This window comes from Cervus canadensis, chromosome 25, assembly GCF_019320065.1.
Source record: "Cervus canadensis isolate Bull #8, Minnesota chromosome 25, ASM1932006v1, whole genome shotgun sequence".
Lineage (NCBI taxonomy): Eukaryota > Metazoa > Chordata > Mammalia > Artiodactyla > Cervidae > Cervus > Cervus canadensis.
In genome coordinates this window covers 32565212-32709390 of record NC_057410.1, presented here as the reverse complement: position 1 = coordinate 32709390, position 144179 = coordinate 32565212, and the positions used below count along the sequence as shown (strand labels likewise).

Below are 144179 nucleotides of genomic sequence, written 5' to 3'. Positions count from 1 at the left end.
AGGGACTAATTATCCCAGCTGAGGGAGTGCGGTCAGCCCCTTTAGGCACTGCACTGTTGCACCTTTGGAGAGTTGCTTCACCCATGGTCATGCACTTCAGGGGAAGCCTGCATCCAATGATCAAATGACGTAAGATTGCATGTCCAGACACTGCAGTCCAACTGTGGGCGTCGCTTAAAAGCCATCTTTGCTCCAGGGCTTCTGTGGGGATGAACAATGGCATCACCAGGTCTGACTTGAGCTCAACTCTCTTACTCAATCCTGCTTCATTTCCTTCTTTTCTACAGATTTTAAATCTAAGCATATCCCCTGATAAATATTCTGCACACTAAATTTCCAAGTCTGCTTCTTGGAGAACCCATCCTGAGGCATACTGTGAACATATCCACGTGGTTGATATGTTTTTTACAGCATCTTGGCCTCTCTCAACTAATACAGCGTAGAGGTGGAACATTTTTCTGTGGACATGGCGATGCTAGGTTAGTCAGCAGACATGTTCCTTATGAGGTAGAAAAGCCTACGTCACCTGCAATAGGAGAAAACTCAAGGAGCAGAGATAGAGAGAGAAGAGAGAAAGAAAATCCCAGTGTTTGAAACTGATTTAAAGCTTTTCATTGCGTTGTTCTAGTATGCTTGCTAGAGTAAAAGCACCAGTTAACTTCCTTTTCCTTTCTTTCTCTTTTTTCCTGAAGATGATTTGAATTGAATTCCTTTCACTTACAACCAAAAGGGTCCCAATACAAGAGATTTGATTACATATTGTGCAACATGAGCGAATGTGTCCCCCATGCATCCATTGCCACCCCCTCAAAATAATTAAGGACAGATCTCTGTAAATTTTTTGATGAAGCCATATTTTGTTGTTGTTGTTGTTGTTCAGTAGTCAAGTTGTGTCTGACTCTTTGTGACCCCATGGTCTGTAGCCTTCCAGGCTTCTCTGTCCATGGGATTTCCTAGGCAAGAATACTGGAGTGGGTTGCCATTTTCTTCTCTAGGGGATCTTCCTGACCCAAGGATAGAAGCTGCATCTCCTGCATTGGCAGGCAGATTCTTTACCCCTGAGCCACTTGGGAAGACTGAAGCCATATTTATGGAGGACTTCTTATGTGCCAGTTCTATTCTAAGTACTTTCAATATATTAACTCAATCCTCACAGCAGTCCCATTAGAGTGGTACTATTCCTGGGATCTCTGTTTTCAGAGAGGAAGGCTGAGGCATTGAGAGATGATGTGACCAAGGTTACCCAATTTATGAGTGACAGGCTAGCCCCAGAGCCTGTACTCCTAGGCAGTGATGCTCTCCCACCTCCACTCACACAGCCCTGAGATGGGGAAATGAGATGTTTCAGTCCCACATGGGTTATATTTATGAGTGATGAGGGTCCTTCCCCAACTCTTCATTCGATCTACTGAGGCTTCCAAGAGACCTGACCCAAGTCAATGGCAAAAAAGGACCAGAAGGCAGAGGAGTCATCCCTAAACTAACAAGTAAAAGAAATGCCTAGAGATGAAACCATGAAAGGAAATCATGGATGAAACCATGTGGTGCTGGAAAAGACTCTTGAGAGTTCCTTGGACCACAAGGACATCAAACCAGTCAATCAGATAGGAAATCAATGGTGAATATTCATTGGAAGGACTGATGCTGAAGCTGAAATGCCAATACTTTGACCACCTGTTGTGAAGAACCGACTCATTGGAAAAGACCCTGATTCTGGGAAAGATTGAAGGCAGGAGGAGAAGGGGACGACAGAAGATGAGATGATTGGATGGTATCACCAACTCAATGGACATGAGTTTGAGCAAACTCCAGGAGTTAGTGAAGGACAGGGAATTCTGGAATGCTGAAGATCATGGGGTCGCAAGGAGTCAGGACATGACTTAGCACCTGAACAAAAACAAGAGATGAACTCATGAAAGGAAAATTCTGCGAGGTGGTGTTTAGACCTAAAGTGATTCAGTGAAGAAAGGCATGGGTAGATAGCTGTAGAAGACTCTTTGGAGGGTTAAGCTGGACACATTAAGACCAACTAGTTAGGACGAACCAGTTTGGGGACCCAAGAGGAAAAGCGTTAGTTCTGGATGGTACACAGGAAGCTGATCAGTGAACAGTTTTATCTAAACTATGCTATGAGCCTAGAAACTACCAGGAAGAGTGTGGTTTTCTCAAGGACCTGGAGAATGAGAGCAAGAGAGCTCAAGTTGATAGAAAAATAGAAAGGCTTGGAAACAGAGAAACCATTGGAAAGCAAAGCAGCAATTCTCTAAATTCAGTCCCTGTTATTACATGCTGTGAACTGATCACTCCCTGAGACTTCTCACGCTGGAGTTTAGGATCAGGTTCTTCCACTTAAAGGGCTGGGTGAGTGATGTTTCTTTGCCAAGAAGGGGAATTAAAGAAGAGGAAGGGGCCAGGGCTACATTCTCAGAAAAAGTCCAGAGAGGCCCACTGCAGACCTTGAGGCACCCATGTGGATAACGATGAAAGTCTCTGCTGTTGACTAGGGGACGGGGACACCCCAGCGTCTGGTCACTACTCTCACAGTGAGTTTATTTCCCAGGACAGTTGTCTGCTTTAGAGTAAAATTGGGAGAGCATGCTCTCAGGGGAAAAATTTCCCTCCACTTCACCAGGGTTAGGCTATGGCAGAATGGATGTTGGTAAGGCTGCCAGGTACATAGTTCATCCATTAATGCTTTTTACTGGGATGCTATTTACTATGTACTCTGTGTACATGATGTCCCTGCTAAGAAACGTTTCAAAGCTAAAAGATTCTCCTTGTTTGCCACTCATTTCACACCAATTTAACTGAATACCAACTATGGTCATTGATGACATACATCTCAAAACTATTCTGTACTGCTGCTTTTTACTGCAGTAAAATATATGTAACATAAAATTTATTATTTATTTTTTATTTATTATTAACCTTTTTTGAGTGTACAATTGAGTGACATTAATATCTTCACATTGATGTGCAAAAATTTCCTCCATTCATTTCCAGAACTTTTCCAGTATCCCAAGACAAAACCCATTAAACCTATTAAACATCAGTTCCCTATTTTCCCCAAAGTCCCTGGCAACCAGCATTCTACTTTCTGTCTCTACGAATTTGCATATTCCAGGGCCCCTATATAGTGAACTCACGTAGTATTTGTCCTTCTGTGTTTGACTTATTTTATTCAGTGTAATGTTTGCAAGGATCATCACATTGTAGCATGTATCAGAATTTCCTTCCTTTTAGAGGTTTCATAATTTTCCACTGTATATATGTACCACATTTAGTGGACTTTTGAGGTGCTTTCATTTTGTCATCAGTCTCAATAATGCTGCCACAAACACTGGTGTACAAGTGTCTGTTTGAATCCCTCTTTCAATTATTTTGTGTACATATGAAGAAGTGGAATTGCTGGATCATATGGTAATTCAGAGGGTTTCCCAGGTGGCTCAGTGGTGAAGAATCTGTCTGCTTATGCAGGAGATGCCAGAGACACTTCGATCCCTGGGTTGGGAAGATCCCCTGGAGGAGGAAATGGTAACCCACTCCAGTATTTTTGCCAGGAAAATCTCATGGACAGAGGAGCCTAGTGGGCTATAGTCCATAGGGTCGCAAAGAGTCAGACACAAGTGAGCGACTGAGCACACATACACACGGTAATTTCACCTCCTAGCAAATTTTTCTTTCATAATGCAGCTGCAGACTTCCCTAGTAGTCCAGTGGTTGAGAATCTGACCGCCAAAGCAGGGACACGGGTTTGATCCCAGGTCCAGGAAGATCCCACCTGCCTTGGGGGAGCGAAGCCCGTGCGCCACAACTACTGAGCCCGTGCTCGAGGGACCTTAAGCCACAATCACTGAGCTCACATTCTTCAGGGCGTGCCCAGGGCTCCAGCCCCACAACAAGAGAAGCCACTGCAATGAGAAGCCCACGCATTTGGGGAGTAGCCCCTGCTCACCGCAACTAGAGAAACCCCTAGTGCAGCAACAAAGACCAAGCCCAGCAGCCCTCCCCACCACTCCACCAAAAAAACAAAAACAAAAACAAAAATGAGGCAGCTGCTGTTTCTATTTCCCAAGCCCAGGACTCCAGCCTGCAATCAATTCTGTGAGTCCCGAAGCCTTCCAACACAGTCCCTCTGCCAGTTCTTATTGTAACCAAAGGGTGCATAAAGTAGGGTCGGGGCAGGCCGCTCACAACCAGGAGGCACATTCTAAACAGGTCAAGTTTCAGATGCCTGTGAAATATGTCAAGGGGGTTGTTTGGTGTTTTCACCTGGAGTCCATGGTTAAGGCCTAGGATGAAGAGAAATGAATTTGGGAGTTATCAACATGTAGATGAAATAGTCATGTCTAGCATAGTGTCCCATGTCTTTTGCTAAAAGCATCCTGATATTCTTTGGGGGAAATATTTCTCTTTTTGGTTAATAATCTGGATGGTGCTGTTATTCAAAGGGCCAAGCCCTCTGGCCAAGTAGCATGAGTGGACGGTTAGCATATGTCATCTACCTGGTCACAGTGATTCTTGAGGGATGCTCAGATGAATTAGGTCAGTTCAATAAGAATTAGCCAAAGGACTTTTGATAGAACAATTGGAAACAAAACTCCTGCTCTCTTTCTGGCAGGAATGCTAAACTGGTACAGTGAAAGCTTAGAGATAACAGGACTTTTTTTTTTTAACCACCTTGGGGTCATAGCCTGATGAGAATGAGGTCAACACAGCAGAAAACAGATTCCAGTGACCGAAGGAGATGAGCAATGTGCTGACGTAGCGTTGAGTCCCTTGATGCTGTTATTCCAGAAATTAACTTCATGATCATGTGAATCAATGAATTCCCATTTTTGCTTCAGATAAATGAGTTGAGTTTCTCTTACTCACAGCCAAGTGATTTCTGACAAGTCCAAGCATCATTTAAAGCCACATGCTTGGAGGACTGAGCCACAAAACATTGTAATAAAGATCCAGTATAAGAAGAGGAGACAGCATTTTGGTTAGGTTGCCATTTGTCTGACAACAAATGGGACCAGAAAATAATGTAATTCTTTGCAATTCAGAAAGAAAATCTGTTGGTGGAATACTGATAATTTTTTAAACTAGGTGAAAGGTATATAGGGGGCCTTATGTTTGGAAATACTCAAATTAAAAAATACACTTACGACATAATGTTGCTGCATTTTTCTGGCATTGGAAGGATAGTGCCTCTTTCCTGGAGAGCTCCCTTGCAGGCTAGGTCATGCCATCCAAGATAGCTATGACTGCCTGCCTTTTCTTGGCATCCAGCTTTCTGAGATGTGAGAATTCAGGGGGTTTGGCAAGAAAAAGTCAGACATGTGAGGGCTGTCTGTAAATTCACATGTGCTCTCTGTGGTTTGACTGCACAAAGACAGGGAGGAGTTTGGCCTTGGGCTCTATTGGCCACTGAATTCACTTTGGATGAGACAGATTGGTGTCTGCCAACTGGGCTCCCCCATTCCTAACAGTAGCCACACTGACATCTTTGGCTTCAAAAGGGATTGATCTGGTTCCCATGTCAACAGCAGGTTCTGCACCAAACTAGTATGAGCAAATTGTATGTAGTTATGAGTGGTGGGAAGATGAATTTTACCCAATAGGGAGTTGAGACAACCAAATGTCGGCTCTGGAGTGAGAAGCCAGACTCAGGGATGAGGGTGGCGTAATTCTAGAAATTGACAAATGGTAGGGAATGCAGAAACAGTCAACTAAGAGTCTTTGATTAAAAAGAAAAAATTTGCCCTTTAACCAGACAAACAGTAGGAAACAGTAGGAAACTCTTCCTTTAGTAACACAGGAGAGAAAATGTGGATTGCAAGTCATCTTACTTTGTTTGGGTAGACTCTGAGAAGTTGTCAGAGCCATCCAGCTAGCCCATGATTTAAACAGCTATCACTGACTTTGTAAAAACAAGATCCATTGATGCACAGCCAAGAAGCACTAAGTACTCAGGCTCTGGAGCTAGAATGCCTGGGTTCACCATTTGCTTCCTTAATGATTCTGCACCTCAGGTTCCTTATGTGTAAAATGAAGATCACAATTTGAAACTGGAAATCATTATGCTAAGTGGAAACACCTTGACATTTAGAGGGCCAATGCTGTATTATTTCACTCGTACAAAGTACTTAGAACAAGCAAATTTATAGGACCTAGAACAGGCAAATTCATAGAGACAGAAAGTAGAATAGAGCTATCTCCAGGGGCTGGAGGGAGGAGAGAATGGGGGCAAGGTATTGTTTAATGGGTAGAGAGTTTCAGTTCAAGATGATGAAAAGTTATGGAGATCAATAAAGGATATTGTTGCACAACGTTGTAGACATACTTAATGCCACTGAATTGTATACTTAAAAACAGTTAAAATGGAAAAAAGAAAATGATAACTTTGGATTGGCAAAAAAGTTCATTCAGGTTTTTCCGTAAGATATTATAGAAAATCCAGACAAACTTTTTTGCCAACCCAATATATGAGATAATGGAACATGTTCATTAGCCTGATTGTGGTGATTATTTCAAAATATAAATGTTTATCAAAACACCAAGTTGTACAACTAAAATACATACAATTTTTTGTGAATTATATACCTCAATAAAGCTGGGGAAATAGTTAAAATGGTAAAGTTTGTGTATATTTCACTCCAATAAAAAATTGTAGCTGTTGCTGCAAAGAGCAAAGATATAACACAAAAGAATTAGTGCTGTATGATGTCAATACATAAAGTTCAAAAACAGGCAAAAATCATTCCTGTTGTTGGAAACCAGGAGAGAATTCACCACTGAGGGTGGTGGAGACTGGAAGAAGTCTTGGACTGGTGTCTGATACCAGGGGGTCCCTAAGCCTTTAGCAGCAGTATATAAAACTAAAGATGCCAGCACCTCTAGAAACTTTCCTGACCGCCCCCTGCACTTGAGATGCCAATCATTCCGTCTTGTCTATACTTCCATGCTTGAAGATCATGCCAATCAATCCCTCTTTGTCCACACCTCCTATACTTGAAGATACTTCACACTTGCTCTTCTAGATCCCTGCTCCTGCCTGCTCTCTGCTTCTGGATCCTGACACGCAGCTGTGTGCTCCTTCCTGCTCTCTGACTTCTGGTCCTGTTGGGCTTATAACAGGTGGAGAACCAGCAGGAAACTGGCAGAGGGAAAAACAGTGAGGTTGAGTGCCCTCCCTGCAGGATCCCTCAATAATTGATGGGGAGCTGATCTCTCCACCCAACTCTCTCCCCAGATTTGTAATGGCTCCCTCCACTTGCCCTTTGGGCCAAGTCATGGTAACGGTGTGCCATAACTACTAACCTAAGGACACGCTACCAGTCTCCCTTGTGGTTTCTTAAACCCTGCCCAGACCTTTATAAATCACATTTTTATTAAAATCTTCCCCACTTTCCCCAATTTTGGTGCCTCATCTACTTCTGCTGGGACCCTGACTGCTACCTACTCTCTTAGAGACTTGCGGAAATGTCCCCACAGGTCCTTCATGAGCCCCTTGATTAGGTCACTGCTGACTGGACCAGATGTGAGCTGCTAACCATGCTGAACCACTGAGAGGCTCTCTGCTGAGAATCTGGAGCAGAGTCACAGAAACTGAGTGACTGAATCAGTGGAGAGCTGGAGAACTAAAAGATCACACAGACCTAGCAAGAATCAGTGCCATGGCAACCCAAAGCTGTGAGCAAGCTGAAGTTATTATAAGGCAAAATTGGTCTATGGAGGAAAGGGACCAGACGCAGAATATCATTTATTAATGTTGTAAAGGCTTTAGTGTATTCCAGGGGAAAAAATATGTTCTAACAGTGTGAAAGCTAATGTAAAATCATTTAATGTGTTTTTCGCCCAACTATTTAACTGTGTCTTTAAAGCCCTTGGAGATATTGCTCCCAGTAAAGTGCACATGAATGAGGCTATATCTGATTATTTGGCTCAGATGGTAAAGAATCTGTCTGCAATGCAGGAGACCCAGGTTCGATCAGTATTCTTGCCTGACGAATTCCATGGACAGATGAGCCTGGTGGGTTACGGTCCAGGGGGTTGCAAAGAGTCAGACAGGACTGAGCAACTAACATTTTGTGCACAAAATGCAAGAATGCCACTCACTATGAAATCTTGTTAATATGTGTATGTTGGGTCAATATAGAGAGGAGTGGGTAATGTTATTTAATGAACTGTGGTTACCCATTAGTGAGTTTTGAATTTAGATCACTATGAAATACAATGGAATAGAAAATGTTAGAAGGTGTTGTGGTTCTAACAGTAAACATTGTATTGAGAAACTGTGATTTCAGTGACACATATACTTGATCACAATGTAAAATGTATTACCACAGGGTCAAAACAGTCTGAGAAATTCTCATTGACTAAGTGTTGTGGTTCAGAAATTACCCTGCTATACTGTCAATGTGGAGGTAGAAAAGGAAGAAAACATAGAGTTTTTATAAATAATTTTGCTAACATATACAGGAATCATATTTTGAGCCTTACTGTGTTCTTCCACTGAGGTTTTAAAGTTGGGACCAAGTTACCACTTCATCATCTTCTTTCTCACTTTTCCCTTTTTGCAAACTTGGAGAAGGCAAAACAATACTGTTATTACTGATCTACCTCCCCTAATGTCTAGAACATTAAAGGCTCTAGATAAACATTTAATACATTTCTGAAAAATGATCTGTTCACGAAGTTATTGTATACACATCACAATCAATAAGATGAACAAGGTATTTAAAAATTCCATATATGCATTTTGATAATCAAACATCATGATCACTGGAATACCCCGTAGAAAATGCTTTAGTATCAATTTTTTTCAATGACTGCATATATTTAAAGGAGATATTGCTATATTATTCTGTTTTATTATACTTCCCTTGTGTACCACAGAATTGTTGCAAGAATCTATTTTTGTAGACATCTAGCTATGTAATTTATTAACAAGTCTTTTGCAAATTGTGAAGTTAAATATGAGTGGGAATCATTGTTGCTATAATTATGTGCATAAGACACATGATGGAATCCAGAAAAGGAACTGTCATTAAGTACTTGTTACATTATTCTTTGTATTATTTTTGGTTGGCATTTTTATTTTAGACATACTGCTGATGATAGCACAGGGTCAGTAATAAAGATTATTGGCTGTAGTGGGTTCAGTTGTGGCCCCCAAATAATGTGGTTTCTTGGATCCTTAGAACGCGACCTTATTTGGAATACAGGTCTTTGCAGATGTAATTAAGACAAGGGTCTCAAGATGAGATCATCCTCAATCAAAGTAAGCTTTAAATCCATTGACAAGTGTCCTTATAAGAGATGGAAAAGGAGAAGATGCAGAGAGGAGGTCATGTGAGGCTAGAAACAGAGATTAGAAATATAGGCCTCAGGACAGGGAAAGGCCAGGTTTCCAGGAGCCACCGGAAGGTGAGAGGCGTGGGTCACATTGTCTCTCGGGACCTCCAGAGGGAGCATGGCCCTGCTGACCTCTTGATTTTGGACTTGTGGCCTTCAGAACTGTGAGAGAATAAATTTCTGTTGTTTTACGTCACCAATTTTGCAGTAATTTGTTACGGGAGCCCTAGGAAACAAATATACCAGCTGAATAACTTACTAATATTTTTAAAAGTAACCAATTATAAGTTTGGTTCTCCTGGCTCCTGGTTGAATTACATTCTTCATTTAGAGAATGTGGGTGAATTGTCATTGTTGGAATTTATTTTGAAATTGAGTGTTAAATTTTTGCAGCTACTTAAATGCGTAAGGCATGGGGCAACTGCCTTTCTTGGGACTGTAAACTGGACCACTGTTTGGAAATTTTTTTTTGGCTTAATATTTCCTTTTATTTAGCAGTTACCAAGATAATGACTTAGTTTTCCATTACCTTTGGAAAATGACCATTTTAAAACATTGAGATACAATTGGCATATATTATTAGGTTGGTACAAAAGTAATTACAGTTTCAGATCATTAATTTTAAATCATTATAACTAGGCTCAAACACATCTTTATTAATCAAAATAGGACCCATTACAATCAACACATTTCTGCAAAGGCAAAATAAGTTTGTTTATTCTTATAGCATAAAAATCTGTGCTTCAGGATTCTATGAACTCTTGGAAAGCATTTTCTGCCTTCTGCTGGTTGTGGAAGCATTTTCCCTGCAAAACACTGTCAAGGTGCTTGAAGAAGTGGTAGTCGGTTGGGGAGAGGTCAAGTGAATATGGTGGATGAGGCAAAGCTTTATAGCCTAATTCATTCAACTTTTGATGCGTTGGTTGTGCAACATGCAGTCAGGTGTTGTCAGGGAGAATTGGGCCCATTCTGTCGACTAAAGCCAGCTGCGGGCATTGCAGTTTTCAGTGTATCTCATCAATCCACTGAGCATACTTCTCAAACATAACGGTTTCACCAGGATTCAGAAAGCTGTAGTGGGTCAGAAGGGCAGCAGACCAGAACAGTGACCATGACCTTTTCTGGGTGCAAGTTTGGCTTTGGGAAGTGGTTTTCAGCTTCTTCTTGGTCCAACCACTGAGCTGATCGTCACCAGTTGTATAAAATGCACCTACTGTGGTAATCATTCCATGATGTGTGAAAGTCAAATCATTACGCTTATCTCTCAAATTTATACAGTGATGTATGCCAATTATGGGCTTCCCTGGTGGCTCAGTGGTGAAGAATCCGACTGCCAATGCAGGAGATGCAGTTTCAATTCCTGGGTCAGTAAGATCCCCTGGAAAAGGAAATGGCAACCCACTCCAGTATTCTTGGGAATACTGGAAACCCCATGGGCAGGGGAGCCTGGTGGGCTACAGTTCATGTAGTCACAAAAGAGTCGGATATAACTTAGTGACTAAACAACAACAGTGCAGTTATATCTCAATCTTAAAATAAACCTAAAAGTGCAATAACATAGCCTCTGAACCTGCTGTGATCTTAGAAACCAAGCAGGACATGTACTTAGTGACTAGATAAGATGATGGATAATTGTCATTACTTACATGCTTAATTATTCTAAACATTTACCCTACACTGCTTTTTCGTGATTAATGTGCTCAATTTGTTAAAAGGGTTTCCTAAGAAAATGTGACTTCATTTCAAAACCTGTTTTGAATTCCAACTATTGGTGCATTTGACTTAATAGCTCAGTGCCTAAGGATCAGGTTCCAGGGCCTTACTGCCTAAGTCTGCATTCCCACCTGCCATTTTCTGACTCTGTATTCCTGGTCAGATTATTTCTCTGTCTCAGTTTCCCTAATGATAAAATAATGATAACAACCACAGTTACCTCAGAGGGTATTTGGGAGGGTTAAAGGAGTTAAAGTAATTCAAGAGCCCAAAGTATAGTGTGTCATATATCCCAGCTTATATTTATTTTCCTTGAAATTTCCTATGGAATTTTACCACCTGACATTTACAGTGATATTGTCCTATGGGATCCATACTGTGTGGAAGGATTCTGCAATGCTTTAGTTTGAATCTGTGTCCTCTATAACTTGCATTAGGAAAAGAGCTCTGGGCAAGATGCTAGGAAATTTGGGTTTAAGGCCCAAACAACCCATCAACTATGTAATCTTGAGTGTATCACTTCAACCCTCTGGACTTGCTTACTCAAAAAAAAAAAAAAAAAAGGTGGACTGATTGCATCTTCCCTAAGACAATATAATGTGCTCAAAAGAACCCTGGAGCAAGAGTCCAAAGTTTAAAGTTTTAGTTCTAGCACTTGTTGAGTGCAAAATTCACAAAGAGCCACATGACTTCATGGAACTAGTTTCCACATCTGGAAAGTAGGCAGAGTAATATCAGAAACACTCTTTTTCCAGGTTTGTGGTGAGTATAAAATCTGACAATGAAGAAAGCACTTTGTAAACTAAAAAGCACCAACAAATGTAAGGTAATGTTATTTATAAAATTCTCTCTCGTCTAATTTTTATGCTAAATCTTCTTGTGTCCCTGCAATCTTATAAATGCTTGCGAGCCTACCGGCAGAGTTCTGTAGGTTAGAGCCAGACCATAAAAATACATTTGTTGGCCCTTGGACTATCTTCTATACACAATGTCTTCCCTTTGTTAAGGTAACAGCAATAAATTTCAATTTGCTCCTGAGTCATCATCTAAGCATGACTCTGTATGAGTCAAGAAATCTAAATATTATCTATTTACTCATTTTTTTCTTTTTGTGCAAATGTCTCTGCAGATATAATTTATAAAATAACTTGCCTCTGTCTTGGGGTTTCTTAATATTTTAGAGGTGCTGCTGCAAGGCAAGAAGGTGGAGGAAGGTTACCCTAACAAAGAAAGGAGACACACACAGATAGCATAGACCTACATACACACAAATATCAATACCAGCTCTATGCTAAACCAGAAAAGCATCTTCCTACCACTGGGCCCTTATCCATGTTGTCCTCCTCACCTGGAATTGCTTTTCCTCCTGTTTCTACCTGGCCAATCCCACTTAGAATTCAGAGTTTTGTTAAAATAAAATTTTCAGTGAGAGGCATTCATTGCCCTACCAATAATCTTTAAGATAAGTACTTATTTATTTATTTATTTATTTTTGTAGCCATGAAATTCAAAGATGCTTGCTCCTTGGAAGAAAAGCTATGATAAAAAAGAAAAGCTATGATAAACCTAGACGGTATATCAAAAAGCAGAGACATCAATTTGCTGACAAAGGTCCATATAGTCAAAGCTATGATTTTTCCAGTGGTCATGTTTGGATGTGAGAGTTGGACCACAAAGAGAGCTGAGCACCAAAGAATTGATGCTTTTGAAATGTGGTGTTTGAGAAGACTCTTGAGAGTCCCTTGGGCTGCAAGATCAAACCAGTCAATCCTAAAAAAAAATCAACCCTGAATACTCATTGGAAGGATTAATGCTGAAGCTGAAGCTCCAATACTTTGACCACCTGATGCGAGGAGCCAACTCATTGGAAAAGACCCTGAGACTAGGAAAGATTGAAGGTGGGAGAAGAAGGGGACGACAGAGGATGAGATGGTTAGATAGCATCATGGACTCACTCAATATGAATTTGAGCAAACTCTGGGAGATAGTGAAGGACAGGAAAGTCTGGAGTGCTACAGTCCATGGGGTCACAAAGAGTCAAACACAACTTAGCCACTGAACAACACAACTTCTCTTTTAAAGATGATAAAATTGACAAATAAGAGATTAAATGATTTGTTCAACGTCACCTTTGTGAAATTTGCAGAGAAGCTTAACTCAAGTATTTTTTCCCCTGTACTCCAGGTATACCTTCTCAAATCATTGTAGTCTGAACCAATTCACCCCTACTCCAGTAGTCCAGTTCTCTTGTAACACATACATGACATCACATGTTGCTCTACATTAGAGTTCCTTGTAAGTACAACCCTCCAATCCTAGAGAGTAGGTCCGTAACCATTCTAATCTTCAAACTCATCACAGCTTTTAGAACTGTGTATGCATTCTGAGATTGCAAAATTTATATTTGTTGAATTTGGAGTGGAACATCCCAAGGATATTTCCTGCTACCTTTCTGTGAATGAACTCAGGTTTGTGTAAGTGCATTTTGATTCTCACCTAAGGGAGATCTGGAAACATCAAATGTACCACCATGTAGATACAAGAAAAGGCAGACTCAAGACTGCCCCTGTAATTCTCAGACACAAAGCTCTCTTTGGAAAGAACAAGGAATGATGTGTAATCCCTTCCAGACAGCCTTTGGGAGTGACCTGTCCTTGACCAATGTCCTGTGGTCTGAAGGCCCATCACCGTTAGCAGCATGATGTTAACGACTGCCATTACTTCTGCCATTACTACCACCCAACAAAAACAGTCATGGGCTCGATGTGATTATCCCTCTGCTGTGCAGCGCCACCGGACTCTAAAGCGAGACAGAGCGTATGGTCTCTGACAACAGTGCTATTCATCAAAGGAGGATGAAAATCACAGTCATGCTTGCTTTGCTTTTCACAGTCAGAAATGGCTCTGGGCAAGTCACAGCTTCAACTCTGCTTGGGTCTTTCAAAGATGCAGCCCCCATTTTTCCATGAAGAACTTCATAAAAGTGAAAATGGAACACATGCTGAATGGGATTTTCAGAATAATGAAAATCCTATGATTAGGAAGCAATAGTTAAAATTATATTACCCTGTAAGAGCAAGGCACAGTAACAAGTTAATGCGATCACCAATTCAGCTTTTCTAGAGATAGAAGCAAAAAACAGTGCAATTAAATCCTTTGTCTTTATTTTTGCAGGGGACTAATGAAAGAAAAACAAATGAACTGGATCCTCTTCCTCCTACCTCTGCTGTGCCATTAGAGGAGAGGTTCCCTACCTTCCCCTTCCCAATCCCTTCTGAAAAACAAAAGAGGACACCAACTGTGAAATGGATTATGCCCTACAACTTCACACCTGGAATAGAAGCCCTCACTTTTGACAAAGATTGTCAAGAATTTTGCATCACTGCCTTGCAGCTTTCTATTCCTTCATTAGCCTGTTCTTTTCAGTTAACAAAAGATTCACTGTGTGCCGATTTCCAGGTGAATATCAGTGCATATCTTATACATGCATTCTGATCTGACCCCATACATAGCATCTAACTCACCATCTTTACCTGTAACCCTTCTCCCGTACAAACCCAGACCACTCCAGACCATGGTTCAACCTACTATCTCCCAAACACATTTTTCACTTTTTGATCATTACATCTTTCACTCTGCTTGCAGAGTCATTTTGGAGTGGATACCATATAAAGCTGATTTCTCTCAGCCACCCACACTGGAGGACACTGGTCTGATGTAGTGAGTGGCAGCTCACTGCCACAAAGGGGAAAGATGAGAGGTTGGTTCAACTCTTTGATGCTAAGCAAAAACTGCAGAAACTCACTCACCTCCATGTAATTGTAAGATTTAGCATCCAGCAGTACGAAGCCAAATAGTCCCTGTCTGGACAGGCATGGTTATAAGTGAACAACCAAATTCAGTAAATGGTTGACCAATTCTGTACACAGAATAGTGACCTTCTGGGTGATTATTTTGTTCAACTTAACTCACACATTTCTGGTTCCACAGAGATATTCAATGAGAAGACCTAGGGCTGTAGGTAATTGGAATATAACTTCATAAACAGTTAACTGAGATACCTAAACTGCAAATTAACCTGTATTTCACTGAATCTAAGATACCACTAATTATAAGACACACTATCATTTAATCTGTCATAGAGAAAAAAAATGCCCATCAGACCAGGACACCATACTTTCTTACTAGAAATTTTCACTTTCTGTTATACTAAATTTATTTGATAGGAATACATATTTTTTACACAATACATGCCCACAATATGAACATCTGTACCAAGTTCCCACATACACAGCAATGACCACGTTGTCAAATCTGTCATCCAGCCAACAGTGGTGCTGACACCATCAATTATAAGGTACATCCTGAATGCACCATTGTTAAATTGTAAGAAAAAGTGCACTTCAGCAGTGGTGAAATATGGTACCTGTCCTCTTGAGATGAAGATCACATACAGTTAGTATCTTCTCCTCACCTGACATCAGCTCCAGCCCCAAGTGATGAATGGTTCCTATCCGTGTCTTTGGAATCTTCTTCCTCTGTCTCTCCATTCCTGTGCTTCACCGTGGTCCTGCCGGGACTGGCTGCATAGCTCGCTGCACCGTGACCATTTGTTAAGACTAAAGTTTTCCTTTTTTATTTTTTTTTCCTTTTCCGAAACTCTTTAGGGCTCACCATTGCCATCTTATTTCTACTACCATTACTCTTTATGATTTTTCCCTTAAGCTTCTTTTTCTTTACACCAAGAAAATCTTCCATTGATTGAAAATTAGTAATTGCCCCTGTTCTCTCCCAGGAGGCTTTTAGAGGTTGGCAAAGAAGTGGGGGTAGAAAAGAACGATGATCCAGGGTGCTAGTTCAATGACTGTCCCTCTCCCACTTGCAGGAAGTCACCTAAACACATCCTATTAGCCTACTTTTTTTTTCCATTTGAATTTATCTTTTTCTATTGTAGTTACACAGCAAGATCAAAAGGAATACCTTGTCTCTGGGGCATCAGCTCCTGGAAGGAAGAGAAGCACAAAAGACCTTTACCTCTTTACTGGTCCTCACTGTGGTTATCTTATCATCTCAGGACTCCTCAGCCAGAATGGGCGAGATTGCCTTACATGCCTTACACTCACACATGCACACACACACACACACACACACACACACACACTCCTCAGGCTGACTGCAGCTTTTTTATTTACTTTGTTTTGTCTTCAGAAGGGTTTTTAAAGTTCATGTTAACCTGTTGTCACCTGTGTGGAAATGTTCAGGGACATGTGGGCATTCTGTGATTTGTCCTGGTTCCAAATGTCCTTGAGGGTGGTCTTGACCAAACCAGCTTCAAAAACTTTACTCCCTGGTCCCCAAACCTGAGGTGACCTCATCTTTCTTTGCCTGGTGACAGTTCTTAGAGTCTATTCTCCTATTTGGTGTTTATATACAGTGGTATGCTGGTAAATATTTAACAACTGGCTGGGGGTGGGAGGTGGAGGGAGGAAGTCTCGGTTTGCAGTGCTTGTCAGTTTCTGTGGTGTAAGAACTCCCACCCTGGCTGAGTTCAAGCCACTGTCAATGTGATGCCACTGAACACAGTTGGAAGAAATGCACTATAGCACACTGCACAGATACAGTAGACATAATTATGCTCAAGATCAGAGATGGTAGTAAAATGTAGTAAAATCGTTAAGAAGCGATGAGTTTCAGGTCTTTATTACCATTGTTTTAATGTAATCTATTTAATCATAAGTTTATATCAGCTCAGTTCAGTCACTCAGTCATGTCTGACTCTTAGTGACCCTAAGAACTGTAGCATGCCAGGCTTCCCTGTTCATCACCCAACTCCTGGAGCTTATTTAAACATGTCCATCGAGTCGGTGATGCCATCCAACCATCTCATCCTCTGTCGTCATCTTCTCTTCCTGCCTTCAATCTTTCCCAGCATCAGGGTCTTTTTCCAGTGAGTCAGTTCTTCACATCAGGTGGCCAAAGGATTGGAGCTTAAGTTTCAGCATCAGTCCTTCCAAAGAATATTCAGGACTGATTTGCTTAAGGATGGACTGGTTGGATCTCCTCACAATCCAAGGGACTCTCAAGAGTCTTCTCCAATACCACAGTTCAAAAGCATCAATTCTTTGGTGCTCAGCTCTGTTTATGGTCCAACTCTCACATCTATACATGACCACTGGAAAAACCATAGCCTTGACTAGGTGGACCTTTGTTGGCAAAGTAATGTCTCTGCTTTTTAATATGCTGTCTAGGTTGGTCATAACTTTGCTTCCAAGGAGCAATCATCTTTTAAGTTCATGGCTGCAATCACCATCTGCAGTGATTTTGGAACCCAAGAAAATAAACTCAGCCACTGTTTCCACTGTTTCTCCGTCTATTTGCCATGAAGTGATGGGACTGGATGCCATGATCTTAGTTTTCTGAATGTTGAGCTTTAAGCCAACTTTTTCACTCTCCTCTTTCACTTTTATCAAGAGGCTCTTTAGTTCTTCACTTTCTGCCATAAGGGTGGTGTCATCTGCAGATCTGAAGTTATTGATATTTCTCCTGGCAATCTTGATTCCAGCTTGTGCTTCCTCCAGACCAGCATTTCTCATGATGTACTCTGCATATAAGTTAAGTAAGCAAGGTGACAATATACAGCCTTGACATACTCCTTTCCCAATATGGAACCAGTCCATTGTTCCACATCCGGTTCTAACTGTTGCTTCTTAACCTACATACAGATTTCTCATGAGGCAGGTAGGTGGTCTGGTATTCCCATCTCTTTAAGAATTTTTCACAGTTGGTTGTGATCCACAGAGTCAAAGGCTTTAATGTAGTCAATGAAGCAGATTTTTTTTTTAAATTCTCTTGTCTTTTTGATGATCCAGTGGGTGTTGGCAATTCGATCTCTGGTTCCTTTGCCTTTTCTCAATCCAGCTTGAACATCTGGGAGTTCTCGGTTCATGTACTGTTGAATATAATTTAATTTTTAATAATGGCTACATTTAGCAACTAGCTTGCAATACTTCAGAAAATTTAGCAATTGGCTCTATGAAAGCCAGTATGAGCAGCTCTAGCAAAAATGTTTATTTATATATGCAACACAGTATATATTACCTTGTTTGATTATTATTCTTATCTTTTATGTCCCCAACTAGATCATATTCTCTAGAATATAAAGCTATTTTTCTTATACTTCTTTATATTTATTCTGCTGCTGAACATTTCTGTGTGATTAATTTCTAACATTAATAATGATGTTTACTCACCAAAAATGTTTTTGTGGGGCTGTTGAAATTCACTAATAACAAAGTTTTGACCATGCCTTAAATCTGACTCTTCCTATAATCACATTTTAAATTTTAAAAAAGCTTATGATCTTAATAACTGGTGGCAAATGACTCAATACATTGAATCAGAAAGATATATTACTATCAATGTAATTGAATCATTTTGTCACCAATTATAAGAGCATCTACTACTAAGAGTGATAGTGACCAGCATGTTTATCAGTGCTGTTAAGAACATAGATAAGCTTTCGATTATCAACAAGCAAGCAAACCAGCCCCTATTGCTTCTTGGAGTTAGAGTTCTACGGGAGAGAGAATTCTTGGTGTGGGAGTGCCATGGTTCTATTCGGAACCCAACTGAGAAACTTAATTAACCAAGCTCCCAAGAGTGATCAATCACCTTAAAATTTATACTTAGAAAGGATGAGTATATAACCCTAAAGAGCTAGTATATAATCCCCATTTGAGAAATAACTTTCCAGTAACAATAATATTACTTTCAATCAACCAGGATCCTTCCTTTCCAGAAACAAAGAATCAGATTAGCATTGAGAAGGGTATTAGTTGAGTATCAAGCCAGAACACAGGAAATGTAAAGGTCTTGTAAGATGCATTCTCCAGGATATAAACCATCCAAATGGATCATCCTTGTTCTACAATTGTATGTTTACATCTGATCCCAAGACTCTTAGTATCTATCAATACTAAAGCATATCTGTCATAGTTACAAAGTGCTGGTAAAGTCAGTAAAAATTATGAATGTCAGGGAAAATAAAAAAAGCAACTATTAGTTCAAGTTACAACTGAATGAATTTTAGCTTTGTATGCTACAGTTACACTGCAAACATAGCTCACTGAGAATATGCCCTAGTCTAGGGTTGGCAAGTGTAAAACTCACATACTGCCACCCACCACTTCCCACACCCTTGGCAGACATCATTAATTGATGAGTCATGTCCAACTCTTCACAACCCCATGGACTGCAGCACTCTAGGCTTCCCTGACCTTCATCGTCTGCTGGAGTTTGCCCAAGTTCATGTCCACTGAATCGGTGATGCCATCAAACCATCTCATCCTCTGTCACCTTCTTCTCCCTCTGCCTTCAATCTTTCCCAGCATCAGGGTCTTTTCTAATGAGTTGGCTCTTTGCGTCAGGTGGCCAAAGTATTGGAGTTTCAGATTCAGCATTAGTCCTTCCAAAGAGTTCAGGGTTGATTTCCTTTAACGTTGACTGGTTTGGTCTCCTTGCTTTCCAAGGGACTCTCAAGACTCTTCCGAAGCACCACAGTTCAAAAAGCACTCTGCCTTCTTTGTTGTCCAGCTCTCACAGCTACACAACTACTGGAAAGACCATAGCCTTGACTATATGGTCTTTTGTTGGTAAAGTGATGTCTTTACTTTTTAACACACTGTCTAGGTTTGTCATGACTTTCCTGCCAAGAAGCAATCGTCTTCTAATTTCATGACTGCAGTCACCATCCGCAGTGATTTTAGAGCCCAGGAAGAAGAAATCTGTCACTGCTTCCACTTTCTCCTCTTCTATTTGCCATGAAGTGATGGGACCAGATGCCATGACCTTAGTTTTTCTTAAATATTGAGTTTTAGGCCGGCTTTTCCACTCTCCTCTTTTACCCTCATCAAGAAGTTCTTTAGTTCCTCTTTACTTTCTGCCATTAGAGTGGTATCATCCACATATATGAGGTTGCTGATATTTTTCCCAGCAATCTTGATTCCAGCTTGTAACTCATCCAGCCAGGCATTTCATGTGGTGTGCTCTGCATATAAGTTAAATAAACAGGGTGACAATAAACACCCTTGCCGTACCCTTTCTCAATCCTGAATCAGTCAGTTGTTCTGTATAGGATTCTAACTGTTGCTTCTTGACCTGCATACAGTTTTCTTAAGAGACAGGTAAGATGGTCTGGTACTCCCATCTCTTTAAGAGTTTTCTACAGTTTGTTATAATCCACACAGTCAAAGTCTTTAGCATACTCAATGAAACAGAGGTAGATGTTTTTCTGGAATTCCCTTCCTTTATGATCCAGTGAATGTTGGCAATGTGATCTCTGGTTCCTCTGCTTTTTCTAAACCCAGCTTGAACATCTGGACGTTCCACTGAATGCTACTATTCTTTCTAACACAGTCCAATAGAGAGCAGTCCCAATCCTGGCCCTAGGTTTAGATGAAGAGCTAGGAAGCAAGGCATGTGAAGGCTCACAGGGAGGCTAAGGGTCACATGGGACTGAGTGTGGTTTTTTTGGATAGTATTGCCATCAAAGGGCAGCCACTTCCCACACAAACAGAAACAGCTCTTTGTCTCCCTGTTCTTGCCCCTCACTGAACATCCTACATTCATCACTTTCCTATTTACTCCTCTTCCTGGCTTCCCCAGGGGCTCAGTGGTAAAGAATCCACCTGCAATGCAGAAGATGTAGGAGACAGGAGTTCAATCCCTGGGTCAGGAAGATCCTCTGGAGGAGGGCATGGCAACCCACTCCAGTATTCTTGCGTGGAGAATCCCACGGACAGAAAAACCTGGTGGGCTTCAGTCCACAGGGTCACAAAGAGTTGGGTACAGCTGAAGTGACTGAGCAGGCGTGCACTCCTTTTCTTAGACTATGAGCTCCTTGCGAGCAAGCCAGTCTTTATGTCTTCACAGAGCACAGAGCAACAGTAGGGCTTCTCCTAGCATACAGCAGATCCTCTGTAAGCATTTATGAGTGAAACCATAGATTAAATGTGCTGAAAATCACAGACCCTTTATTTTGGGTGACAGAAATGGAAACTTTGCCAACCTTGCTAAGTTGTAGCGAATATTTCACAAGTTCTTAGGCATGTGTTGGGCCCTGCTGTCTAATTCCTCACACCATAAATAATTCCCATATGGGCACTAGTCTTCTGACTCTTCCACTGAGTAGAATGAAGCTGCCTAAGCCAGCATCCAAAAAGGTTTGATACAGAAAGAAACTCTGGATGTCCTGCAGTCATATGTTGTAGCACTTTTCATTCACGGTCTCACAGGAAGGCTGTGGGAACAAGTTTCTAACCAAAATACTTCTGGCTGCTACCCTTCTCCCAGGCTGAAATTCTTAGATCTTTTTCTCATTGCCTTTAATGATGTTCTCCCAATGGCCTTTTGAAACTGAGCAAGCCCCAGGAGCATCTAAAAAAGGGCTATGAGCTTCCTGGTCAGCACTTTCAATCTCTAATTATAACTTTATAGGATGGCTTTCCCTTAATACTTCTAAGGTGGGGCTGAGAGTAATTGATGGTTTTGAAACTAAATCTTCAGTAGCCACTGTTAATGTATTGAGGTTTAATGTCTCAAGTTATTGGAGAGGCTGCTGAAAGCAAAGAAGAAATGTAGGCTATCTTTCACTAGGAAGATGGAGGGGTTTTATTAGGATATAGTGAAATATTTACAAGAACAGTACAACTGTGGGACTCAAGGACTAAATTCACCTCAAACCTTCTTCTGCATACTTGCTTCTAGAGGAAACTGTTATGGGATGGAAATCCTGCTTGGAAATCCTGCTTTTAATAAACAAATGAGAAAAGGTGAGTCTTTTTCTACAGAAAGAACATTTTTTTCCTCACTCCCTTCCTTCAACAAAAGATAAAAATACGCTCAAAATATAGTATAGAAATAAAGGAATTTTTTTGAAACAGAGACAACATTTTGACTCAAGAAAAGAATGTTAGTCATGTGTGAGGATGTCTTTAAAATAAAAAGGAGGCTTTACTTTTTGTTTAGAAGGGAACGTTGTCTCCCAGGCTCAGTTATGGCTTTCTGTGTTTTTTAATATTTATTTATGGCTGCATTGGGTCTTTGTTGCAGTGCACGGATTTCTCTCTAGCTGAGGTGCCCAGGCTCAGGACTTGCAGCTCATGGGCTTAGTTGCCTCATGGCATGTGGGATCTTAGTTCTCTGAACAAGGATCAAAACCACCTTCCCTGCACTGGAAGGTGGAGTCTTAACCAGTGGACCATCAGGGAAGTCCCTGTGACTTTCCATTTTATCAGACTCACTCTTGTTGGCTTCACTATCTTCTCTTCATCTTTCCTGAATACTCCCATGTTGCTTTGTTGGTACTTATTGTCCTCCTGGAAAGCCATTTCATTCCCTTCCATGCTTCCTTTCCATCAAATGTAAACTATAGTACTTTTATTAGTATATTACAGAAGCTTCATCCATCCATCCACCCAACAAATACGTATAGTAGGTTTGCGATTGGCTAGATGTGGCCAATACAGACACTGAAAGTAGTCCTTCCTCCCAAGGAGCTTTCAGTTTAGTCAGAATTGGACTCTTTAGAAACCATCTGGCAACATTACAAAATTTATTTTATTTTCAAACTATATGAAAATTCTCAGGGACGGTCATTATTCCTCCATGCTCGAGGGTTCTGATTAGCTGACACATGTGTAACACTAACCTAGTGGGCAAGATGTAACTATAATTCCTTGACCTGAATCTAAAAGCCTTCAGTCTGCCAACAGTGCTGGGAGAGAAAGCGGGGGGAAGGCTGGGAGAAGCCGGGACTTCAGTAAAGAACAGGCATAAATTCATAGGAAGAGAGCTCTTCTTCTCGCTAATTCAACAGGCCTAAGGTAAGAGAGCCTGTTTCTGGGATTAGGTTTTTCTCACAGCAGAGCTGTATCAACCCATTTCAAGCTTACTTGAGATGACTCACATCCTCTCTCTTAACATTCTTCCTGGCCAGACTAACCAGGTCTGGCACAAACCTCAGAGCCCACAGTGAGATTCTGATATCCAACTCACAGCAGTGGAACACCAGCCCTATAAGTAGCCAGATTTTCTATGAAGTAAATGATTCTTAAAGCCAAAAAGCACTCTCACTCTGGGCTAGTCAAGAGATGTCAGTTAGACAGAAGCCTATCGCCAGAGTAGAGTTTTAAAGAACATTCCAGAGTTCACATCTCCCTTAAGGCCATACTCGAGGTCAGCATCTATGTAACACTAATAATTATTAAAGTAAAAGGCACTTGTTTAATGGAGCAGTTTCAGTATCCAGTGTTAAGTTGCTTTCTGCCATATGACTTTGGGCATGAAATGATTCAACTATCATGTCCAGAGTCCCTGCTGCTGAGCTATGTAATGGAGCTATACAGTGAGAACCCTGAGTTGAAGGGGAATCTGTTTTCAAATCACATTCCCGGAGGAAAGTGACCCTTGTTGGCCTGTAGGGGTTTAAATCCTCCTCCAATCACAGTGGCATACAGACTTACTACTGACCTGACAGGCAGTCAGGAGATGAGACATGTCCAACCCTTACTCAGGGCAGGGAAAGAACTTGCATTGTGCAGCTGTTCCCAGGGTTCAGACACAAAGAGAAGAATAATATGTAAAGATCAACAAAGGAAGAAGCAAGAATGGAAGCCCAAAAACAGAGCCGTTGAGATAAGGACAACTAGGGGCACATTAAATGGACTAAAACTTGGAGCAGCTTGAAGACTAATTTCTTGACTAATAGTAATAGCTACTAGGCATTAATCATATCTTCTGTGCCAAGCACACTGCTAAGCGCTTTGGCACATATCACCTCATTTAATCTTCCCAATAGCCCCTAATGAGAATGCCATATCATTGTCCCCATTTTCCTGATGGCAACACAGAGGTTTAAAGGAGTTAAATGAGTTGACCAAGGTCACAACTAATTAGTGGTGGAGCTGAAATTCAAACTCAAGTCTGCCTGACCCCAGAGCCTAAGTTCTTTAACCCCCGTGCTGGTTGATCATGACTGGCAGGCCTTAGTAAAAGGTAACTGGTGGTGAATACCACCACAATATGGGTATTTGTTAGTTCCTTGTTTCTAAATATGGTTAGTAAACTATGTACAATCTTCACTTCAATGAGTAGATGTAGTCATTTCCTTTTGTTGGCTTTATTAAACCCAGTTAAGAAATCACTTCAGGTGTAATAGCATCTAATGCAGCAAACTATATCTAATTATTTATTAACAATGAGACTCTGAAACTCAGAAAGGACAAAAGTAGATAACTATCTCCTGTTCAAAATTTCGCCTTGACAAGACTTGTGCTCTCTCAATGTGATATCCAGCATAGCACTTCAAGTATTTTTAGTAATACAACACAGTTCCTGTCCCCAAAGATCTGTCTCCCACTGGGGATACTGGAGACAGAAAGTTCAGTAATACTCAAGAACATAAACAATTTAAGCCCTCAATGACCCAGACAGTACTAAGAATATGTGGAGAACCAAAGTCCTCAAAAGAAAGCGCCTGCTACTTTGCTATGTGAATGACCTATTCATAGACCTCATCCTACCAGACTAAAATCAGAAAAGGAACTCTTGTTCACACACTTCATTCAGCATAAATAAACCATTCAAACCCATAATTGTTCTGGACTTCGGGTGCCATGGTCAAAGAGTCTTCTATGAAATTTAATACAACTAGAATCCAGTCCATCCCTTTGGAAATTTCTAGCACAATTTCAACAGTTTGAAACTTCTTGCAAAAGACAGAGGCACTGTCTCACCCTCAGCAAACAGTTCTCTTTCTTGATGGGCCCTGCTTCATTAACTTTTAACTGGTGCTTTTAATATTCAGCTTGTACTTTTTAACTTTTAAAGCCTTTATCAGATGTCCTTTGAAACCAAATGCACACCACTAAAATACACATGTTTCCAACACAATCAGATGTCTTTTCAACCTACTTGCAAAGACCTTGAGAGGACAAAGAATGTGTTTAATGATAGGAGCTAGCATGGCGCCAGTAATGAATGGTTCGTTCTGCCAACAATACCCAAAACTAAGGCAATAATTTTTTAAAGCCTTGTTTTGCTCTGGCAATGTAAAGCAAAGCATTTTCACATATATTATCTTATTTAGTTTCTCTGATAACCATAGAGCCAAGCAGAGTGCATTTTATTATGCCCATTTTAAAGTAAGAAAACTATGGTTCAGAGAATTCAAATAGTAGAGTCAAGCTTATGCAACCAGTAAGCATCAGAGTCAGCACCAGAATTCCGGCCCTCTGGCCCACAGCCCGTTGCCATTTCAATTCAGCCATTTAAACCAAACAATATAACTTCTATTCTTAAATGATCCTTGTAAGGGCAGGTTGCAAATCTTATTTGGTTTTGGATCCCTGACTGCAGACAAGTAGGAGTTTATGGTGAACTGGTAATAAAGACACTTTGTTCCAGTGTCTATGCTTTTCACTGTTACTATTACAAGTTAACTGGGTTGAGCTAAGACTAAAAATGCCCAAGTTTCAGGCTTTATCACTCAATATGCACAGGGAAATCAACTTTCTTGTAGTCCATGACCATACAACAGAATACAACTAGTCATCTCACTAACCAATCCCAACAGGGATCTGGCAAGATAATGGATAGCTTGGTCCAACTTATCTAACCATACTTCTATAATGGATGGATTTCAGTTCAGTTCAGTCACTCAGTTGTGTCCGACTCTTTGCGACCCCATGAACCGCAGCACGCCAGGCCTCCCTGTCCATCACCACATCCTGGAGTTTACCCAAACCCATGTCCATTGAGTTGGTGATGACATCTAACCATCTCATCCTCTGTCCCCTTCTCCTCCTGCCCTCAATCTTTCCCAGCATCAGGGTCTTTTCAAATGAGTCAGCTCTTTGCATCAGGTGGCCAAAGTATTGGAGTTTCAGCTTCATCATCAGTCCTTCCAGTGAACACCCAGGACTGATCTCCTTTAGGATGGACTGGTTGGATCTCCTTGCAGTCCAAGGGACTCTCAAGATTCTATATACATGAGAGCAGGGACTGTCACACGTACAACAAATTTCTCAGGGAATGTCCTCATCAATAAGCTCTCTGGGGAGGACTCCTGACAAAGGCTTAGGGTCGTGCCATGATCTGTTCCCAGTGACACTCCCTAACCTGGCATAACTGATTATAGAGCCATCTTGGTGCTTGACCCAAAGGGTAGTCAATAGCCAGGCAAAACCCTTTGAGGTATTCTGGCAAGAAGGCTCTGCCCCAATAGAAACGATGGGAATTTATGGGGCTGATAAAACTTTACTTTTTAGGAATTCAAAGTGAAGATATAAAAAAAGAGTAGATTGGGAACTAGAGCAGGGAACATGGGAAACCACCTACCTGGCTTCTGGCTAGGGTTACAGAACCTACTGTTGGTTGTTGGAGCTGGGCTGGGTTTTCTCTCCTTCTCGGCCAGTTATTTGTTAACTTTTTTTTGATCTCAAGCCCTTTGACTCTCTGATGAAAGCTATGGTTCTTGTCTCAGAAAGATTGATATACACACATTCAGACCCATGGTTACACTTAATTTCAAGGTATTTCTTGATCTTTAAAGCCCAACTTTAGACTCACTGGAAATCTATGGAGCACAGGGCAAGAACTCTTGTTTAACTCTTAGTTCACCTAGGATGGCTATGGTATAACCTTCATCTCTGACTCGAGATGCCTTGATTGAATGAGTGAGTGAATGAACAAATGAGTGAATAAGCAACTGAATGAAAGAAAGCAGCTGGGAGTTCATGCCCTATGGATAGAACACTGGAAATATCCTCTTCCTCTTTTTATGAATATGAGCTGGGTAATATGACTGGAAGGAATGCCCAGATGATTGTTTAGTAGAGATCTGTTGACATAGATCTACTATCACCATCACCTTCCATGCCTCGAACTAGAGGGGCATTCACCGTACCTGCCCATATACAAATGAGAACTTGGAATGTCATAGCCTTGAATGGCAGCCCTGATTCTCCAGTAGATACAGAATTGAAAATCTACTCTTTTCTACCTGAGAGTTCTGTATAATGATTATTTAGAATTTAAGTTAATTTTTCCTACTATACAACTTTAAAATAACTATTGACACTTTTATTTATTTTTCTGACTTTTGGGAGAAAAAACTGCTTTTTCTCAATAATTTAGGATTCAATTTGAGGGTGAACATTAGCTGACCTCTCCATTCACTTCTTAATGTCCTATTTTACAAAGAGGGAGAGAGAGAAACCAAGAGATGGATACAGAAACAGAATAGCCTACTTTCCTGCAATTGCTCTGGCCAGGTTAATTTGGACTGTTACCCAAAGGGTTGATCAGAGTATAAGCTCTTCGAGGGTAAGATTGTGCCACATAGTTTTGCATCTACCCACTTGCCCACTGCCAATCTAAGTGTGTTACAAATAGAGGGAGTTTAATTAAATGTGTATTGTGGGCCATAAAGTAGGTAAGACAGACCTGCCTTTTGACTCGGGGAGGAAAAAGAGAGAATTACAGCAGGATGTAACGCCTCCTGCCTTCCCCAATTATTTAAAGTATTGAAGTCATTTCAAATGGTTTTGACTTAAAGGTAAAAGTCTATCCTGTGGTTTAACATTTTTAGATTTCTTAATTCTTGATCATAAACCTCCTATGTAAAAGGCTGTGCTTCAGTTTAACTCATCAATAATTACAGTGGCAGGGTATGGCATATATTGGTATATTTTCCCACTTTGGGATCAAGTCCCTTGGTGATATTAGAAGAAAAAAGATTCAGTTCACTCACATTGCACAACTTATGGGGAATCTGCCTGTGTCAGTACTTCTTCATGGATACCAGTGGCACAAAATATTGTGCTTCCATCCAAGAAGTAAGAGCATTCTCTCATTAATATATTTAAAGCTCATTAACAGGAAAGCTATACTTGGCATGTGGCATAGCTAACCCTAAAGACCTAACTTTTTCTAGCTCTTGAGTCATTTAGCTTCTCTAGGTGTAATATTTATTCTTTTAACATGAGGTTCAACATTTATTCTTTTAACGTGAGGTTCAAAATATGGCTACTGTATTCAACATATGTGTAGGGTGAGGAGAGGTGAAGAAACCAACAGTTCTGAAATTTTTTATGTGACAGGGGCTTTGCAAAGATGATCTCATCCTAAAGGATTCTTTATACCCATTTTACAGAACAGGATATTGAGCTACAGAGAGGTTAAAGAAACTCACCCAATATTACACAGCCTGGAAACAACGCAGCTGGGATTTGAACACAGCATACTTTGCCCTTCAAATTTGGGTCCTAGCACCCTCTTGGTGCCTCCCCAGCAGGGATCTATGACAGGTGATGGTTGTCTGGATCTCCTTCTTTATTGCAAATCATGCACGAAAGACCAGTTATATTTGATAGGGTTAAAGGACGAAGACTCAAAGTTTCCAGCTCTCACAGTTTGGAGCTGTCACTTGGATCAAGCATGATCTAAATGCTGGCGCTAGGTTCCATACTCCCCGGCTGGAGGTCAGAACCAGGAAGTGTGGTAACGCTCTCCAGCCTAAGGAAAACAGCAATAAGTTAGAGCTGCCCTGAACCAGCAGCAAGAGGCCAAGCTAAAGAACAGAAAGATGTACGTGAACCCAGAAGTTGGCGCTCACATTTAAATGCCTCATCCTGTCACCTTTGGCCATGGCATGTTGGGATAACATTTAGAGCTGGGTCAGGAGTCAGGACTCAGATTCTATTTCCGCCTCCCAGAAGACCTTGCAGGGCGACCTTGGGCCAGACTCTACTTCAGCGTCCTCATCTTTGGAGCATGGGTAACAATGTCTGCCTGCTGCTGTGGCTTGGTTGCTCAGCTGTGTCCGACTCTTTGCGATCCTGTGGACTGTAGCCTGCCAGGCTCCTGTGTTCATGGGATTCTCCAGGCAAGAATATTGGAGTGGGTTGCCATTTCCTTCTCCAGGGAATCTTCCCAAGCCAGGGATCAAACCTGGGTCTCCTGCACTGTAAGAAGATTCTTTACCCTCTAAGCCACCAGAGAAGCCCAAAGCCTACCTAGAATCCACCATTTTAAGTTGGTTTTTAGAGTAAAGTTGACACAGCGCTTGGGGCAGGCAATAGCACAGAGGGTAGCTCTCCCTGTACACACAGCGTAACATAGTACAGAAGACAGATCATCCAGTTCTCTCAGCCCCAGGACCTTTCTCTGACTGTGGAAAGGCAATCTGTACCTCCACACCCCCAATCTTTACCCATCCCCGTTATACTCAAATGTACAAGGTAAGTCTTAGGAGGTCATGTCCCCAACAACCCCACATTCTCTCATCAGTGTCCTTGGGTTGTTCCAGACACTGCAGCACCACTGCTGTCCAACTTAAGCACTTGAAAAGCTCTAGGAAGAGGCGTCGTCTTGTCTCTACATCAAGTAAACAGCCCATGGCCTTGCCTCCTGACAGATGACAACAGCCACTCAACAGGCAGCCCTGGTGGAGCAGTGTTTATATGACGCTTAATATCCTGGGAGGCATAGGACTTATGGAGATGCCCATTGCTGGGTAAACCAACCCCGAGGACTTGGACCAACGGCGAACTCAAGATGATCTCCACCATTTACTTGGTTGTCGCCACCTCTCCAGCTGGCAGGAAAGAGCCGACGACTCCAGAAGATGACCCCAGCCTTTCAAATAGAAAAGCATGGTATTTTATATGTTATTCAGCCAGCAGAAGAGAAAGAGGGCCTTTAAGAAAATGTGTCTGTTGTTGGAAGGAAAACCAAGGCAGCTTTTAAAGCTACTTTTCTAGTCTTCAAACTAGAGAAACAAATTACCAGAGCAGAGAGTTCCTGAGAGCAGGATAGGCAGCCTAAGCTCTATATTCCAACACCTGTTGGGGAACATCTCATGAGCTCACACCCTATGAAGCACTCAATATATACTGCTTGAATTAAGCCTCATGATAATCTATCATCCTCTGGCATGAACCAGAGATGCCATCTTGACCAATCATTAGCATCGCTGGGCCTGGTCCTCTTCTAATGCCAGGGTAAGAATTATCAACAAGTATGTTGAAATCCCCAAGGATTATGCCAAGGAGTGAACAGAGAGGAAGTCAGTAAGCCACGTTGAGGGGCTGATAATTTTGATATAAAAGGGTGAGGGGAAGAAGCAGTGTAAATAAATGGGAGAATAGGGAGAAAAGGAAAGGCAAGCTCAATAAACGGTTCCAAAGAATGAGCCTCAAAATAAGTGTCTTTCTCCCTTGGAATATTACTGTTTTGTGCTGGTTTAACAAAATCAACTACCTTCCTCTGCTTCAGAAAATAGACAGGATAACAGGAAGCAGTTTCAGATTCCACAGTGATTATAGCTACTTAAGTTGACTTACCAAATACTGTCTCAAACAGATGGTATGTAACATTTGATTAAGGGCTTATCCTGCAAGCCCCACAGGGAACATTTCTTTCCCTCTTAATATAGAAAAGGTGCAGAGGAGAAAGGAAGTAAGCTGCCATCCTTGCCCATATTCCATGGATATCATTTTAGCCCCATGTTTGTGCCTTTCCTAAAATGAATCCATGCTTATTCTGGGACTCAAAACCAAAGCATGTAATAGTGACCCCACTGGATCTTGGTAAGAAGGATATTGAAGATCATCTCCTCTAAGCCCCTTGTTTTACATAAGGAAATGGAGATAGACAAGGTCAGCTGACTTGCTCACGTTGACATTGTGGCAGACCTGGATCAGGCCTTCCCACTCGGGCTCTGGCATTCGCACTAGCCTTTATATGTATACATAATGTTCAGTGTGGGGAAAACATACAAATCTGTCCGTGCCATTATTACTAAATTAGCACCAATCTGTGATGAGCAGTTATCAGAACTTGAAGCTGATGGGTAATGCCATTCAAGTCCAGTTAATGAGCCAAAAGCTTGGTTCTTCAAAACACTTGACATTAATCAGCATTTGGCTTCGGTTTGTGACAAGTGTTTTCAAAACATCACAGACAATTACAATATTCCTAGCCCTGCTTAGCGTAAATACAGAATGAAAGAAAGTCGGAATTTCATAAATGACAGTCTCCAGAATGGAAATAATGAGTCCCACAGAGAGGGTACAATGTGTTCATCCTCCTGCGGCCAAATGTAATTTGGGAACTAACCAGCTCACTGAGAGATTACAAACTGTGAATCTTTGCTTGGTGAGGAAGAAAAGGCCTCTTTTCTCAATAGCAGAGCAGAGCTAGCAAGCCAGACCAGCTCCTTAGTGCAGTTACAGAGGAATTACCCCAGGCTTCATGCCCTGACTCCCCCGACTCCCCACACACACACCACTGACCCCTATGGTGACCAGCAGTGCCCCAGACGTGAGGGCGCCCCAGCATCTAGGGGGGAAGAAGCAGCCTACTGAGAGTCATTTGGGACTCAACACACGGTGGCCTGGGGCAGTTAATTTATTACTTATCTATCCATCTACCTACCTATTTATCATCTATCTATTTAAAGGAAGTGAAAGTCACTCAGTCGTGACTGACTCGATGCCACCCCATGGACTATACAGTCCACAGAAATCTCCACGCCAGAATACTGGAGTGGGTAGCCTTTCCCTTTTCCAGGGGATCTTCCCAACCCAGGGATTGAACCCAGGTCTCCCGCATTGTAGGCAGATTCTTTACCAGCTGAGCCACAGGAGAAGCCCAAGAATACTGGAGTGGGTAGCCTATCCCTTCTCCAGTGGGTCTTCCCTACGCAGGAATCGAACTGGGATCTCCTGCATTGCAGGCGGTTTCTTTACCAACTGAGCTATCAGGGAAGCCCATCTATTTAAAATTATAAGCTAAAGACCCAACTGTGGTTAATTTTAGGTTTTCTGATGGACAGAGAGGATTGCTTCATTCATTGAACTCAGGACAGCACTACTCATCAGCTGGTCTTATGTTAATACAAAATGTGTTAATCAATTGGTCAGTCATTGGTTAATAGCTAATATTTATTGAGAAGTCACTGTGTGCCAGGAGCAATACTAAATGCTCTTCCTGCATCATCTCATTTCCTTGTCACTATGACCCTTTAAGAGAATAGTAATCACAATTACACTCAAGAATCTATGCAACACATATATTGGGCACCTGATTGTGTGATACACTGTCCTCGGTATTGGGGATAGAGCAGGGAATGAAACAGCGAAGTCCTGCCTCTCTCTTGGATAAGTTAAATCAGTTGGCTATTGCTGTATAAAAAATCTTCCCCTTACTTACTGACTTTCAAGAATTAGCATTCATTACTGCTCGTAAGTGTATGGGTTTCCAGAGTGGACTTTCTGATCTTGGCTGGACTCTCTCTTGTGTATGTAGCTAGCTAGCAGATTGGCTGATCTAAGAGGGCCTTCTCTGGGAAGACTCACCTCTACTTCTTGAGGTGGCAACTCCAGTCGCCCTCTAGGACTTGTTCTTATGGTAAAGTCAGGGGCACTAAGAGAAGCATGGAGATGTGCCAGGCCTCTTGAGACCTAGGCTGAGAACTAGCACAGCCTCACTTCTGCCACATTCTATTGGTCAAAGAATGTCCAGAGTCAAGGGCAGGGAAGTGGAGTCCACCTCAGGATGGGAAAAGCAGCAAAGTCACATTGGAAGATACACCAGACTCGGGGAAGATATGAAAGCAATCCTTAGACTACATATTTAACAATGACTAAAATTATGCTAAGAATTCATGAAGATACTCCATCTGAGCCTCACAACCCTGAGTCAAGTTCTACTATCAATCTTTGTTCCCCTGATAAGGAAATTGAGGCCTAAAGAGGTTAAAAATTTTGCCTAAGATCTATACAATGGAGTCAGGGTTCAAACTCAAGACCCCTGTGCCCCAGCACCAAAACAATGTGTGATTTTTCTCCAGCTTGAGCACTTCAAGAGTGAAAGGATAAAACATGGCCACTACCTGCAAGGCACTTACAGTCCTACTGAGCATACATTATATATATATATTATATATTAATATAATTTATCCATGAAGAATCAATAACAATACATGTCATTAAGCTACACTTGATAATTTCCCAGAAGGCAGTGAGGATAACTGTGGCTAAGACAAGGGGCAGAAGCTTTCATGAATAGCGGGACTCTGAACTGAGCTATGGAAAGGCTATGGACAGTGAGCAGCAAAAGGAGAGGGCTTTCTGATAATGGCATCCCCCTAATTTCTATGCAAAGTGTTTTCTGCCTCTTTCTTCCTTATAGAATAAACTTTTATTTCTCTAGAATGGCATGCAATATTTCTAACATATGGCTTATATATTGGCATTTTATTCAGCTGTGAGCTAAAGAAAATCTGACTAACAGTGACTTTACTCAAATAGGAATTTTTTTTTTTTTTCCCATGCACAAGGCATGTGGGGAGGTGGGGGAAACAGTAGCCAGATGATGTCACTGAGGAAGCAGGAGATTTCTGGCTTTCTCCTCTGCCATCCCACAAACATATCCTCAGTTCCTGGAGGGTCTAACGGTGCCAGGATGGCTGCTGTTTCCACAAGTAATGACATGTGCTCTGAAGTAGGAAGAAGTAGGGAGAGGAAGCTCAAGATGAGCATGCCAGTACAGGCTGTCTACTTTTTAAACGCTTTCCCACGACTTTCATCAACTTACACTCGTCTTTACTCTCTTTGGCCCTAGCTGCTCATGCATAATTGCAAGGGAAGCTGGTATTTCAGTTTTCTAGCTCCATAATATGGGAAGACAAGAAAGAAGGGGACTGTGATTGGCTCTTCTGTGTCCCACCCACACTGTTGACCTCAACCATGTTTCCCCAATGCTTCCCCCAGCCATTGCCATGAACCAGCAAACAGAGTCATCATTCCAAGAACACTTCAATCAGTTGCTCTCCTGGCTCCCTTTTCTCATGATGGCCTTGTCCCTTCACGGTCTGTGAAATTCTTCCCCAGCAGGAGATGTGACTGCTGCCCTCTGTCAGGCTGCCTTCGTCCTTTCTTGGCTGCCGCTCTTGTGGCACTCAGCACTTTCGGCCTTGGATTGCTCCTCTATTAGAATGCAAACTCTTCAGGTCAGGGACCATGTCTGACTGTTCATCTCCCTCCAGCACCTCACACAGCTCCTGGCACATGCAGGCATCATGAAGGATGTCTCCTTGACTTAGTGCACATGAGGATGAGAGAAAGGACCACCGGAATAACTTCGGAATTGTCAGGGGTTGATGATGGGTGCAATGGTGATGCCATTCACGCGACCAGGAGTTCTGTCTCAGACCTGTTGAGTGTAAACTGATCATTGAACCCACAAAGGGAAATTGAATACAGGTATCTGGTTTCAGGAGAAAGGTCAGGATTTGAGCTATAGGTTTAAACTTGTGGGCAACAAGGAAGATTCAAAGTAGAAAGAGCTGAGGATCCCACCCATAGTTTGAGAAGGCCGAGGGGAAAAAAGGAGCAGTAAACGCCGAAGAACAAGCTATGTCAAAAGCAGGGCTGGGCAACGACACAGATACGCGATCACTGAGATCTTGCCGGATCGGAACCATTAGCTCTGTGTTTACCCAAGTGGTCAGAGTGTCCTTGTGAAGAGCGTGAAGGCCAGACTTGAGCAAGTATTTTCTGTCCAAACTCTAAATTTCAGGTCGTCTACAAATGGCGGCAATAGGTATGTACCACTCTGAAGCACTAAACAAACAAATAAACTAGTCTGATTCCCTTCCTTGGCAAATGACAGAACCTCAGTTGAAATAGTCTGGAAACTGGCTTAAGGAAAAGACAGCTTATTGGTTGATGAAAGAGCAGAGGTGTCTTTTGCTTCAGGCATCAGGGCCTAAGTATGTCCTTAGGACCCTCTCTCTCTCTATCTCACTCTCATCTCTCTTTATTTCTTACTTTCTCTGGACTTTGAACTCATTGTAGCTGTAGATGGTTTTCCTCATGCATCCAGGAAAGGTGACAGAAAACACTCCCGTTGATCTCATCTTTACAGTTTGTGATCCCTAGACTGGGAGAGCACTGCTCTCTAATTAGGCACCTAAATGGCAAATCTCAAGGAAGAATCTGATTGGTCTTTTGAGGTTTCCTGCTTTCCCCCAAACCAAGGGAACAAAGCATTCTGATTTGGCTTAGGTCACATGTCAGCTACATGCAAAAGAGTCAATCTGGACTACTCTCTCCTACCATGTGTGCAAATAAATTCAAAATCAGTTAAAGACCCAAATGTAAGACCTGAAATCATAAAACATCTACAAGAAAGTATAGGCAGTACTCTCTTTGACATCAGACTTCATGATTTTTTATTTTTGGATATGTCTCCTCAGGCAAGGGAAACAAAAGCAAAAATAAATGGGATTACACCAAACTAAAAAGCTTCCGCATAACAAAAGAAATTATCAGAAAAATGGAAAGGCCACCTACTGAATGAGAGAAAATATTTGCAAATATATCAGATAAGTGGCTAATATCCAAAATATACAAAGAGGTCATACAACTCGATATCAGAAAAACCAACAACCTAATTGAAAAATGGGCAGAGGATCTGAATAGATATTTTTCCAAAGATGATATGCAGACGGCCATCAGACACTTGAAGCTCAATGTCACTAGTCATCAGGGAAATGCAAATCAAAACCACAGTGAGATATCCTAACCCTAAACCTAACCTTAAGCTTAAGCTTACCTCATTGTGATAATTACTTCCTTATGTACGAGTGATATCATTATGTTGTACACCTTAACCGTATACAGTTGTTGCTTAGTCATTAAGTCACAGCTGACTCTTTTGTGACCCCACACACTGTGGTGTACCAGGCCCCTCTGTGGGATTTCCCAGGCAAGCCTACTGGAGTGGGCTGCCCTTTCCTTCTGCAGAGGATCCTCCCAACCCAGGAATGAATCCATCTCTCCTGCACTGGCAAGTGGATCCTTACTGCTGAGCCACCAGGGAAGCCCAACCTTACACAATGCTATCTGCCAACTAGATCTCAATAAAACTGGAAGGATAAAGAAAAAGGAAAAAAAAAGAAAGTAGTTCTACTAGAAGAAGAAGAAGAGAAGGGATTCTTCACAGACACAGACTGCAAGTCTTCTCTTATAAGGCCTGTTGCAGACAGGGTTTCACCAGTTGGGCCCTGCTTCGTGAATCCTGGTAGATTCAGACACACAGCGTTTACTGATAATTCAACTGTGAAGAGCAGCTTGACTCACTGCCCCCGCTGCCGGCTTGCCTGTTCAGCAAGTAAACAGCCTCTTTACCTCCCTCTGGGTGTTCGGACCTACCCTAGGCAGATGAACTAAAGGGAGCTGTTAGTCAGTTTCAAGACTCATTACTTCCGGTGACTGGCTTCAGTCCCTTTAGGATTTTGACTCTCCTCATGTTTTCCTGAGCTGCATCTTGGATTCCTACTCTGAATGCTACTTCCTCTGGGCCTGGAATAACCCTGGTGTAACCTCCTTACCAAGTTTCCATGACTGGATCTCCTCTCTTTCTTAAATAGCCACCTGTACTCAAGCTATCTATCTGCAACTGAATACTGAACTCACCTCATTTGCCAAGTCTTCTTCCTATTGCCTACTGGTTGGACCACTCCTGTGCTATCTCTGGAGACTTGTTTAGACTCTGAGTTCCATCCCTCACTGACCAACCCCCAGTAATTACAGCTACAAACATCTCAAGAAACTTCCTCAGTCTAAATATACAGGGCCATGTGGAACAGCATTCTTGGAAGCACTCAAACTGGGTTTATTGCATTATAAACATTTGATCTTCCTACTGTGGAACCAGAAGTGGAAGTGGGAAGAATGCTCAGCTTCCCTAACTTTATCACGCTGTCACCAGCACCTCTACAGAGCTTGTGTAGCTGGGTATCAAGGTGTTGAAACAGATCCTGCCCTTTCTGCCTGAGCCCCTTTTTCCATGGAGTTCAGACCTTGTCATGGAACAGGACCATCAGATTCCCTCCATCTCTTAATATCTCTTTCTCGGCTCCTCCATATTGATACATATTAATAGATTCTCTCAGGTCTGTCCCATTAGTTTGCCAAACATGCTTGGACATGAACTCCAGCAAAAGAAGAGGCCTGGGTTCAGGTTGAAATCTCTGCTACAAGAAGAGGTATGTTCCTGGCAATGGTTTCCCAATCTGGTCTACACTACCAAAGCATTCTTGGTGTGTGTGTATTGGATACCTGTCATGCACCACTTCACCTCCTCTCACCTGACTCCTACCGTGGCGCACTGCTGAGGCATCGAGTTCCACGGGGTCTTCGTGCAGCTTCCCCTGGGTGTGAATCTGATAGTGTCTCACCGGTGCCCTCATCACATACCTCTCACATCCGGTTCCAGGTCTTCTCTTATGACAGACACAATATACCTAGGGAAACAATGGCACTGCCACTTCGCAACCCAGAAGTAAGAGGGTCAGTAACGCCTTGGGCCACCCCTTGACCAATAGATGACAGAAGCTAATGAATATGTAGTTCCCTTTTTTGTCTACCAGGCAGGCATTTTTGAGACGCAATTCATAAGGCTCCTCAGAATGTTCCAGTGAGATAGAGCAGAGGTTGTCTGCAGTAGTGGTCATGCCAGTAACTCATCCTTGTATTGGGTTTCCCACTTTCCCTGCCCCTTCCTTTTTTTGCCACTCTTCTTCTTTCATTTTAAATAAAATATCTCAGGATCTGCTTTCTGGGAAGCTCAAGTTGAGAGAATATGGTGGCTCCTTGATAGTTATTTAAGAGGAAGAATAAAGCTTTGGGACCAAAGAAGCCTAGTTTCAAATTCTGTCTAACTAACAGTATGGCCATAGACAAATTACTTAGCCACTCTGAACCCCAATGTCCTCATTTTCTAATGAGGATAATATGACTAACCCCATCATGTTTGTCTAAGCACTGAACTGAAGAGTCTGTGTGAGGAACTAGCAGCAACCCTGGCACAGGGTCCCACTCAATCCTGTGTTCATTCTTTTCTCCTCTTTATTCTCAGCCCTTGCTCTTTCTGGCCTTGGCTTCTTTTTTGTTTGTTTGTTTGTTTTTGTTGTTGTTGTCATTTTATTAGAAGGTTGTGGGGTAGAAATGAAAATAGACATAATAAAAGTGTAGTTCTGTGTACTTCAAATGTACATACCCAACGTCAAATATATGGATACAAACGCAAAATTCCACTAAACTAAATCTTTAAATTTATTACTTGATAAAAATTGTAATTTTTAAAACGCACCAGAAAATGTTTGCCTGTATTAAATACTCTCTAAAAGGGAGAAATATGTCATTGTTTGAGAACATACATTTAAAATAGAGATAAAATGAGATTAACAGCTAGGTTCTTACTTCTGTCAGAGAAGGAACTCTCTTCTTTAACAATTTTAAATGAAAACACCCTTATTGATACATCAACATACACTTTTATTAAATATATATTTGTTATACATAGAATATATTTTTATAATTAATATAAAACATATATAATAATATATAGTATTTTCATTTGTGTGTGCTCAGTCGTGTCCAACTCTTTGTCACCCTATGGGCTGTAGCCCACCAGGCTCCTCTGCCCACAGGATTCTCCAGCAAGCATAACGGAGTGGGTTGCCATTTCCTTCTCCAGGGGAGCTTCCCAACCCAGGGATCGATCCCAGCCCCATCTTCTGCAGCTCCTGCACTGGCAGCTGGATTCTTTACCACTGAGTCACCTGGGAAGCCCACTATACAAGTATATTATAGGTCATAATATACATATAAAATAGTATATATTATATGATATATACTATATTGCATCATACATAGGCATTTTCATTTAAAACGTTAAAGGAAAGAATTCCTTCTCTGACAGAAGTATATGTAATAATATATAATAATCTAAAATATCCTATAGATTTAATATAAAATAATATATTTAATATATTATATAAATAACATATATACTTATATATTTAAAATATATATACAAAGTGCTTATTATACTAACTCCTTTGTTTCTAATAAAGGACTTTGAATCTGAACTAATGAAAGACAAGTAAATCACTGGGATTAAATCAAGACTATAATGTAACCTCTCATGCCATTATTCAATTAACTGTCTCAGCCAGAAGTAGATACCCATGGGAGCTTGAAGCATCTAAAGGGCGAAAATTGCATTCTTGGAACACAGTTCAAATGCCAGTGAAATTACACTTGAGCATGGAGACAACTTGCTAGATGCTGGAGCAATAGTGCCGCAGTGTAACAGCCTGGGAGGGTGACGGCCACAGCAGGAGCTGAAGGGTACGGGAAGTCCATCCAGTGCCGGGTCTTCCAGGTCACTGATCTGTACAGTCAGGAACCCCGCGGGGTGTCCACAGATCCACCGTGCGCTGCCAGCTTTGGGCATCAACGTGCCAGCAGGGGCAACCTGAGATAGGGCACCCACAGTGGTGAGAGAACCACAGAGGTGGGTGGGCAGTTAAGAGGTGCGTTCCCTTCTCTCTCCCTCCTCTCTGCCAATGCACCCGAGCCTAGGAAAGGGTGGAGGGCGGAGAGAAGCTGTGAACTAGAGTAAGATGCACACTGTATGGACCTAGCTTTTAAAAACTGAAAATGTCTACAATCTGCCCTAGATGTTGTTGAGGGATAGAAAGAGGGGCTAGACATTGATTGGCAGGGAAAAAAAAGAACCCATTACATGTTTGTGCCCTAATATGCTGATGTACCTCAGTTAACCACTTACTAAGATACCAGTGATGATAGAGAGATGATAGAGAAGAGAGAGACACATACATACACACATATATACGTACAATAGACAGAGACTTAGATAATTTTTTAGTAGGATGAAAATAGTTACATTCACAAGGGTATTTCTGCTATGCCTTGCATTGAACCAGGTGTTTTACCCATTAATCCACTTCATTCTAACAACAATAAGCACATTATCCCCATTTCTCAGATAAGGAAACTGAGTCTTTAAGAGGTTTGAGTAACTACCCTGAGATCATACTGTTTGTTAGTGGCTAGTAACCTTCTCTTATTGCTTATTCTAAAACTGAATCATTAACTCAGCTTAGCCCTACTTTCTACCATCTCATTTTATAAATATTTAAATCTAGTCTCAGAGAAATTTAAAAACTTGACCAAAGTTGTTATTTTCTAACAAAGAAAGGTCTTTTAATTTTTTACTACAGGGCTTCAAATAAGGTTATTAAAAGAAAGAAAGGAAAAACTTACAAATGAGCCCATGTGCACTTTTGTTTTAAACAGCAATTGTCATTATCTTAAGAGATCGTAGTCCAAGGCAGGTGGCTGGCTCAGACTGTGTTCTTGTTGAGGGAAGAGAATAGAGGGGTCTTGTAAAATTCTAACCTACTTGTGAAGTTCAAAGGCATTACTACTGGATGCATTCCCAGCACCTAGTACTTAGCCTGGCACATGGCAAGCACTCAGTGAATGCTTGCTGGATGTGTATTTAATATAAATATAGTCAATATGCTGTGGTCAAAATAGAAATTAATGCACTCTGAACCAAAAAAGAGAAATTACAATTTCCCCCCTTAACATTGAATAGATAATACTACTCAGCAGATATGTTTTTTTCCCCCCACAACTCACATCAGCCAACTTTTATTTGCATCTGGAATATGGACGTGTACAATATGCTCATCTGTCAATTTTCCTGAGCCAACAATCATGGTATTATGACCCGTCACCAAATACCAAAGTCAGACCTTCTAGGTCAGTCTTATTCCATTTGTGTATTACTTGTTGCAATGTATATATTACAATACATATACATATAACTCAGATTTCAGGAGCTGATCATTTACCCCCAATGACAGGTGAAGGGCAAGATTTTGCTCATCTCTGAAAGGCTTGTGCAGACTCTTACAATATGAAATGGGAATTTCCCTTCCCTTCTGTTAAATTCTAATTCACCTCCCCTCACCTACATGGCAAGTCTAGCTGTCTGCCCCAGGCAGCCTCTGCCAGTTAGGCCAGGCCTGATCTTGTTTTCCGAATGTCTGAACCAGGGAGGCCTAAGGAAATATTGCTCTCATGCCAAAGTTGCTTTGTCTTCATGGGGAAATTTTTTTTTTTTTTCCAGAGAAAGGTAAACGCAGCCAATCTGAGAAATCTTAGTTGATTATTTACTATGACTTAACCTTAGAAAGATTCCACTGCAAAAGGAAGGGCACGTATTTATACAGTTCACAGCCCAGGGACCTCTTTTCCTCTGCATACCCAGCGGAGCTAAGCTATTTAGCTTGACCTCATACATAACAAGGCCAACCCTGTGACGCCCTGAATTTCCCCACATGACTTGCAGGGAACATTCAAAGAAGTCCACTTGCTAATAAGCCTGGAGGAGTTAGTGTTTATATCATTCCTGAATTATCGATGGAGCTTTGTGAATCAGCTTTACCTGTGCTCATGATTATGCTCAGCTAATCTTTACCACAGAGAAGAATGTTTGTCAGTATGAGGGCTAATGAAGACCTACACTATATAAATTTTTTTTCTCAAAGCAAAAGATCAAAACTCAAATGTGATTTTACTGATTTGAAATAATAATTCTGGGGTTTCAGAGTATAATTTGATGAGACTTGAGTTTTCAGACCAAATCTTTGTGCAAAGATAAGAACTGCTCTGCTTTGGTAATATTATTATTATTATTATTAACCATCTGAAGCAAGTGCTCAAAATATAAATGTTATTTGCAAAAAAGGCAATAACGCCATGTAGAAATTCATGCTGATGGGCTGTCATTTCAAAGGGTAGAAAGAGCACCATCCATCCCTCTTCAGGTCTTAAAAAAATTAAGTGAAAGTGAAGTGGCTTGTGTTACATAAAAGGCAGATGACACAGAGTAAACACACTTAACAGCAAAGGTAACAGTGCACTTGTCATTATGACTGTATCAGTTAGGGATAGCAAATGGATGCAAATAACAGAAGTACTACTAGTGGCTAAAGCAAGTCAGTAGTTTCTTCTCACTTAAAAAGTTGGAAGGTGTTCAATTACTAGGGACCCCAAGTCTTCCCTCTTTCTCTCAACCTTATGATCCAGCATGGTTCCTGAAGTCTTAGCTTTCCCATCCATAACCCAAGAAAGAGAAGAAAGGGGGAAAAGGGCCAAAAAAGTATTCTAGCTTTTTTCCCAGAAGACTCAACTGTAGAGTTGCCAATTTGGTAAATGAAAATAACAATATATGGTGATGGTGATTTAGTTGCTAAGTCAGGTCTGACTCTTGGGACCCCATGGACTGTGGCCCTCCAGGCTCCTCTGTCCTTGGGATTTCCCAAGCAAGAATACTGGAGTGGGTTGCCATTTCCTTCTCCAGGGGATCTTCCTGACTCAGGGATCAAACCTGAGTCTCCTGCATTGCAGATGGATTCTTTACTGCTGAGCCACATATTAGCTCATATTGAAAATTATTCATTGTTTATCTGAAATTCAAATTTAACTGGGAAATTCACATTTTATCTGACAATGCCGCCCTCCCAACAACTCTTAAACCTCATTAGCCATCCCCTACTGTAAGGGACACCAGGAAATACAGTCTTCAGCCAGGAGTTGTTGCCATATAGGAGTTGTTTTGCTAAGGAAGAAATGCAGAGTGAATAAGGAGCTGACAGTCTTTGCAAGAAACTGAGGGCGAGCCTGGAAAAAGGTCCTCATCCATGCCCCACCACGCCTGTGCGGCATTTCTTGACTACATCAACCCCTCGTGGTCACTCTGGACTCTGAACACCTATGGCTTTTTTTGCCTTGGTTCTAGATACAAAGTTAAGAAACTAATTTTTAATAAACACACACGAATTGATATGTTCAGGAGGCTAATGTCCCCTTCAAAGGAGTTAGACTCTAATGGTACTGCCACCCTTCAAAATAGTTTTGGAGTTTCGATCTGATGAAGCAGAAATCTTTCCTTACGAGGGAAACAGGATGCTGCTATTGCAGGCAAGACCAGGGAGGCCTTGGAAATTTGTTGTCTCTGAATAGAAACGTTCAACAAATTCCACTGTCCATCAGTCTTACACTGTGCCTTCCCAGAGCCTCCTTCCATCATTATAAGACCACAAGATTATCTTCTGGAATGTCAACAGCTCCAGCCAGTGGGGGCAGAGCTGAACAAAGCAGCCTGTTTAGGAAACTGGCCCTGGCAAGCTCAGCGGCCTCTCATAACTCAATCATCTGCAGGCTGATCGGTCTCATTAAAGCATGGTTTATACTGTGTTGCTTCCTAAAATAAAGATAGGGAACAGTGAGGGAAAGCAGGGAATTAAAAGTCTCCCCTTGTTTTCCTTGAAAAATTTTCATTTTGGCGTCCCTTTTGCCTGATATGACTGCCTACAGTGCTGTGCTGTGCTGTGCTTACTCACTCAGTCGTGTCTGACTCGGCAACCCCATGGACTGTAGTCCGCCGGGCTCCTCTGTCCGTGGGACTCTCCAGATAAGAATACTGGAGTGCACTCCTGGGCATACACACCGAGGAAATCAGAACTGAAAGAGACACGTGCACCCCAGTGTTCATTGCAGCACTGTTTATAATAGCCAGGACATGGAAGCAACCTAGATGTCCATCAGCAGACGAATGGATAAGGAAGCTGTGGTACATATACACAATGGAATATTACTCAGCCATTAAAAAGAATACATTTGAATCAGTTCTAATGAGATGGATGAAACTGGAGCCATTATACAGAGTGAAGTAAGCCAGAAGGATAAACACCAATACAGTATACTAACGCATATATGTGGAATTTAGAAAGATGGTAACGATAACCCTATATGCAAGACAGAAAAAGAGACACAGATGTACAGAATAGACTTTTGGACTCTGTGGGAGAAGGCGAGGGTGGGATGTTCTGAGAGAACAGCATTGAAACAAGTATACTATCAAGGGTGAAACAGATCACCAGCCCAGGTTGGATGCATGAGACAAGTGCTCAGGGCTGGTGCACTGGGAAGACCCAGAGGGATGGGATGGGGAGGGAGGCGGGAGGGGGGATCGGGATGGGCAACACATGTAGATCCATGGCTGATTCATGTCAATGTATGGCAAAAACCACTACAATATTATAAAGTAATTAGCCTCCAACTAATAAAAATAAATGAAAAAAAAAAAGAATACTGGAGTGGGTTGCCATGCCCTCCTCCAGGGGATCTTCCCTACAGTTCCTACCTGCTACAAATCAGGTTTCCATCCTTTCTCTGGCTCTTAGCTGGATGAACCTGGGATGTTTTATGAGGTCAATCTTTACCCATAAGAAAGCACATCCCACCTATCTTCAGGTCCCTTCCTTGGGCTAACAGTGTGGTCGGCAAGCTTTCAAACATGGGGATAAAATTATTTTTCTAAGGTGGAACCCTAATATCACCCTATGGTTCAACACCTTTCCTGAATGGTTGCTGGGCAAACATCTCCATGTGAATGCTGATGACAGTAAACACATTACGCCTATTCAGCCTAGGGTTTAACCACATTCAGTTCTGGGTTTGTCATATGCTCTCTCGCTATTTATACTGCTTTGGGTCAGCTACTTGATACTTAATGAAATTTGCCTCCAGGCTGCCCTGCAGGGAAAATGACCTATCTGGGGAGAACGATGTTCCAACTTCATAACCTCTGATGATTGCCCAATAGTCCTCTGAAAAGGTTGCAGGCCTGGAGTGAGCGAAAGTCCACGCTGCTTCCTGGCATTGGAGGGCACCAAGTGCTTTAGTGTAAATAGAATGATATCCCCTGCTTTGGGGCGGGGGTGGGGGTGCGGTGGGGGTGGAGGGTGGCAGCTTCCCAGCCAACCGCTCCCACAAGGGAGCAACTGTGGAGGGCATGAGCGATGTGGCAATTCGGCCTCCGCTCAAGGTCGGAACAGGCAGGGTTCCTCAGTGATGATTTTACCAACCTTTCAGTCATTTCGGAAGCAGAACACAGCAGAGGCAAGAATGGATCTATGGGGTGGAAATAATGAGCCATTTATAACCCAAAATGAGACTGCCAGGAAAAACAAACACACAAAAAAAGTACATTTATCAGAAGCCTGCGCTGCCCAAGGCTAGCGGGGTACAAGGTACTGCGTGTCCAGCTCCCTGGGCCAAGAGCTGCAGTAAGCCATGTCCCCCGGGACGGCTCCTCCTGTCAGCCGGATCAAGGGCCTCAACCACCTGGTGGAGAAAAGCTTTAGTGTTTTCCAAGTGTGTGCCGGGTGGATGCTTCACATTTTTGATGAAGATGTGGAGTCATGCTGCAACACTTAACAAGTGCTCCTGCGTAAGGATTGCGCAATTCCGAGAGGCCCAGGGCTCCGCACAGCAGCGGGCCCGCCGCGAACCCCCAGCTCATGTAATGTGTGAGCGCACCCTCGGGCTTCTCCTCGCACACTGCCGAGGAATTTTCAGGCTCTGAGCTTGGGCTCGGTTTCGGCAGTTCTTTGCCCCAAAGGTGCGTCACATGGCTTAGCTGTCCGCACCTGCTGGTGTGGAGGCGGCTGCCGGGGGCTGATCCCTCTCTGGCAGCCTCACAGAGCAGGCTGGCTCTGGTCCCCAGGCGGCCTTGGTCTCACCCTGAAGCACCCTGTCCGGAGGGGGAATGAGGACTTTTCATCTTAGGAAGCCTAGGCCTGAAGGTTGAACTGGGGCTGCTCTGATAAATGGATTTCCCCAAAGCAAAGCGTCCTGGACGCATCGGGACACTGCTGAGTGGTCAGCACACGTTATCTGACTCAGATTCACCCAGTGCTCTCGTCCTCAGGCCCACCTGGAGCAGATATAAAGTAGGACAAGTGTGGGTTTTATGCCCTCTCACCTCCAATCACTGTACCCATGCCTGCCTCCTGGCTTGCCTTTGATTTCCATCCAGGCTTCTACTCACCCCACAGAGCTTTTGAGCACCTGCTCTGTGCCAAGTGCTGTGCCAAGCCCTGGGCACCAGGCAGGGCTTTCACAGCACCTGGTGGCCCCCTGCGGTGCAGGGAGGAGTCCTGCAGGAGCCGCATTTCCCCGGTCACTCTCGGCCCCGTGGTGTCCCCAAACCATCCCTCTCTCCATTCACCTTCCCTGCCTCTCTCCATCTCCCCCTTCTAGGGTGCGGCCATCTCTTTACGGTACTTATCAGGCACGCATGCCTGCTAAGTCGCTTCAGTCGTGTCCGACTCTGTGCGACCCTATGGACAGCAGCCCACCGGGCTCCTCTGCCCACGGGATTCTCCAGGCAAGAATACTGGAGTGGGTTGCCATTTCCTTCTCCAGTACTTATCATAGTGATCTAACAAATTATTCTTGTACAAAGGTTGCTTTTTGTAATCACTGGTTCCTCTCAGGAGTTTCCACACATGAAAAAATGATGGTTTGAAGAAACAAATCCTTTTATGAGATGAACGCGGCTCCAACGAGAATTTGAAACAGGGAGTAATGTCAATATATTGTCTGAGCAGACTCTGTCTGGTTTCAGCAGGGAGAGAGGTTGCTTCCTTCTCCTCTGCACAGTGAACTCTGTGTGGGGTGGTTAAAAGAATAAATTCCAGATCTGAGCAGTCTGGGTTCAGATCCCAGCTTTGTTAAGTTACAATCTTAGGGAAAATCTTGGATCTTTGCTCCTTAATTTCCTGCTATGAAAAGAGGGATGGTAGAAATAGCTAAGGATATCTCACAGGCTGGTTTGGGGATGACCAAAAGTTAATAAGTATGATATTTTTATAATACTGCCATGCTTAGTTAAGTACTCTATAATTATGTTAACTGATTCTTCATGAAGCCAATTCTATTCTTTCTACATTACAGATTCTCAAGTAAGTTGTACCAAGAGAGGATGTGTGATTCAGGGCTGTAGTTTCCTCATCTGCAAAATAGGAAGTAGTGATTGAATGAGGATGTGGGGTCAGAGGACCAGTCAGGTGACCAGATTCTGGTCTGTGTTCTTTGCCGTCTTTCTGACCTGGGAGAACTCATGTAAGCTCCCTGCAGTCTAGAAATTGGACTTGATCTGTGTTTTCCAAACTCAGGTTATTCAAGTAACACTTGTAGAATCATTACCATATCCCTGAATCACAGCTTCGCAGGAGGCGCTAGCAGTAAAGAACCTGCCTGCCAATGCAGGAGACATAAGAGACAGGGGTTTGATCCCTGGGTCAGGAAGATCCCCTGGAGAGGGGAATGGCAATCCACTCTAGTATTCTTGTCTGAAGAATCCCATGGACAGAGGAGCCAGGCAGGCTATAGTTCATAGAGTCACACAGAGTCAGACATGAATGAAGCACCTTAGCACACACGGCACGCACTAAATCCCATCCTGGTTATTTACTTGATATTTTCCTTCAGATAATCTTCAAATCAACTCACTTTCATATATAGCCTCACAGAGGGAATATCCATATACTCAAGGGTTGGATATAGTAATTATAGGTTTTTCTAATGCATGTTAAAATAAATATTTAATGAAATTTTAAAATATTTTTTTATAACATCTTCATGCATGCCACCAATGAGGTGCATACACCATTTTAGCAAACTCCAGGTTAAACATTCACTGTGGATCTGGTCAGCTCTAAAATCCTCTTGAGTACTGTTATATAATTTTAATGCGGCTATTTAACTTTGTGTTTCTTTATAGCACTTGCCTCATTCAGGGCGCAGACTATGGCTTATACCTCTTTAGGCACCAAGTGCCTAGAAGGGTGCTTGGTAAATATTTAATTTTAAGTTAGAAGTACATGCATGCATACCTACAAATATATCTGTGACCCACTAACAACCAGGCCAATACTGAGAACACTCCTTTCTTTCTCCCCGCATCCATATCACTGTGTTTGTTGGGCAGTTGTTCCCTGAATGAAGTGAAGCATGTGGGACTCCAGGCCCTAAGTGGGCACTCAGGAAATGTTAGCTTCCCGGACTGCCTTCTCTCTTCCTGTGTTCTTTGTTAGCGGAGCTGTTTATCCATGTGAAAATGAGCCTACTTCCTCAGGAGTTTACAGCCCTGGCTATTGTTGGGTTATAATAATTGTCGTCCTCAATGCCAGCCCTAAAAGTGTTCATTTAGATCAGAAATGTCTGATCTAAAGAAGGAATTGTGTTTCAAAATGCTATTATTGAAGCGATCTTAAGAAACTGAGCTGTTTCTTAAGTAAAAAATGTGCACCTACAGTATCATGACACAGTTCTGGGTTCATAGAATGAGAAATTTCTCAATTTTTTTGACATTTATTAAACATTTCTGTGTCAATAACATTGGGAGACAGAAATCTGAATGAGACTATTAGACTTTGAAGAGACTAGTAGATTGTGAGTGACTTGAAAGCCAGTAATATTCACCGTTACATCTCCTAGGGCTTAGCAAAGCAGCCACATGTGGCAGCAATGCATTAAATATTTGTTCCATAAATGAACTAATGAATAAATGAAGATACCAGTCTAGCACTGAAAGAGCTCGCACTCTGTTTGAGAAATGAGACGGCACAAAGAAATTATTAATTAATAGCAAGCCTAACATTACAGGAAATAACAAATTGTACTTATCATTCCCCTCCCACCATCGCTGGTGAGTCCGACTTCAGAGGGAGGTTGCTAAGTTGCTGTCATGTGACTGGTTTCTAAGGGCCACTGAGTTTATCAGCTCCTGGGAGCAAGCAGGGTATTATTTAATGTAAACAAATCAATGGCTGTTTATCCTCTCAATCATTCTTCAGTCATCCACTGGCAAAGAAAGAAGTGGCAATGATGATAGCTATGAAATTAGAATGCACGAGAAGTTAGAAGTCATTAATTAATGATTTTGCAGGTCAGGGCGATGCTTCAACCTGCAAGGAACTTTGCCATGCCATGAACTTCTACACACCTCTCTAGGATTCCAAATTGTCAGCATAAAAATAGCAGCCCCAAATCAATGTTTTTTATTATTCATTAGTTACTGAAATACTCTTCCCAAATACACACTTAACTGAAAAATTCCTTTTCCTGTAGGGTTTTAAAGCATTCAGTCCATGAATCAAACCATATAGTTCTGCCTGTTTCACTGGGCCCTGATACCAACACCAGCAAAACCCAATTAATTGGGAAGAATGACATTTCCTTTGGAATTCTGTTTTAAAAATGATTTGTGTGCCAGGCCAATAAAAATTTCAAGCAGTGCAAAGCATAAGGAGAAGAAAGTTAGTTTCTATCAACCTGTGGAACCCAGTCTCACAGTCTTTTCCATAGAGGCATCCACTATTATATTTCTTGGGCATCCTTCCAAAAGTATTCTATGTATATACAAGCATATGTGCCCCTCCCTTTCTTATACATACTCCTCTGTTCCTCAGTGAAACTTAAGAAATTGTGGAGTTTATTGCAAATCCATACACTAAGAGTTACCTTTTTTATTTCAACAGCTGCACTATATTCCACTGTGTGGATGTCCCCAAGTTTATCCAACCCCTGATGGACAAATGGGTAGCTTTCAATCCCCTGCTCCCACAAACATATTTTTGCACACATCTGAACAGAAACATGAATCAGTGCCTTAAGATGGAATTTCAAAATCAAAGGATATGTGAATTTTAATTCTGATAAACATTCTCAAACAGTAACACTCAAGTTTTGGTGAGAATTGCCAAAAGTAAAGTATTTATTCACACTAGAGACAAAAGCGAAGACTATGTTTTATTTTAAACCATAATACCTGTCAAGCATCTCATTTTTTTAATGAAATTCATTTGCCAACGTCTTGCCCACCTAGACGTACACACACACGCAGATGTTATTATGAATCCATTCAAAACATACTTGACAGCGACTCGCTGAAGGAGGAACTTGCCAGAAGTCTCTTACCACCACATTGCGTGAGTGTTGCAATGGGGTTAGCTCATGAATACCACACGTTCTCCAATGTGCCCTTGCCGTGTTTACTACCCTTTGTGGCCTTGGTCATTTAGCAACACTGCTTTATTTTTCTTTTTGTAACCAAAGGTCAATTTATTACCCATCCCCCTCCCTTCCTCTTCCGAATCACCAGGGACATGATTTCTTCTTGCCAGTGTTCCCTCACAAAAGTAACCACACTTAAAAAGGTCAGGCCAGGCAGATTACTGATGACAGAGAAAAGGGCTCTGTCACAATGAACTTTGATTTATTTAATTTTCTGTTACCTGTGGGAGTGAGTTCATGAATGACAATCTTGTACTCTGCTCAGCTGCCACTTTCCTCACTGGCTTTCTGTATTAAAAAACAAAACAAACAAACAAACAGATGAAGAGATCCAGAAGAGTCTCTCTAGTTTCTCTAGAATTTACCCAACACACATTCTGTGCTACAATCTCCAGTTAGGGCTCCTTTCCTATTTGCTCTTGTAACATGAGCAACGTGTGGAGGTTTTGTGTTTGTTTTGTCACCAGCTGTAACCATTTTCTTTTCCCTGCCTCTGACCACAAACCCATAACCTCCTGGTAACCACTGAACATTTACATCTGACTGGGTTGAAGGGAATAAAGTAATTTTGGTTTCATTGGTGACAACCAATTAAATAAATGTTCTGCTTACATCTAGAATGGGTTGCAAATTTAAGAAAACGGCTTATGTCTGGCTTCAAATATTTTGGGGTTCCGAGGATCCATAAAGTAATTGCCATAATATGAGTAACTAAGGAGACTTATTTTTCCATTTCTCTCAGAATCACTCTCAAAGAGCCAGAAACTGTAGATTTAAAAAAAAAAAAAAATTGGATTTAGACTCTGCAAGGAGGCAATGGCAATATTCTCATGCTGTGGGCTGTTGAAGCTTCTTAGTCCAGATAGCCCTAGACTAAGGGCTTGCTCAGGCTTCCCTAGTGGCTCAGTGGGGAAGAATCTGCCTGCAGAGCAGGAGACACAGTTTCAAGCCCTGGGTTGGGAAGATCCCCTGGAGAAGGAAATGGCAACCCACTCTAGTATTCGTGCCTGGAAAATCCCATGGACAGAGGAGCCTAGAGGTCTCCAGTCCATTAGTGACTAAAGAACAGTAAGGGCTTGCTCAGGAAGCAATGGAAAGACCAGATCTTCTATTTAAAATGAAAGCAAGAAACCACTGCACTATGTTGAAACTTTGTTGGTAAATTTCAATCCCACGAGTCCTGCCCATGAAGGAGTCTAAGAGTTGGTGCTGCTGCTCTTGATCCTGCCATATAGGGGTCCCCAGAAGTAGGACCCCAGGGACTTAGGAAAGAGGATGAAGGTGGACAGTAGGTAGGAGCCACTGAATTATGCCAGACCAGGCTACAGAAACCTTGAAAGGAACATTTCAAATGCCTTAAAGCCTTCAGCACAATGGAGAGATTCTAAAATCAAAGTAATTCCCCACTTTTAGGCACTTATACTCAAGACACAGATATCTCTTAGCAGTGGACTTCTCTATATTCTAACTCCTTTTATTCAACAAGAGCATATTAGTCACATATGAAGGGCTAGGCTTCCACCTCTGTGCTGTACAAAGACTAAAAACTCATCAACTCTGCCCCATAGCATGCGCTCATTAAATAACGCTGAATGAGTGAATCAAAGGATGAATGTATGAAGGAATAAAGCTTACAATCAAGTAAGGGAAGAAAACACAGATAAGCAGGTGGCCCGTGTAGAATACAGTGGTGTGAGTGGTCAGTTCTACCCAGGGTGGTAGAGAAAGGTCTCAGGCTTGAGGTGACCAATAGGTAATGGACAGATAAATGGGGGAAGAAGAGATTTTTAATGTAGGAAGTGAAAGAACTTAGCGTGAGCTAAGATCTAAAGCAGAGATCAGCAAACCAGAGCCCATGGACCAAGTGCAACCTACCACCTGTTCTTGTACATAAAGTTTTATTTGGACACAACCATGCCCACCAAGGTATATTTTGTCCACGGCTGCTTTCATGTTACAGCAGCAGCACTGATTAGTTGCAACAGACACCACAAGACCTACAAAATCTAATATATTTATTAAATATTCAAGGGCCTGCCAGATAGGCCCAGTTGCTGAACCTTGGTGGTCCTAAAAGAGGCTTGATGAGAGATGAGACAGAAAAGGGAGCAAAGACCAAATCCTTAAGATTATTTTATGCTGTATTAAAATAACTGATACCTGTGAAAAGAGGGGAGGGGTAAGATAGGGATAGAGGATTAAGAGGTACAAAAGACTATGTATAAAGTAAATAAGCCACAAGGATGTATTACATGGGGTAAATAGCCAATATTTTATAGCAACTATAAATGGAGTATAAGCTATACAAATTTTGAATCACTATGTTGTACACCTGAAACTAACATCATATGGTAAATCAACTATACCTCAATTTTTCTAAGAAAAGAAATTTGGTCTTGACTTTTCCAGAAATAAGTAGCAAAAGCACTTTTGCATTTATAAATGTTTCTCAGGGATCAAGATAGGTAAAAGACTCAACAAAGGTATCTTTTAAAAAAGAAAAAAAAAAAAAAAGATAGGTAAGAGAGATGTAAAACTGCAGCAGAAAACCAGCTCTCCTCTGAAATATTCCTTGATTCCACAAACATCAGAGAGCTTAATGTGCGCCATTACACATCTTGTCATATGCTTGGGAAAGAGAACCTGGCATACAGAGACAATCAACGTCTATTGAATAAAGGAATTAGGGAAGGAGTGAAGACAATATTTTAATAGCATCATTATTAAAAGGCTTCCTGAATAGGCTGCCTCTGTTATGAAACCACTGGCTGAGACTCCCGCTGGTGCCCAGTTACCACACATGTAAACACTGAGATCCAGGCATGAGGAGGTTAATAGTGAAACACAAACCAGAGAGAAATTCCTTCCTTTCATCTCCAGTGCCAACATCATCAAATACCAGCCACTGGCTGAACCTGTGTTTATTCATGCTCAGTGGCCTAATGAGAGGGGATAGGACAAGAAGCAGCTCTGCTAATAACTGTCATAAAAATAATAATATCACTTGGCTCCAAGTGGCATCTTTCATTGGAAAATCTTGAATCATTTTTTTTTTCCTCTTGGGCAACAATTATTTCCATTCTACTTCCACTAAAGGAAAAACCAAACCGTAGAGAGAGGTTGTGACTTGTCCAAGGTCACTGAGCTAAGCAGAAAGGCAGTTTTTAAAGGCTGAGAAGGATCTGGGGATACATGAAATCCAATTTCCTTTCCAGCACAGAATGGTTCTGGTTCATGACTCAGGAAGGAACACAGTATGATCCATGCTCAGCATCTCTCTAAGAAAGTCATGTTAGAGGAACTCAGGCATGAGGGTCTGTGTCAAGTGAATGCTTTACTGTTTTTTGTTTTGTTTTGTTTTGTTTGTTTTTTTGTTTTTTTTGCTTTACTGTTTTAATGTTACATATTGTCCGTGCCCATCACATTTCAACACCAAAAACTGAACTATGTCACAGACAAAGAAGGCCTCTTGGAAGGTCCAGCCTATGGAAGTGGGATCTGGCTTGGGGGTGTCTGTCCTTTCTGACAATTCCCCTAGCTGCTTCCCCCTATCAAGTCCAGGCCTCTCCAGGCCTCAAATAGGCTTCTTTATTCATCAGAAGCCTATTCTTAGGGTACCCACAAGTCTGTGATGATCCTTGTATATGCCTTTTGTCCCAGGGTAGTAGTAGCAGTAGTGTTGGTCTCTCAGTTCTGTCTGACTCTTTGCAACCCCATGTACTGTAGCCCGCCTGGTCCTCGGTCCATAGAATTCTCCAGGCCTTCTCCAGAGGATCATCCTGATCCAGGGATCAAACCCAGGTCTCCTTCATTGTAGACAGATTCTTTACCATCTGAGCCACAAGAGAAGTCCCAGGGTAATTAGCAATAATTCCCTTTTTACTCTAAAAAGTTCCTCAGGTTGGACCATAAATTGTGTAATCATTCTAGCTCTAACAAATAAGGAGGCTTTTACACTAGATCCAGAAGGTTTCCTCTATTACAATTGTTCTCTATCAGCACTTTTGGTTCCTAGACCCAGGATCTTGAACTCACAATAGATCCAAACTCACGATCAGCTCAGTGATCTTCTCTGAAAGGTAATCTCATCTCTATACAAATGAGAGTTTGCTACCCAGCCCATAAAACAATTACTGTTAGAATCACTTCCTCACCTTGTGCCATAATCTGCCTTTTCATAACTTCCAAGTGTTGATCTTCACACAATTCTCAAGAAGCTGACAAATCATTCCTCATTTTTGTTCCCTAGGAGAGGCCCCTAAAGTTCTCTGTTCTCCATCCTAAATACCCACAAGCATCAGGAACAAATTCTAGCAGAGCTTTTAGGAATGCGGCTTTAGAACCAGACATACCTGAATTTAGGTCTGGGCACTGTCACTCCCTAGCTAGGAGTAACAGAATTACTTCTCTAATTTCCCTTTTCTTATCTATAAATTTTGAACAAATATTAACTATCTAAGCCAGGCCCTGTTGGTTACCAAGCCAGTACCCGTTCCTTCTTCCTTCCTAACCAAGGTGCTCACTTATACACTCTTGGGTTGCCAGACTCCCTTGCAGTTAGTCGTGGGCATGCAACACAGTTCTGGACAGTGAGGTGCAACTGAAAGTGCCAGCTAGGGTTTCTGAGGAAGCTTGTTAGAGGTGAAATATTCAGCTTACATCCACCCTTTTAGCTTTTCCCACTTAGTCTTTATCCTTTTTCCTTCTTTCTGTCTAAAAATCAGTCGTAATACACAAAGCAGAGCAGCCAGGATGCAGATATGAGGCTCCCCCAGAGAAGGACCCTGGGTTCTTGGTGGAGCCTGCATACTCCCACTGAAGTACTTACTGCTAGACTTCTTAGCCTGTGAGAAAAATAAATCTCTCATCTGGTTAAGCCATTGAAGCTGGATTTCTGCTGCTTGCAGTCAAGCCCATCCTAAATAATACACACAGGCATACCTTGTTTTATTGGGCTTCACATTACTGTGCTTTGCAGATATTGCATTTTTTACACATTGAAGGTTTGTGGCAACCCTTCATTGAACAAGTCTATTGTTGTCATTTCCCCCATAGCATTGGCTCATTTCATGACTCTGTGTCACATTTTAGTAATTCTCACAATATTTCAAACTTTCTTGTTATTATATTTATTATGGTGATCTGTCATCAGTGATCGTAGATGTTACTAATATGACTTGCTAAAGGCTCAGATGAAGGTTAGCAATTTTATTAATAGCATATTTTTAAAATAATGTAAATCTTAATTGGAGTGTGTACTTTTTTTTTAGACATAATTCTATGGCTGTATAGTATAAACATAATTTTTCAACATACCAGAAAATCCCAAAACTTGTGTGACTAATTTTATTGCAATATTCACTTTATTTTTTTCAGTGGTTTGGAACCAAATCCAAAGTACCTCTGAGGTATACCTGTACTTCAGTGGGTTGTTGTGAATAGAAAGTGAATTTGCTACATGGCCCAGCACATAGCAAACACAGAATGAATGGTTTGCAATGATCCCTATCATGATTATTATTGTTATTAGTCATTGACTTGGGTCTTAGAGACATGGCCCAGAACATATGGCTCTGGCAATCCTGCTGACCTCTGAACAGCACAGTACAAAAAAAAACATGTGATTTCTCAAGCACAAAGAATAGTCAGTTGCAGATGTGTGAACAAGACATATCTCTGTTAACAGCTAGTGAAGCCAGTTTTTCAAAGCACCTGTCAGATCCCCAAAGCATAGAGAAATGAAATTCCACCTGGGAGCAAATGCTTTCTATCTTGGAGGGCCTACATGGTTTCCTTCTTGGGCCAGGAATCCACCCTTGGGATACAGAGTGTCTCCTGGAAGTGTGGGCTTCTCTAAATGACAAGCAAAGCACAACACTTAGAGGATGCCATTATTTCATAGGAATATAGCTTCTGCTGAGGAAACAAAGCCACAGCTAAAACCAGCTAACCAGAAGAACACATGTTCAGATGTAGCATTAAATGCAATTAGCTTTCTATAGCTAACTGAACTGCCCACCAAGTTCAGATACAGATGGAACTGGCTATGCATTCTTACCTGAACTCCACCAAGCCATTGATCCACCCAGTCCTACCCACTCCAGTCTGAGTTCACAGGTATAAAGAGCAGTGCAGTAAGAAAGAAAACCAATCACCCATGGGTCTCGGAGTCAAACAGACCTAGGGTTCAAATCCCAGTTGGCTATTTACAAGCTGGGTAATTTTCCCTCTCTAAGCTGCAGTTTTCACATCTGTAAAATGGGAATAAGAAAGCTCATCTTACAGGTTTGTAGGGAATTGAAGGAGACAGTGTGTGGAAGAGTGCCCAGGCTGGAGTTTATCATTGGTTTCCCTTCCTCCCCTATCAGAAGGACAACTTTATCTCTCCCCAAGCCCAAGGAGTAGACCCAGCTCCGGTCACTGAAGCCAGGTACTGGGTTCACACTGCTTTCTGCCCCGGGTGTCACCATCCATGCTTTTGGGCCATACTTGGAAAGCCAAAACCTTCCCCAAAGCTGAGGTCATGAAGCAGAAAAAGACAAAGCTCTTCTTTCAGAGAGCAAGTTTGGTTGGCTGTGAGCAAAGCCATCTCTCTGTGGCCAGTCTGCCCCTTGGGTAAAGGAGTCGCCAGGAGACCCGGCAGGACAGGGCTGGCCCAAATGGTCCTCCCGTCAACCACAGTCATACAAGTCATCTGGACAAAGAGTGGAGAGCTGCTCCTCCCAGACGCTCCATCCCCTGGGTACAGCACTCCTGGGTCCCAGTCTCAGGCAGGATGGAACATGACAGTCACGAGACCCACACCTTAAGCTGTGAAGCATACTCTGCTTGCGACATCCCCTGGCAGGTGCCCTCGGCAGCTGGCTCCACAGCTGCAGTGGTGCACGTGGCGTTGTGCTCCCCTCTGTGTCATGGGAGCTGGGGACAGTATTGTCCCCACTTTCATTTTACCCAATGGCTTATCCAGGGGTATTTACCAAACAGGGCTGTGGATAGTGAGCCTAGATAGATATTTGCACATACATTTCTCTGTACCTCTATAAACTAGCAACATAAAACCACACAGAAACTGGAAATTCAGACTTGTCACAGAGTATGTTTTGTCAGAGAGGATAAGAACAGATAAACTAATAATAGCAAATGGGAATCATTAACTGTATGCCAGGGTCTTCATTGAGCACTTCACTTTCTATTGTTATTATCTCCATTTTATTCTATTTTAAAAGTTTCTGGAGTATAGTTGACTGACAATGTTGTGTCGGTTTCAGGAGTACAGCAATCTCATTTTAAAAACTGTAAACAGACTTCTTGACTATCTTCTAGATACTAATCTCTTATAAGTTTTAGATGGGGCTTCCCTGGTGGCTCAGTGGCAAAGAATCCACCTGCCAGTGCAGGAGATGTGGGTTCAATTCCTGGATCAGGAAGATCCCCTGGAGAAGGAAATGGCAACCCACTCCAGTATTCTTGCCTGGGAAATCCCACGGACAGAGGAGCCTAGCAGACTATAGTTCATGTGGTTGCAGAAGAGTCAGACATGACTCAGTGACTAAACAACACAACAGGGTAAAAAGAGCAAGAAAGCACCCATAAAAACGAAAAGGTGCTCAGATAAGAAGAATTAAAGTATATCAGAACAGGAAACCAGAAAACCGCATTCTTTCTTAAATGCAGCTTTGCAAACTGAGTAATAAGATACAATAACGTAGCCAAGCAGAATGCTTTCATAACTTTGAAAGAAATGAGGAGGAAAGAATTACTCCAAATCCATTATATTTATTAAAACCACTGATTTCCCTTGAAATAACACGTGATTTATAATGAAATTTACTGGAGGCCGACTAACAGAAATCCTCTTTTTGTGGGAAGTAAGTATTGTCAGAAACACTAGAAGATTCTGTCTTAAATCCTCAAGATTGTAAAACTGAGCTTTTACAAATGAGGGGGGAAATTTGGCTCTTGAAGAGGATTATTCAAGTGATTTCATTTAATCTCTTCTTATCAGCAAAAAGAAAAAAAAAGCAATTAGCCTCAACTGAAACTAATACCATTTTCTACGTCAGAATATACCATTACAGCTAATAATGCAGTGGCTGGCTGTGTTGAATGAATCTTCTTTTTTTAAAAAGCCCACATTTGTTAAACACATGAACTGGACAAGTTTATATTTGGCCAACTCGTGTCTCCACACCTGTTCATTCAGGCATTAGCACTTGTAAAACAGATGAATGCATCTGTACAGTGACGGGTAAAAATAAACTGAACTATTCTTGTAACATTATCAAAACGATGTGACCAAATAGAAGATCGTGTTTCCTGAGATAAAGTGGTCAAATTAGATGTTTCCTCACGTTTTATGACTAGTTCGTCTTATTCACTGTGTATAAAATAGCTGACCTCCATTCCAGGAGAATGAGTAGCAACCAAATTTAATGCTGTTTGCTCAGGGACCCAAACACTGGCCTTCAACGCCTTTGAGGCACAGCTTCTGAATGTGCTGTGGTTTTACAGAGGCCCAACACTATGCGTTACAGAGGAACATTTAATTAAATCAACACTACATTTGTCCTCTGGGATAACCATGTTACTTCAGTGTTGGTCAACTCTTTGAAAATAAAGTTCCTGTAGAAGTTGGATAAGCCATTATCTTTCAGAGTGAGATTACATGTACACAGACTTATATAATCTCTAGAACAAGAAGTTCCCAGGGTAAACAAGTTATAAAAGCAGCCAGCAGTATCTCTCCCCACGTCATTATGCTCTACCCACACTAGCAACAGACTCCTTAGAAAATTATTCGAATCACTGTTCACAATCTTTTTTACTGTATTAAATTCTTCATCTATATCTTCTATTACGTGAGTCTGAAGTATTATGTGGACAAAATATTTTCTATATCTCATGGATTTGGGGCATGGCCATACATCTTGCTTTAGCCAATGAACTGTTCTCCTGAACATGACACAATGTCTTAAATGGACTTGTGTGATTGCATTTGGGCTGTGGCTGATTGGCAGATCCATATGAAAGAGATAATAAAATAATAAGAAATAAGAAAAATAAAAAATAAGAAATAGTAAAACTGCCTAAGTTTTAAGCCAGAGTGGAGATGTTGGTTATGCCAGATTGTAATTGTTGTCAGTCACTAAGTCGTGTCCAGCTCTTTGCAACCCCATGGACTGCAGTGGGCCAGGCTCCTGTCTCCTCCACTATCTCCTGGAGTTTGCCCAAATTCATGTCCATTGAGCCAGTGATGCTATCTAACCATCTCATCCTTTGACACCGCATTTCCCTTTTGTGTTCAATGTTTCCCAGCATCCGGGTCTTATCAAATGAGTCAGCTCTTTGCATCAGGTGCATCAGGTGGCTTCAGCTTCAGCATCAGTCCTTCAATGAATATTTGATTTTCTTTCAGTTCAGTTTAGTTCAGTCGCTAAGCCGTGTCCGACTCTTTGCGACCCCATGAATCACAGCACGCCAGGCCTCCCTGTCCATCACAAACTCCCAGAGTTTACTCAAACTCATGCCCATCGGGTCGGTGATGCCATCTAGCCATCTCATCCTGTCATCCCCTTCTCCTCCTGCGCCCAATCCCACCCAGCATCAGGGTCTTTTCCAATGAGTCAACTCTTTGCATCAGGTGGCCAAAGTACTGGAGTTTCAGCTTCAGCATCAGTCCCTCCAATGAACACCCAGGACTTATCTCCTTTAGGATGAACTGGTTGGATCTCCTTGCAGTCCAAGGGACTCTCAAGAGTCTTCTCCAACACCACAGTTCAAAAGCACCAATTTTTCGGTGCTCAGCTTTCTTCACAGTCCAACTCTCACATCCATATATGACCACTGGAAAAACCATAGCCTTGACTAGACAGACCTTTGTTGGCAAAATAATGTCTCTGCTTTTTAATATGCTATCTAGGTTGGTCATAACTTTCCTTCCAAGGAGTAAGTGTCTTTTAATTTCATGGCTGCAGTCACCATCTGCAGTGATTTTGGAACTCAAAAAATTAAAGTCTGACACTGTTTCCACTGTCTCCCCATCTATTTCCCAGGAGGGTGATGGGACCAGATCCAAAGATCTTAGTTTTCAGAATGTTGAGCTTTAAGCCAACTTTTTCACTCTCCTCTTTCACTTTCATCAAGAGGCTTTTTAGTTCCTCTTCACTTTCTGCCATAAGGGTGGTGTCATCTGCATATCTGAGGTTATTGATATTTCTCCGAGCAATCTTGATTCCAGCTTGTGCTTCTTCCAGCCCAGTGTTTCTCATGATGTACTCTGCATATAAGTTAAATAAGCAGGGTGACAATATACAGCCTTGACATACTCCTTTTCATATTTGGAACCAGCCTGTTGTTCCATGTCCAGTTCTAACTGTTACTTCCTGACCTGCATACAGATTTCTCAAGAGGCAGGTCAGGTGGTCTGGTATTCCCATCTCTTTCAGAATTTTCCACAGTTTATTGTGATCCACACAGTTGAAAGCTTTGGCATAGTCAATAAAGCAGAAATAGATGTTTTCCTGGAACTTTCTAGCTTTTTCAATGATCCAGCGGATATTGGCAACTTGATCTCTGGTTCCTCGGCCTTTTCTAAATCCAGCTTGAACATCTGGAAGTTGACAGTTCACGAATTGCTGAAGCCTGGCTTGGAGAATTTTGAGCATTGCTTTACTAGCATGTGAGATGAGTGCAATTGTGTGGTAGTTTGAGCAATATTTTGGATTGTCTTTCTTTGGGACTGGAATGAAAACAGACCTTTTCCAGTCCTGTGACCACTGCTGAGTTTTCCACATTTGCTGGCATACTGAGTGCAGCACTTTCACAGCATCATCTTTCAGGATTTGAAATATCTCAAGTGGAATTCAATCACCTCCACTGGGTTTGTTTGTAGTGAGGCTTTCTAAGGCCCACTTGACTTCACATTCCAGGATGTCTGGCTCTAGGTGAGTGAGCACACCACTGTGATTATCTGGGTCGTGAAGATCTTTTTTGTACAGTTCTTCTGTGTATTCTTGCCACCTCTTCTAAATATCTTCTGCTTCTATTAGGTCCATACCATTTCTGTCCTTTATTGAGCCCGTTTTTGCATGAAATGTTCCCTTGGTATCTCTAATTTTCCTGAAGAGATCTCTAGTCTTTCCCATTCTGTTGTTTTCCTCTATTTCTTTGCATTGATCACTGAGGAAGGCTTTCTTATCTCTCCTTGTATTCTTTGGAGCTCTGCATTCAAATGGGAATATCTTTCCTTTTCTCCTTTGCTTTTCACTTCTCTTTGTTTCACAGCTATTTGTAAGGCCTCCTCAGACAGCAATTTTGCTTTTTTGCATTTCTTTTCCTTGGGGATGGTCTTGATCCCTGTCTCCTGTACAATGTCACAAACCTCCGTCCATAGTTCATCAGGCTCTCTGTCTACCAGATCTAGTCCCTTAAATCTATTTTTCACTTCCACTGTATAATTGTAAGGGATTTGATTTAGGTCATACCTGAATGGTCTAGTGGTTATCCCTACTTTCTTCAGTTTAAGTCTGAATTTTGCAATAAGGAGTTCATGATCTGAGCCACAGTCGGCTCCTGGTCTTGTTTTTGCTGACTGTATAGAACTTCTCCATCTTTGGCTGCAAAGAATATAATCAATCTGATTTCGGTGTTGACCATCTGGTGATGTCCATGTCTTCTCTTGTGTTGTTGGAAGAGGCTGTTTGCTATCACCAGTGTGTTCTCTTGACAAACCTCTATTAGGCTTTGCTCTGCTTCATTCCATACTCCTAGGCCAAATTTGCCTGTTACTCCAGGTGTTTCTTGACTTCCTACTTTTGCATTCCTGTCCCCTATAATGAAAATAACATCTTTTTTGGGTGTTAGTTCTAAAAGATCTTGTAGGTCTTCATAAAACTGTTCAACTTCAGTTTCTTCAGCACTACTGGTTGGGGCATAGGCTTGGATTACCGTGATATTGAACTGTTTGCCTTGGAAACGAACAGAGATCATTCTGTCGTTTTTGAGATTGCATCTAAGTACTGCTTTTCGGACTCTCTTGTTGACTATGATGGCTACTCCATTTCTTCTAAGGAATTCCTGCCCACAGTAGTAGATATAATGGTCATCTGAGTTAAATTCACCCATGCCAGTCCATTTTAGTTCGTTGATTCCTAGAATGTCGACATTCACTCTTGCCATCTCCTGTTTGACCACTTCCAATTTTTCTTGATTCATGGACATAGGACATTAGGATTGACTAATTTGATATCCTTGCAGTTCAATGAACTCTCAAGAGTCTTCTCCAACACCACAGTTTGAAAGCATCAATTCTTCAGCACTCAGCTGTCTTTATGGTCCAACTCTCACAACTGTACATGACAACTGGAAAAATCATAGCTTTGACTATATGGACCTTTGTCAGCCAATTGATGTCTCTGCTTTTGAATACACTGTCTATGGTTTGTCATGGCTTTCCTTCCAAGGAAGAGGTGTCTTTGAATTTCATGACTTCAGCCACCATCCGCAATGATTCTGGAGCCCAAGAAAATAAAATCTGTCACTGCTTCCACTTTTCCCCTTTCTATTTACTATGAAGTCATGGGACTGGATGCTTTGATCTTCATTTTTTTGAATGCTGAGTTTTAAGCCAGCTTTTTCACTCTCCTCTTTCACCCTCATCAAGAGGCTCCTTAGTTCCTCTTAACTTTCTACCATTAGGGTGGTATCATCTGCAGATCTGAGGTTATTGATATTTCTCCTGGTAATCTTGATTCCAGCTTATGATTCATCCAGCCTGGCATTTCACATGATGTACTCTGCATATAAGTTAAATAAACAGGGTGACGACATACAGCCTTAACATACTCCTTTCCCAATTTGGAACCAGTCCATTGTTCCATGTCCGGTTCTAACTGTTGCTTTTTGACCCGCACACAAGTTTCTCAGGAGATAGGTAAGGTGGTTTGGTATTCCCATCTCTTTAAGAGTTTTCCTCAGTTTGTTGTGATCCACACAGTCAAAGGTTTTTAGCATAGTCAATGAAGCAGATGTTTTTCTGGAACTCCCTTGTTTTTTCTACGATCCAACAGAAGTTGGCAATTTGATCTCTGGTTCCTCTGCCTTTTCTAAATCCAGTTTGAACATCTGGAAGTTCTCGGTTCACATACTGCTGAAGCCTAGCTGGAGGTATTTTAATCTTATTAGCATGCAAAATGAGAGCAATTGTGTGGTAGTTTGAATATTTTTTGGTTGCTCTTCTTTGGGACTGGAGTAAAAACTGACCTTTTCCAGTCCTGTGGCCACTGGTGAGTTTTCCAAATTTGCTGGCATTTTGAGTGCAGCACTTTAAAGTCTTCATCTTTTAGGATTGAAATAGCTCAGCTGGAATTCCATCATCTCCACTAGCTTTGTTCATAGTGACGCTTCCTAAGGCCCACTTGACTTCACACTCCAGGATGTCCGCTCTAAGTGGTAACCACACTTCATGGTTATCCAGGTCATTAAGACCTTTTTTATATAGTTCTTCTGTGTATTTTTGCCACCTCTTCTTAATCTCTTCTGCTTCTGTTAGGTCTTTACCATTTCTGTCCTTTATTGTGCCCATCTTTGCATGAAATGTTCCCTTGATATTTCCAACTTTCTTGAAGAGATCTGTGCCAAATTATTGTAGCAAAATATCATCTCTGTGCATTAACATGTACCATTCCCACTACCAGGAATACTCTTTCACGCCTACTCTCTTCCCCCCAGTTAACTCCTACTCATATCTCAGTTTAAATGTTTAGTACATACGACAGATGTTGCAAACCAGATTAACTTCTCCCTCACATCCTGTGTTTCTCATTTTGTAAGATTCATCAAACTTACAGTTATTTCCTCCATGTCATCTGACTAGAATGCAAGCTTTTCTGAATGAGACCACAGTATCTTGTACACTGGTACATTCCCAGCACACAGCACATGATGGCTAGCACAGAATTGTTATTGTTCATTCACTAAGTCGTGTCCAACTTTTTGCGACCCCATGAACTGCAGCTTCCCTGGACAGGCTTCCCTGTCCTTAACCATCTCCCTGAGTTTGCTCAAGCACAGAGTGGATTCAACAAATATTTATTAAGTAATTTTTAAAACGTGTGTGGTTCTGCTACTTAGGGCTTCGTAAGAAACGATTTTGGAGGTTTTAGTTTTCAGCTACTATAAAATGAAAACAGTAATACCTTTCTCCTGAGGAATTATAATTAAATAAACTAACCACTAAATTTAACATTCCAAGTATCTGACATATGGGCACACAGAAGGTACTTTGTAATCTATGGCTTTAATTATGATAAGAAAAATAAATACATCTGCTCTCTTAGAAGGTGATTTGTTTTATAGTGACATTTTGGCAGAAAAGAAAAAAAATTACATTGTACTATTATTTATTATTGTTTAATTTAGATATTTCAAAACATCATGTTTGTTTATCATGATGTAAACCCACTTTTATAAGCAATTTAAGGTAGAATTCAGCTAAGAAGAAACAGGTTTTCAATTGATACTTTATTTCAAGCATTTGTCATTAAATGACTCTATCCTTTTTAAAAAAAAAAACAAAAAAACTTTTTATTTGTATTGTAGTATAGCCAACACTGAATAACCAATTAACAATGTTGTGATACTTTCAGGTGAAGCGCAAAGGGACTCAGCAATACATTTACATGTTCCATCCTTTTAAAAATAAATGAAATTTATTCTTCCTATTTTAAAGTAGTTTTCCATCCTTAGAGCTGGCATTTAATTTTTTCAAAATGTTAGTATTCATTCCCACAAGCAGTCTTTGCATTAATACAATATTAATTCAAATCAGTTTTTTTCTTTTGCCAAAAGCAACATATGTCTATCACAGAAATTTAGAAAAAGCAGAGAAGTATTGAATATAAAGAAAGAAAATTTATTTCTGTAATCCCAGCACCCAGAGATAGCCACTGTATATCCTTCTAAATACATTTTATCCCAATACCTGTTTTATTAAATAATGATGAGATTGTGTTGTCATTGCCCATTTGGGATTGCTTTTTCACTTAATCATGCCTGTCAGTTTATGCCAACAAATACTCATGTGTAACATCTTTTTATAAATATTCACTCACAACAATGGCCTAACATTGTATGGAAATACCATCATTTATTTGAATACTTCCCTATTGTTAGAAATTAAGTATATTTCACTTTTTTCTTCTTTTCTGGCTATTATCAGCAATATTTCTGTGAATAAGTAAAGAGATACAATGAGTCATTCAAAACCTTTAGGAAGCAGCCACCACTTACTGGTGCCTTACAATTCAGAGTTCAGTTAGACTGATATCCTACTAGTCTCACTGTTTCCTTCCATACTCTTGTTATGAGTCTGGGACCGTCACTAGACGATGGTAAAGATGGGTAATGTGCAAGACTGGAATAAAAGCATTTGAAGAAGGACTTTCTCTTCTGCTCTCAAGAAAGAAAGTTCAGACTGGAACCTATGAATCAGCACATGATCAAAAATATCGTAACAAAAAGTGGGCCCATGTTTTGAAATGGAAATAAGGTAAACGAAATGAAACATATAGGCCACTGCTGTTTCACTATCTGGAGCTACAATGTCCATATTTGTTTGACAAACATTTTTTTCCCAGCCTGGTTGGCTGGTATAAGTTCCATCATCCTCGTCTTACAGGATCTGAGGCACAGAAAGGCTAACCAAAATATCCAAGGTCACACAAGTTAGCGGCACAGCCCAGGTCTGAGCCTGTGGGTCCTGGCCTCGGACCAGTGCCCTTCTCACGCTTGAATAGTTTCTCTGTAATACTGGGAATTATGAAGAATAGGGAACAGGACACAGTGTGGCCAGGAGATTAGCAGAAACATAATTCTCCTGAGAGACAGCACGGAGACATCTGTTAGCCTCTTAACATGAGTCTAACATCCTCAGTGAGGGATAATAAATCCTCTCTGTCCACCTCTCTCTGGGGAGATGAACATTATTGCTCAATCAGAAATTTGTCCTTTAAAGAGCTTTGGTATTCTCAAAGGAAAGGTGCTACTGAGAAGTGAAAATATTTTCTTTGCTTCTGCTGTGAAAATGGTGAAAAGGAGAATGGCTTATTAAGGAATTATTGGAAGACATAAATTCTTATCTAATAACGTTAGGGCTATGCTCTGGAGCTCTCTGAATGGAAAGATTGTGAGTCCCCACTGCACTGAACACACACTTTACAATACAGTAAAAGTCTTATGCAGCACAATCAGAACTGCTAATTAATGGGCTAATCAGAGATGGGAGGGGTTTAGGGGGAAGGATACATTTATGTTGCAAGCGTTTTACCTTAAATAAATGTAAGTGTGCTTAACTGTCATGGCACTTTCCCTCACTATTGAATTCCCTGGAAAGGTTCCAAAGCTACATTTTTTTTACCCAAAGACACACCCATAAGATCTCATTTTTCACTTTCATTTTTTCTTTCTTTGTAGTGAGCGAGAACTTAAATACACTCATGAGCAACATAGCATAGATTTTATTATTTTTTCCAATTTTTGCTAATTAACTCATTTGATATTGAGTCTTTCCATAGCATTCCATTTAAATTTAATTGCAATAATTCTCTCTCATTTTCTAGACATGTCTCATTATTTGTGTCATATTAAATTGCATAACTTTAATAACAAGTAAAACTGGCATAAATATATTAGAGAATAAACAATTATGTCTCTCTTGAGGCAGTGGGAAACTCAACTCTTGAGGGAGAGATGCGCTGGTGTGGGCAGACTGTTCAGCGTGCTCTGAGCACCAGCTGGGTCCTCACACAGGGAATAGATCCCTTGTTCTTCCCATGAGTCGCTTAAGTGGCAACTGGCTGAAAGAGTGCCCACCACAATTTTTACTAGCTAATTGTTAATATTAAACAATGCCTTCATAGACAATGCCCAGTATCAGTCTTAGGAAGGAGTTTAAATTTAATCTATCCTATTTATACTCATAGTTTTAAAATCCCATCCTCCCTACCCAATAAATAGTCTATCAATTTACCTATGCAGGCAGTAAGTTTGGGTTCGCATTATCTCATTTCTAGGTCCCTAAAAGACCCAGTTTCTCACTAGGGCAGCCTCTTGAAATAGGAAGAAAGGACTGGATACACAAATGAATTCCATCTTTTATTTTCTTCCAAGCACTTGCAAACATCAGAAGCTATCTTATTATTTCTTCTTTTCTGTTACCCATAATTAGGAGGTACGTTCTGTGAGAGACAGACCTCATCTGTCTCTTCCTCTTTGTATTTTCAGCACAGCTAGGACAATGCCTGGCACACAGGGAATCTACACTATAAATGTTATTCCGTGAATGATGATTTGATTGGGCTGCCCTGAGTGTACACAACCTCAATGTCTTCTATACCGATGTGCTCTCACTTCATTACTTTTTTCCCTTTTAAAAACAAATTCTTACACTATTAGAAGTTTTCCAGTTCCTTGGCAAAAATGCAGCCTGCAGAAGGCTAGGTTCTAATCTTTGCTCCAGAAAATAAAAGGGGTGTGGTACAAAGAACAGAGCTGCCTAACATCTAACTCACTGAGTAAACCAAGGGATTTAAGATGGTCACTCAGACCCGGCCTTAGTAAATGATCTGTATATCTATGTACCTGAAAGCAACCAGCCACTCACAAGGTAACATTGTCCCCAAGTCCAGCACACTTCATGTCACCTCTAATTGCACCTACAGTGCAAGTTATTATTAGAACTTCCAGTGTGGAACTGTGACAGAACTGCTAAAAATTGAAAATATTTTTAAAAAATGGATTTCCTATCTGTGCCTTAAAACTTTGCTTGGTTTTACAGAAGTGTATGTTTTGTTTGGGTACACTTAGATTTATAACTGAAAAAGGAAAGATATGATGAAAGAAATTTTTGTTAAAATAGATAAATGAAAAAGAAAACAATTGTAGATGGAAAGAACAACTCATTTTAAGGGACAGGAGGAAGCAATAGAAAGTTTCTTCAAATAAAAGAAAAGTTAAAGGAAGGAATGAAAGGAGGAAAGAAAGAATAAGAATTTTGTTTTGTTAATTAAAAAAATAGTCAAGGACTCCCCTGGTGGTCCAGTAGTAAAGAATCCTTCTGCCAATGTAAAAGACATGAGTTTGATCCTTGGCCTGGGAAGATTTCATATGATACAGGGCAACTAAGTCCCTGGACCACAACTGCTGAGCCCGCGCTCTGGAGCCTGTGCCCCACAATAATAGAAACCACCACAATGAGAATCCCATGCACTGCAATGAAGAGTAGCCCCCCTCTCCACAACTAGAGAAAGCCCGTGTGCAGCAATGAAGCCTCAGTGCAAAAATAAATAAGTAAGTAAATAAATAAAACTTTAAAAAAAAAAGATAGTCAAGATTTCATGTTGGCTTCTATAGAGTGAAAATGACCATACTCTCCCTTGAGCATCACCTTTCACAGTCTCCGAACCTACAACTACAGAGTTTGCTTCCAGTCTTCCCTTCTCCTCACATTCATCCGCTAAAGCCACTGAAACCTATCCTTAAAGTGTCTTGCAAGTTCAGCCCTTCTCCATCCCACAGATACTGGTTCATGCTTTAGTCCTCATGGAGCAATGGATTGTGATGACTGCTCCGAATGGTACAGCTCCCAGGGGTCCATCCCTGTGCGACACCATCTCCACGCTCCCACCAGACTTCCCTGAATCCCTTGGTGTACCGTTTCCTCTCTCCTGTGAGCTCAGCTCACCTCTGAAGTCTCATCTCCCATCAGACCCTTCACAAGACACCAGCTTATGCTTCAGGCACAAGCAGGAAATAGTGGGCTCTGTGAGTCTGCCGCTCAGTAGAACAATCAAAAATTTATAAATATGAAAAAAATTATAAATATGGTACTTATTTATTCTGAATTGTTTCTATAGTGAATACTGTGATGCAACAACCAGATTCCTTGCCCCAACCACCTTCCCAGACGACTGTGCTCATTCCTCCAGCTGCTGGGAGCACGGGTTCATGGCTGAATCCCTCTCGAAAGGCACTGCCTCACCCAAGTGACATGCCCTCCCTGCCGGCAGCCCACATTTGATGACTGGTTGAAACAGGACAAAAACCCCTGTCCTCCTGCCTTGGCGGGGAGTAACTCTGAAGGGTCTCCCCAGCTCCAGGGCTTCCTGTGGGATAGGCTGAATTCTCTGTTGTGATTATATTAGTTCATCTTCTCTCTCTGCCCAAGCCTGCTTCCCTTACTTCCAGGGAGCACTTCTCAATAAATCTGCTAGGAAATCTGAGTTTCAGAGCTTGTTTCCAAAAAACCCAACCCAAAGCAATATATCTCTTTAAAGATTTTTTTGGAAATATTACTACTTTGTAAACAGTGACTTCAATTGTAATTAACGTTCATGCTAGACCATTAAACATTTTAAAGGTTCTGGTTTTGTTTTTTCCTTCAGAATGTTTAATTGGAAAGAAAGTACATCTATCTTTTTTTTAAGTGTATTAATTTCTATCCACTACCAGATATTGCTTAAAACACTGGAGCTGGAACTCTGAAATCTGGCTCTATCATTTCCCAGCTATGTAACTGCAGAAGGTTACACAGTCCCTCTTGATCACAATTTCCTCATCTGTAAATTGGGGATAGTAATAATAATACTAATATGTTACTTACTGGATTGTTGTGAAGATTAAATGAGTTGTCATATGGAAACCATTAAGAATGATGCCTAGCCGAAAATGAGTGCTTAAATTTATTAGGGTCACATTAGCTGCTATAACAGTTAAAACAATCCAATGACTCAAACATGGTAGATATCTCTTCCTCATTTATATAACATTCCAAGGTTTTTCTGGTCAATTTGGTAACTTTTCTCTACATGACTTTTCAAGGACCTACATTAATGGATTCTCAGTTACCTTCAGCACATGGCCTCTCCATTCCTTTAACCAGAAAAAGGGGAGAAACAGAGAGGAGTCTGTGAAAGAATCCCAGGGATCAGACCTGGAATTAGAGCTCCTTATTTCTACTCACTTTCTATTGGCTGGAACATAATCACGTGGCTACAGCCAACAGCAAAGGAACCTGGTAAATGTAGTCAGGAAATGGATGTTAGAATTGCCAATATCCACTGGGTCATCAAAAAAGCAAGAGAGTCCCAGGAAAACATCTATTTCTGCTTTATTGACTATGCCAAAGCCTTTGACTGTGTGGATCACAATAAACTGTGGAAAATTCTGAAAGAGATGGGAATACCAGACCACCTGACCTGCCTCTTGAGAAACCTATATGCAGGTCAGGAAGCAACAGTTAGAACTGGACATGGAACAACAGGCTGGTTCCAAATAGGAAAAGGAGTATGTCAAGGCTGTATATTGTCACCCTGCTTATTTAACTTATATACAGAGTACATCATGAGAAATGCTGGGCTGGAGGAAGCACAAGCTGGAATCAAGATTGCCAGGAGAAATATCAATAACCTCAGATATGGAGATGACCACTCTTATAGCAGAAAGTGAAGAAGAACTAAAGAGCACTTGACGAAAGTGAAAGAGGAGAGTGAAAAAGTTGGCTTAAAGCTCACATTCAGAAAACTTAGATCATTGGATCTGGTCCCATCACTTCATGGCAAATAGATGGGGAAACAGTGGAAACAGTGGCTGACTTTATTTTTCTGGGCTCCAAAATCACTGCAGATGGTGATTGCAGCCGTGAAATTAAAAGACACTTACTCCTTGGAAGGAAAGTTATGACCAACCTAGACAGCATATTAAAAAGCAGAGATATTACTTTGCCAACAAAGGTCCATCTAGGTTTTTCCAGTGGCCATGTATGGATGTGAGAGTTGGACTATAAAGGAAACTGAGCACAGAAGAATTGATGTTTTTGAATTGTGGTGTTGGAGAAGACTCTTGAGAGTTCCTTGGACTGCAAGGAGATCCAACCAGTCCATCCTAAAGGAGATCAATCCTGGGTGTTCATGTTGTCGAAGCTGAAACTCCAATACTTTGGCCACCTGATGCAAAGAGCTGACTCGTTGGAAAAGACCCTGATGCTGGGAGGGATTGGGGGTAGGAGGAGAAGGGGACGACAGAGGATGAGATGGCTGGATGGCATCACCAACTCAATGGACGTGAGTTTGAGTAAACTCCGGGAGTTGGTGATGGACAGGGAGGCCTGGCGTGCTGCAATTCATGGGGTCGCAAAGAGTCGTACACGACTGAGCAACTGAATTGAACTGAACTGACTGTGCAGCAAACTTTGTTAAATTAATGATTATTATTATCGCTCTCATTACTACCAATTTTCTTGCTTGGCTCTCATCTCTGATCTTCTGAAATAACATAATGGTCTCCTCACAGATATCCCTGCCTCCAGACTGTTCCATCGACTCATATCCTTTGTCCATACCAAACATGGAATTACTATCTAAAATCCAAGTCTGATCATGTCACTTACCCCCAAATGCCAGCTTTATACCCTTCTGCAGTTCCCTACTACTCAGGATCCTGTCAAAGCCCCTTCAGCTCCCTTATGATCCAATCACTCCACACCCCTTTGGTATCACCTCCAATCACTCCCCACCTTGCAGCAGGCATTCATGATTGGATACTGTGGAGACTCCAGTGAGTAGGCAGATAGAATCCTGCCCTATAGCATCTACATCTTAGCCAGGAAGCCAAACAACAACAAAACAAAACAAAACAAAATAAATATATAATAGTAGTAAAGAATACAGTGAAGAAAAGTAAAGGGGAAGGAAATTGAGAGTGGTAAGCTAAATAAATAGGTATAAAGAACATCTTAAATTTTACCCACAAGGGATAGTCATTCCATAGAGAAATATGCTGCAGACCTGATCTTCTGTATAATTACACACACCCATGTGTTCTGGTCGTTGACCTATATTTATGTTCCTTTGAACTTCTTTTATGACTGCTATTGAGGGAACTAATACAGAGCACTAAAGACTGCTTCAAGTGCTGTTTGTGGGATGTTGAGAGGATAATTTATTAATGCTCCACTGGGGAATGAGAATACAAAGGGCTCATTTCCCACCAGCACAACTTTCTTTGCTGAAAAATTCAACATAAAAATATTTAATAAAGTTAGATTTTACTCAAGGAATGTAAAACTGTTATTATTCTTTAAATTACCTGAACAATGTTACTTTAACCTTGATAACGTTAAAAATGTTTCCTTTGTTATGTTCCCATCAGCTTACTGATTTTAGGTTTTCAGTTGTAAAACATGTGAGGTTGAAGATTTTCTTGTAAATGCTGTTCATTTAATCAGGGTGAGCCTATCCCACCTGATTAGATTAGATCATCCTTCTACATTGCTGCTCTCTCATCTTAGCACGTCTTCCAAAGCATGGCCCAAGATGGCTGCTTTAGCTTCAGCTATTATACTTACATCCCAGCCATCAGAAAAATAAACAGGTAAAGAAGGGTATGTGCCTGATGGTAGAGAGAATAATGATCTGCTAAAGATACCCATGTGCCAATCCCTAAAACCCATAAATATCTTACTTAATATGGAAAAAAGGGACTTTACAGTTGTGATTAAGTTAAGGATCTTGAGATAGGGAGATTATTCTAGATTATCCAGGTGGCAGTTATAGACATCTGACAAAAGGGTCAGAGTCAGAGAAGATGTGTCAGGGAAAGCAGAGGTCAGTGTGATATAAGGAAGTGGCCCTCAGCCAAGAAATGCATGTAGGCTGTACAATCTGGAAAAGGCAGAGAAACAGATTCTTTTCTTAGAGACTCTAAAAGAAACATAACTTGACTCCAGAATTGCAAGATAAACAATTCATGTTATTTCAAGCCACTAATTTTATGACAATTTGTTACAGCAGCAATGGGAAACTAATACCTTAAGTTACAATGAAGTAGATAAAAATGGATAATGGGGCACACAATTAGCATGTTCTGCCACAATGTTTTTCTTTTTAAAAATGGAAATATACATTCCAAAGGATATAGGTTAATTATGCTTTACTACACATTTTTGGTTTCAAAAATGGAACTTCAATCTCAATTCTAGCTAATTTAAGGTTAGGCAAGAGGAAAACAGGTTTGTTTACAATATATTTGAATGACTCACTCTATTAAGGAAGAAATAAAGGATACCTTGTATATCCATAGGGCCTGTAACCAGGGCCATGTCTGGCATCAGCTACCACCCTCCCTACCCTCTCTTTCCTCTGCTTTTCTCTGTTCCAGTTCATTCTCTTTTACTTAAGATGGACCTTATTCATAAGCTGAGGTAAAGGCAGTGATCATCTCTGGGTCATTCGGTCCAACTTAAAGACTTTCACGTGGTCATTCATTCATTAATCAAGTATTTATTGAGCCCCTGCCATGTGCCAGGCCCATTAACAAGACAGACAAGTCCCTGATCTCACCCTGGTAGCTGATACAGATAATAAACAAATACCGAGACAAGATCCTTAGAGGTCGTAACAGGAATGACGATGGAAAGGAAAAGAGAAATGAAACAGTAGACTGGTGGTAGGGGAGGTTTATCTGAGGAGTTGATATCTGAAGCCCCAAAGATAAATAGTGCACACATAAGCCTGACCCAGGGGACAGGAGAGACTCCATGACGACTTCTTGAAGCAGCCAACAGACGGGAGGCCAGAATACCTGGTGCCAAGTGAGCAGACAAGGACAGAAAGAAATGAAGCTAGATGCTAAATCCAATAGAGCCTCATGGATACATCTTGGTTTTCCTAGGAGAGTCCCTGTCACACCTGTTTTCTCACTATAAATATTCAGAAAATCCCAGTATGGATTATGAATTGCACAGTCACTCTACATATGGGCTACAAAAGCCAGGATTTATTTCTAAGAGAAATGGGAAGACATTGAAAAGCTTTAAGTAGGGCAGTTCTTTGGTCTGATTGTATTTCATATCACTGGAAACCGGATAATGAGTTAATCAATGCAATAAGTTGAATATGTCTACATTTGGAGCATTGACTTTTTTTTTTCTTTAATAAAAGAAATCAATATTGAAATAAAAATAGGTAAAATTTGTGATCGAGCATAAGGCATAGATAAAGCCTCGTCATCCTCATCTAACACTTAGACCTCAATACCACCATCCTTTTTATTATTCTTTTCATTTCTCTTAAACTCAGAAGCATTTTCTGAGGCAGAACATAGCTCCAGCTTTCTGGGTCTCATGGCAACTTGGCAGCACAATGCTTCTAGGCTAAAATCCCAGCTTCCATGGATTCATGCAGTTTCAGCCACAAATATTTACCTTGCCTGGCTCCTGGAGCTAATTAAAGGGGCAGGGCTCTGTTCCTCTGGGCTCTCCCTTAAACTGCTGTCAGAGACAGAAGTAGCTGCAGGACAAGAACGGTAGCCCCATAATTCATCTTTGCATCTACACAGCAACTTCCTCACAAATGTCCCCTTCAAATCAGGAAAAGGGGTTGTGGCCATGCCCTGCGCTTGCCACTTTCCTACTGGACTTGAAGTTGCATCTCTGTATAATGATTTCTCCTGGAAACTGAAGTTATCTTTTAGTAACATATCTGTCCTACAGCTGCTTCTGTAAGAGAGACTCTCAGGATCAAATGTTAAGCTTATTATACATATTAGAACAGTGTTTCACTGCATATTTTAATTTTTATCATAAAAATGATACAAGCTTACTCTAAAAAAATTCAAAAAGGAAAGGTGGGAATTGAGGAGCAACTTTTTCCTTCTCTCCTCCCTCAGTCCCTGTCACTGACCCAATGAATGCCCTTCCTCTGTCAATCTCTATCAGTTTCCATTATTTTCTATACATATACAAGCAAATGGAGAAAAATACATTAGCATTTAAAATAGGTGACCCTAAAAGCTTGAAAGTGATTTCATGATAACAAACAAGTCTAGATTTGATAAACCATGAAATGGAATCAAATCCCAGTTCCCTGGCAGGAACTGAAGGCTCGGCCCTTCCTGCAAAGTTGAATAGCTGGGTTAATCCTGGTTATGATTCACAACAGATTCAAGAACCCATATTCAAGTTGCCAGGCCCAGGTAGAAATTAGAACATGAGGTGAAAACATTGAAAACTCTGAAAACACTCAGAGCTTGAACAGAAGAGAAAAAAGACATAGAAAATAGTCTGTCTATTGAGAGATGAATGGATAAATAAAATGTGGTGTATACATATGACGGAATATTACTCAGTTTAAAAAAAAGAAGGAAATCTTACTATTTGCAACAACATGGATAGACCTGGAAGACATCATGCCAAGTGAATAAGTCAATCATAGCAGGACAAATATCCCCATGATCCTACTTACATTGTCAAACTTATATAAGCAGGAAAAAAAAAAAGTGGAAGTTGTCAGGGGAAGAGGGCAAGGGGAATTGGGGAGAACTTCAACAGATATAAAGTTACAGTTAGAAAAATGAATAAGATCTAGAGATCTGGCTATACAACACACTGCCTATAGGTAACACTATGGAATTACGCATTTGAAAATTTGCTAAGAGCGAAGATCTAGTTAAGTGTTCTTACAACAAAAACAACAAAAGCAAAGGAACCTAAGGAAAATTGTGGAGTTGTTTATAACCTTGATTGTGGTGGTAGTATCAACAGTCCAGTTCAGTCCCTCAGTCATATCTGACCTCTCTGTGACCCCATGGACTGCAGCACACCCGGCCTCCCTGTCTATTGCCAACTCCCGGAGTTTACTCAAACTCATGTCCATTGAGTCGGTGATGCCATCCAGCCATCATCCTCTGTCATCCCCTTCTCCTCCTGCCTTTAATCTTTCCCAGCATCAGGGTCTTTTCAAATGAGTCAGTTCTTCCCACCAGGTGGCCAAAGTATTGGAGTTTCAGCCTTAGCATCAGTCCTTCCAATGAATATTCAGGACTGATTTCCTTTAGGATTGACTGGTCGGATCTCTTTGCATTCCAAGGGACTCTCAAGAGTCTTCTCCAACACCATAGTTTAAAAGCATCAATTCTTCAGCGCTGAGCTTTCCTTATGGTCCCAACTCTCACATCCATACAGGACTACTAGAAAAACCATAGCTTTGATTAGATGGACCTTTGTTGGCAAAGTAATGTCTCTGCTTTTTAATATGCTGTCTAGGTTGGTCATAACTTTTCTTCTAAGGAGCAAATGTCTTTTAATTTCATGGCTGCAGTCACCATCTGTGGTGATTTTGAAGCCCAGAAAAATAAAGTCAGCCACTGTTTCCACTGTTTCCCCATCTATTTGCCATGAAGTGATGGGACCAGATGCCATGATCTTCGTTTTCTGAATGTTGAGTTTTAACCCAACTTTTTCACTCTCCTCTTTGACTTTCGTCAAGAGGCTCTTTAGTTCTTCTTTGCTTTCTGCCATAAGGGTGGTATCATCTGCATATCTGAGGTTATTGATATTTCTCCCAGCAATCATGATTCTAGCTTGTGCTTCACCCAGCCAGCATTTCTCATGCTGTACTCTGCATATAAGTTAAATAAGCAGGGTGACAATATACAGCTTTGCCGTACTCCTTTTCCTATTTGGAACCAGTCTGTTGTTCCATGTCCAGTTCTAACTGTTGATTCCTGACCCACATACAGATTTCTCAAGAGGCAGGTCAGGTGGTCTGGTATTCCCACCTCTTCAAGAATTTTCCAGAGTTTGTTGTGGTCCACACAGTCAAAGGCTTTGGCAGAGTCAATAAAGCAGAAATAGATGTTTTTCTGGAACTCTCTTGCTTTTTCAATGATCCAACATATGTTGGCAATTTGATCTCTGATTCCTCTGCCTTTTCTAAATCCAGCTTGAGCATCTGGAAGTTCACGGTTCACATACTGTTCAAGCCTGGCTTGGAGAATTTTGAGCATTGCTTTACTAGCGTGTGAGATGAGTGCAATTGTGCTGTAGTCTGAGCATTCTTTGGCATTGCCTTTCTTTGGGATTGGAATGAAAACTGACCTTTTCCAGTCCTGTGGCCACTGCTGAGTTTTCCACATTTGCTGGCATATTGAAGGCAGCACTTTCACAGCATCTTTAGGAGTTGAAATAGCTCAACTGGAATTCCATCACCTCCACTAGCTTTGTTCTTAGTGATGTTTCCTAAGGCCCACTTGACTTTTCATTCCAGGATGTCTGGCTCTAGGTGAGTGACTATACCATCGTGATTATCTGGTCATGAAGATCTTTTTTGTGTAGTTCTTCTGTGTATTCTTGCCACCTCTTCTTAATATCTTCTGCTTCTGTTAGGTCCATACCATTTCTGTCCTTTATTGTGTCCATCTTGGCATGAAATGTTCCCTTGATATCTCTAATCTTCTTGAAGAGATCTCTTTCCCATTCTTTTGTTTCCCTCTATTTCTTTGCATTGATCACTGAGGAAGGCTTTCTTATCTCTCCTTATTCTTTGGAACTCTGCATTCAAATGGGAATATCTTTCCTTTTCTCCTTTGCCTTTCACTTCTCTTCTATTCACAGCTATTTGTAAGGCCTCCCCAGACAACCATTTTGCCTTTTTGCATTTCTTTTTCTTGAGGATGATCTTGATCCCTGCCTCCTGTACAATGTCACAAACCTCCATCCATAGTTCTTCAGGCACTCTATCTATCAGACCTAATCCCTTGAATCTATTTTTCACCTCCACTGTATAATCATAAGGGATTTGATTTAGATCATACCTGAATGGTCTAGTGGTTTTCCCTACTTTCTTCAGTTTAAGTCTGAATTTGGCAATAAGGAGTTCATGATCTGAGCCACAGTCAGCTCCCAGTCTTGTTTTTGCTGACTGTGTAGAGCTTCTCCATCTTTCGACATGCATATGTCCAAATTTATCAAATTGTATACATTAATGTGTGCCTTTTTGGTATATCAATTATACCTCAATAAAGTTGTAAAAGTAAATAAACAAAAGAAATATCAAGCTCATGTAACAGGGAGGAAGTATGTTTTTGCCTTTACCAAGGAGAATTTGGGGAAAGATTCCCATTCCCAAATTACTCCCTGAAATGGACAACCTACATTAACTTGACAAAATAGTGTTCAACATTCTTAATAATTTCAAGTTTTATAAAATAAATGTGTACAAAATAAAGTCCATTCCCACTTATTTGTACTTCTTGTTTTCTTAAAAAATGTGAAGCAGTATTAAATTTTAACAAATGATTTTTGTTGCCTCTTTTAAGATAATTATGTGCTTTTTCTCTTATAATTTGTTAATGTGGTAAATCTTACTAATAGATTTCCCTAACATTAGACCATCCTTGTTTTGGGGGGATAAACCCAATTTGGTCATACTGTATTATTAGTTTTGTGGGGTTTGGTTTGGTTTTGTTAATTTTTTTTTTTTTTTTTTGGTTTTGTTAATTTTTTAAAGCAATTTTTGGTAGTGCCATCGTGGCATGTAGGATCTTAGTTCTCCAACCAGGGAATTGAACCCACAACCTCTGAATTGGAAGCACAGAATGTTAACCACTGGCCTGCCAGGGAAGTCCCTGGTTTTGTGGGGTTTTTTTTGTTTGTTTATTTTGGTTTGTTTTTTCCCAAATTTTATTTATACCTTTATATTTAGAAATGAAGTTGGTTTACAGTTTTCCCTATTATTTTTGTTTTATTTTGGATTCAAGTTTTTGCCAATCTAATAAAATGAGTTTTGGGGTTCTTTTCATACTCTATTTATATCTGTGAAACAGTTTCTAGAGATTGGAACTCTACACTCCTTAGAAATTTGGTAAGACTCATCTGTAAGAAACTACTCATATCTTAATAAGTAATTTGTGTAGATTTAATCAGGGATTTAATGTCTTTCAAAGTCACAGGATTTAGGTCATTTATTTCTTATTGAATCAGTTTTAACTGATTATAGTTTTTCTAGAAAATTGACTATTTTGCATATCCCAGTTAATTGACATAAAGTTGTACATGATTGCTCCTTGTTACCTTTCTTAATTTCTGGTATATTTGTGATTCTGTTGCTTTCCAATTTCTAATTTCAGTACTGTTTTGGATATCTTTTGTATGTAAAGCCACACTGAGACTGGCCATAGGGAAGCCCAGTTTTAAATGTGTTGTTATAGACAATGCTTACAATAGTCCGGAGTTTGAAGTTGGAATAGAAATAGAAATGCCACTAGAACTGCTCCCTTATAACTTCTGTCTCTAATTCCTCCCATTTGAGTCACATAACCTGTACGCCTATACATACCCCTTAGAAATTTGTTCTTTTAAGGAAACATAAAGTGGCGGTATTCTATTTTGTCTAATTGCTCAGCCCATTCAAAAAACAGAAGACAATAAGATATCTCTCCTGAAATACGTCTTTTCCAGTTTCAGTATCCGCAGTTTTTCTAATAGTTACTCAAATACCCTGGATCTCAAGCTCTTCACCAGCTCTCTCCTTCTAGTGATCCAGCCCAGTGCCCCAGCATCTTAACCAAGTAGGATGAGTCCAGTAGACTGGACCCTTCCATGAGTGTTTCCTAAAATTCATTGACTTCTGCTTGCTCCATCGCATTATTGACTCATGTTAATTTTGCAGTCTACCAAACATTTGGGTCTTTTTTGCATATGCTATTGAGGGCTCTTTATTCCCAAACATATACGAGAAGGACTTCTTCATTATGTAATTCCCTAGTCTGTAGACTTATAGAGAGAATTTGAAACATGTCTGGGCTATAATCAAGCATCCTCATAGGTGAGGACAGAGGAGCAAACAGGCAGTTCTTCACTCGGCAATCTAGAGGAAGAGCTCTCTATCTATGACGGAAGACATGTCAGCTGGGTCCTACCACAGTCCAATTGCCAAGAACAGGACAGGAAAAAGAATGACTATTTATTGAGAACCTAGAGTATCAAATCTATGTTAGGTGCTTTGTATCTGTTATCTCACATAGAGAGCTTTAGTCCACAAAACAACAGTAGATCAAGGTGGAGCATGAGTAAATGAAGATTCGGGTAAGCAAATGCCAGATAAAATCATCCCCATTTTATTTATGAGGAAACCAATGCTAGGAGCATGATTTGCCCAAAATGACACAGCCAAAAAGCAATGGGACCTTATTTGACTTAAAAATTCATGTTATTTCTTCTACATTGTGAACAGATGCAGTAGGGGGAGCAAGGGCACTTGTGCAATGCTTAACAAAGGATTTTCACCTACATTAACTCTTGACTCGATCTTCATAACATCTTCATGTGATAGGCAGAGCATGTGATACAATCTTTATTTCACAGGTAAAGATATCAGTGCTCAGAGAATCAAGCGACCTACCCAAGGTCACCCAGCTTGACAATGAGGTTGCAGAGTAGACCTTGACCCCAGGCTCTCCCGACAACAAGCACAGTGCAAACACCTCTCTGGGGGCTGGCGTGGGGAAGGAGGGCAGCAGGGAATGGGGCAAGTGCTGATGACCAGTGTGGAAGTAGGGATGGGGAAAGCTCAAACTCTAACCTCACCAAGAAGCTACAATGCTCTGTTATTATTTTTTAATCATCTTGAGCCTTCAAGAGACATTTGACCTTTCAAGGTCATTTGACCTTTCTTTCTCTGACCAAGAAGCAGAACAGCTTAGGACAGATAACTTCACTGTTTCTTCCACGTGAGAATGAGGCTGCCATTTGCCATCAATGACATTGGTGCAGTAGGTTCTTGTGGAGAAGGAGGCTGAAAAGCCAGAGCCCAGTGAACATATTGGCCTTTGATTTCTTCAGTAAAGTCAGAATCTTTAAAAAAAAAAGAAAAATACTGAAAATGAATCAAATGTGTTCATGTCCTAATCCATTAGGACAGGTAGAAGACAGGTAGATTTAACATCAGTCAGCTATCCATGGAACATTTGATTTACCAGTTATTTCAGTTCAATGCAGTCACTTAGTCGTGTCCGACGTTTTGCAACCCCATGGAATGCAGCACACAAGGCCTCCCTGTCCATCACCAACTCCCAGAGCTTGTTCAGACTCATGTCTGTTGAGTTGGTGATGCCATCCAACCATCTCATCCTCTGTCATCCCCTTCTCCTCCTGCCTTCAGTCTTTCCCAGCATCAGGGTCTTTTCCAATGATTCAGGTCTTCACATCGGTTGGCCAAAGTATTGGAGCTTCAGCTTTAGCATCAGTCCTTCCAATGAATATTCAGGACTGATTTCCTTTAGGATTGACTGGCTTGATCTCCTTGCAGTCCAAGGGAATCTCAAGAGTCTTCTCCAACACCACAGTTTGAAAACATCAATTCTTCGGCGCTGAGCTTTCTTTATTCCAACTCTCACATCCACACATGACTACTGGAAAAACCATAGCTTTGACTAGATGGACCTTTGTTGGTAGAGTAATGTCTCTGCTTTTTAATATGCTGTCTAGGTTGGTCATAAGTTTTCTTCTAAGGAGCAAGTGTCTTTTAATCTCATGGCTGCAATCACCATCTGCAGTGATTTTGGGGCCCAAGAAAATAGTCTGTCACTGTTTCCATTGTTTCCCCATCTATTTGCCATGAAGTGATGGGACCGGATGCCATGATCTTAGTTTTTTAAATGTTGAGTTTTAACCCAACTTTTTCACTCTCCTCTTTCACTTTCACCAAGAGGCTCTTTAATTTCTCTTTTCTTTCTGCCAGAAGGGTGGTGTCATATCTGCATATCTGAGGTTATTGATATTTCTCCCTGCAATCTTGATTCCAGTTTGCAGGGGGAAAAAAGTTATTTAAACTTCACTTAAGTCAAACACCAGCTTATTCAGACCTGCAAAATAAAGGCTTTTCCGGTTAGTTGGCAATTTATGGTCTGATTACTGGTTCACATAGGGACTGAACTGAAAGCAAATCACCCCATGAGGGAAATTCTCTTTTTTGTGATACCAACAATGCAGTCTATTGCTCTCTTTCAAGCCTGACTGAGAAACTTTCTCCTGGAGAATAGGAAACGACCGTGGGGAATCTATATGCCAACAAGCAAACCAGCATTCTTCACCTGTCAACAAGTGGTGGACACATGCTTTCACCATGGCGCTCAAGTAAGATCCTCAGAATTTATCCCCGCAACCAAGACATTAAGAAATCTGGGAGCAGACTTTGAGCTTTACCAGGGCCTTCCAAGCCTGCCTGTGGCTCAAATTCACCACCCAAGCACCTTAAAAGAATATACATATGCCTGGACTCCTCCAAGAAAGGATTCTGCTACAGAGAAATATGTTTAAACTACACGATGAGTATACCATGTCAACATTTCAGCAAAATCCAGACTGAAAAAGAGATGAAGGGGGAACTTGTACATTCAAAGAAAAGTAAGAGATACTGCTACTAATGTGATGTTTGAACTTAGCTGATTCCCATTTCAAATGAACACAAACCAGGTAAAAACAACAAACAAAAACACAAGAAAATTTGGGCCATTTGGAAGATGATTGAAATTTTGAACACTGATTGGGTATATGATTTATTACTCTTCCTCTTGAGATATAATAATAATATTGTGGTCGTTTTTTACGAAAAATACTTTACATTGTAAAGATAAAATAACATGTTCTCTAGAATATGCTTCAAATAAGGGAGGAGTGAGTAGAAACATAGATGAGGCAGGGCTGGTGATTAATTCATAATTAAATGCTCATTTTCATGAGGATAAAGGAGGTTCACTATGCTTTTTGGTCTACTTCAGTATATTTTTGAAACTTTCCATAATAAAAAAGTAATCTCCTAGGTTTGTGAACTGTTCTATTTCTTGTCACACACAGCTTAACACATATAATGTGCCACCCTGTTCTAACGTGAATTCAATGTTCACTCCCCAGAACAGAAGAAAAGGGAAGTGGGAGCATGGCACTTTGGTACTGGGCGCAGACACAAGCTCCAGCGTTTCATGTAAGGTTTTTCCTGGTTCTAGACTGAGGTATGTAGGAGAGCTGTTGCTACATTAGATCAGTCTGGTTACCTCTAAAAGACTAGTTTCCTCTTCTTCTGAGCTACAGCAGTCTGGTGTTTTTTCTTTTCTTTTCTTTTAGGTAAGAAGTGGAGTTATTCAGATCCAGAGAGACGCACACTCCACAGACAGAAGTGGGCCTTCGCAGAGGATGAGCGCTGTGTTTTTCCTTCATAGACTGCCATGCCTACAGGACTACATGTGTGTGCACTTGTGTGTGAGTGCCTTGGGCCACCAAGTACCTTTGGGCGGGTTGTGCACTGCACAAGAGTATCACATTTAAGGGGACACCCTTCATAGCGTCAACATTGTGGATTTATATTTGTAGTATGATAACTATCTTGGAAATGGTAATAAAATTTTCTAACAAAATCAGTACATTTCATAACAGCCCCAACTTTCCAACAGATGGAAGCAAAATTGTCTTACGGCAGGTACATCTTTTCTAATTACGGACTCACTGTATGGGCTAGCAGTGGACTTGAACTGCTTGACTTCCTGACTTTGAATTCCTTCCCCACAAACCACTCACTGACTTTATAATCTTCACAAGTTACTGAATAGCCCTGAGCCCAAATTTATTCATCTGTAAAATGGGATGATTATATTGAGAGCATTATTCAAAGCATTAAATGTATGTGAAACAGTGTATAGGAGGCCCTCAATAAGTATTAAAGATCAACTCCTATCATGTTATTCATACTTATTCTAATTTCGTGGGTGTAAATGTGTATAGACATGTCTATTGTGTCATTCATAAACTCAGTGAACAAATTGCTCCAATGGACTTCAGAAAGACTATATCCACAATTTCACTACCCTATTTTTAAAAAAGGACATTTACTCAAACCATCAAATTTTAAAAAATGCCATAAAGCTCAAGGTCCCAGAAAACAATCAGAGTTTATAAGCCTTTATGCACACAGGAGCTGTGTGTATATGCTGATCAGGAGCTCTCAGAAGAAAAAGCCTGGGTTTTTTCCATCCTTCTAACTACTTGACCAGTAAGCCAGCAATGGGAAAAAATCCAGTGGGAGTTGCCAGCCACAAAAGGGGTATTACCCCATAGGCAGAATAGAGTCAAAATGCTTCAAGAGGTTAAAAGTCTATTTTTAAAAGGAAAGAACACAGAGTATGCCTTTAACTTGGTGTTAAAAATAAACTCAGCTGCCTCCTCTACACTTCCCACCTCCTCCCACTGTCCTCCCATACCCTGCACTGCCCCACATGAAAGAGAGAGCTTGTGTTTCATTTCGTTTCTTCTCATGAGTTTTTCTTTTTCATTTTCTTTTTTTTTCCAATTCTTAGCCAAACATGGGCTACTTGATTTTCAGTTCAACAAAACAAGTCTCATTCTCTCTCCAAATTTCCTCAGGAACTATCCCTGCCCACCCACCCCGCTCAGAAAGCACACTGGATTATAATCCAGAATTAACCATGTGCAGGGCTGTGTAAAAACTCCACACAGATTAGCAAAATGGAGTCCTGCCAGCTCTCTCCTAAGCCTGGTAAGTGTCTATAGGGCAGGAGTGTGGGGGGTGGGTCATTTAGACAAGACGGCCCTACACTGAACACTGTTTAATATTGGAGTTTTAGCACAGACTTTTCCTGAGGCATGGTTATCCTTGCAAACACTGCTTTGCTGAGTTGGTTTCAATAAATTCCATTTAACAATCACAGAAATCCTATAGATCAGATGTGCCAGGTTTTTTTCCATAAAAGACCTAATCGATACAGCAGAAAAGCTGCTATCTAGAATGAACAATCTGGATTTCTTATTGCCTGTAGATGGTAGACAGATTTCAAGACCCCAGTGGGAAGCAAAAGTGTTGGAGAACAAAGAGACACAGGTCTGGGTACTATACTGTCACTGTGGAGGGGAGGCTGAGAGATGAAGGGATCGCTGCGAACTTGTTTACCTACAAGAGATTTAGGGGAAAAAAAGACAGCCCATAGTCATGGGAAAAGCAACAGAATTCATTTTAGGAAATAATGTTAGAGTCTCAGCTCAGTCTCCAACCTGAAGGGTTGTCTCAGACAAGCCTCTCTGCAACTTTTCACAAAATGAGATCCCCGCCTTCTTAGATCTATTCTTTAATAGAAACATACAACTGTTAAATTACCTATAATATGAATAAAATATGTATCAAGGATGTAATGTACAACATGATTAATATAATTAACACTGCTGTATGTTACATATGAAAGTTGTTAGAGAGTAAATCCTAAGAGCTCTCATCACAAGGAAAACAAATTTTTTTTCTTTTATTTTGAATCTACATGAGATGATGAGTGTTCACTAGACTTACTATGGTAATCATTTTATGATGTGCATAAGTTAAGTCATTTCACTGTACATCTTAAATTTACACAATTCTATATGTCAACTATATCTCAATAAAACCGAAAGAAAAAATTAAAAAATGAAAAATATTATATCAGAAAATTTAAAAAGTCTAACAATCCCAGCACAAAGATACCCTTAAGCAAACATTGTTCAAATTTAATGAAGTGATTTTGATGTATGTCTGGAAAGTTAGAAGGGAAATTTCATCAGTGAAGGTGGCGTTTGAGCCATTGTTTTTCATTTCTCACAAAAGGAAAGCACCCTAGTGCAATAGCATACCTGGGGCACTAGCAGTAACCAAGTATGCCTTGAAAACAGAGCAAGCGCAGGATCCTCAGCCTCCAGGGCATTGCAGGCTCTAGCGAAGGGTCTTCTCTCCATGTGCTCAAGACTTATCTGAGAACCAACAAAGACTTTGTTTTCACTGGATGTCTATGCACCTATTTTTCAAATATATATAGACTTGTTGTGATTGCTAAGTCACTTCAGTCGTGTCTGACTCTGTGAAACCCCATAAACGGCAGCCCACCAGGCTCCTCTGTCCCTGGGGTTCTCCAGGCAAAAATACTGGAGTGGATTGCCACTTCCTTCTCCATGGATGCGATTAGTCAAATACAATTCTACTCAGTTCAGTTCAGTCGCTCAGTCATGTCCAACTCCTTGCCAACCCATGGACTACAGCGCACCAGGCTTCCCTGTCCATCACCAACTCTCAGAGCCCACTCAAACTCATGTCCATCGAGTCAGTGATGCCATCCAACCATCTCATCCTCTGTTGTCCCCTTCTCCTCCTGCCTTCAATCTTTCCCAGAATCATGGTCTTTTCCAATGAGTCAGTTCTTCGAATCAGGTGGCCAAATTTATTAATTTTATTTTTATATATGCATTAATAAAATATAAATTCATTTTTAAACAAATTCAAAGTCAATCTGATTTTTAATATATAATTCTTTCTTTGTCTTTTTTTTTTTTAGCACTGACCATCGCAGAGTTATGTGTATTAATCTACTTGCTCAAACTGTTCCCTTTCCTTGATCTCTACTGTATGCTGTGCTGTGCTGGGCTTAGTCATTCAGTCGTGTCTGACTCTTTGTGACCCCATGGACTGTAGCCTGCCAGGCTCCTCTGTCCATGGAATTCTCCAGGCAAGAATACTGGAGTGGGTTGCCATGCCCTCTGCCAGGGGATCTGCCCAACCTAGGGGTCAAACCCAGGTCTCCTGCATTGCAGGCAGATCCTTTACTGTCTGAGCCATGAGGGAAGCCCAAGAATACTGGAGTGGGTAGCCTATCCCTTCTCCAGGGGATGTTCCTGACCCAGGAATCGAACCGGGTCTCCTGCATTGCAGGGGGATTCTTTACCAGCTGAGCTACCAGGGAAGCCCCTCTCTTCTGTATACCATGCCTATATTTTACAAGAGTAAAAGCCAAAATACAACAAATGTAATAGCTAGGAATGAGTTTAACAAGCCAATATTAAAACATCCATACTACCTTGCCTTTGGTACCTCTCATTCTGGCAAACACTGTTTCTTTAGTCACTTATCATTTCTGATGACTCTTTTAAATGAGTATCTGATTTTATTTGTATGTATTTTTGAGACATAACTGACATATAACATTATGTTCATTTTAGGTGTTCAACATAATGATATTTGTATATATTACAAAATGATTACCACAATAAATCTAGTTAACAACCATCACCACACATCATTACAAATATTTTTTCTAGCGATGAGACTTTTAAGATCTACTCTCTTAGCAACTTTCACACATACAATTTGAAAGTTAACCATGTGGGTTGATTGTTAACCACAGTCACCATGCTATACATCACATCCCTAGGAATTATTTCTCTTACGACTGGAAGTTTTTCACCTTTTGACCCTTTTCACCCATTTTACTCACCTCCCATCCTCGGCCTCAGGCAACCGCTCAACATATATTTCTTAATCAGTTAATTCTAAGATTACAAATCTCAGCTAGAAGCCACACATTTTAATATTTAGCTTTTTGCCTTAAAAAAGTAAAAGTGAAAGTCGCTCAGTTGTGTCCAACTCTTTGCAACCCCATGGACTAGACAGTCCATGGAATTCTCTAGGCCAGAATACTGGAGTGGTTGCCTTTCCCTTCTCCAGGGTATCTGTCGAACCCAGGTCTCCCACATTCCAGTAAGATTCTTTACCACCTGAGCCACAAGGGAAGCCCAGGCTTCTGCTAAACCCATTCATTCTAGAAATTAATGGGACGTTGACGCACGTCAGTAATTTAAAGTGCTCTGCTAAAACAGTAAGAGAGGAATCAAGTCTATGATAAAAAACATTTGAGTTGGTGACTATTTATTTATGTTGTTCCTGGAAGGACTGGGGGTGGCTTACAAAGATGCAATTATGCAATTACAAAGACGAAAGATACATTCAGCAATATACAAGCCATAAAACATAAGTTGAAGAAAAGAAGGCAAAGAAAATGGGATAGAAAATGAGTCGCAGTGGTGAGGTTAGGACATGAAAGGTGGGCTGTGAAATCCTACAGGCCTCCAAGAGCTGAAAGGCCGGTCCAGGCTCTGCCCTTTATAAGCAGCCAAAGGAAAAAGGGAACCATCAGTAAGCACATAATTTATATTATTTGTTTGATAAAAACACAATGGCTTCTCAGAAGAAGCCCAACTGTTTCAACTGGTGAGATGACCAGCTTCGAGAAAGGGCAACATCCCCAAAGCATACTTGTTGCAAACAAATAAAAAAATTAGTTTTAGTCCATGTCCTCAGGCCAACTCAAATGTTTTTTTTATCATAGACTTGATTCCTCTCTTCTGTTTTAGCAGAGCACTTTAAATTACTGACGTGCGTCAACGTCCCATTAATTTCTAGAATGAATGCGTTTAGCAGAAGCTTGGGCTTCTCTGTCCATGGGGATTCTCTAGGCAAGAATACTGGAGTGGGTCGCCATGCCCTCCTCCAGGGGATCTTCCTGGGATCTTCCCTTCCAACCCAGGGATTGAACCCAGGTCTCTGTGCATTGCAGGTGGATTCTTTACCATCTGAGCCACCAGGGACGCCCAACACTTGATGTGAATTATCTTTGCCGTCTTCTCTATGTAGGGAAACAGGCAGAGCAATTTGCTCCCAATGTGTACCAACTCAATAACTGAATTAAAAACAGAAATAATTTGTCCTAGAGAGATGTAACTCTCAGTCCCACCTTACCTTCAGATGGGCAGTTCTCAGCTTTTGATCTGAAATGGCCTCAAGAGTTTCCAACGGTGAGCTTTTACCCTGTTCATTTTCTCTTACATCCTCCCGCTGCGGTCTTCCCCATCCCGACTCAGCTTTGTTCACTCGGAGTACTCATGTAGCACTTCCTCGTGTGCTATATGGAAATTATAATTGTGAAATTAAATGAATGAATACAGCTAAACTGTTTGACTGGACTGTGACTGATACACTTGGTGCTTCAACTTCTTGTTCTGCTAAAAGGAAATTATAATTGCGCCTCAGGGGGCTGTTGTGAAACTAAATGAGTGAATGTATTTAAAGTGCTCAGGACACAGCCTCACACATGGTAAGTGTCAGCTGCTCTGCAACACAGAGCCAAGGTACCAAAATCCCTTTCGAGGATCTCAGGGAGGAGACCCCGAGGCTTTAAAGGATGAGCAGGTGTAAACCAGCTAGAGAGAAGGGGGAGAGTGCTCCAGGCAAAGGGATCAGGCAGCTCAGAGGCTGAGAGGTGAAAGAGAGCAGATATCTTTCCAAAAGCCAGAAAAAGGAAGAGGTTCAGAAAGACTGGATTGTGTGGACAATACAAGGGGAAGGGAGGGAGTGTGGGGAGAAGGATGAGGCTGGAGAGAACAGAGCCCAGGGTGGGCCTTTAAAGACATGTTGTGTGCATGCTTAGTCACTCAGTGATGTCCAATTCTTTGTGACCCCATGGACTGTAGCCCACCAGCCTCCTCTTTCCATGGGATTTTTCAAGTAAGAATATAGGAGTTGGTTGTCATGTCCTTCCCCAGGGGATATTCCTGACCCAGGGGTCAAACCTGCATCGCCTGTGATGCAGGCAGATTCTTTACCTGTTAAGCCATTGGGGAAACACTAAGACATGTTGAAGAGTGTTAAATTAGTTAAACTCAGAGTCTGTTAGACTGAGGTAGCTCTAAAGGTGGTTGATCTATACAAGCAAACCAAAAATCTAAGTTTGAAAATTTCTCAAGGTTAAGAAATCCAAACCTAAGGAGGACCAATCACAAACAGCCAATAAGACTTTAAGCTGTGGCCAATGACAGAATCTCCTTTCTTTGCTTCCATACCTTCACAATAGGTCTTTCCCCTGGCTCCTGTGTGCAGAACACTCCTAGCCACTTCTGGTTTGGAGTGGCCTGATTCAAATTGACTTTTTCTCAAATAAACTCTAAAACTCTTTAATATGCCTCACTTTATCCTTTAACAGGAGTTTAGGCTTTGACCTGAGGATGGTAGGACACAATTCCAGCATTTTATTTAGCAGAATGCCAACAATGAATTTATGTGTCAGAGATTTCTTTTGTTGCAATATGGGAAATATATGGGGTAGGAAGGAGAAAAGAAAGAAAGGCAGAAAGGGCCATTAGGCCATTGCATATGTCCAGGAAAGCGGCAATATCTTAGACTAAGGTGGTGACAGTAAGGACAGAGAGAAACAGAAATTTATTCTGGAGGCAAAAATGATAGGAATGGCATTGGACTACATATGGGAGGCAAGCAAGAACAAGGCTTCAAAAATGACTGCCTGGGGGACTTCCCTGGTAGTCCAGTGGGTGAGACTTCAGCTTCCAGTGCAGGGCGTGTGGGTTTGATCCCTGATGAGGTTGCTAAGATCCCACATACCTGGGGACCAGAAAGACAAGACATAAAACAACCAATATTATAACAAATTCAATAAAGAATTTTTTTTTTTTAATACAGGAAAAAAAATGCTGTCCAGGTTTCTGACCTGGGTAAATGTTCCACAGCAAGCAGAAGGCAGAGTTGTTAAACGTGTAGGCTCCGGGGACTTCCCTAGTAGTCCAGTAATCAAGACTCCATGTTGCCACTGCAGGGGGCACGGGTTCAATCCTTGGTTGATGAACTAAGATCCTGCAGGCCACTCAGCCAACACAAAGCAAACAAAAAGTGTGGGCCCTGTCTACCCAGTCTGCATTCAAACCCAGCTCTGCTCATGAGGAACTCTTGGGCCTGGGGCAAAACTGGACTACTTTTTATCTCTGATATGTGAAACAGCAACAATAGCTGTACCTTCTGTATCAGGCTCTTGAAAGGTGAAATGAGGTAAAGTGCATCAAATCCTTGGAACCAACCGAGCCTGGAATACCATGAGCAGAGTCAACCTTGTCCCAGAGACGAGGATCTTGGAGGAAAACACAGGTGGGATGGGAGCACTGTGAATTCAGATCAAACATGTTGAGTTTGAGACATCTAAGGAAGCACAGAAAGAGGCCTGTGCTAGAGACGTATATTTAATTTTTAGAGTCATCACAAGATGACAACTGGAGCCATTGAAATGACCAAGCCCAACTTCTGATCTTTTCCATCATGTGACAAACTAGATAGTGGATATTCCTTCTGGAATTCAAACAGCTGCTATAATTGAGAACTTACATGAGTCTGATTACATGACCTTCTTTTGCATAGAAGGCCATTTGTAGGTTCCTCATCTCCTTTCTAAGGTCCAAAAAACCTTTTGAGTAATTGTGATCTCAGATTTTTCTTTTCTGTTAGAGTATGATTCAAGGAGGTTGTTTCATGTGCTGTATTTATTAGAATCCCAAGACCCACCCAAGACTTGACTCCCAGGATTCTGACGGCAATGCCAGCATTCTGTTGGCCCAAGGGAAGTCTTTGCTAGAGGACACAGGGAGGATTACTCTGATTCAAAGCAAAAATGTTGTGAAACTGCTTTATATTCTGTCTAGCACAAACAAGGAGGAGCTGTTATTCTTATAATCATCATCAGAACCTTCTACTACACAGGTTTGGGAAGTGGTAATAAAAGCAGAATACCTCTCTCTTGAGTTTGACTACCCCCAAACTTTCATTAATAATAATTTGAGCAAAGTTTAGCGCTAAGCTCTCTGTAGCACTTTCGTACAGTAGTTGCCTGTGCATTTGGAATGACACAATAATCTCTTACTCTAGGAAAAAAGTTACTCTGGCAACATGAACCTTATAGCTTAAGATGAACGGGTTCCATTTCTCATTCCTCCATTCTCAAGGTTAATTGAGTTACTAAACTCCCACAAACTAAAAATAAAGCACAAACAGGGTCCAGACCAGCCTGGAAAGGACATGGAGAAAAACGAGAATTGAGACTGACCAGTTGGATATCAAATGTGATCCCACTTGTCAACATGTGACCAGTGAAAAGGGGGCACACATGTATTTTTAATTAATCTCCATGAAAAACAAGATGTATTAGCATAATGACTGTTTTATGTAGTGATAACATAAATGGCAATCCACTCTCATAAAATATTTGTATTAAAATTAGGAAATGGTAGCACATTCAAACACAAGAGCTAATGGAAGCCTGAATATAGATTATATCCCATCTGGCTGCCAAGAGCCTGCCTCCACACATTAACCAGAGGACCAAGCAGAGAAGGAAACTAGCTTTTAAAAATGCAAAAGAGAAAGAGATTTTATCTGAAAACATCAAGTCATAGGATGTGAAGAGTCATCTGTTTCATGGACTATTTATGAGTCAGATGTTAATTCTGATACTGTCTTCAAATACATGGAGAGAAAAGACAGATTTTTCTCCTTTTAAGCTTAAAAGAGGCTGGTTGAGGCAGGTAGCTCACAGCTGGTAAGTGGCATGCAGTTGTTTAAAATAATTTTTATCTGGCTTTGACATTCCCTGCATTTGCACAATAAACAGACCTGCTGTTTCTATCCCTCCATTTTAACTACTAGCCTCATGGGACCATGTCCCTGTAGCATTTTATAAGAGCTATGTTTTAAACTAACTGAACAACGAGTTGTGTTTACAAAACAAAATTATTTTTTTCCAGTTTCAGATTTGCTTATTAACAAAGTAGATATTTCTCAAGCCAAAATTTCCCCTTTGTTTATGGTTGGAGATCTTGATCCAAGTGAAAAAAGCAAAATCTACTGATGAGTACGGAAGATTACCACCATGCAGAAATCTCTCTTTTCAACAATCCCATGGCGTACGAGCCACGTGATAATCATGTACTCATAGAAAGTCAACAATGGCTATTTGCAGTCAATGCAATTCCTCTACCTAGGAGATTTTTGTGACATAAATAGATAAGAGAGTCTTGCAAAATGTGTATTTATCTTTGACCCTTTACATTTTTCAGAATTTGTTTGGAGTATTGAGGAATGCTATCTTGAGTGTATTGGTTTGTTTTTGTATTCTGATGAAACTCTAATGAAAAACAGGGACTGTGAGCAGGATGAAAAAAGTTTAATCCAGGCCCTGGGTTGATAGGGAAAATCATCTCCGGGCTAGAGCCAGGAGTCCTTTGGTTCTCTTTATGGGAATCTGCAGAGAAGTTCTAACTCCCAAATATGGGTCAGATCTGCAGACCCACCTGCTTAAAACCCTCCAGTGGCTCTTATTATTAAATAAAACTCCTTACCTTGGCAATGAAAACCCTTAAGGTCTGGCTCCTGCTCAGACCTTACCAGTCCTGTTAGGGGCAGAATTGTGTCCCTCCAAAATTTACATGTTGACATCCTAACTTCAATACCTCAAAATGTGACTATATTTGGAGATAGGGTATTGAAAGAAGTAATTAAGGTAAAATGGGGGTGATATGAGTGGGCCCTAATCCAGTGTGATGGTTGTCTTTAAAATAAGAAGCAATTAAAATACAGATATGCACAAAGGAAAGACCATGTGAAGACAGAAGGAAAGCTGGTCATCTAAAAATCACTGAGAGGGGCCTGGGAAGAAGTCAACCATGCTGACTTGTTGATCTTGGACTTCTAACTTCCAGAAACATGAGAAAACAAATTTCTGTTGTTTAAACCACCCAGGCTGTGGTTCTTTGCTACAGAAGCCCTAACATACTAGTACAAGTCCACTCACTCACTCTGAGATTCAGCCATCCTTGCCTTCTTCCTGTTTCTTTAAACTGCCTGACTGGTTCCCACTGTAGGTTCTTGACACTAGCTGTGCCTGTCACCGGATCTTTGCATGGCTGGTCCTTCTTGGTTTGAGGTCTTAAACTAAATATCACATCCTCAAAAACTAGATAATCTAGAGTAGGTCCCCCGCCCCCCATTTTCTGTCTCTTCACCCTTTTAAAAATTGCCATCATAGAACTTATTACCACCTGCTTTTCTTGTTAACTTACATACTTTCTTATCTTTATTATCCCCCTAGTGAGCTCTCTGAGGACAGATACAAGATGTTTATCTTGTTCACTATGTATCCCAAGTCTTAGAACAGAGCCCACAGTTGGTAGGAGACCCAGGAAATATTTATTGAATGACAAATGTTTGAGTGAATGAATACCAATTGAAAAACATTTTTAATTTAAAATTTTATAATCAGTTAATTACTATGAAATGACAGCCACAAGGTAAAGATAATTAGACATGGTTGAATGAAGCAGATTAGACTGAACTCAACTGAATTAGGCAAATGGAAAACAATCAATTTATAGAATTCAATTTAAAAATTTTATTCTGTCTGTGATCTAGTCTTGATGGAGAAGGCCCTATTTCTCAAAAAATAAAAAACCAAAGGGGGATACATAGGGCCTATTAAAAGAGAAGACTTTCTGGAGGTAGTTTCATCTGGAGAGGACAATTAGGAGAAAGGGTATCAGGGAGATTACTATCCAGTGTGTTTCCTTTTTGTTCTGTTCAAAACTTTTGCCAATGCAGCTAACATTTAGAAAGAAATTTTAAAGAAGATAAAGCAAAGAATTGTACATTCTTGCCTTGAGGATGTGGATGAAACTCTGACCATTTCCCCATCTTCCCTAAATACACCACCATTCCTACTTCTGCCCCTTTGTTCTTGTTGACAATGCTTGGAGGACATTATCTTCTGCCCCCATCTCTTCTGCAAGTTCTCCTGTGAAATCCAGAAACTCTTTTACATTCCTGTGGTAGGTGGATCACTCTGAATTAAAATTTTTTGCTTAACACATCTTAACTTGAGCTTCATGAAGGTAGAGACTTGGTTCTACTTGTGTTAGTAATCACATGATATTTAGCCCATGAAAGGGTTCCATAAATACTTGACTACATAAATATGTAGAGTATAGCTCCTCCCTAAGAATCCCAGATAACCTGTCCAACTCTTTATTCCTTTCTGAGCTCCTCTTAGTTCTTATTATCTGCTCTTTCAGATCTAGGACTTGATACCTTATAGCATAGTAAGAAGGCAACAGAAAGCACTCAGCTCAATGAACACTTGACCAGGGGCCCAAGTAGCAAAGCATTCTACTTACCTGATTTAATCTAAAAGAAGAAAAATGAAGAAGTGGTAGAGCCTTGTTGAGGCATTTTATTTTTTTAATGGAGATATAACTCACATACCACTAAATTCATCCTTTTAGTACACATTTTAGTGGTTTTTAATATCATCACTAGGATCTGCAATCATCATCACTATCTAACTCCAGAATATCTTCATCACCCCAAAGAGAAACCTTATACCCATTAGTAGTCATTCTTCATTTCTCCTCTCCCACCTGGCCCTGGAAACCATTAATCTACTTCCTGTCTCCATGGACTTGCCTATTCTGGACTTTTCATATAAATAGAAGCATGCAGGCCTCTGTTTCTGTCTTCTTTCCCTTAGCATAATGTTTCCAAGGTTCATCCATGTAGCATGCAACAACATTTCATTTCTTCTTGTTGTTGAATACTATATCCAGTATGAATATAATATTTGTTTATCTCATCTTCAGTTAATGGACTTTTATTTTGTTTCTACTTTGGGGCTATTATGAGTAATGTTGCTTTCATATACAAGTGTTTATATGAACCTATGTTTCTGATTACCTTGGATATATATGTAGGAGTGGAATATTCTGGGTCATAAGCATACATAATAACTTTGTGTTTAACTTACTGAGGAATCAAACATTTTCACAGCAGCTATACTATTTTATATCCCTACAAGCAATAGATGAGAGCAAAGCATTTCTAAAAGAGATTAGATAATCACAAGTGAAGAATTTTGTCTTTTAAAGACTGCCCAAGTTCAAAAAAGAGAGGAATTTTTCTAAGGAGGAAGATGTTTTAATAGGGTAATGAATGGCTCACAAAGTTCTGCTGACTCATTTTCAGTCAACTTTACCATGGCCTTGCTTAATTCACATTTAGATCATGTGTTCAATCTTAACACAAATAGCCTGAGTGTCTAGGGCATTTTTCCTAAGCCATATGAGCACCTTTGAGACATTCTCTAATATGTGTAGTTTTGCTTTGCGTTCAGTAGGGAGGAATAGGTCTTCCTCTGCCTACTTAACTTTATTTATGGAAATAAGCTTTTCAAATAGCAGGAAATTCAGCTTTACTTTAAACCACCAAGTGCATGAATGGATTTCATCCATTATTTCAGAGTTTTTAGTTTTATACTTTAGGCTAAGGCAAATGTTATATGTATAAGAGACTCTTGGAAGTTAAATAGACATAGACTGTGTGCCCCTGTATATATGTGTGTGTGTGTGTATGTTTGCATGCCACAGAATTAAGGGCACATGCTGCCCGTCACTGCTTATCAAGTAACAGAAGGGCCACCACCTACCTGTCTACAGCAGCCAGAATCTACTACCACACTGGCAGATACTATGCTGGAGAAAAAGCAAATTAGATGGTTAATAAAAAGGATTCTGAATCTATGAGTATATGCGTGCAATTTATGGATGAAGTACCAACAAATGGAAGAAATAAATGGACAAATAAAAGTGAACCTACCTACATTTACTTCACTAAAATTGATTCCCATCCCCCATCATAGATTTCTCTATTCATGCCAGTCAGCTTTCCCAAAAGAATCAGCACAAGGCCACAAAGTCTGCAAAACTTCTTCTCTATTCATAAAAAGCCTGCCTTGACTCCCAGTCCACACCCTCAATAAACAGACAAGCCCTTGCCCCATGCCCTAACAGGCAATCTTCCGAGACCTTGACCTGCAGAGAATCTGTTTCTAAGGAGAGGCCATTCCATCCGTCCAACTGTTCTCTGGCCACACAGTCTCCTCCAGAGACAGGCAGTGGCAGTGGGTCAGCTGATCTGGGTAGATGTGACTATAGAGAGAGAAAGAAATATTGAGAAGGGGAGCTCTTCTGAGTCAGGACTCAAAGTAGCAGATGAGGCAGGCTGTCAATCAGCTGTCACTCAACAGCCTGACCAGTGATGCTCTCCTTCCTGAGGCCATGCGGGAAGTGCTTTGAGTTGTATTCTAGGATAACTTCCTTAAGGTGAACCAGCAGAGGCAAGGACATCTGGGATGAGCTCTGATACCCCAAAGGAAAGGAGAACTTATAGTCACTCCAAGATGAGCCTGGTTCTGGACCCTCTTCCTCATGACATGTCTAAACTTCCATTCCTCCAGCTCAAGAGGGGAAGTGGGCAATGTGACCATCTATCCAAGAGAATGCATGTAAGAATGTTGTTACCAACAGAATAAAAAGCTGACTCAAAGTAAGTGGTTCTCCAGCTCCAGTGGGCATCTTCTGGAGAGCTTGTTCAAAAACAGATTACTTGGCTTCTCCTGCAGAGGTTTCATTCATCAGATCAGAATCAGGCCTGAGAACATGCATTTCTAGCAACTTCCCAGGCAGGGCATGCTGACTCAGCTGGCCAAGGACCACTTTGAGAACCACTGTGAATGCCAGCTATAATGGACAATCATGAAGCCTGTTCAGATTGAGCAGTAAAAAGAAACATTTTTGTCCAGAATAAGGAAGAAAATACTAAAACATATGCAAATAATAGAAGATTTAATGCCTGACTTGCCAGAAGCAAAATGTTGTGATCTGGTCTTTAAAGTCAAAAAAGGGCAGGGATTAATCAAACATTTTAAAAAATTGTTTCCTTTAAATATTTATTTATTTGGCTGTGTTGAGTCTTAATTGCAGCACATGGAATCTTTGATCTTTGCTGCAAAGTGTGATCTCTCTCTTTTTTTTTTTATTCATTTATTTTTATTAGTTGGAGGCTAATTACTTCACAATATTGTAGTGGTTTTTGTCATACATTGACTTGAATTAGCCATGGATTTACATGTATTCCCCATCCCGATCTCCCATCCCACCTCCCTCTCTACCCGCTCCCTCTGGGTTCACCAGCCCAGGTTGGATGCATGAGACAAGTGCTCGGGCCTGGTGCACTGGAAAGTGTGATCTCTTAATTGCAGCATGCGGGATCTAATTCCCTGACCAGGAATGGAACCCAGGGCCCCTGCATTGGGAGCATGGAGTCTTAGCCACTGGATCATCAGGGAAGTCCCTCAAATAGACATTCTGAACAACCGCTGCCCTCCAACTTAACAGAAAGGAGGAGACCGAGTATACCATGACCCTTGGCTTTGTAGCCTCAACTTTCTCTCCTCGTGGATGAGGGATCACATTCCCTGATTCACAAAAAGCAGAGAGGGTAAGAACTGAGGGAGATATCCACTAGGCCCTGTCTGATCACTGCCTCTAGTAACAGTGCCACCCGTGGTTTTAAGAATTTATGGTTTTAAAAAGCCAGGGAATTCCCTATTGGTCCAGTGGTTAAGACTTCACACTTTCACTGTTGAGGGCATGGGTTTAATCCCTGGTTGGGGAACTAAGATCCCGCAAGACGTAGGGGGGTGGGTCAATAAATTAAAAAAAAAAAAGCCTTTCCAGTGATCAAGACAATTAGATCAATGGAACAGTGACAGCCCAGAATAAATACATCAGTTCAGTTTAGTTCAGTCGCTCAGTCGTGTCCGACTCTTTGCGACCCATGAATCGCAGCACTCCAGGCCTCCTTGTCCATCACCAACTCCCTGAATTTACCCAAACTCATGTCCATCGAGTCAGTGATGCCATCCAGCCATCTCATCCTCTGTCATCCCCTTCTCCTCCTGCCCCCAATCCCTCCCAGCATCATGGTCTTTTCCAATGAGTCAACTCTTCACATGAGGTGGCCAAAGTATTGGAGTTTCAGCTTCAGCATCTGTCCTTAGGTCCATATAAATATAGTCAGGGCTTCCTTGGTGACTCAGACAGTAAATAAACTGCCTGTAATGCAGAAGACCTGGGTCTGATCCCTGGGTTGGGAAGATCCCTTGGAGGAGGGCATGGCAACCCATGCTAGTATTCTTGCCTGGAGAATCCCCATGGACAGAGTAGCCTGGCGGGCGACCTTCCATGGGGTCGAAAACAGTCGACATGGCTGAGCAACTAAGCACAGCTCAGCATAAACATAGGCAACCGAAATGACCTTTGACAAAGTAGCAAAGTTACCCAAACTTGGAAGCAGCCAATAGATCCTTTTAACAGGTGGATGGGTAAGCATGGTGATAAATTCAGGCAATGGAATATTAACCAGTGATTTTTTTAAAAATTAATGAGATTACAAGCCATGGTAAAACATGCTGCTGCTGCTGCTAAGTCGCTTCAGTCACGTCTGACTCTGTGCGAACCCATACACGGCAGCCCACCAGGCTCCTCTGTCCCCGGAACTTTCCAGGCAAGAATACTGGAGTGGGTTGCCATTTCCTTCTCCCTTAAAAGCATATGGTAAGGTAAAAGAAACCAGTCTGAAAAGGCTACACAATATATGACAATAGGCTACACATTCCAATTATATGGCATTTTGGAAAAGGTAAAGCTATAGAGACAGTAAAAAGATCAGTGGTCGCCAAAAATTCAAGCGGAGGGGGAAGGTATGAATAGGTGAAGCTCAGGGCATTTTAAGGTCAGTGAAATTATTCTATATGATACAGTAATGGTAGATACCCGACACTATGCGTTTGTCAAAATCCACTCCAATGCAAAGAGTGAATCCTATTATAAAGCATGGATTAGCTAATAGCAATATATCAATATTGGATCATCAGTTGTAACAAATGTTCCATACTACTTTGTTGTTGTTTAGTTGCTAAGTCATGTCCAACACTTTGCAACCCTGTGGACTATAACCTGCCAGGCTCCTCTGTCCATGGGATTTCCCAGGCAAAAATACTATAGTAGGTTGTCATTTTCTTCTCCTGGGGATCTTCCTGACCCAGGAAACCATAGGCAAGGCTGGGGAGTGGGTGGTATTTGGGAACTCTCTGTACTTTCTGAGCAATTTCCCTGTAAACCTAAAAATGTTCTAAAAAAATAATAAAGTCTATTTTTACAAAAGCTTTCCCATATATTATTTCAGTTCAACTATATGGTAGAGTAGATATGATTCTCCTCCTATTTGAAATGAAAAAAAATTGATACACTGATATTCACACAAAATCTGTTGCAAATTACAATCTGAACATTTGATCTCCTGATTTCAGTCTCTGGATCCTTTCCATTGCACTGCACTCTCTCTCCCGTGTGTGCTCCACTGGGACAGCCCGCAAGTTCCCACATCCTCCTGTTACCTCTCGCAGATGCTGCCAAGGCCAAAGAGAGCCCAAGACAGGCAGCAAAGAGGAATGGGGGATGGACAGAACTGAGGCACAGACACATTCCCTGGGGGTGACTCCATGATTTCCCTGGCTGGTCTGAGCACCCGACACCCATTCACCAACCTAAAAAGTGAGGCTTTGGGGATGAGTCAAAGGAAAAGGCACTGTGTCCCTTAATCATTCAGATTTTCCTAATAGAGTATTTCCAAAACTTCAGCCCTTAACATCCTATCTTTACAAATTTTGCTGTGCCTGCCTGTCATTTATGCTATTTTTACTGGATATTTTCTTTAAAGAGGCTCACATTTTTATTTAGGTTTGTTCTAAACAGAGCCAACTCATAAAATCAAAAGTGTTCATGTCTGTACCACTTCACACCTCCTTGAGTGCCCAGGAACATCTGTAACACACTTGAAGAACTGCTGCCTTCGAAATGCTGCCCTGGAGAAATTTGCCCCCAAACTCGGAGCCCACTGGACAGAAATTAAAGACCTGACTCTCCTCTCTTTTCCTAGCAGCTAGCAGTGTCTCTAGCACATAGTAGGTGCTCAGAAAAAATTTGTCAACTAAATGAATGAATGGTTAAAGGCTACTATGTTGCTCAATTTTCCAACCACCATCAAAAAAAAATCTGACTTCCTAACTGCAACCCTAACGGATGACCTCCCACTGTCCCTCTGAGCTCTGGGCACCCGAGCCCAGCCACCAGCAGTTGCTGTTCTTCAGCATGACTCATTCCTGGTAGGGCAACCCACAGTCACTGCCAGTCATGCATGTTCCAGCGTCCAGTGTGCTCCCGAGTGTCCGGAGAAAGGGCACCTCTCCTGGGAAGCCTTACCCAACACACCTGGTTGAACTCCCTCCCTTTGTGCTCATAACAAGGACTCTGATGCTCTCATTGTTCTCTATTATAATCATCTATTTTCAAGAGTAAGCTCTGGGTGGGCAGGAACTCCGTCTTTCTCGCTGGCCCTGCCCATGGTTCCAGTCGTGCTCAGTACGTGTTCCTGTACTTAACACTGCTCAGATTTGCCTTCTCCATACATGTGTTTGGTTAATCCTCAGATACCTAGCACCAACCAAATGCCTGGTACATAGAAGACCCTTAATTAACCTCATGGAAAGGAAGGAGGGAGGGGGAAAATTTAAACTGAAAGATACAATATATTATTCCATTAGTCTAATAGCTGGAATATTGGTGAGAAACGTCAACCATGAACTGGGTGCTGCTTCCAGCCATACCAGGTCATAGTCAGAAAGAAACAATAATTGAGTGACGTCTAAGACCAAGTGTTACATTAGGTACTTTCCATAGTTTATCTCATTACTTCTTAACTCTGTGCCAAAGGTATTATTATTCCCAATTTACAAACACTGAAAAGAACTTTTTTGCCAATAGTGAAGCATTCTTCTATGTTTCTACACAATGTGGCACTGGAGCCTCACTCTCCTCCCAAAGGAAGAGGGGCCCAAGGAAAACTCTCCTCTCACTTCCCTGGGTCTGAGGGCAGTGACTTCAAATTCAACCACCCTCTTCCCCCAATTTCCCTGGTAGCTCAGCTGGTAAAGAATCTCCCTGCCATGCAGGAGACCCCGGTTTGATTCCTGGGTCAGGAAGATCCCCTAGAGAAGGGATAGGCTGCCCACTCCAGTGTTCTTGGGCTTCCCTGGTGGCTCAGACGGTAAAGAATGCACCTGCAATGCAGGAGACCTAGGTTCACCCCCTAGGTTGGGAAGATCCCCTGGAGGAGGGCATGGCTACTCACTCTAGTATTCTTGCCTGTGCTTAAGTCTCAAAGAATCGGAAAGACTGAGCAAGTGGGCACAGCACAGCTCTCTCTTCCTTTCCATACATGGCAGAGGTGCCACGGGACCCATCTCCTTCTCCTTCTCATTTATGTCTTTTCCTTCTTTGCAAGGCGAGCTAAAAAGCTGGGCTGACAACAAAGTGGATATCATTGTGAAGTTTACATAGACCCGGCTGGCAAGTTCATGGAAACCTGCACGAATTGCTTAATGTGGTACATGTCGCTAATATGCACAGCACATCCTGTGTTGAAAGTGATACTTTTCCACTGGTGGTAACCTCTCCTTTGACCTTGGAGCTCACTGAGCAGTTACAATCAGGTGATATTTATATTCGGAACAGGTGACACATTATGTTCCTTTGCTTGGTGACCCAGACAGGTACCACATGGCAGCCAGACTGAAAATCAACATCAAATTGCTTACACATTCCCCACTTAAAGAAGGATGCCTTGGAGAAGTGCTCAGCCAGAAAGATTTCTCCCAAGATTTGTTTGCTGTGAGGTAGAAAAGAGCATGTTAGCTCTGGTTTGAGATGACATCTGATGAAATTACATGGAAGGTGACAAAACATCATCCTCTGAACAATGCTATGATCCATTTTGGCACTTCCCCCTCTCTCTTGCCACGTTCCCATCTTACCCACAAAAGAGCTTCTCATGTGAGAGGCTAAGAAAACCAACCAAAAGAAAGTCTAGTTGAAACTGAGTGCTAGAAACTTATGGGGAGAAATCTAGAAGAAAATTAATTGGGACCAACTTAGCACAGCACGGCACAGCTGAGCGTTGTTATAAATCCCTAGAATTCCATTCCTTTGTCCCTCCACTCAGTTCCCTCTCAGCCTTCAGGCTCTTTCTCTCCGCCTCCTCTTTCTCTCCCATACTCTCTCATATTTCTTATTTAATAAACTTGTTTCCAAGAAAGGAAAGAAACTTATGTTAGTCATTCACACTTTAGTGTGAATTAAAGTCAGTGAGTCAACTCTCACAGGAATGAGGATTTAAAGGCATAGCTCTAATTGTGGAATGGCTGCCTTCGAGCCCTTTTAAGGATATTTCATGAAACAGCTAAATACAAGGAAAAGGAGAAAAACTGCCCAAGTCTGCCTATGCAGAAAGATAGCTTTGAGTCCAGTCTTGAGAAATGGGAGCCATCAGCTGCCACTCAAATGAATTCACAAAAAGTTGAATGAAAGTTATAATTTGTCCTTTGGGGATTGACTGGTTTTAACCCCCTCCTCTTCTAGGAAATAGATCTATTTTGATGGCTTGCAAGTATCAGCCCTATAGGATTCAGATTCATTCTTACTCAACACCCAGTCTCTCCAATCCAAATACCCTTTCTCCACCCAGGCTTTATCTGAAAAGGCACAACATAAGCTGCTTGGACCAAATGTGGCCATGAGTCCTTCAACAAATGTTCTATACTCATGAGTGCACCCCTTGGCGCAGAAAGCTGATAGCACTCTGACATATGGCTGGTCCCCTAGAGACTCTCCCCTCTCAGCCAGAAGAAGTTCAAAATTCTGAGTCAGGGGAAAATTCAGTCTGTTCCAAGCAAGAGAAACAAGTGTGGTCCCAAAATGAATGCTGGTATTTAGTATGCCTTACAGTATTATAAATATAATCTTTCTGAGGTGTGAGTGTGTCAGGAAGAGACAGAAATGGAATGAGTGTGTGTGTGTGATGATGATGATGACATAAAGGGGGGCAAGCACAGGCCCAGAACCAAGAAGGATCAATGCAAGCATCAATGTCAAGAATGCAAAGCCAGGTATACAGAATGCCCAGTGATTAAATACAGAATTATCTACTGCTTCCTCCATGAAGAAGTGGAGGAAAGGGAATTAGAGAGAAAGAAAAGGTGGTGAGGATGAGAGAGAAAAAGAGAAGCAGAAACAAAGATGGAGAGAAATAGAAGAGTGGAGATGGAGAAGAAGGACTAGGAATTGGGGGGCCTTACCGGATGGAGACTGCAAAGCCTGGACTGAGAGGGAGAGACAGCCAGAAGGAGGAACTGCGGATACATCGCAGGTCCCTCCACCAGTTACAAGTGATTCATTTTTGCCCTTATTGTGTTTGGCCAGCTAACAAGTTCCATGTCCATAAAGCAACACCAAGACAAATCCACCATCTATAGAACATTCAACTTCCTATCAAACAGATGGGCTTGTTGGGGTGGGTCTTACTCAGTCCCTCCTGGACCTCTGGGCATGCTGGCCATAACATGCTCTGGACAGAGGACCAATGAATAGAACGAAATGAAGTAAACCGACTCTTCAGGGGGACTTGGGTGACCTTCATTGCCCTTTAATCAACCAAGCTGACAACCTGAAGCAGCAACACGACCCCAGGGCAGGGGTTCTTAACTTTCAGCATGCCGTGGTTTCCTCTGGCAAGCTGATAAAGCCTACAGATCCCTTCTCAGAACAATGTTTTAAATTTGTACAACTGTAAAGGAAAACAATTACATGGTTATGGTTATCAAATATTTAAATAATATGATACAATGATATTTGTACTCCTTCATCAAGGCTTTAAATAAGATCTGATGAAGGGTCAAACGACTACTGTTATTTTAAAAAGCAAAGGGATAATATAATGTTTCGAGATGCCTGCAACAACTATCAGATGCTATGAAAAGATCTGTGATTTCCATGGTGACAAAGTCACAGTGCTCATATGTTATCACTGCAGCTTGTTGCCTGCATTCTTCCTAGAAGGAAAAGCTAGTTTTCAGGGAAAGGTTTGATACAATAGAGATGCAGCATTTTCACATTCAAATTCAGGAACAGGAACAAAGGAAATAAAGGGAAGTGGTTTGCAGATAGTAATAATAAAAACTGAACTGCTGACTATAATAACAAAGCAATGTCTGCTACAAGCGAAACAGCAAACCTGACTCCATTGATGAAGACTCTTCCCTGGGCTGTGTACTTTTTCCATGTATCATTTCCCTTCGTCCTCACTCTGAGGAGGGTATCCTCTTCTCACTTTACAGATGAGGAAACTGAGACTTAGGGGTTTTAGAGAACCTGTCAAAGGATCAAAGCTAATGAGTAACTGAGCCAAAAATCGAAGTTGGAGCTGTGGCTGTCAGACGCTAGAGCCCATGTTCATTGTGTCTCCTTAAGAGAGAGAAGTGTGCATGCATGCATGTGCGTGTGTGTGAGTGTATGAAAAGAGAGAGAGAGAGACAGAGAGAAATGAATGCCAAGAATTTCCTTTTCCCCCGTCCATGCTCAGGTCCCATCGGTGTGAAATAGAGACACAGGTGCCAGAGTGAATAGGAGATTACAGATCATCAACATCATCCAAAAATCTTCCCAGAAACACTGAAAGGGAACAGCTCTGTGGGAAACCAGCTCTATCAGACAGTGACATACCACAGAGTCTCTGTAATTCTCACTGCACAGCGATGCACGTGAATGGTTAGTCAGAGGACCTGAATCTGCCTGGTCTCTCCATGCAACTGCAAATGTGATTCATAAGCAGGTAGCTATCACTGACTGAATCACACACACTGGTTTCTCAATAAGACTGCTGGGTTTGAGGAAGGAAGGAGAACAAACTATTCAAAATGGTGTTCAAGCAGGATCTGTTTCTATTCGAGTCATTAGATGAGACCCAGACGCCAGTCAGTAAGCAGCAAGACCAAACCAAGCTTCATTTAATGCAGAGCAGGATGGCAGCAGCTCTTCTGGTGGCCACGTCATATCGGTGACTCATGTTGGGTTTATTGTCGAAGGACATCTCTCAACCTTTGTCACACACATTGCTGCTAAGCCATGTCACATCCTTACAGTGTGCTATTTGTGTTTTGGACCCAAACACACATGTCTTTCAATTATCCCTATTAAATTTAATTCTATGGCCATGGTTCACCATGCAAAGCCATGACCATTCTACTTTTACATTTCTTTTACTACTAATGAGCATGGCCTGATCATTGGTGAACATTGTGCCTTTTCCTTCACTAGCCAGCATTTCAGTAATCTCTTCGAGAACCTGATACGTGATCATCAAGAAGCTATATGACTCGCAGAATTCACATTCTTCCTTTTTGAAAAATCAGATAAGCCCATCTATCTTAACCTACCTTTCACCTTCTCTCCCATATCCATAACTTCTCAAAGTTCCCTCGACTGCGGAATGCAATTTGTTCAGGCTGGAAGAATGGACTATTTGAACACTCATACATTCACTCATTTTAAATATTTTATTTCTCTTTTATCAATTCTTGCTCAATCGTTTTCAGTTCAAGGGTCATTCTGCTTCATTTACTCAATCTACATCAGATACTAAGTATGTTCTAGGCACTGATAATTCAAAGATTAGTACGTTCCATGACTTTTAGGAAGCTTTCAACTTATTGGAGAAAACAAATGTGCAAACAGATAAATTGCATGTGATAATTAGGAGTCAAAATAGTTTATACAATAAAGAGAGTGTGTTGACTCATGCAATTTAAAGGTCCAGAGGTAGGGTAGGCTTCAGGCACGGTTTGATTTGGGCTCCTTCATGATGTGCTGGAGCATATCTAACAACCAACAGACTCTCTAGAGAACAAAGCTTTGATTCATAGTGTTTGCCAATTTCCATGCTGTAAATACTCCTCCCATGGCCTGTTTCTTTCAAGCTACCAACAGGAAGTTACTGAACACAGAATTGGGACAAGATGTACACATCCCCCTGTGACCTGATGCAGACTAGCTCAGGCACACCACTGCCACCCTCAATTCTCTACAAGTCTCATGGTTCTTCCATCCTCGGTGTGCTGATTTTGTCCTGACGATGCAGCCAGAAACGGGGACTATATATTTTCTTGGCAGTGTCCAGGGGATGAACAAGCTTCTCTTCCCTTAATCATCAAAAAAAAAATTCTAAATGCCTCTGAAATAATCAGTCTACCCAAGGGATGGTACTCCTCACTGACTTAGCCTTGGGCAATGTGTTTAAATAAGGCTCTTCATTTTACCTAACAAGTGCTCCTTGTTGGAGAGAATTATTAATAGCACCCAAAACCTGTCCTCTAGAAGGTGAAATTATCAGCAAGGTGAAAAAATAGCTTGTTTATAATATTTTCCCATTGTAATGACTATGCTAACCAGATGTTTTTAGGACTGAAATTCTCATTTCTTCCCTCCACCCCTTACTCCCCCTACTACTGGAAGGGATTACTGCTGTTTGTTCACAGCTAAGTTCCTTCCCAGGCACTGCCCTCACCAAAAGGAGCTGCTTGCTTATCTTCAGAAGAAATTACCTTGAAGGACTGGTCAATGGGTTGGCACAAAAGCCCCACCTCAGTTCAGACATCTGGAGGGAGATCCCAGCTCCGGAGCTCACATGGGGAATCGAGTGAGACTTTTGGCAACCACATTTCCCTCTGCCCTAGAGGGCTTCCGTTGCTCCATTATATCGTTCCTGTGAGCACCTTCCCACCAAATCTCCTGCATACAAATCTGCAGTGCCTATTTCCAGGGAACCCCACCTAAAATATCCATCCTTGAACCAGTCACCGAGGTGGTTCTAGACAAATCAGAACTGATCATTTAAGCTGGAAGTGGTGTCTGTCTCACTGATATCCCATGGCTGCTCCACTGTTGGAAAGGGTTAGAACGAATCTTGAGAGGTAACCACATTATCTACTACACAAATACAACACATGCTGGGTGACGTAAAAGACAAATGTAAAATATCACAGTCCAATGATTGGTGCATTGAGAAAAGGTGTGAGAAAGAAAGAAAGCAGCCCCTGACATCTGGAAATAATCACAGCTGGACCCCAATAGTACTGCAAGCTGGTCTGACACTCATAGCCTGGCAATTCTATTCCCCAGCTGGACATAAACAAGCTCACAGAACACCAGCCTCAGACAAGCTTACTCTAAACCATAATAGAATTGAACAAAATAAGACCACTGCATAACTTTGTCTATTACTATGTTACTGAGACACCCCATGGCTCCCCAAGGAGCATGTTTTCCCTCCAACAGGGAATAACAAGCCTATCTTGCTTCATTGTCAGATGTTCCTGGTGGTCTTTGGCTAAAGGACATTAACGCACTTGGTAAGCATATGTGGGAAGAATAACTGAGTGTATAAAGAGCAACTGTGCCACTCCTTCAGGGAAGCCGTAACTGAAGGTGTGACCTTTGAGCAGGTTCTTGAAGGATGGTTGGGCTTTCCCAGGAAGGCAGGGTCAGGGCATGGGCGAAGCTTGGCAGATCAAAAATGAAGGAGGAGGAATCCACGAGGGTGGCAGGAAGGGAGAAGCAGGAGGATGCTGGGGCCAAACCTGGAGGTTGTTGTACGTCCACTTAATCTTGTAGACAAAGGGGACAGAGAAGTGGGAGGTAAAGAGCTCTAAATTTGAAATCTGGTTGAAATGAGAATTCCCTGAGTAGCCATAAATATATATTTTTTTCTAACCCTTTTTTCTTCTCTCCTTTTTCAATATGGAAGGGACACAGGAGTTGGCAGGGAAGGGAGACTTGCTTTTGCTAAATAAAAATTATTTATTTTTATTTTCCCCAGTTTTCTCAATCTTAATATTAAGGTACATTCCTGACAACACCAAGCCCTTTATTCCTTGAATACTGTGAATTCTGAGAAGACCTGAAAATCAAGAAATCAATGGTATAAATTTGAGTCTGAGTATGAAAACCCAAGAATCAGAGTGCCAGTGTTTGAGAGCAGGAGAAGATGTAGGTCTGAGCTCAGGCAGAGAGCAAATTGGGTCTTCCTCTGCCTTTTTGTTTTACTCATGCCTTCAAGAAATTGAACAATATCCACCCAACATTGGTAAGGGTGATCTTTACTCAGTCTCCTGATTCAAGAGCTAATCTCTTCCAGAAAGACCCTCAGAGACACACTCAGAAATAATGCTTAAACATCTCTCTGGGAATCCCTTAGCCCAGCTGACACATAAAATTAACCATCACATCTTGTTAATTGGTCTTACATCATGTAAGTGTTCATTAATTTTGGGTCTTTTGAAAATAACATATATCTGATAAAGCTGAAGTAGACTTAAATTGCTCTAGTCTTATAAATCTTCCCTAGCTACCCTAGACCACCATTTTAGAGAATTTTGTGTATATTTGTGAAATCCATGCTTTAACATTTTCACTATAATGATAAGCCATATAAATACTATTTTGTATTGAAATACAATGTTTTATCATTTTCCAGTGTACTTTTTTCACTCAATATTATGCTTTGAGATTCAGCCTCTTTTGTTAATACAATATATGCAAAGATTTTTGTAAAGCTAAAGCTGGTAACAATCATTTAACTACTATTATTATTTTCATTATTATTAATATATAGACTTAGACCATTTCTTGCAATTATTTTATAGTTAGTTATCTATCACTAATCATACTACATTTTACTTATCTATTCGCCTATTGGTGGATATTTAGTTTATTTCCAATTTTGTCAATTGTAAACAATATCCTATAGAATATCCTTGAACAAGTCATCATCATTATTTTCAAGAGTTTGTTTCTACTTAAAAGTGGATTTTCTGGGTTTTAAAGAGAATATATTTTGAGTTTTACTAGCTATTGTCAAATTGCTCCCCAAAATGTCTGTAACCATAAGCAATGTATAAGAACTACTTTTCTTTATCTTTGTCAACTACAATGTCAGATTTGTCAAAAATTTGTAGGTGCAAAGTGATAATCTTTGTTTTAACTTGCATTTTCCTGTTCACTAATAAGTGAGATTGGGTTTTGGTTTTTTGAGGTTTTTTTTACATTGTCCAGTTAGGTCCTTAAGCTTTTCCAAGGTCACAGATCCCTTTGATAATCTCCCTCAGAAAAACTCACATATGCATACACACCACATTGAGGGGCTTCATAGAACCCTTGAAGACCAGCCATGGACACCCTCAAAGCAGGGACCCTGGAGGTTTCAGTGGGTATAAGAACTACCTGGGAAACTTGTGAAAATGCAGATTCTCAAGACCCACCTTCAAGGATCCTGACTCAAGACATCTGGGGTAGAGTCTGAAAGGTTGTTGAAGATGATAATTTTTGAAAAGACAGCTTTCAGGATTCCTGTATTCCCAGTAAGAAATACTATTTCTGCTTTCCAAAATTTTCCCTTCTCCCATAACTATGAATAAAGGATAAGATCACCAAGTTCAATGTAAAAAAAGCTATAACTTGCCTTCAAACTGATCCTGTAGCTATTAATACTTTTAAGCCAGAGTTACTACTATAGTCACACCTTGTGCCTCTCATCAACTTTGCTGGCATGGGTGGGGACGGACATGACAAGATGAATAAATAGGTGACATGTGATGCAAAGAAAAACCCAAGGAAAGGAAAAAATTTTGGAGACTCTAAGCTATGCAGAAAATGCTACATAAAAAGCATCTCTCTACTAAATATGAACAGTGTGTGTCTAGAATGGTTTGTGTTACTAATTTTATTTCATGAGCGAGCTCATTTCTTTTCTGCCATATACTTTAAAGATTCTCTTGTGAAAAGAAGGAAACAAATTTAGCATCCTCTCAGATCTAAATTCACATAAGTGACTGTGGTAAGATGAAGAAAACTGATTGCCTCAACTGCAAGTAAGATATTTTCTATTTAAAAACCTAGTACTAAGGAAGCCATGAACCAGGGAATTTGTGGAACATTTAGAAAGGGTTTAAGAATCCTTTTGGTATGATGGTGATGTTACACAGATACATTTCTCCCTCTTTTTATTCTTCAGCCTTGCAGCTTTCAAGAGAGAGTTAATCCTTGTTTTTGACTCAGTCACATGAAATGTGTTCCTTTCTGAGCTATTCAAAGGCCAACATCCTCTTGAACCTTCGGTGTAATTCAGCTCTGTGAATGATGCCAGGAACAAGAATTAGGATCCGGTTCTAAGACTTTAGAATGACTCACTGGTTAACTTTGGTCTAGTAACAATAGAAAAATGACTCAGTTGCTCTGTCTGTGAAACTGGGACAGTGATGCTGGCTGCCTGCCTTGTACGAAGGGATGAAGGAAGGCCAGGTTTGTGAGATAACAGAGGCTTCTGGAGCAGGGGCCTTACAAGAGTGGGCAGGGGGACAGGTGCCAAGAAAGAGCCAAAGACCATGGAAGGGCAACCTGACACACGACTCTCAGTCCTGCACATAGGCTGTGCTGGCTGCTCTGTAAACAGCGGGGAAGACGAAATGCAGCTGATTCCCATCCCTTGTCATTCTTTCTACTTCTATGGGTAACTCACTGGGTTCAAAGTAAAAATGGTGGCCCAGGCTTCGTGCAACTTTCTAACGCCCATTATCTACTTTTGGCTATATAAGTCTTCTCATACTATATAGATTCTCCCAATTCTAGACTGTATGTTCATTAAACATAAAAATTATACTTTATATATATATATATATACACACACACACATACATATATATGCATATATGTATGTATATATACATATATGCATATATATGTATCTGCCTGGTAAAACGCTTGGCACTCTCAATATAAATGCTGTAAGTGTCAGATAAATGAGTTCTTACACGTGGAGTAAAACAAAACACACATACTCACACACTAGCATTTTCCCCAGTATTCAAGCCAGAAAGAAGAAGATAGGGAGGGATTGGAGAGACAGTTCTGCTATCATACTCATTCCTGCGTGTATTATTTATGATCCAGACATGACTACAGTACTGGAGATAAAGTACCCATAGAAAAACAGAAATTTATTTCTCTCCATATAACATGACTGCTCCATAGTGTCACAAGCACAAGTTCCTTCCACTTTTCTTGGGGTGTTACCCTCAACTGCATGGTCCAGTTAGCTCACCACAAAATCCGCATCCTGGCTAGTAGACGGAGAAAGGGCAAAAGACCACATCTTTCCTCCCAGAACCCATCTCTTTTATCCACAGCCCTTCTGGAACTTAGCCACATGACCACAACAAACTGCAAGGGAGCCTGGGAAGGGTAGTCTATATTTCTGGCTAGCCATAAGTCCAAGTAAAAATTAGCAGTCTCTAACAAAAAGAAAGCAGAAAAAAAAAAAAATATTGGGACAACTAGCCATATCTGCCACACTGCCCAGCATAAAAAATAAAAGCAAAAAGATGTGGACTTCCCAAAGTCACTAGAAAAGTCCTCAGTGAACTCAGAAGGAACTGGCACTAACTGGTCTCATGAGCGTACTAATCAACATGCATACAACCTAGATGTTTATTTGGGGAAAAGACTGTTCTAAACTGTGTGTTTGCCCTTTTAACAACTTTCACATATTAATCTCTGATACCTTTAAACCTCCTTTCCTAGACTCAATTTGGGTGTTCATACTGCAGCTAAAGTTTTATGTTTTCATACCTCTATTGGAATAAAAACCCACTTACTCTGATTACTATGCATACAAGATTAGAAGACAAATGCATTTAGTGTGAAATCAGGCACCTACCTGCACTCAACTTCAGAAATAAGAATAAAAAGCCACAAGTGTGCCAAGAATAGGACAGATTATGAGTGATCAGACAACTGAATAGTCATAATAATTAAAGCAACCACAAAATGGTTCAAGTCTATTAAGTAATTGCTTTCTGTCAAGTGCTTTACCTGCATCATCTCATTTAGAATATAAAACAGATGTAAATATAAATATAGAAATACAGATATGGAGCAAAGAGGATGTAGTACTACTACTATCCCCATTTTCAGCTGAGGAAACTAGATTCAGAAGAGCTAACTAACTTGCCAAGACCGTGCAGCTACCCAGTAGCAAAGCCTGGTCTTGAACTCAAGAATCTAACACTATTATTGGTACCTTTAACCACTGAACAATACCACCATACTGCAGCTCCAGTACTTTGGCCACCTGATGTGAAGAGCCAAATCGTTGGAAAAGACCCTGTTGCTGGGAAAGATTGAAGGCAGGAGGGGAAGGAGATGACAGAGGATGAGATGGTTGGATGGCATCATCGACTCAATGGACATTTGTTTGAGCAAGCTCCAGGAGATGGTGAAGAACAGGGAAGCCTGGCGTGCTGCAGTCCGTGGAGTAGCAAAGAGTCGGACACGACTAAGAGACTCAACAACAACAACAGCACGCTGATCAAGTGGAGGACTGTGAGTAAATTCCCATGTGTCTGCCCACCATCACATGTACAGAAACTGATCCTGTAAATCACCCTGTCTGGAAGTACTGGGAGAGGAGAACTAAGCAAGAGAATAAAGGTTTCAACCTTCAGCATTTAAGAAGCGACCTTTAAAACCTTCTCAAAACCTTTGCACAATGAAGAAAATTTTTAAAAAATACTTTAAATATATTAAAAATAGTCCTACATTTGATTATTTTCTTCTACAATTATTTTTTATTTAAGGATAATTCTTTATAATGTGTGTTACTTTCTGCTGTACAATGAAGTGAATCAGCTATAGGTACACATATATCCCTCCCTCTTGGGCCTCCCTCCCACTTCACCTGCATCTCACCCATCAAGGTCATCACAGGGCACCTAGCTGAGCTTCCAATTAATTTAATGATCACAAGATCTAAGCTACTCCAGTTGTTAAACCTACAAACTACTCTTAAATAGTGTTTCCTCCTATTGTAATTAATCTTGTAATAATTTAAGTCTACCTCATCCATACAGAGTAAATTCCAGGAAGATATGTTCCTGGTTTTATTCCCAAATTAGGAATAGAATGGGTGTCCAATAGCTATTTATTGAATAAATCAATATTTTCCTTCAACATATTCCTTTATCATTATTTGCAAACTATTAAGAAATGGTTAATATAAATAATTATATTATTAGATGTTGCTGTGCTTCAAAATTTGATACTAAGAACTTGCACTATAAAAAGTTTTGCTTAATCCATGTTAACTTATCACAGGAATTTAATATCTCACAGACTTGAGTGTGTCCGTGTTCCCTGTGGGATTTCATTTCTATTAATAAGTTTGTTTACTGAACTACTGTTTGCCCCCAACATTTTGTGTGGTCGGTTTTAAATTTGACACCAGTGGATATGAAGGAGTCAAGTCATTAAGATCTCAAACTACTTCAGAGCAAGGTAATTAGGCTTCAAGGAGAATGACCCAGGACCCATCTGTCCTTAATATAGCTTAATAATCTTAATATAGTCCTTAATATTCTTGAAAATAAATTCCTTCTCCCTGAAATATATAATTAATATTACATGATTATATTCATTTTTCCTCAGGGATTTCAGGATTCTTTTCACCTTGGAATTCTGATTCTTCATTACTTAGGCAGACATGAGTCCTACCAAGTTCATACACATGCTTAAAGGGGTCAAATGCTTTGTGAAAACTAAAGGGACTTTTACTTACTTAGGGTCTGTCATTTAAAAAAAAAAAAAGGTTGCTCTCTCAAATGCATGTTTGTTTCATTGTTTCCTTTTCCTGATCAAGCCCTCTCTCCACACCTATCTCCTAGTCCAGATTTTCAAGTGCAGGATGGTAAAGAACTGTGGATTTCCCAGGTGAGGCTTGACCAAGGGTTAGAACACCTCCCTACCTTTGATTTGTGGTGGGAGCTCACTGGAGTGTGTGAGCCTCCACTGAAGGGTCTTCACTGAATGTCCACAGAGAGAAGACAGGCAGACTAGCCAGCTGGCTTTCTTTCACGAACTTTTTCCTCAATGTTTTATTTTGAAAATGTTCAAACCTACAGAAAAGTTGAAAGAATAGTTTAATGAACACCTATAAATGTTTCATATAGGTTAACTGGATGTCAGCATTTTCCAAGTTCCAAACAGTCCAAAGAATATTTTTCCTTCTCTATGCTTATGTATATACTTACAAATGTTTATGTACTTTCTTACTTAACCTTTTGAAAGCAAATTGCAGAGATCATGATACATCACTCTTAAATATTCACGCTTATATCACTCACAAAACCAAGGATATTTTCCTGTATAGTCACAATACCATAGTCATCCAGAGACAATTACCATTGACTCAATATTATCTAATATACAACCCATAATCAACGTTCCCAGTTGTCCCATAACGTGTTTTATAGTTGGATTTTTGGTCAGGGAGAGGACCATCCATGTTTATTCAAGATACTTGAGTTGCATTTAGTTATCATTTATGCTTAGTCTTTTAAAAATCTAATTTTACTTATCTTCAGTTCTGCTCTTTTTATTTTGCTTTGTTTTTCAAGTTTTTTGGAGACTCTGGGGCAGTTTTCTAGAATGTGCCATGTTCTGAGTTAACCTGATTGCTTCCTTGTGATTCAATTCCGCTTAAGCGATTTTGGCAAGAACAGTACATTGTAATGCTGTTCCCATGAACTTTGAACAAACTCCAGAACAAGGATTTTACCAAGGCCCCAGTGATTGAATTCAATAAAACAAAAAATTAAAGTCATTTTAAAAAATGAGATTCAGTATTTACTACTTTTAACAGAAAGCAAAATATCCACAGCAAAATGAAAGGTGGGGTATCCAAGATTCATGTTCAAGATTCTTAATAACTTATCTGTGTTTGAAAGCGACCCTTGTCATGTCAAATCTAACAACATTCGTTGAATCATCAGAACTGAGACTTGGGCAGGGTCAGTCTCTGCCCTTGCAAAGCGGATAATTACTAATTTGTTGCAATTTCAGAAATGCAGAAGGCCACTCTTCCCCACTCGGCTACACTGCCTCTATTGTGTGGGCAAGTTCCATCTACTGTTATTAACCATCAAAGCCTTTAATGAATTAGCTGCTACATGTCGGGCCTTCTGCTTAGTGTTTTGTCTAACTATTTCTTACAACAACCTCATGAAGTAAACATCATTAGTCTCATGTTAGAGATGGGAAACTGAGACTCAGAGATGTAACTGCCCCCACGGGCCCAAGCAGCACGCTTAGAATTTGCATCAAAATCTGCATCATTAACTGAAGTTCTGTAATTTCATGTTTCATCATAATCTTCTATTCCCCGATCCCATCTCATTCACCAAATAGCTTTCTCTTTTTTCCTCTAGACCATACACTACAGTGGGCATCCAATAGCAGCATTTTATGCCAATAAGTTCTTCTAGAAATTATGATTAATATTATGTGTCTGCTTTGTGCCAGGTACCTTGCTGAATGCTCTACACACCACATCTCATTTACTCTTCCCAAGAACCACAGAAAGAAGATATATATTAATAATGTCCTGTGGTCACTCAGCTAAGAAATGGCAGAGTAGGGATCTGAACTGGGTCTGACTGCAGGTCTGAGCTCCAAAACTTTCACCCTGGATGAAGGAAAATCATGGCAACCCTGGACAATGCAATGACCCAGAGACTTGCCAGTAACAAAGAGCAAAACATTGATTCATTAAGCTCTGAACTCCTCTGCCCCCATGCTGCCAGAAGGACAACTAAAAAGAGACTCCAAAATATTCCCCTAAAGGTCCATTAACTCAGCAGCTCCTGTGAGCAAATCACTGCATAAGACTTCTCTCTCACAAAGAAGATTTGTAGATTCATGTGTCTAGAAAGAACCAAGACAGCACTTACAGGAAGAACACGCACATGATCTATCTCTCTTTGTTACCCATCCTATACAAATCTTTGGAATGATTGAGTTTAACAAAAGATGTTTCCCTGCAGCAATTGTTCCAGACTAAAAATCAGAAGACAGACTGACTATGATCACTCTGTCTATAGCAAGGATATCCCCAAGAAACAAATAAACCAAAAAATCAACTTAGCTAAATGCATGCAACCTGTCCTCTAGGCTCTTCTAATGAGCATGACATCCAGAAGGTGAGGAAGGTTAGGGTAAACACCCCCGGGAGTGCCTGCCTTATCTATGCCCTGCTCTTTGATAACCTGTGCCTCACTCATGACCCCAGCTCCCCACCACGGCTGATGGAACCAGGAGTATAGGAGTAGATCCTTGTTAGGGCACCTCTCCTAGAGTCTGGGATTCCAGAACTCCCCTTCCCTGCCCTAAACTGAGAAGAAATGAAAAGCCAGTCTTCAAGGAGAGGAAAAACAGAACAAAGCAGGTTCACTGAGAGAGACAGACATCACTCCAAGTGGACCTGTTGCAGCCACAAATCTCAATTTGCCCTCAATACTGTCCAGTGACTCCTCTACACACCTCTCCTCATTTCCAAAATACATATTCACCTTCTTCAAACGCCAGCCCTCCCATGCCCACCTGCCCTCTCATTTGAGTCTTCAATTATACCCCCTATTTTCTTTCCACAGACTTCTCACTCTCATGATTATGTCTCCTCTCCTCCTGGATTATTCCCATGAATATACAACAATTATTGCCCATCTTTTAAAAAAAGAAAGATCCTCCCTTTTCCACACATCCTCTTCCAGCCACCACTTCATTTTCTGCTCCTCTTCAAAGCAAAGAGTTTTCTCTCTTACTGCCTCTACTTTTTAAAGGTTTAATCTTATATTCTCCCTACAGTCCACTTCCTGCCCCATTATACCATGAAGACTGAACTCATCAAGGTTTCTAATGATGTCCATGTTTGCCAAATCTAAGGATCCCTCTTCTAATCCTTTCTTGCTTGGCTGTCTGCAGCATTCAGCAAAGACGAGTATTAGCTCCCTCACAAGGTTTTCGTGACACGATTTTCTCCTGACTTTCCTTCTATTTTGCTGCTTCCTTCTCCATCAGCTTTACTGAAATTGCCTTCTTTGTTCTTCAAATGTTGAGGGTCAGGAAAGGGAGAAAAGCAAATACTGTGTGCATTACAGAGCTGCCTTCCTCTTGGAATCAAGCATGATTGATTGCTTCATCTCCCAGAACCATCTTCCAAGGGGCCACATAAACGATGAACATCTTAGAACTGGCTTTCCAAAGAGAGGAAGAAGGAAGAATTTATTTGCTCCCTCCCGTTCCCCAGTGACCAAAGGTTTACTCCAGGGAGCGTTGACTCCTCCTTATTCCCCAGTTGCTTCTACATGGGCACTGAGCTGGTCCGCATCAACAGGGAAGCCCAGGACGGAAGCTGATAGGTGCCTGGGAAGTGGGGCTTTGTCAGAATGCACCCACAGAAAGTCAGCGGGAGCCCACACAGAGCCAGCAAGAGAGGCAGAATGAAAATGCAAAGGCTCCTGGGTCAGGCGAGTCAGAGAGCACCTGAAGTATCTCATAAGAGGTGTCTGATCCAGCATCCCTGTCCTCTCCTCCCAGCTCCATCCTTACCTATTGACATTTCCACATCAGTGTCCAAAAAGCACATTAACGTGGTCAAAAGAGAACATTTCCTCCCTCCCTACCCCAGTATGTTCCTCCTATGTCTTCTCTATCTTGGTCAGTAACATCTTAATCCAACCAGTCACTAAGCTAAAAACTGTAGAGTTATCATTGGTTTCACTGACTGTCCTCCCTCTCCCCAATTCATCTACCAGTGGGTCCTGTTGGCTCTAGCTACAAAATCTATCCCAAATCCCCCCACTTCTCTCTGTCTGCCTACAACCAACCTAACCCCATCCATTACCATATCTCAGGTGGACTCTTCTGGACCTAACTTGCCCTCCTGCTCTTTACTTCTCAACAATACAGTCTTCACATAGTTGCAGCCAGAGTGAGCTTTTTAATTTTTTACATTTCACCATTAAAAAATTGCAAACATATACAAAAGTTGAAACACTAGTAACTAGATTAACAACAGAGACAATAGTAACAAAAGAAGGTAAAAGTTGCTCAGTCCTGTCCGACTCTTTGCAACCCTATGGACTATATAGTCCATGGAATTCTCCAGGCCAGAATACTGGAGTGGGTAGCCTTTCCCTTCTCCAGGGGATCTTTTCAAAGCAGGGGTCAAACCCAGGTCTCCCCCATTGTAGGTAGATTCTTTACCAGTTGCTCCACAAGGGAAGCCCAACAAAAGAAACAAGTGAATCAAATCATGAGCCCACCTTCAATAAGCATTCAATCATGGCCACTTCTGTTTCATTTCTAATTTTGAGATAAATTCCAGATACCTCATCATTCATTCTATAAGCAATATGACTTTGCATCAGTTTGCATCTCTTAAAGATAAGAACTTTCAAAGAAAATCATATATATGTGTTAATATACAATATTTGTTTTTCTCTTTCTGACTTACTTCACTCTGCTCTGGGTTCATCCACGTCATTACAGCTGACTCAGATTTGTTCCTTTTATGGCTGAGTAATATTCCATTGCATATTGGAACATCTTACCAAAGGAAAAATTAGCAAAAATTGCAAACAATTTTTTAAACACCCTAACTGCATAACATTATGGGGTGTTCTTTTTAAAAGGTGAAGCACATCATGTCATTTCAGTGCTGAGAACTTTCCATTGGCTTCCCATCATGCTTTGAATAAAGTCAACACCCTTATTAAGGATTAGAAGGCCCAGCCTCACATGGCCCCTGTCTGCGTCCCTGATCCCATTCCTGACCAGTCTCTCCCACTGCACACCAGCCACACTGGCTGCTCCACAGCCTCGCCTCCCTGAGAGCCCTAGTTGATCTCTGTGCCTGGAAGGCTTGTCCCTGCCATCTTCCAATGCTCAGCTCCTTCTTGTCATTCAGGTTATAGCTTACATGAGAGCACCTCTTATCACCTCTCTTAAGTAGCCTCCAGGGGTTACCACACTGCTCTCTTCTAATCCTCTCCGTAGCCCTTTGCCCATGGCATTTCCGGTGTGTGTGCCCTGGACAGGTTCACACTTATTGTCAAGCATGGCTATTAATAGGATTTTGTTTGCTCTCGAGTGTGGCCAAAAAATCTACGGTCATCCTATTTATAAGAATCTTACTTTTTGTCTGAGTTTGGGTTACTTATTGTCAATCTTCTTCTATGAGAATATACACTCTTTTACAAGAGCACTCTCATATGACTGGTTCTCCACTGTATCCACAGTGTTTGGCAGATGGGGGTACGTGGAAGGAAGGAAGGGAGGGAGGGAGGAAAGGAAGAAGAGAGGGAGGGAGGGAAACAGGGAAGCGGGGAGATCTTAGGCCCTGAATTTTCAGTCCTGGTTCCCACTGGAACTTTTGTACTCACCTATATTTGCTACTAAGTCACTTCAGTCGTGTCCGACTCTGTGCGACCCCATAGACGGCAGCCCTCCAGGCTTCCCCGTCCCTGGGATTCTCCAGGCAAGAATACTGGAGTGGGTTGCCACTTCCTTCTCCAATGCATGAAAGTGAAAAGTGAAAGTGAAGTCGCTCAGTCGTGTCTGACTCTTAGCGACCCCATGGACTGCAGCCTACAAGGCTCCTCCATCCATGGGATTTGCCAGGCAAGAGTACTGGAGTGGGTTGCCATTGCCTTCTCCGACTCACCTATATTAGGCTTCCATAATTTTCTATAAATATTTCTATTTTGTTTAACATAGATCAAATGGGTTTCTGTGATTTTTAATTAAGCAATTTCTGATAGCTGCTAATTTCTTTTAAGTAATTTTTCATTTTCCCATTCACATCACACTTTTCTTCCAGTGAATTGCATTCTTTAATTAAACAAGACAAAGCAAACAAACAAAAGTCCTATCAGCAGAGCCACTGTTATGTACTGAATATTTGTGTCCTTCCTCTAAATTCATACGCTGAAATGCTTACCCCCAGGGTGATGGCATTAGGATGGCTTTTAGGAGGTACTGAGGTCATAAGGACAGACTCTTCATGAGTGGAATTAGTGTCCATACAAAATGAATCCCAGCCAACAGGAAATACTGTATAGCACAGGAAACTCTACCAAGTATTTTGTAATAACCTAAACAGGAAAAGAATCTGGGAAAAAAAAATAGATATATACATATGTATACCTGAATCACCTTGCTATGTGTCTGAAACTAACAAAGCATTGTAAATCAACTATACTCCAATAAACAATAAATACAATCAAAAAGTAAAACGGACCCCAGAGAGCAGTCTTGTTCCTCCCGCCACGCGAGAATAGTGTAAAGACAGTAATCTACAAATCAGGAAGTGGACTCTCCCCAGATACCGAATCTGCCCATGACTTGATCTTGGACTTTCTGCCTCTAGAACTGTGAGAAACAACTTTCTGCTGTTACAAGCCACCTAGTCTTTGGTATTCTATTATGACAGCCTGACCAGACTAAGATAATAGCTGTCCTCCTACAAGAAGCAAACAAACAAAAAAGTCCACCAAAAGTATTTTCCTTAACCATAACCCATTGAGAAGTCTGCAACTGCAAACAAGCAGTCCAAATTAAAAGGCAATCATTTCTACTCCCCCTCTACAATAAATATTAGTGACATTGGCAATAAAGCTTCAGATGCTGATTATGTATGGGCCCATTTTTTACAAAAAGCTTTCAGTGGACAGTATAAGTACCCTGTCAAAAAAGCAATAAATCCTTAACATTAAGACCCATTTTTTTTTTTCATTTAAGCATATAAAGCATGCTTATTGCCCTGATCTGTATGAGAGTTTGGGTGAACAGTGGTGAGTAAAATACACAAAATCCCTTCCATTATGGAGCTTACAGTCTTGGGGTGCCCTCTGAAATAACACCATCTGAATGTCAGCCCGTATAATTTTTCTTTCAAGAAGGCAATGTTTCATAGGCGCTATGGTCAGACAGAAGACCTGGGTTCAAATCCTGGCTTTACAATTAGTAGCTCTGTGATCTCAGGCCAGTTCCTTGATTTCTCTGTGCCTCAGTTTCCTCTTTTGTAACACCGTCAGTTTGTTTAGAGGATTAAATGAGTCAAGCAATGAATAAAGTAAATAACAGTGTAAAGCAGTTAGATCAGTGCCTGGTAAAAGAAAGCCATAGATAAGAGTTTGCCATTTATATTATTAATACAGCAAAGAATAGGATTGATTGAAGAGGCCTGTATTTGGAACATTTTATCAATACATTCTGTTCAGTTCAATTCAGTTCGGTCGCTCAGTCATGTCCAACTCTTTGCGACCACATGAATCGCAGCACACCAGGCCTCCCTGTCCATCACCAACTCCTGGAGTTTACTCAAACTCATGTCCATTGAGTCGGTGATGCCATCCAACCATCTCATCCTCTGTCGTCCCCTTCTCCTCCTGCCCTCAATCCCTCCCACCATCAGGGTCTTTTCCAATGAGTCAACTCTGCATCAGGTGGCCAAAGTATTGGAGTTTCAGCTTCAACATCAGTCCTTCCAATGAACACCCAGGACTGATCTCCTTTAGGATGGACTAGTTGGATCTCCTTGCAGTCCAAGGGACTCTCAAGAGTCTTCTCCAACACCACAGTTCAAAAGCATCAATTCTTTGGCACTCAGCTTTCTTCACAGTCCAACTCTCACATCCATATATGACCACTGGAAAAACCATAGCCTTGACTAGACGGACCTTTGTTGGCAAAGTAATGTCTCTGCTTTTTAATATGCTGTCTAGGTTGGTCATAACTTTTCTTCAAAGGAGTAAGCATCTTTTAATTCCAAGGCTGCAGTCACCATCTGCAGTGATTTTGGAGCCCAGAAAAATAAAGTCTGCCACTGTTTCCAGTATTTCCCCATCTATTTGCCGTGAAGTGATGGGACTGGATGCCATGCTCTTAGTTTTCTAAGTGTTGAGCTTTAAGTCAACTTTTTCACTCTCCTCTTTCATTTTCATCAAGAGGCTCTTTAGTTCTTCTTCACTTTCTGCCATGAGGGTGGTGTCATCTGTATATCTGAGGTTATTGCTATTTCTCCCGGCAATCTTGATTTCAGCTTGTGCTTCTTCCAGCCCAGTGTTTCTCATGATGTACTCTGCATATAAGTTAAATAAGCAGGGTGACAATATACAGCTTTGCCGTACTCCTTTTCCTATTTGGAACCAGTCTGTTGTTCCATGTCCATTTCTAACTGTTGCTTCCTGACCTACATACAGTTTTCTCAAGAGGCAGGTCAGGTGGTCTGGTATTCCCGTCTCTTCCAGAATTTTCCACATTTTATTATGATCCACACAGTCAAAGGCTTTGGCATAGTCAGTAAAGCAGAAATAGATGTTTTTCTGGGACTCTCTTGCTTTTTCGATGATCCAGCGGATGTTGGCAATTTGATCTCTCGTTCCTTTGCCTTTTCTAAAACCAGCTTGAACATCTGGAAGTTCACAGTTCACATATTGCTGAAGCCTGGCTTGGAGAATTTTGAGCATTACTTTACTAGCGTGTGAGATGAATGCAATTGTGCAGTAGTTTGAGCATTCTTTGGGATTGCCTTTCTTTGGGGTTGGAATGAAAACTGACATTTTCCAGTTCTTTGGCCACTGCTGAGTTTTCCAAATTTGCTGGCATATTGAGTGCAGCACTTTCACAGCATCATCTTTCAGGATTTGAACATTATACACCCACAGATGCCTGAACCCTGTTTCCTGGTAGCCAGGCCCTTTTATTTCTCCAGACGAGAATTATGAGATTTCTTATCTGGGAAAGTTGAATGGCTCCAGAGAAAAGACCTCCAAAGAATGGCATTTGGAAGTTTCCCAGCATTGAGTCAACTCCCTGCCAATCACCTAATACAGCTGTCACTGGATAGGAAGCCCCATCCAGGTAAGAAGTATCCCCACTCTGCTTTCTGCAGCTCATGGTTAATTATGAACAAAGTCCTGCAGGCAACCAGACGTTTATCGTAGGGAGACACCAGGAAAAACAAACAGATAATGGCATCTCAGAATAAACAAAGAAAACATAGAAAACCAAAGAGAACTTATATCCTCTGAAAGGTTAAAAAACATATTTCATTTATAAAAAAAAAAAAAAACACCAAAATGCTATTTTTAAAAAAGAACAGAGAATAAGAAAGAATCTGGAGAAATTAAAAATAGGAAAATGTGCTACTTTTAAAATTTTCCATTCTTCTAAAATGGAAAATCTGATAAAATGGTTGGAAAATAAAGTACATATCTGTATATATCTATATATACACATAAATATACTTAATTATCGGTCAGTCCCGTCCCCCTTCCCCAACCGCAGGATCACAGAGTCTATCTTGTCTTCCGTAACCCATTTTTCTTCCATGTCCCCTGCCCTGGGCTACACTGGAGGGCTCTTGACCACTAGAAACGTCTGTAGTCTTAAATCCCACAGCACACAAGGCTGGCAGACGTCCAAGCAGTGAAGGAAAGAATGAGTGAGTGACAGCAGCCCTGAAGCTCTGATATCACACCTCTGCCAGCCTTCTTGGCTCCATTCATGTGGCCTCCTCCTGAATATTCTCTCCCCTACTTTTCACAAAAAAGAGACCTGGCCAAGTTTTGTGAGTGTGTGAACACTGGACTTGAAATTACACAGACCTCCAGGCTCTGCTATGAAGTTTGCAGAGAGGCAAGGGTCATGTCTGCCTCTATTAGAACATCTAATAGAACATCTGTTGGCTTGCACTCGCCAAAATGGTGACATCAGTTTTTTTTTAATGGCCTTTGTCAATGTTGGTTGAGAACATGCTATATGAAATGATAGTTATTAGTATTAAATCAATAATGATAATTAAATAAAACACACAAAAATGTGAAACAGAAGATAAAGATGGATAATATGAGAGGAAAATAGAATGTATAAAAGATCAATCCAGGTCAAATATTGATAGGAAATTCCAGAAAGAAAAAGCAAAGGGCATTAAACTATCAAATAAAGAACAAAGGAAATTTTTTTTCAGAGTTTAAAGAACATTAACCTTCAGGTTGAGAGATTTTAGCACCAAAGAAAAAAGTTATACCAAAAAGTGGCAACATGAAATTCTAGAACATCAGATATAAAGAGAATAAATGTAATCCATACCTCACATATACCAAAAATTATGCCAGGTACATTAGAGACTTATATGTATAAGTCAAAACTGGAAATGTTTTAGACAAGAATACAACATAAAATCTTCATGTCCTTATAACAGAGAAGTATTTTTAAAATAAGACATCATTTAGGTCACCACAGAGCATCAAGTAGAGTTCCCTGTGCTACACAGTAAATGGGAAGGAAATCAAAAAAAAGAGAGGATCTATGTATACATATAGCTGATTCACTTTGCCATACAGTAGAAAGTAATATTGTAAAGCAATTATACTCTAATAAAAATTAATTTTAAAAAAGACAACAAATTCATAACTTACAAAAAGTGACACTTTGACTACGCTAAATTCAAAACCTCTATTACCTCAGAGGAGACTGTAGCAAAGATTGCCACATTGTTCACTCATCCTTTCATCCTTTCCTCATCTACACACAACCAGAATGCATTTCTCAGCCTCACCTGCAACAATGTATGACTGTATACAGCCGCATGACTGTGAAATGCATTCATTTGAAACAAGATATCCTTCATCATTTTAAAGCTATCTAGCTAACTGTGTTTTCAACATTTCTGAGTTGTCAAGTCATGTTTATAAAGCACTATCTTTGGGCTCAGATTGGAGGTAAGTCACAGCAGAGCAGTTTAGTAAGGCAACTGACACATAGCAAGTGCTCAGTAAACATTTTTGAATTAACAAGTGAATGAACATGAGTAAGTAATAATGAGAAATTTACTTAGGCAGGATGGGCATGAACTCCTCGGCATTATTCAGCAATTGTTTTCAGTGTTTCTTAGCTCCAGTTTACATTAGGCTCACTTGGGAGCTTTCTAAAAGCATCAGAGATAGAACTGCAACTCCCTCTCTTGTTCCTCAATGTCCAAATCTATCAAATGGAAATAATACTGCCTCCTTCCACAGGACTGCTGAGATAATTAAGTGAGTTAATAAACATGATGAGAAGAGAAGCCTATCTGGCATATGCGCTCAGTTGCTTTAGTCATGTCCGACTCTTTGCAACCCCATGGATTTTCCTGGCAAGAACTCTGGAGTGGGTTGCCATACCCTCCTCCAGGGGATCTTCACGACCCAGGGATCCAATGCCCATCTCCTTTGTCTCCTGAATTGCAGGCAGATTCTTTACCACGGAGCCACCAAGAAGCCCATCTGGCATATAGAAAGCACAATAAATTATTAGTTTTTTAATATTATTTTCTTCAAAATGTTAATGCTTGAGCTTTCAATTAGGAAAGGAAAAGAATGATTTTGGAAAACAGAAGGATGACCAGGCACTTTTCATAAGCCGTCTGTTTGAATTCTCTTTTCAAAACAATAAGTAGGTAACGCTGTGTCCAGTTTGTAGATGGAGACAGAGGCTGCAAGCCTTGTGGCTATTCTGTGCTCTTCAGGTACATTCTCATTCTATAGGACAATACAAGTACTTTCCCTTTCAGAGAAGACCTCCCTGTTTACTGAAACCATTAATCCCATGGACACAATCCCATTATAATGCGCTAAAGATCATTGAAGCTGCTCACCCTGCGAAATGGCACTGTAATCAAGCTGTCAAGGAGGCTTGGAAACCCAAAGACTGCTATTAAATCATCCCTCTGGCCCCTCGTTGCCAGGGAAAGTAATCTCAATTCCTTTAACCTTTCCTCATAGGTGTTATTTTCCTAGCGCTTAGTCATTGTCCCTCTCCTCTGCAGTCCTAAGCTCAGAGGGACATGAGACAGACTGCCTTGGATGGGCCTGTGACCCTACATGCTCCACCTCCCTCCTTGGCTCTTTTTGGCAACCCTGGTTAGTATCATTAGAGATTTGTCTAATTTTCTTAGCCTTCTTAAAGCTTTCTTGCCATGGTTGATCCCATTTAATTTTGTCTATTTTATCGATGGCCATTCCTTTTTAAAAATTAGTGTAGTGTAATTTACATATAGTAAACTTCACTCCTTTTAGGGTATAATCCTATGAGGCTTAACAAATGCATACAATGATATGATAATGACCATGAAGATACAGAATATTTTAACCATCTCAAAAAGTTCCCTTATGGTTCTTTGTTTTCCCCTTCAGCCCCTGGCAACTACTATCTCTTTTCTGTCTCTGTACTTTTGCTTTTTCTTGAATGTCATAAAAATGGAATCAGATGGTATGCTTTTGAGCTTTTTGAGTCTGGACTGTTTCACTTAGCATAATGCATTTGAGATCCATCCATATCCTTGCATGTATCACAAGTTAGTTCCTTTTTTTCCACTCAGTGGGGCTCCATTATTTGGGTGGACTATAGTTTTCTTATCCATTCACCAGTAGAAGGATAGGATTGTTTCTAGTTTTTGGTGCTTACTAATAATGCTGTTATAAACATTGTATACAGGCTTTTGTATGAAAATAAGTTTTCGATTCATTTAGGGTAGTACCTAAAAGTGGGATTACTGAGTCATATGGTAAGTGTATTTAAATTTTATAAGAAATTGCCAAACTATTTTCTAAAATGGCTATATCCTTTTGCAATTCTCACCAACAATGGACAAGAGTTCTAATTACTCTGCATCCTCATCAATACTTGGTATTGTCAAGTTTTATTTTTTATTTTTTTAGCCACCCTTTTATATGTGTAGCTTCCCACTGTGGTTTTAATTTGCATTCTCTAACAATGTTGAGCATCCTCTTATTTGCTTATTGGGTATTTATATTTTTTTTAAATTTCTTTTCAGGTTATTTGTCCATTTTTTTATATTAAGTTTTTTCCTTAGTTCTGAGTATTGAAAATTTTTATATAAGTCCTAAATCAGATGTTGATTTCCTGCTTATTTTTTTTTTATCCTCCCAAGGGGCAATATCAGATATTTCAGAAATGAGCATAGAGATGGTCCTTAGCCCACAGCCAGTAGTCACAAGGGAAGCAGATGTTTATAGAAGAAGACAGGAAAGGCCTTGATTAATGTTCTGTTCATCTTATTGTATACAAGTTAGAATATGGAGGGTCTATGGTCAAAGAGAAGAAAGACACAAAATAACACAAGTTTTCCAAGAGTGGGTCAAAGCCAGTAAAACAAGAATTAGTTTGGTAGTAGTTTCACTTTGAGACTGGACTAGGAGTTGCCATTTTCATTCTTCCCTTTCTCTTAAGAGTAAGAATTCCCCCTAACTTCCTGCATCTCCAGCTCCAAAGGGACCAATCTGACTGACTGAGCACATGAGCCAGAATCAGAGAAGGTAGAGAGATTGGTCCTGAGAGAAGGGAACCATAGAAGAAGGAGAGGAAGAGGAGTGCCCTGGTGCCTCAGGGGGGTTCAGTGTGTACTGAGCAGTGGCTTTCTGTACTGAAACATCATCTAGACTCTTGCAGCATATTTAACCAAAAGAAATCTTTCTAGGAGGGAAGGCTGAGAGGTGGTAATCTACTAGGGACTGCTGAAAATCAGGAAGGGTGTGAAGCTGTGTTTGCAAATATCAATTCTCCGTATGAAAGAAGAGAGCAAAGATGAAGCTTTCTACTAAAGGACTATAAGATCCCACCACTTAGCCATTATGGACAGAGTTAGGAAGAGTGAGTCCACCTCCCTATCTGTGTTTCCACTACTCATCTTTCACTAAGGAAAGATAGATAATAAATAATCAAATAAACATTGGCTTTTAACTTTAATCAAATAATCGTGGAATCTGGTCCCATCACTTCATGACAAATAGATGGGGAAACAATGGAAACAGTGACAGACCTTACTTTTTGGGGGCTCCAAAATCACTGTAGATGGTGACTGCACCCATGAAATTAAAAGACGCTTGCTCCTTGGAAGAAAAGCCATGACCAACATAGACAGCATATTAAAAAGCAGAGACATCACTTTGCCAACAAAGGTCTAGCTGGTCAAAGCTATGGTTTTTCCTGTAGTCATGTACAGATGTGAGAGCTGGACCATAAAGAAAGCTGAGCACCAAAAAATTGATGCTTTTGAACTGTGGTGTTGGAGAAGACTCTTGAGAATCTCTTGGACTGCAAGGAGATCCAACCAGTCCATCCTAAAGGAGATCAGTCCTGAATATTCATTGGAAGGACTGATGCTGAAGCTGAAGCTCCAATACTTTGGCCACCTGATGTGAAGAGTTGACTCATTGGAAAAGACCCTGATGCTGGGAAAGATTGAAGGCAGGAGGAAAAGGGGATGACAGAGGATGAGATGGTTGGATGGCATCACTGACTTGATGGACATGAGTTTGAGAAAGCTCCAGGAGTTGGTGATGGACAGGGAAGCCTGGCATGCTGTGGTCCATGGGGTCACAAAGAGTCAGACATGACCTAGCAAATGAACTGAACTGAACTGAATAATCCTAGAATTTCTGATTCTGGTGTTACTTACTTGACTCTGAGAATGTGTTATGATTTTGAAGCACTCTAAGAAATGAAAAAAGACAATTTCAAATTGCCTGACTTTTCTATGGTAAACTTAACTAGTCAATCTATTTACATTTTCCTTCTCTTATGTCAAAATAGACAGTTAACTAGAGGAATTAACCTGCCTGACTTCAGACTATACTACAAAGCTACAGTCATCAAGATAGCATAGTACTGGCAAAAAGACAGAAATATAGATCAATGGAACAAAATAGAAAGCCTGGAGATGAATCCACATGCCTATGGACACCTTATATTTGACAAAGGAGGCAAAAATATACAACAGAGAAAAGACAATCTCTTTAACAAGTAGTGCTGGGAAAACTTGTCAACCATCTGTAAAAGAATGAAACTAGAACACTTTCTAACACCATACACAAAAATAAACTCAAAATGGATTAAAGATCTAAATGTAAGACCAGAAACTATAAAACTCTTAGAGGAAAACATAGGCAGAACACTCTCTGACATAAATCACAGCAAGATCCTCTATGACCCACCTCCCAGAGTAACGGAAATAATAGCAAAAATAAACAAATAGGACCTAATTAAACTTAAAAATTTTTGGACAACAAAGGAAGCTATAAGCAAGGTGAAAAGACAGTGTTCAGAATGGAAGAAAATAATAGCAAATGAAACAACTGACAAAGAATTAATTCCCCCAAAATACACAAGCAGCTCATGCAGCTCAACACCAGAAAAATAAATGACCCAATCAAAAAATGAGCTTAAGAACTAAACAGATATTTCTCCAAAGAAGACATACAGATGGCTAACAAACACATGAAAAGATGCGCAGCATCATTCATTATCAGGGAAATGCAAATCAAAACCACAATGAGGTACCATCTCATGCTGTTCAGAATGGCTGCCATCAAAAAGTCTACAAACAATAAATGCTGGAGAGGGTGTGGAGAAAAGGGAACCCTCTTACACTGTTGGTGGGAATGCAAACTAGTATAGCTTAGAGAACAGTTTGGAGATTCCTTTAAAAACTGGAAATAGAACTGCCATATGACCCAGCAATCCCACTGCTGGGCATACACACCGAGGAAACCAGAATTGAAAGAGTCATGTGTACCTACCCCAGTGTTCACTGCAGCACTGTTTACAATTGCCAGGACATGGAAGCAACCTAGATGTCATTGGCAAAGGAATGGATAAGAAAGTGGTGGTACATATACACAATGGAATATTACTCAGCTATTAAAAAGAATGCATTTGAGTCAGTTCTAATGAGGTGGATGAAACTGGAGCCTATTACACAGAATGAAGTAAGTCATAAAGAAAAACACCAATATAGTATATTAACGCATATATATGGAATTTAGAAAGACGGTAAATAACCCTATATGCAAGATAGCAAGAGACACAGATATAAAGAACAGACTTTTGGACTCTGTGGGAGAGGATGAGGGTGGGGTGATTTGACAGAATAGCATTGAAACATGTATATTACCATATGTGAAATAGATGACTGGTCCAAGTTTGATGCATGAAATAGGGCACTCAAAGCCAGTATGCTGGGACAACCCAGAGGGATGGGATGGGGAGGGAGGTGGGAGGTGGTTTGGGACGTGGGGACACATGTACACCCATGGCTGACTCATGTCAATGTATAGCAAAAACCACCACAATATTGTAAAGTAATTAGCCTCCAGCTAAAATTAATCAAATTAAAAAATAGTTAAACCTGAAGTACAGAAGTGTGAATTCCTGTGGCACAAATGATACCAAACATGTTCCAATAAATCACGAAATGCCCTAACCTCTACAGCTCTTCTGTTGACCCCTACATTTTGATTGAGAATTTTCTTAATTGTCTGCATTTCCATAGGTCTGTTCCACATCATGGTATCCTGTGTTAGATGAGTGGTTCTGAAAATACATCATCATGGATCATCGGTTATAATGAGTAGATTAACCCAGGGGCATGCCATGAAATGATCCGCCAAAAGTACAGTTGACAAAGTCTTCATCAGTCAGTACTGATATAAATACCAACCTCCTCAGAGGATCATTTGCAATGTGTCTCTCAGAGCTAAATCAGTACTCTAATTGCAACATCAGTTATGGGCTCAGCTCAATGATGAGAGGGGCAAAGATATGAGGATGTTCTCAGCTGAAGCTATTTATACATGACACGTGGTCCTTAATTATCTGGTAGGGAGGGGATGAGAAGAGGCAGAAAGTTGACATGACTAAAATCTGAATCCCCTCCTTGCTTTTTGTACCATTCCAGCAAGAGTGAAAATTCTAGGCACTTCCTTTCTAAGAGAAAAAGGTAAGAAACTTCAAATCTTGTGATAATACAGTCTACCCAGTTGTCAACTGGCATTTCACAGCTAATAACCCTGTTTACTGTGTGAGTTCAAAACTTTAACAGACTGTGGGAAAGAAAATTCAAGTTATTAACATATGGCCCAAATTAAAAAAGCAGTCTTGGTAGAATCTCTTTTCCTTAAAAGTAGAATAAAGCTGTAGATAAGAAAACTGATTTGGTTATTTCAGAACTTTGGTCAATAAAAAAATCCAAACTTTAATACAAAAACTTTCTAGAACATAATATACAAACATTAATCACATATTCATTAACTGATACATTAAATGCCAAAGATTCAAAATATAGTACAGGAAGGATAGCAAACATATGTTATATTTGAGGAGAAATAGTTATAATAGTGATTTTACTGTGTGCTGAGAATCCTAACTGTTCAGTTCAGTTCAGTTCAGTCACTCAGTTGTGTTCGGCTCTTTGCAACCCCATGGACTGCAGCACATCAGGCTTCCCTGTCCATCACCTGCTCCCAGAGCTTGCTCAAACTCATGTCCACTGAGTCAGTGATGCCATCCAATCATCTCATTCTCTGTTGTCCCCTTCTCCTCCTGCCCTCAATCTCTACCAGCATCAGGGTCTTTTCCAATGAGTCAGTTCTTCGCATCAGGTGGCCAAAGGATTGGAGTTTCAGCTTCAGCATCAGTCCTTCCAATGAACACCCAGGACTGATCTCCTTTAGGATGGACTGGTTGGATCTCCTTGCAGTCCAAGAGACTCTCAAGAGTCTTCTCCAACACTATAGTTCAAAAACATCAACTCTTTGGCACTCAACTTTCTTTATGGTCCAACTCTCACAACCATACATAACTACTGGAAAAAAACCATAGCTTTGACTAGATGTCAAAGTTGGTAAAGTAATGTCTCTGCTTTTTAGTGGCTTCCCTGGTAGCTCAGCTGGTAAAGAATCCACTTGCAATGAAGGAGACCTCGATTCAATTCTGGGTCGGGAAGTTCCCCTGGAGAACAGATATGCTACCCACTCCAGTATTCTTGGGCTTCCCTGGTGGCTCAGCTGGTAAAGAATCAGCCTGCAATGCAGGAGACCCGGGTTCAATCCCTGGTTTGGGAAGATCCCTGGAGAAGGGAAAGCCTACCCACCCCAGTATTCTGGCCTGAAGAATTCCATGGATTGTAAAGTCCATGGTGTCACAAAGAGTCGGACGTGACTAAGTGACTTTCACTTCACTGCTTTTTAATATGCTGTCTAGGTTTGTCATAGCTTTTCTTCCAAGGAGCAAGCGTCTTTTAATTTCATGGCTGCAGTCATCATCTGCAGTGATTTTGGAGACAAGAAAATAAAGTCTCTCACTGTTTCCACTGTTTCCCCATCTATTTGCCATGAAGTGATGGGACCGGATGCCACGATCTTAATTTTCTGAATGTTGAGTTCTAAGCCAGCCTTTTCACTCTCCTCTTAAGATCACTTTCATCAAGAGACTCTCTAGTTCCTCTTCGTTTTCTGCCATAAGGGTGGTGTCATCTGTATATCTGAGGTTACTGATATTTCTCCTGGCAATCCTGATTCCAGCTTGTGTTTCATCCAGTCTGCATTTCTCATGATGTACTCTGCATATAAGTTAAATAAGCAGGGTGACAATATACAGCCTTGATGTACGCCTTTTCCAATTTGGAACCAGTCTGTTGTTTCATGTCTGGTTCTAACTGTTGCTTCTTGACCTGCATACAGATTTCTCATGAGGCAGTTAAAGTGATCTTACCCTACCTATAATAGCTCAATTAATTCTCTCAACAGCTCCATAAGAGAAATATTATCCACATGTCACTGATAAGGAAAATATGGCTCAGAAGATTAGTTAGTGCAAGTCAAATACCATTTAAGTAGAATTGTCAAAATTCAAATTCTATCAGACTCCAGAGCCTTTACTCTAAAACACTACTCTCTATTCTACATATTTCTATCAACCTCATAGCTTATCTTACTACTATATCCTGCTTCTCTATAGTTTCACTTGACCTCTTTATGACCTTTCAAGGTAACTGCTCTCTCTCATCTCTCCTTCATGCATCTTTAAGATGTGCATTCACTGTGAACAGTTCACCTTTCTACTTATTTCTCATCTCAAATCTATACAATAATGAGATCATGATTGGTTCAGCTTTTCCCTTTCTGAGTAAAGACAGTGCCTCAAGCACCCTTAAAACGAACACAGTACTTGTCCATGGTCAGGTAGCTGGTCTTGTTCCAATTAGCTGCTGGCTGGTAGGGAGTGGGCAGGAGAGGAGGGGAGCCCCACCCAGTTAGTTGGAGCCTTGAGTGGATCAGTTACCCTCGGCAGAGGCTACAGAGACCGGTACTGGGATGACTAATACAAACACGGTGAAGGAATTCTGAATATATCACTGTGAAGAATTTTGTTTCCTAAATTGTCCTTATCTGACTAAAAGCAGAGGCTCCCAAAAGAATTAAACTGTCATAAATGCCCTTCAGGAATCCAAGAAGGATTGACTTCTATCACTGGAGGTAGCACTAGAATAAGAAGCCACCTAAATAGATATCATCATTAAACTATCATATCTCCTACCTAACCTCATAAAGGCTCATTTATCTTCCCCCAGAATCATTTGGTCTTCCCATAAGTGCCCCTTTCCCCCTTCTCTTCCCATGTTATGTTGGTATTCATGCTTCTGCACAGTTGTTCAATCGTGTCCGACTCTTTGTGACTTCATGGATTACAGCCCCCCAGGCTTCTCTATCCGTGGGATTTTCCAGGCAAGAATACTGGAGTGGGTTGCCATTTCCTACTCCAGGAGATCTTCCCGACCCAGGGGTTGAACCCGAGTCTCTTGCCTTTCCTGCATTGGCAGGGGGATTCTTTACCACTGTACCACCTGGACACCCATTATGACGATATATAAGCCCCAGATTCTAGTCACTCCTTGACCTACATTTTTCTGTGAATTCCCATGTACATAACATGAGTAAAAGATCTTTTTTTCTCTGTCTTTTGTCAGTTAAATTATTAGGACCCTCAAAGATAGAAACTAAGAAGGTAGAGGGAAATGTTTTTCCTCCTCCACAAAGAAATAATTTGAAACTGAAACAGAGGGAAGTGGGCAGGGCAACCTTTGAAAGAATGACATAGCCTGAGGATATGACATAAACTGATTAGAATCAAATGGGTCCAAGATGAAGGAAAAGTTAACTTCCACTGGACACTGAGCTTCAGTTTATGCTCATTGTAACACATCAGCATGTTATAAATTACATACCCACAGGCACCATGACAGTTCCAAGTCTGATCATAAAGGTCTCATCCTCTGTCATCCCCTTCTCCTCCTGCCCTCAATCCCTCCCACCATCAGGGTCTTTTCCAATGAGTCAACTCTTCGCATGAGGTGGCCAAAGTATTGGAGTTTCAGCTTCAACATCAGTCCTTCCAATGAACACCCAGGACTGATCTCCTTTAGGATGGACTGGTTGGATCTTCTTGCAGTCCAAGAGACTCTCAAGAGTCTTTCTTCAACACCACAGTTCAAAAGCATCAATTCTTTGGCGCTCAGCTTTCTTCACAGTCCAACTCCTCACATCCATACATGACCACTGGAAAAACCATAGCCTTGACCAGACGGACCTTTGTTGGCAAAGTAATGTCTCTGCTTTTTAATATGCTATCTAGGTTGGTCATAACTTTCCTTCCAAGGAGCAAGTGTCTTTTAATTTCATGGCTGCAGTCATCATCTACAGTGATTTTGGAGACAAGAAAATAAAGTCTCACTGTTTCCACTGTTTCTCATCTATTTGCCGTGAAGTGATGGGCCCGGATGCCACGATCTTATTTTCTGAATGTTGAGTTTTAAGCCAGCTTTTTCACTCTCCTCTTTCACTTTCATCGAGAGACTCTCTAGTTCCTCTTCGTTTTCTGCCATAAGGGTGGTGTCATCTGTATATCTGAGGTTATTGATATTTCTCCTGGCAATCCTGATTCCAGCTTGTGCTTCTTCCAGCCCAGCGTTTCTCATGATGTACTCTGCATATAAGTTAAATAAGCAGGGTGACAATATACAGCCTTGACATAAGGCTGCCATAAGGGTGGTGTCATGAAATTACCCACTTTTATAAAAACTGACAAACCCATATCCTGGTACCACTCTGGCTCTTCTAAGATGGTTCACATTCTGTCTGTGGAGTGTGTTTTTCTCCAAATAAATCCACTTCTTACCTATCACTGTGTCTCTCACTGAACTCTTTCTTTGATGAAACATCAAGAACCTGAGCATTGAGTCCTGAGGCCAGGTTTGTGATCTCAGTTAAAAGACAATAGGTTCAAGTCCCAGTCTGGGTTCCCTGGTTTCAAAACCATCAAAAATTACACCGTGAAAGAGTATTTAATGACATGGGAAAAGACCACTATCTGTTAAGTTAAAAAATAAGGTTACCAAGCTCAAACAAAGAGTCAGATCTTATTTTTGTAAAGATATAGGTTTGTATACATTCACTGGGCTTCCGTGGTTGGCTCAGCAGTAAAGAACCCACCTGCCAATGCAGGACACACAGGAGATGCAGGTTCAGTCCCTAAGCTGGGAAGGTCCCCTGGAGGAGGGCACGGCAACCCACTCCAGTGTTCTTGCCTGGAGAATCCCATGGACAGAGGAGCCTGGCAGGTTACATTCCATAAGGTCACAAAGGGCTGGACCTGGCTGAAGAGACTTACACACACGCACATGACTTGAAAGTCTAAAAGATGTTCATTAAATTAACAACTATTACCTTGAGGTCTAGGAGCAATTTTAACTTTTCTTTTTATTACATTTTCTAATATTCAAACATGTAAACCTGTAATAATAAATTTATATTACTTTTTTTTTTTTTTTACTGATCCATGTGGCATGTGAGACCTTAATTTTCTGACCAAGCATCAAACCCATGTCACCTGCAGGGGAAGTGTGGAACCTTAACCTCTGGACTGCCAGGAAAGTCCCTATATTCCTTTCTATGTTGAAAAACATTCAAATATTTTCTTTTTGAAAAAGTAAGAATCTAAATATTCCATTTGTAGAAGTCATATTATCTTTTAAACTTATCCTTAAAAAGTACTTGAGAAGAAATTCCCTGAAGAAGAAAATGGCAACCCACTCCAGTCTTCTTGCATGGGAAATCCCAAGGACAGAGAAGCCTGGCAGGCTACAGTCCTGGCAGGCTAGAGTTGGACACGACTTACTGACTAACCCACCACAAAAAAGTACAGATGAAATTAAAAACTTAGTTGTGAAAATATTCATTGTCATATTAGCAAAATAAAATTTCAAAGAAAAAAGTCCAATAATAGCATAGAAAAAATAATTAAATGACATCCAAAGGTGGATATTTTGTGACCATAAACATTATTTCATGAGAAAAGATATGACATGTAAATGCAAGTCTCAGTACAATTTACTATTGGGAAAAAACAAGTCACAAAAATATAAATTATAATGTGACACTATTTTCTTGTTCAAAATTACCCAAAATGCATTTATACCTAGAAAATAACCTGGAAGAATCAACAAAAAGGGGTGGGATTACAGATGGGTTTAATTTTCTTACTTTTAGATCTATAATTTTTAAATTATCCCACATGAACCTATATTACAAATGTAATTTTACAAATAAGAGTCGGGTCTTTGGTTTTATGGGGGTTTCTATTTTGTTTAATGTAAATATTGATGACTCTGACTGGGATTTAGGACTTTTCCTCACTCTTTGCTGTCTCATTTGAGACTGCTTGGAGAAAAGTATTATTTGTTAAGATTTTATAGTCATGACACGAAATAGACTAGACTAATAAATGTTTATGTTTTAACACAGAAGGTAGAGGCAATTTCTCAATCACCATATTGAGTTTCTTAATGAATGTTCATTATTCATCACGGAGTGGCAGATAGTTCCCAGAGATTGGTTTTATTCTAATAACACCTCTACATAAGCCTGAGCTCCTCACAGCCATGGTAACAAAAATTCTTTGAGAATTCCTATTTGCAAACTTGGCAGGGTGCTGGAAAGCAATGGAAACACAGATACACACTCTAATGCAGAACATTATTTCACAGTAGCTGTGATCTTTGTAAAAATGATTGTGTTCTCAAAAAATTAAAAATAGAATTGTGATACAGCAATTTAATTTCTGGGTATGTATCCAAAGTAATTGAAAACAGGGACTAGAACAGCTATTTCTACATTCATGTTCATAGTAGCATTATTCATGATAAATAGTAGAAGAAATCCAAGTGCCTACCCATTGATGAATGTACAAGCATGTGTGTGATGAAACATGTATTTCCTACCGTGTGGGTCATGATCAAAAATATTCAAAACGCTTGTATTAAATTGTATGTTCATTTATGGAGATTTTAAAAAATAGAATAATTAATTAATTTGTATTAATTATGTCTAATAGTAATCAGCAAAGCCAGAAAACATGTGGCACACAAGTCTTAGAGTTCCTACTTCATTAAGGGCCTTTTCAGAAGCATATTTCCTTTCCAAATTCACTCCAATACCTCCACAGTCTCCATAGGATTTCCAACTCTCTTTCCTTTGCTTTAATCACATGTAGATATACACTAGACCTAAGCATCCTTGAAATCTAAGTAGGAAAGGATATGTTCAGTCAACAAATAGTAGATTTCTTTACTATTTTAATCTACTTAAGTAAACAAAGATTTTTCTTGTCTCTCTAGCACTTTATTATTTTTAAAATTTATTTATTTATTTTAATTGGAGGCTAATTACTTTACAATATTGTGGTGGTTTTTGCCATACATTGACATGAATCAGCCATGGGTGTACATGTGTTCCCCATCCTGAACCTCCCTCCCACCTCCTCCCCATCCCATCACTCAGGGTCATCCCAGTGCACCTCTCTGGCACTTTAAATGTTCACATTTAACTGTTGATGTGCCTATGAAAATCTTATCTTCTCAAGATAATCTTGATCCTTCTCAAGAGTCAAGAAGAGGCCCAGTGGGGATGGTATTGGAGGTCAGCCCAGGATGAAGTGGACAGCCAATTGATAGCAAGCGGAACTATGGACAAACACATCAGCTGATCTGATTTTCCAAGACAAGCTAGACATTCTATTTTTATGAGAAATCTGTTATTAAATGTTGGCAAGTAATTCAAAATAATTCTAAAACTTTGAAGGAAAAATAAAATGTGTCTGCAAACAGCCCAGTTTGTGACCTCTTCTTCCAGAAGTCTGCTAGATAAGACAACAATAACTATTCTTCAGAGCCCCCATGACTTCACCCCATTCTAACCTTCACCCTTCATTCACCCCCAAATTAACTGTTCTCTGATCTGAGTTACTAACACAATTTGTGTGTATCTTTGCCATAGCGCTCATTACATCTTATGATAATTTTGCTGCTGTTGTTGTTTGTTTTTCTACATATCCAGCTACCTTGTTAAAAATGATTGCTATTTAATGTTAAATCCTGAACTTGGTGCTCAGTGGAATTTGAGGAACTCAGTTTGAGTCTCAGCTCTGCGATGAGACATCTTTGACTGTTGACCTCTTTAGGCTTAATTTTCACATCTAAAATATGAGTTGTTAATAACAATGGAAAATGGTGGCTGCTTTATTGAGGATAGCAATAGAGATACAGTGAGACTTCAGTCAAATTTTCCCAGAAAGCCTCAGTAAGAAACTTTGAGTGTAGATGGACTTTTTAAATTTATAATTATGATAATAAGTGAAATATTGAGTGTTTGTATATGCCAGTACTTCCAAGATGCTTTATATGGTTCCATAAGCTTCATAATAACTCCATGAGGTAAATACCATCATTATTTATATTTTACCAGTAAAGAAAATAGGACTTCAGGAGGTTGAATAGCACTTCTACTAAGTGGCAGAACTGGAACCAAAATGTCCCAGTGCAAAGCCCATGATCTTGAGAAAACCCCTAACTCACAACAGTGAAAAGTCTCAGAATGGAGTCATTCCCTCAAACTATGTGGCTTTGAAGGCAATAAAATGGACAGGCATACAGACACACACTGGTGTCTTTTTGTGAAGAAAGATGCTCTCATTCACGTATGAAAAAAATCCATATGGAGTAGCTAGACTGGATGGATGACTGTGGGGACAGGGAAATGATCTTAAGCAGATTTCTCTAAGGAGACAATTTGAGACAAGTTGCAACAAAGAGGAGGAGAGGGCTTAGCAGATGTAAAACAGGAGCTTGCTCAGGTCTCCTGGCCCCAGTCCCACCCCAGCTGTGGACAGTTGACTACAGATGCTGTGCTGCCAGCAGGTGGGAACAGGGGCCAGCAGTGGCAACCACCCCAGGAAAGGTGGAGGCTGCTCAAATGTCAGAGAAGCCCTTTATCTTGGTGATGGTAAATCTTGTCATTCATCATAGAAAGGTAAATACAGGAACCATCGGCAATAGACAACCATCAGCTAATGAGGGTTTACTTGACTAATGCACTTCATATCCTGTTCTCATTTGAAGCTTAATCCCTGGTGTTGCTCATGTACATTTTAAAGGGTCTCAGTGTCATTTCCCAGAGAAGGCAATGGCACCCCACTCCAGTACTCTTGCCTGGAAAATCCCATGGACAGAGGAACCTGGTGGGCTGCAGTCCATGGGGACGCAAAGCGTCGGACATGACTGAGCGACTTCACTTTCACTTTTCACTTTCATGCATTGGAGAAGGAAATGGCAACCCACTCCAGTGTTCTTGCCTGGAGAATCCCAGGGATGGGGGAGCCTGGTGGGCTGCCATCTATGGGGTCACATAGAGTCGGACACGACTGAAGTGACTTAGCAACAGCAGCAGCAGTGTCACTTCCAGAGGAGAGTGGGGGTAAAATATGGGAGGTGGGGGAAATCATTCTAAACAGAGTTTCCTCCTCGTTGCCATTGTAAGTTCTTACCATTTATTTTTAAATAACTGAGCGCAAGAAAAGGAAATGAAATATCCTTAGAGAACTTTGTAAATTCAGATAAACTTGTCTGGAACTTTTGACTGTTTAGCTTGGGAAAACTTGTTTTTACAATCCAGAGTGGTACCCAAATGCAGTGGCATGACTGCAGTAACCTCGGAAGGCTTTGGGCAGATGACCTAGCTGAGGGGGAGCCAGCAGTTGTATCCAAGGTTTCTATTTTCTAAATATAAAAATAGTTGGAGTGGAGGAGGGGGTCCTGTAGGGACATTTTGGCCAATGCTAAAGAGATAAAAATGACAAGCGCCTAATTAAACCAAATTGAGCCAGATGAGAATAGAAAGTGGGACTTCAAGGGGTGCCAGGGCCAGGAAGAGAGAATGTCCTCAGTGACAGGGCATGGGGTCAGAGGGACTCCCAGGGTGGCTCTTGAGCCAGCTTTCAATGTCCTGGGGAAAAGCTGTGGGTTGTTCCAAACCACTGAGCAGAACTACCATCCCTAAGGAATAGTCAGATACAGCCCAAGAGTCCATGAGGTGACCCCCCCCCTCTTTTTTTTTCTTCCATTTTTCTAGCAGGAGTGAACGTAACAGTAGACTGACAACTTGAAACTCAGCCTGGTTGACAGGCATTATGGAGCCCATCAGACTATTCTGTAGACTATCCAACTCTTCAAAAAGACTTCCTTGCTTCCCACTGGGTCAGTCCAATGTAGTGCCCACACCCTGCAATTTCCCATGGGTAAAAAATAAATGAAGACAATGCGGGGGTGGGGGAGGGAGATGGGTTTTGGGACATAAGTATTCTAACAATTAGGGGAGAGCATGGTGACTGGACTTATTTTATTCTCAAGACAATCCTATGAGAGATGTACTATTTTGTTTGCCTACAGATTAAAAAAAAAAAACTAAGGTGTGGACTGGTTAAGTCATATGCTCCACTATGAAAAAGCCTATGTGTCTCGATAACTCAAGTGTTTAAACATTATACTGTACTGACTCTCAATGAGATGACACAAGGAAAGTACTTTGACAGTAATTGCTCCTTAGAAAGTATTCACTATATTGGCTACTATTACTATTCTCCTTTTATAAACAGACATTCATATTCCAGCTAACAATTATCAGTTAACTAAAAATGATTTGAATAGCAGTTTATCAAAGTATTCCCTAGGAATACTAGAGTTCTACTAGAGTTAGAGAGTATCCATGGTAGTCATTCTCCAGGATGGCCCCCAGTGAGCCCAGAATCCTGGAGGTCACACTCTCCCAATCAGGGTTGATCTGCATGATCAATAAACTTTGGAGAGTGATAGAATATCACTCCTGAGGCTAGGTTATAAAAGACATTGTGACTTTTGCCTTTCTCTCTCTTAGATCCCTCACTCTGGGACAGATTTAGCTGCCATGTTATGAGTATTGTTCACTCAGTCGCGTCTGACTCTTTGCAACCCCATGGACTGCAGCACGCCAGTCTTCCCTGTCCCTCACTATCTCCTGGAGTTTGCTCAAACTCATGTCCATTGAGTCAGTGATGCCACCCAACCATCTCATCCTCTGTCGTCCCCTTCTCCTCCTGCCTTCAATCTTTCCCAGCATCAGGGTCTTTTCTAGAGCAATACCTCCATGGCAGAGAACTGAGGCCTCCTGCTAAGAACCATGTGAGTGAACCACCTTGAAAGTGGATCCTTCCCCAGTCAAGCCCTCAGATGAGAGCAGACCTGGCCCACATGATGACTGCAACCTTAGAGAGACCATGAGCCAGAATCACCCAGCTAAGCCACTCCAGGTTTCTTGACTGTCAGGAACTATGTGCTTATTGTTCAAGAGCACTGTATTTGGAGTTATTATTATACAGCTATACATAACTAATACTTTATCTCTTCCTGAAACTGTCTACCAGCCCCCAGATTTTTGTAACCCTTCAACCATAGCCCTTGCTATATTTTGACTCTCATGTTTTCACCTCAGTGAAATGAGCTGATTTCTAGAAAATGAGCTCAAGAACAAACACTGATACTTTCCTTGACTTTTAGATTCCCAGGGTCTAACTAATACTGTAACTGGTAAGAATTTCAATAAGTATATGCAATTGGACTATACAGTCTCCACTTAACTATATGTTCTCTTTCTTAAAAGTATAGACTGTATTTATTTTTCATGAATTCAGGTTGTTCTAGCTATCTAAACAATAAGGTCTGCTTTCTTTCAGCTAGTACTTGGTTATTAAAGTTAACATTAAATTTATACTATCCGATATCTTAAACACATTTTTTTTAATTTTTACAATGAAAAGTATGTAATATAGCACCATTCCTATGCTTTCCAGTCACTATTCCATTAGCCTGAAGTTTTATTCTTGCCAAATAAAACCACTTCTTAATTTGAATTTGTAAAATAAAAAAACACATTCAGAAGACTTGATTTTCTGTTTGTCCATCCTTGATCCTACAGCTGGCTTCTCAGATACAGAGATTCTTGATGCATTTTAGTTCAATATTTTGCCACCTTTGCCTAGCAGCTCATTCTCTGCCTACCTGTAACCCTTCTTGTCTTCAGCTCCTTCCTCTTTTGGAGGAAACACTTTTGTGGCAATATGATCAGCTAATGTGCTGCCCTCCTGGTTGGTACATTGTGCAATGAAAAAATTCTTACAATTCTGAAACAAAACTTATTTTTCCCTTTTTTGTTCCATGGATCAGTTCAGTAGCTACACTCACACTCTCATCACCCACTGCTTCTCTGAAATGTTTAAGATCTCAGCTTTCCCCTGAATCAAGCTGTTCTCAAGATTCAGTGTCAGTACAAGAAACAGAGAGAAAGAAAAATAAATTGATATTTATAGAGGCTAAAAGGAAGTTAAGGAATCTTTGATGGTTCAGAATGGGAGCTTGAAAGACCTTTGACACCAGACAAAGGATTACACAGTCCTGAATTTGTGGCTGATAGCTGTACAACAAGGGTAAAGAGAGGGAGTTGCAGAGAAGAGAGGGAGAAGCTAAGCTGGCTCTGAGGTGCTCACTTACAGTCCAGGATCAAAAGCACATTACATTTTAAAACCTATTGTCCCTTTTAAAATAAAAATAACTTGAGATCGTTCAGTTTCTGGAGGCTGTTCATCCCAACAGAGCATCAGGAATGTGGACTGTTTTAATTTACTTTCAAAAGCTGAGGGTGGGGACCTCCTGTTGGGAACATGATGTACATTGACTGCAGTTGCTAGGAGGGGAGCTGCAGACAACTCCACAGATCTCATTCATCTCTGTTCTTGCCTCTGGATAGGTTTGCTAGTTTTTTGTGCTTGATTTGGAATTTTGGATTTTATTGAATCAATTAGTAACAAAAGGGGTCTTACATTAAGCATCAGCAAGCCTGGCCTGACTTATCAAAGAGGAGTGTGTGTGGTATTTGAGCATCAATTCAGTGAGACACAGGCAGAGCATTCCCCAGCTTGCATGTCTGACTCTGATGGGATGTCTTGAGGAATAAATGAGAAAACACATGTAATTACCTGACAGTTAGCTATTACCATTCAATTCACACAAACAGAGTTTAGCAGGAGCTTGCCCCTGTGCAGTTAAGGTCCTATGTAGTCACAGAGGGGCTCTCTTTGGGGAATAGGTCTGGTTTGTACCATCACTGGCCCCAGTAAATTAAATAAGCTCCTTAAGATACTAAACTTCTGAACTTAAGACCCTAATCTTCTCATCTGAAGAAATATACATCTTCCAGGCACTTTATGGGGAGCAAGAGAATAAGGTCACCTAAAATTTTCAAACTGTTATGCAAGGCTGAGAAAAGATAGTGTCATCATCCCATGCTCTTGGATTGGAAGAATTAATATGGTTAAAACGGCCATACCACCCAGAGCAATCTGCAGATTTAAGGCAATTCCTATCAATTCATCCATGACTTTTTCCATGTAATATTACAGAACAAATAATCCTAAAATTTATATGGAACCATAAGAGGCCCAGAACTGACAAAGCAACCCTAAAGAAAAGGAACAAAGCAAGAGGCATAACCCTCCCAGCCTTCAGGCAATACTATAAAGCTACAATAACCCAAACAGCGTAGTATTATGGAGAGGGAGGCAGGTGGAGGAGGTTCAAGAGGGAGGGGACATATGTATACATATGGCTGATTCATGTTGATGTTTGGCAGAAACCAACACAATAATGCAAAGCAATTATCAATTAAAATTAAGTAAACTTATATATTAAAAAAACAGCATGGTATTGGCACAAAAACAGACACATGGACCAATGAAAC

General features: G+C 40.8%; 1 long non-coding RNA gene across 1 annotated transcript; it reads right to left on the bottom strand.

Annotated features, from left to right (window-relative positions):
- Positions 1–38850: 38850 nt before the first annotated feature.
- On the bottom strand, positions 38851–114250 carry LOC122427731. Its single transcript, XR_006265523.1, has 5 exons — positions 114090–114250; positions 88367–88529; positions 85435–85551; positions 50159–50225; positions 38851–39553 (listed from the first exon to the last, which is right to left on the bottom strand). It is a non-coding gene; the product is annotated as an uncharacterized LOC122427731 (long non-coding RNA).
- Positions 114251–144179: the final 29929 nt, after the last annotated feature.